At 31.8% G+C, this 109,087-nt stretch overlaps 8 protein-coding genes and 1 pseudogene across 15 annotated transcripts; 2 read left to right on the top strand and 7 right to left on the bottom strand.

Moving 5' to 3' along the window:
- Positions 1 to 5,210: 5,210 nt before the first annotated feature.
- On the bottom strand, positions 5,211 to 8,442 carry LOC100820237 (protein EDS1L). Its single transcript, XM_003526994.5, has 3 exons — positions 7,953 to 8,442; positions 6,854 to 7,636; positions 5,211 to 6,174 (listed from the first exon to the last, which is right to left on the bottom strand). The coding sequence occupies exons 1-3, from the start codon at positions 8,286 to 8,288 to the stop codon at positions 5,446 to 5,448; spliced, it is 1,848 nt and encodes a 615-aa protein (XP_003527042.1). The 5' UTR covers positions 8,289 to 8,442; the 3' UTR covers positions 5,211 to 5,445.
- A 19,727-nt stretch (positions 8,443 to 28,169) lies between these two features.
- On the bottom strand, positions 28,170 to 31,700 carry LOC100819703 (protein EDS1L). Its single transcript, XM_003526993.5, has 3 exons — positions 31,142 to 31,700; positions 29,704 to 30,513; positions 28,170 to 29,181 (listed from the first exon to the last, which is right to left on the bottom strand). Exons 1-3 carry the CDS (start codon positions 31,454 to 31,456, stop codon positions 28,444 to 28,446), a joined length of 1,863 nt encoding a protein of 620 aa, XP_003527041.1. The 5' UTR covers positions 31,457 to 31,700; the 3' UTR covers positions 28,170 to 28,443.
- Positions 31,701 to 36,480: 4,780 nt separating this feature from the next.
- LOC100791689 (formin-like protein 4) lies at positions 36,481 to 39,218 on the bottom strand. The gene is made up of 2 exons (XM_006581878.4): positions 38,183 to 39,218; positions 36,481 to 37,910 (listed from the first exon to the last, which is right to left on the bottom strand). Exons 1-2 carry the CDS (start codon positions 39,022 to 39,024, stop codon positions 36,581 to 36,583), a joined length of 2,172 nt encoding a protein of 723 aa, XP_006581941.1. The 5' UTR covers positions 39,025 to 39,218; the 3' UTR covers positions 36,481 to 36,580.
- Positions 39,219 to 50,609: 11,391 nt separating this feature from the next.
- LOC100819165 (two-component response regulator ARR6) lies at positions 50,610 to 52,951 on the bottom strand. The gene is made up of 5 exons (XM_003526992.5): positions 52,604 to 52,951; positions 52,437 to 52,513; positions 52,265 to 52,342; positions 52,031 to 52,101; positions 50,610 to 51,107 (listed from the first exon to the last, which is right to left on the bottom strand). Exons 1-5 carry the CDS (start codon positions 52,740 to 52,742, stop codon positions 50,858 to 50,860), a joined length of 615 nt encoding a protein of 204 aa, XP_003527040.1. The 5' UTR covers positions 52,743 to 52,951; the 3' UTR covers positions 50,610 to 50,857.
- A 2,629-nt stretch (positions 52,952 to 55,580) lies between these two features.
- LOC121174987 (uncharacterized) lies at positions 55,581 to 55,970 on the bottom strand (annotated as a pseudogene).
- Positions 55,971 to 60,940: 4,970 nt separating this feature from the next.
- LOC100499787 (uncharacterized) lies at positions 60,941 to 62,721 on the top strand. The gene is made up of 3 exons (XM_003526991.3): positions 60,941 to 61,295; positions 61,387 to 61,475; positions 62,406 to 62,721. Exons 1-3 carry the CDS (start codon positions 61,269 to 61,271, stop codon positions 62,557 to 62,559), a joined length of 270 nt encoding a protein of 89 aa, XP_003527039.1. The 5' UTR covers positions 60,941 to 61,268; the 3' UTR covers positions 62,560 to 62,721.
- A 2,852-nt stretch (positions 62,722 to 65,573) lies between these two features.
- Positions 65,574 to 87,282, top strand: LOC100818090 (E2F transcription factor-like E2FE). 7 transcript variants are annotated; one of them, XR_414753.4, is made up of 11 exons: positions 65,575 to 65,798; positions 65,896 to 66,016; positions 66,109 to 66,186; positions 66,276 to 66,332; positions 66,653 to 66,764; positions 67,543 to 67,610; positions 67,698 to 67,758; positions 68,119 to 68,180; positions 68,440 to 68,848; positions 85,056 to 85,151; positions 86,087 to 86,131. XR_414753.4 is itself a non-coding variant. In XM_006581876.4 (10 exons), the coding sequence occupies exons 1-10, from the start codon at positions 65,731 to 65,733 to the stop codon at positions 86,683 to 86,685; spliced, it is 1,068 nt and encodes a 355-aa protein (XP_006581939.1). In that variant the 5' UTR covers positions 65,575 to 65,730; the 3' UTR covers positions 86,686 to 87,282. The 7 variants fall into 7 exon arrangements, 6 of the variants coding, with proteins under 6 accessions (XP_014632038.1, XP_006581939.1, XP_006581938.1 ...); XM_006581876.4 differs by lacking the exons at positions 85,056 to 85,151; positions 86,087 to 86,131 and adding an exon at positions 86,654 to 87,282; XM_006581875.4 differs by lacking the exons at positions 85,056 to 85,151; positions 86,087 to 86,131 and adding an exon at positions 73,399 to 73,629.
- Positions 87,283 to 87,550: 268 nt separating this feature from the next.
- LOC100817201 (mannose-1-phosphate guanyltransferase alpha-B) lies at positions 87,551 to 93,333 on the bottom strand. Of its 2 annotated transcripts, XM_003526989.5 has the most exons (15): positions 93,049 to 93,333; positions 92,518 to 92,615; positions 92,304 to 92,404; positions 92,134 to 92,212; positions 91,906 to 91,966; positions 91,697 to 91,743; positions 91,513 to 91,605; positions 91,314 to 91,404; positions 91,099 to 91,147; positions 90,143 to 90,259; positions 89,914 to 90,061; positions 89,452 to 89,544; positions 89,302 to 89,370; positions 87,993 to 88,035; positions 87,551 to 87,863 (listed from the first exon to the last, which is right to left on the bottom strand). In XM_003526989.5, exons 1-15 carry the CDS (start codon positions 93,104 to 93,106, stop codon positions 87,763 to 87,765), a joined length of 1,248 nt encoding a protein of 415 aa, XP_003527037.1. In that variant the 5' UTR covers positions 93,107 to 93,333; the 3' UTR covers positions 87,551 to 87,762. The 2 variants fall into 2 exon arrangements, with proteins under 2 accessions (XP_003527037.1, XP_025984715.1); XM_026128930.1 differs by lacking the exon at positions 93,049 to 93,333 and having other exon boundaries at positions 92,518 to 92,691.
- Positions 93,334 to 101,241: 7,908 nt separating this feature from the next.
- Positions 101,242 to 106,867, bottom strand: ALDH10A2 (betaine aldehyde dehydrogenase). The gene is made up of 15 exons (NM_001248061.1): positions 106,759 to 106,867; positions 106,414 to 106,556; positions 105,746 to 105,826; positions 105,507 to 105,655; positions 105,135 to 105,227; positions 104,930 to 105,053; positions 104,726 to 104,791; positions 104,464 to 104,530; positions 104,194 to 104,270; positions 103,876 to 103,989; positions 102,664 to 102,741; positions 102,424 to 102,575; positions 101,999 to 102,059; positions 101,795 to 101,901; positions 101,242 to 101,332 (listed from the first exon to the last, which is right to left on the bottom strand). Exons 1-15 carry the CDS (start codon positions 106,865 to 106,867, stop codon positions 101,242 to 101,244), a joined length of 1,512 nt encoding a protein of 503 aa, NP_001234990.1.
- Between the last annotated feature and the right edge of the window lie 2,220 nt (positions 106,868 to 109,087).

Genomic DNA, 109,087 nt, shown 5'->3' with positions numbered 1-109,087 from the left:
TTTTTTCTTTTTTCTTTTCGGTTTTCTCGGTCCAGGCCCAAAGGGGCTCTTCGTTTTTTTACCCTAATTATGACCTTTAAATGCGGCATTAATTACTGTGCATGTCAGAGAGAGAGGGCAGAGGTGAATACGAACAGTCGGAATACCAACAGCCAAGCCACCACTAACCATCGGCCTAGCCACCGCTCAACACCACCCTCCCCCTCCGTGAACCACTAGCCACCACCAGCCACCACTCAGCAACACCCTCCTCCTCCGTGAACCACCAACAAAAACAAAAAAAAACCAAAATCATCTTGCTCATAAAATCAAAACATTAGAACAGAAATCCCTGCAAACACAGTAACCCACTCACTCATGCGGCCTAAAGCCTACACCAACCACCACTAGCGGCCAAGCTCACACCAAACACCACCAACCACAAGCACCGCGTCAAACACCCACACCCACACAACCACAAGCACCGCGTCAAACACCCACACCCACACAACCACAAGCACTGCGTCAAACACCCACACCCACAACCCAAGCTGTAACCGGTTTTCACTCTGAAGTTTAAACGATGACATAAGGACAAAGGTAGTTCACCTTTTTTTCTAAGATTCAAGGCTAGATCTACGCTTTATCAGAGTTGGATTTCAAAAAGGAATCAAACATGTAGTTTTTAAAAAAGGAGAAGACACATGTAGTTTTTTTAAAAAGGAGCCGCCACCCATGGCCGGCCAGCCACTGCGCCGGTAAACAACTTCCGGCGGTGTGTGCTAGAGAGAGAAGAGAGAAAAAGGGAAGAGAGAAAAGAGAAGAGAGAGAAAAGCTTTTTAAAAATGGGAAAAAACCGGCCCCGAGCCCTTATATAGAGGCCGGACCGGTTCGGTTTTTTTTCCTTGGACCAAACCGGTCCGGTTCTCCTTTTTTGGCCCGCTGGACTCACCTCTGGCCCATTTTTTTCTTTTTCTCTTTTTCTTCTTTTCCAATTCCTACTCTCACCCCCCTTTTTTCCTTACTGCACCCTTTTCTTTTTCTTTTTTTTACGCACCATATTTATTTTATGTCTTGCATTTTTATTTTTACGCATCATATTTAATTTTATGCCTTGCATTTTTATTTTCTTTATTTATTTTCCAGCATCATGTTTAATTGTTTGTCTTGCATTTTATTTTCCAGCCACATATTTATTTTTGTCTTGCACTTATATTTTCTTTATTTTATGTACCCTATTTATTTTTGCCTTGCATTTTATTTTTATGTCTCGCATTCTTTTTAGCATCATATTTATTTTCTGTATTGCATTTTTATTTTCGTTTTATTTTATTTTCAGCATCATACTTATTTTATGTCTTGCTTTTTTTTTTATTATTTTATTTTGTTTATTTTTTATTCTATGCATCATATTTACTTTATGTCTTGCATTTTTTTATTTTTTAGCATCATGTTTATTTTATGTCTTGCATTTTTATTTTCATTTTTTTATTTATTTCCAGCATTATATTTATTTTTATGTCTTGCATTTCATTTTCTTTATTTATTTTATGCACCATATGTATTTATTGTTTTGTATTTCATGCATTTTATCATTTCTTCCAGCATATTTATTTTAATGCATTTGCAATTTTTATTTATTATTGCCAATTAGAATGTATCTAGGTCCAATGTAAAAAAAAAAAAAAATTTATTTATTTCCAGCATTATATTTATTTTTATGTCTTGCATTTCATTTTCTTTATTTATTTTATGCACCATATGTATTTATTGTTTTGTATTTCATGCATTTTATTATTTCTTCCAGCATATTTATTTTAATGCATTTGCAATTTTTATTTATTATTGCCAATTAGAATGTATCTAGGTCCAATGTAAAAAAAAAAAAAAAAAAAAAAAAAATGAGAATCTGCACCGACACTCACATTTATTTTTATGTTTTCCGCCGAGGACGATCATGTGATTTGAACCGTATCCGAGGAAAAGGGACCCTCACTTGATCCAACGTCATTTTAAGGGATCCGGCGCGTTTAGACTTATCTCCGCATAAAAAAAAAAAAAAAAAAACTTTCCATAATCAAAATTTCAAAAAAAAAGGGGCAATCTTTTCTTTCTTTCTTAATCAAATCTTTAATCAATCTTTAATCAATCAAAACATTTTTTCTAATTTAAAATCAATCGAACTCACTTCTTTTATTTCTTCTATGCCTTTTCGGCCTCTTACCTTGCCTAAACTCTTCTTTTTTCGAACTTTAAAATCAATCAAAACCAATCACTTGACTTTCTACTCCGAACTACATGATTTTGATCCCATTCGGGTATGTAGGCAAAAGACTTTGTCTTCCCAAATCAAATAAAAATAAACAAAAACTTTTTTCTTCTCCTTTCTTTTGAACCCACCTCTTTAATCTTTCCACACTTGAGCATTTATTTCCAAATAAATAATTAATTTAGCATAAAGATAAAATAAGCAAGAGGTTCCTATAGAGTACTATAGACGTTTAGGGTGCTAGTACCTTCCCTTTGCGTAACCAACCCCCGGACCTTTGATCTCTCAAAAATAGGGTTTTTCGAGCTTTCTCCCTTTTCTTCGGAAAAATAAAAGATCGGTGGTGATCTTAAAAATGCGAGTCAATGCTAATCAATAGCTTGATATCCAAAAATCACCGCGACAATACTTAAATATTTTCATTCAAAAATGATAATATTTTGGTTTTAGACCACAAGTGTTTATTATTGGAGACAATCTTGTTCATGGATAGGACCATTATAAAAATGTTAATATAATTACTTCTTTTTTTTTATAACCATTTTTAAATTAAAACCAGAGTAAATACTTAAATTAAGAGATCCTTAGAAGGGTAATAAAAAAAATGAAAGTATCAAACTTATTAAAAAAATTATAATGGGTTAAACTTATTAAAAACATCAATTAATAGAAAGAAAACGTATAAATTTACTTAAACCTAATCAATATTAACTCAATCTTTCAACATTTTGTTTTCGAAGATGAACATCTTTTGTATATTTTACAAACGAATATCTTAATAATATTCTATCTAAGGAATGCAAATAAAATTTTAAATGAAAGTATTGATGATATTATAATATTTTTAGAAAATATTCAAAGTACTTTCACCAAAAAAACTTATATTCTGGAATTTACTGTACAAAATTGACTACACGGTTTTTTTTAATCATTTTAGAAAATCTTCTATTCATAATTCACATTTTTTTAAATGTAGCATTATATAAAATAATGACTTCATTAAGGGTATGAGACATGACGATGGTAACTTAAACTATCCTAAAATTATCAAGGCAAAATTATAAAATTGGTCCCCCACTTTATCTCCAATTACGGATTTGATCATTCTATAATTTAATTCATAAATTTGGTCCCTCAGTTTTATAAATTTCTGTAAAATTGATCCTAGAAGTCCGATTTGGACATTGATCGTTAACCCCAGACGTTACTATCACGTGTCAATGCCACGTGTGACTGCCACATGTCAATGCCACGTGTCAACGTCTGAGTGATTCCCCGTAAATGCTTCATTTTTTGTAGGTAAAATTGCACTTTTGGTCCCTCAATTTTACTCCAATTTCGATTTTGGTCCCCCTATAGTTTAATTCACACATTTGGTCTCCCAATTTTATAAATCTCTTTATAAATTGTTCCTGGAAAATTGGTTTTTTGAATGGTTTAGCCACTGGTGCTAGAGATATGGTAGGTCTTGATAAATCTCGTATTTTTTTTTATTGCAAGTTCTTCACTCACTTGGAACCCAGAGAAACATCACTCTTTGTCTCTCTCCCACTTCCGGGATTGTTCAACTTGGGAAAGTGACGCATGAATCCCAATCTGGGTCTGAAATTTTCAGATCTCTTACTTTAACAGGTTCTGTAATAACTCCCTCTTTTTTTTCTTTTTTTGCTCCCCCATGCGATACTATGTGTATACGACTGCTTAAGTGACCTATGTATGACAATGGTATTTTTGTTTGAAATTTGAAATACAACTTCTCCAGTAATGAAATTTGGTTGAATTTATAAAGGGATTTATAAAATTGAAGATCAAATGTGTGAATTAAATTATAAGGGGACAAAAATCAAAATTGGAGTAAAACTGGAAGACCAAAAGTGCAATTTTACCTACAAAAAATGAAGTCTTTATAAGAAATCACTCAGACGTTGACACGTGGCATTGATATGTGACATTGACACGTGACAGTCACACGTGGCATTGACACGTGACAAACAACGTCTGAGGTTAACGGTCAACGTCCAATTTTGCAGGAATTTATAAAACTGGGGGACCAAATTTGTGAATTAAATTATAGGGAGACCAAATCCAAAATTAGAGATAAACTGGAAAATCAAAAATATAATTTTACCAATTATCAACTAATAGTCACATCCCAAATTCAGGGATATTTAATAGGTCGAGTAAGAAATGTGAATACATGGACTCATGAACATGAGAGCCCATGACAATTCACCAAAAAAAATATAGCCCATAATACTCAAGGTCAACTTTTAAAAAATTAAAAAATACTTAAAGTCAAAATTGAAATTGCTATTGGCTAGGAATAGTAAACTTTTGTCTTCTGACTTATATTTGATTGTTATGTTGATCATTTCAAGCATTTTTAGAAAAACATCTATTCATAATCCACTTTAAAGAAAATGTATTATATAAAATAATGATTCCATTAAGATTTTTTTTATCTTAACCTTCTATTAAAATTATGAGACATGATGATGGTAACTTAAACTATCATAAAATCATCAACTATACGATTATATTCCAAATTCATGGGTATTTAATGGGCAATTAAGAAATGTGAACACATTGACTCATAAACACAAGAGCCCATAACACTTAAGGTCACAATCGAAATTACATTGTGCTAGGAATATTAAACTTTTTTCTTCTAACTTTTTTTTATTCTCATATTAGATTATAGATAGATATAGATTATATACATGCATGCTTTCAAGGTAAAATTATGTATTGAAAATCTTTTTCAGTTTTTGTTCAATTATGCTCCAAAATTAAATTAAAAACACATGTAGATTCTTGAAACCAAAACAGAACTATACAATAATAATTACAAAGCCATTTCGTTCACCTGTCATCGATAGTACATATTCAATACCCATTTGTTTTCAGATAGATAGAGAACGTAGAAGAAACTACATGTTTATTACATAACACACAATAGAAAGAAGCATGAAAATAAAATACAATAAATAAGAGAAATAAGAAAAGTTCACTCAGCCAACACACTTCACCAAGGTAGAACCCTCCAAGAAGACATTTAAGTGTGTGTTTGTTTTACACATATCACACATTCCGAAGTATGTTGAACGTAGTTTTTGTGAGAGAGCTTTGATGTTCGACATGATTGAATGTGAAAAAAAAAAAAAAAACACAGCCTAATGCATGTTTGTCTTGATCTGTCACTCATTTATTAGATTTCTAATGCATGATTGTTGCTTGTGTTGTAGAGGTAGAGTTTTCCACCACTTGACCAAGGTAGAACCCTCCAAGAAGACATCATTAGCCAACTCCCCCTTTTCGCTCCATGCTTGTAATTGAGCCTCCAATTGCTCAACCCTTTCCTTAACATCTTCAAATGATGAGCTATTACTATAACTGGTTTTGTAGCGAAGATCCTCCACCTCAGCCCAGAAACAAGATGTGGAGCTAGGTTCCTGTGGCCTTCTCTCAGCATGTTCCAACCATTTTTGGGTGTACCTATATCGTTTAGGCCTTCCCCTAAGCATGTAAGAAGAAGAACCATCCTCGTAATGCCTTGCATGACGGTAATAATTGGCAATATCTAGAGGCTCCATTAGTTGTCGAAACCTTGATCCAAGATCTACCCATTCTTTGTTGCCTTCAAACTCATCTGGGAGTTGGTAACTTCTTAGCTTTTCCATGATCTCGTCCCACACACTTGCCAACTCTAGCCTTGTCACATTTGCCTTGAAGTCCTCTTTTTTCTTGTGCTCCCTGAAGCCATCGTAGAAACCAACGTTTTGATGCTCCCACATTTCTCTGTATTTTTTAAGGTCTTTCATTTTTTGCTCAATAAAAACTTTCTTTTGTTTGATTTTATCTTCGTTGTCAAGTTTTCTTGTCGCCAAATTTGCTGCTGCTCGAAGGCAAAGTCTTGCTCTTGGGCTCTGAAGTTTAAGCCAAGCCAAGAAATCATCACTTATTAGTTAAATCTTGTTGTATAATTTATGCTTGAAATATAATAGCAATAAAATCAAAAGATGTTAACAGTCAAAATAGTTTAATAATAATATAAAATAGTTTTATATCACTTTTAAGATAATTATGATAAAAGTCAACAAATTTATTATATATATGTATAGTAATTTATGATTAATGATGATGTAAAATTATTTTACACAATCAATATATAATATTTTTTTAATGTCAAATTTGATCGAATGACACCTTTAATAATATTATTCTCCATAAACTAAATTTTACCAATTTAGCTATTGCATTGAAAAATCTTATAAAATAGATCTAAGTCTACAAAATTTTATACAATTAAAAACCTAAATGACATTTCATCGCAAATACTATTATATACAAAATTCTATGCAATTAGAAAACTATGACATTCGATATTTAAAATATTAAGATTATACGTCTAATTTTTTTGAACTATTTAAAACTCAATATACATAACCATGAAAATAACATAACATGATTTAATGATTAGATTGATAAAATTTAACTTTTGTAAAAACCTTAATAAAGACGTTATTTTTTTCCAAATTGGTAAACAGCTGAATCATCTGATTCTATGTCGCACATATATAGCAAAAGAAACAATGAATGATTTACCAGTCCAAGGCCATCCAAGGCTGTTGCAACATCGCTATTTGAACCATCAGCTGACAAGGGAAGTTGCTCAAGTTGCTCCAAGTACACTACATTCTGCATTCCCAAGCTTTCCTGCAACTCAGCCACATAGTTCAGGTGTTGCAATATGCTATTATTGGCAACTTCTTCTAGTTCTGCAAAATTGCTTAACTGAGCAGTGTGGAACAAGAGTTGCAAAACAGCATCTGAGTTTTTCACCACAATCAGCTGTCCATTTCCATTGCAGAAAACATATGTTCCAAAGGGCCTATAAGGGCTTAAGTCAACAAAATTCGTCACTGTCTCCAATAACATGTTTGTGCTGCCCATGAGAATGCCAGCAGCATGGCTTGTAACAGTTGCTGCGTTTGTCATCACAGTTGAGTAAAATTGAGAGATTACACAATTCCTTGTTGGGTCTTGGGTGGAAGTTTCGAAGTTGGGGTCCAAGATTTGAAGAATAGAGCTAAAAGTTTGGCCAACAGAAGAGAAGGGAGCAAGCAAAATCCTTGGCACTATGTCATACCTCAAAACAAAGTGTATGAAATAGTGAGACCAATTTTCTCTCCTTGAAGAGTGAGAGAATATATGATTGCCAATTAAGGGAGACCCAAAAGTAACACAAAAGGGATGCTTGAGGTTTTGGGGTTTGGTTGGGTTAAGGTACTCTTCCAAGGCCCAAAAGGTAGCAAGAATTGCTATTGCAGCACCAGAAGAGTGCCCTGTAAACACTACTTGCTTTCCATCAACCATAGCCTTATTCACCTATACATATTTTGACGGTTTATTTGCTTAAGTCAATATAATTAATCAAAAATAGAAAGTATCACGGTAACTGAAGTAACTACCAAAAAAACTGAACAATTGTCTTATATTAGTTACAGGGTGTTAAAAACTTAAAATTGCAACATGTGGGATAAAAAATACAACAAACAACATTAGTTAACATCAATTAAAGGTTGCCCATTAGGAAAAATTATTAAATGATCTTAGACACCATTTATCTGTGGTCTCGACTAATCTACTAGTTGATAGTCTAAGACCAACTAATAGTTTTTTGTTTGTTAAGACTGTTGCATACCTCAGATTTAATGGAGCTAGTTTTCAATATGAGGTCGAATCTCTTTGCGAAGCCTTCATTCACCAAAGCAGCTTCATCATTGCCAATACTTCTAAGTGAAGGAAACAGGGCATGATCTATCTTTGTTTCCCCAAAAGGTTTGTTATTAACAAGCCATTCATGGGGGTTCCAAGACCCTGAAAAGCTGAAAACATGATAAATTTCGGAAAAAATCTCAATCTCATGGAAATGGTAGAGATTCTCCGGTGACATGTTAGCTTGGAAGGCCAAACCACACACATTGGTGATGAACTCTTCTTTCAATCCTATGTTGTCTCCAAGCGACCCAACAGCCATGTTTGTTTCTTACAATACCCTGCAGTTTCGGAAAGTTTTATGTTTGCTTGGTTGCTTTGTGTTTCAAAACTGCTGAAGCATCCCTTTATGTAAAGCTTGTGAACATGGACATGGTTTTAAATTACCATTACTATATTGACGAAGACTCTGAGTTCAGTTCCACGAAGTTTTGCTCTTCTTTTATTATTGGTTTATGGAAATGAGAATACTGACAGGATTTGGTTAGGTTGTTTTTTGTTTTTATTTTTATTAAAAATAAAAAATAATGATAAAAATGTATTTGATTGAATTTTTATTTTTATTTTTATTAAAAATATATGATGAAAGTAATTTTAAGTAAATTTAAATTTTATGAAAATATAAATTAAATACAACCTAAATTACTAATTGACTATAGATTACACGCTAAAGTGGGGCCCAGAAGTTTACTTTACTTCATCCGTAGCACTAGCACCAATCCAATCAATGTGAAGCAAGTCTCACGAAGTAACGGGATGACTATGCACTCTATTTGCCGAGGAATTCTAGGGTGGGAAAGCTAATAAGTTCCCACCTTGTGAAAGGTTTCTTGCACCGTTAGATCTGATAGATTTTAAGTTAAGGGTTCAGATTTTTTCTTTTTCTTTTTGTGTCTTTCCCGATCTGTCCCTGCCTCTTTCTCTCACCCACAACTTCGCTGCAACTCTCCCTTGCTCCTTGATTCACATGCCAAACCCTCATTTTTATGAAGTATTACCAATCATATGTTTCAAGACAACTCAATCTGATATGTTAAATTAAGTAAATACATATTCATGAATAAGATCCTTTCATTACAATTCGTTGTCGGGAAAGGAGGTGGAGAGGAAGAGGATAAAGGTTCATGACAAAGAGAAAGGGATTGTAGAAGGGAAAAATAGGAAAACTGAGAGAAAAAAAATAATTTGAACAGTAGATATAGAAGTAGTGAAATCTAACTGTGCAAAAAACACTTTCTCAGTGTTTCCCACCTAGAATTGGTCTTCTTTCCCAGACTTACCAACCATAACTTGTGTTTTACTGCCAAAAGTAAGCACTTTTTGGTTGGTCCCGTTGGATGTTAAGGACAAAAAGAATTTTGGTATCCTAAAGTTTTACGGGGTATTTGGTAGGAAAAATGTCAGGAAATCATGAATCATGAAATCATATTTTGGGGAATCTGAGTTTATTTGGATGTTCGTCGGAAATATTTAAATAATTTTTTTTAAGAATCGAATAATTATGTTATATTTTTTAATAGTTATTTTAATTATTTATTACATTAATAAAAATAATATGGTATTTTTATTATAATAAAAAAATGAACTCAGCAAAATAATATCCTCATTCCATAAAAAAATTTTGTGAGAAACTTGTTAAAAAATATTCATGTGAAATATTGTTTTTTTTCCTCGAGAATCTTATTTTTTAGAACGGATACCAAATATAGGAAATTAAGGTGATACATGGTTTGAATATTTATTTTTTAGTAATTTTTATTTTCAAAATTTTAAGATTTGGAAAACATATATTGAAAATAAAATATTTTAAAATGGCATCAAATTTTCACTATTTTAGAAAATGATAAAAACATTTATTTGTTGTTTTTAGTTTTGGACTAATTTTTTAAAATACTTTTGGAGAAAATGTTTTCTAAATTTTAAACAAACATATTTTTATCCTTAATTTCTGACTTCTTTGAAAATAAAAAATAGAAAACACTAAAACCAAGCATCACCTTCACATTTTTCACCTAAGATTTTTAGAAAACTCAAAACTTCCCCTATTAGATGTCTCCTTATAGTGTTTTTGTTATTATATTAAATTATTATTAGCTTTTTTTCTGCACATATGATTACAAAAGAGTATCCTGGTTGATTGCCAGCCTTCTTGAACTTTTTTAGATTGACCATGTGCTTAAGATGTTCAAGTCCGAACTACTTGAACGGACCATTTTTGGTTACATGTTACCATGTTAATCAAATTAATATGATGAATTATTATTTTTTATTAATAAGAATCAAACTCAAGTATAAGGCCGTAAATGTTTTCATGGGATGTATAGTACTTTTAATTTATACAATATATGTTTGAACAGTACTTCTAAAAGTACAGCAGTCTCTGATATTTTAGTTAAATAGTATTGTAGCAGTAAATCTCATGGATGAGAAATGATAATAAGATTAAAGTATATTGTTCAAATAAAATATCAAGACATAATATACTGGTGGTTATAAGAGTAATGTTCAAACTATATTGTTATTTTTTCAAATCCAAGAAACCTAGTAACATATAACTTTATGGAAGCATTTCTATGGAACCACATAAAGGCGAAGATACTAGAGGATGAATTTATTATGGCGTGTTTATTACGTTCTTTTTCCCACATCTCTTTTCGTTCCAACTCATCTTCATCATCCTCAAACAGTTCTTCAAGAAACTTAAATATACTCAATTAGCAAGAAAACCAGACCCACGAGGTCGTCCTAAAACATAATCTCTTCAATGAGGAGGTCCAATTCGAAGAAATAAATCAAAATATGGATGACTAGAATATTCCAGAAATCCCTCAAGACACACTTTATGTTTCTAAGACAATCAAAGACAAACACAATTTTTATTACATAATTAAAACTGTAGAAAATAATATTCCTCTAGGACAAGATATAGGGAAAGAATTCCATTTACTTTCAAAAAATTCAATTAATGAACACAGTGGAAAATACAAATACCTACACATAGGATGTGTCCAGGTAACCATCAAACCTTTCATAGACATGGGTATAGATGTCGTTGTATTAATGTGTCTTAGAGATATTAGGCACAACAAATTTGAAGATTCCTTAATGGGGACAGTGGAAACAAGTATAGGATAAGGACCAGTCTATTTCAACCGTTACCCAAACAAAACGGTGAGTCTGATGGATAGAAACATTCTTGATTCTCTGTTCTTAAACATCCACTTTCATGGTCTTGACATGAAAGAAGGATCAATCCCAGTAGCATTAATATACAAGATTCAGTACAAGGTCATGAATACTTGTGCGTCAAGAGTCCTTTTAAAGCCACAAAGAGGACAGACAACTTTGTTTGTCACCGATATGACAAAGGCCAATGTTTCTCTCCCAAGAACCATAAAATGGGATGAGGTAACTCTTCCTGAAAAATGGATCATGGACAAGGCCACATTGTCAGTCCCCAGACCTGCTCCAACCATAGAACAAATTAAGCAAGATAACTCTGATAAGGTAGAAATAACCTTCAATAGGAGGAATTCTTTTTCATCCAGAATAGAAGCCTCAAGGTCCGAATACGAATCGACAAGAAGGTCTTTTTCGGTAAGAACCTGATCAATCCCAGTAGGATTAACTAGATCTGCGTCACAAAACCAGTTTACTAGTATAAACCACCAAGGATTAGATACAACCTCTAGTATACCTAGAACTACATACAATCAAGACCAAGAGGACGACCAAAAGTTGATCCAATCTCCAACATACTCTTCTATGCATGAACCTTATGATGTTATCTAACAAATTTAGCATTGATAAGGATACCCTTAGGAAAGACTTTTATTCTCCAGAGAATAAACCTCAAAGGAAATGGTTTTTTAAACATTTTAAGGGTTCAAATAGAAAACAAATCCAAGACAAATTTTATGAATTTTTCGAAAGAGTCAAAATCAACGTCCTTTTCTTTGATTGGTATCATGCCTATACCATCAGAGAGAACATAGATTACCCATGGAAACAAGATATCATAGGTGATCCAACAACCAATGTTATTACAAATTGACAAATCAAAGACGGTGAGTTAATCCAATCGGAATTACCTCCAACAACTCAATACCAATTGCCAAAGGTCAAAGACAATAATGATAAACCTTTCATGGCCACACCATTTAAAATAAAGGATGTCAATGAAGAAATAACCTCCAAAGACATCAAAAGCCTAATGGAACAGGCTAATTACACCAATAAATATCTTCAAGTTAGTCGTTATTTACGACTAACTTTTATATTTGATAGTCACATAAAATTAGCATCTCTCCCCCAATTTATTGTTCTTTTTGTAGGAATTGCGCATATTTTCATGTTTAGTTTGATTTTACTCAGTAAATACTCCCAATTTTATGAATTAATGTGAATCAACTTCAGTTTCAGGCTAAAAGAAGAAGGAGGTTCAAGTAGTTGATGTCTCGCTAAGCGAGCCATATGCACTTAGCAAGTGACATCCGCTAAGCGAGGCACTCAGCTCGCTTATTGTGATGAGAAACCCTAGAAGAAGATCAGCCAGAGATGTGCTTGCCCAGCATGTCGCAAGCTCGCCTAACGAGTCGTTTGTCTTTTCTCGTGCTTAGCGCGCCCAGCTCGCTAAGCCAAAATTCACTAACTCGCGCTTAGCGAGCCAATCTCGCTAAACGAGCCTTCAGAATCTAAAACATCAAGGAGCCTTTAAAATACTGAAGTTAGCATAGAATAGAGGAAGGAGTCGAAAAATAGAGCAAGAGAAGAAGTTAGAGCGACAAACCACCAACCTCCAAGAGAGTCTAGGTTAAAGGGGTGAGATTAGGGTTCTAGAGGTTGAAGGAGACATCCTCAACCATTCTCAACCATTTTCTTTTCTAAAAATCTATACTTTGTGCTGAAAAGTTCATTGCTTGTAATGGAAGGCTAAATCTCTTGCTGGGGAGTTCTAGTGAACCTTTGATATAATACTTTTTTACTATCTATTTAATGATGTTCTTATGTGTTCATTGCTTCTATCTATGCTTATTTTTACATGTTTATGGCTTGATCACTCATTTGTATGTATAGTTAGGATTTTTAGCATTGAGAAGTGTTTTAAAGCCTTAGAACTTGATAGAGCAAGCTAGAAAATTGTATGTCTAGGAATGGAGTGTAGTGATTTAGTCTTTATTATGTTGTAATCTTAATGCAACTCATTTAAATTAAATTTATTGAGGGATCAAGGATGAGGTTTAAATAGAGTTAGGCCCATTCACTCGAGGGATCTTGGTTTGGGTAATTTTTCAGCATAAGAACACTAAAAGAATGTTAAATAGAGAAAAACCTTTAGCAACATCAAAGTAAGTTTAGTAGAATGACCTAACGCTTTTTACTTGACTGTTTTTACTTCTCAACTTCTAGACATTTTAGTTTGTAGTTAATTAGATTTTCATATAAAAACCCCATTTAATATTTACTTGCTTTAAACAAATGTTTGCTCATTGAACATATATTCTCTGAATGAAACAAGTTCCCTATGATTCGATACTCGATTCTTACCATTTTATATTACTTGTGCGACTCAGTACACTTGCTAATTAGCATCGCAGAACAGCGAACAAGAATCCATTAAAACAAAGGCAACTCCTAAACAGAAAACTCATGTAGAATCTCCGTCAAATATCCCTATAGAAAAACCCTTATTCAAACCTTTTAAGGTTAGCGAAAAGGCAAAACAAAAAATTAGGAAACTGAGGAAAAACAAATCCCTTACAGAAGGAGTAGGTGACAACAATAGTGAATTATTAAACACGACTGATAGTTTACTTAGAGTCATTCCTGAAACTCCCTAACCTTCAAAAGAAACATCAAAAATGAAAACAAGAAGTACCTCCAAATTAATTAATGTTATTAATGAAGATAGTGACCAAAATTCAAAACAAACAACTGAAGAAGGTTCAGTATCTGAAAAAGACATTAATCCAATAAATTCCAAACATTGGAAAACACCCTCCAAACTTTATTATCAAAGACCAACCAACCTCCCATGATCTCCTACTAGAAGAAAGAGGCAAGAGTAGTTTTAAAAGCTTTAGTACAAATAACATCTATGAATGGAATATAGATGCCCAAACAAAATATAATATTTTGAATACACTTCAACATATGACCATGGTAGCCACGGCATACCAGACATCTCATGAATGTTCGAAGGAAACAATCATAGATATCCTAGTGGCAGGATTTTTCGACCAATTAAAAGGATGGTGGGATAATTATCTCACTAACGATGAAAAATAAAAAATTTGCAGTGCACTTAAGACGGATCTCAAAGGGAAAGTCATTACAAATGATGATAATAACAATATTTCTCACGTTGTTAATACCCTTATTTTTACAATAGCCCAACATTTTATCAGTGACCCATCACTCTGGAAAGATAGGTCGGCAAAATTGTTATCAAATCTTAAGTGTAGAACGTTAGCAGACTTTAGGTGGTATAGAGATACCTTCCTAACTAGAGTATACACAAGAGAAGATAGCCAACAACCTTTTTGGAAAGAAAAATTTCTAACCGGTCTTCCAAGATCATCAGGAGATAAGGTTAGAGATAAAATCCGTAACCAATCTGTCAATGGAGACATTCCATATGAGAGTTTAAGTTATGGTCAATTAATTTCTTATGTCCAAGAGGTAGCTTTAAAAATTTGTCAAGATGACAAAATCCAAAGACAATTAGCCAAAGAGAAAGCCCAAACTAAGAGAGATTTAGGATCTTTCTGTGAACAATTTGGATTACCAGCTTGTCCAAAACAGAAGAAAAAGCAAAATCATAACAAATAATAAATTTGATGTTAGCAACATACTCAAAAGATTAGAAAATACTTCAGCAAAACCAACCACCATCCAAGATCTTCAAACAGAGATTAATAATCTAAAACAAGAAGTTAAAGAACTTCGTCAACAACAAGAAATTCATCAAATCATTCTATCTCATCTCAAAGAAAACAGTGATTCAGAGAGTATAGAAAAGGATGTAGAAAGCAAAGACCAAGAAGATGAAATGTTTATGGGATTAATCAACAAGATTAAGATCCAAAAATCTTATATAAATATTAGAATCAATATTAATGATTTTGTCTTAGAATTCATGGCCCTATTTGATACCAAGGCCGATTCAAATTGTATTTTGGAAGGATTAATTCCTACAAATTTATTTGAAAAAACATCAGAAAAACTGAGCACAAAAAATGGCTCAAAATTAAAAATTAACTACAAGCTGTCAAACGCAATAATAGAAAATCAAGGGCTTAGGATTAATACAAACTTTCTCCTGATAAAAAACCCAAAGAATGAAGTTATCCTAGGAACACCCTTTATTAGAGCTCTATTCCCTCTTCAGATATCTAAGGAAGGAATAACTACCATTCATCTAGGAAGAAAAATTATATTTAATTTTTCTAATAAACCCATTTCAAGGAATATTAATTTCATAGAAAAAAAAAATTAGCCAAATCAATTTCTTAAAATAAGACATCTCTTTTAACAGTATTCAGATACAATTGGAAAAACCCCAATTAAAAGAAAAAATCCAATCTTTATTACAACATATTCAATTAACCATTTGTTCCGACTTGCCGCATGCATTTTGGAAAAGGAAAAAACATATTGTCGATCTCCCTTATGAGAAAGACTTTAGGGAAAAACAAATTTCCAAAAAAGCTAGACCAATTCAGATGAACGAAGAACTTCTTCAATATTGTCAAAAGGAAATCAAAGACTTACTTGATAAAGGTTTAATTAGAAAGAGTAAAAGCCCATGGTCTTACGCTACTTTCTATGTCAATAAATAAGCAGAACTTGAATGGGGTACACCTCATTTAGTGATAAATTATAAACCGTTAAATCAAGCTTTACAATGGATCAGGTATCCTATTCCAAACAAAAAATATTTACTCAACAGATTAAATTATGCAAAATTACTTTCCAAATTTGACCTGAAATCTGGGTTCTGGAAAATCCAGATACAAGAATCTGATAGGTACAAAATTGCTTTCATAGTACCTTTCAGGAAATATGAATGGAATGTTATGTCATTCGGTCTTAAGAACGCCCCTTCAGAATTCCAAAAAATCATGAATGATATTTTTAATCCTTACTCAAAATTCGTCATTGTCTATATAAATGATGTTTTAATTTATTCTCAAAACATTGACCAACATTTTAAAAATCTATAGACCTTCATCCATATCATCAAACAAAATGGTCTAGCAGTTTCCAAATCAAAAATCAATCTTTTTCAAACACAAATTAGATTCCTTGGTCATAATATACATCAGGGTACAATTATTCCAATAGAAAGATCAATAGAATTTGTGAACAAATTCCCCAACCAAATTTTAGACAAAACCCAATTACAAAGATTCCTTGGTTGTCTGAATTATGTGAAAGAATTTGTATCATACTTAAACAATATTGTCAAACCATTGCATGATAGGTTGAAGAAAAATCCACCTCCTTGGTCTGACATTCATACTCAAGTTGTCAAAGACATCAAACTCAAAGTCTAATCCATAAAATGTTTATATCTCCCAATTCCACAAGCATTCAAAATCATTGAAACTAATGCATCTGATATAGTTTACAATGGTATTCTCAAACAAAGAGTCCATGCCCAAGAATATGTCATTGCATACACATCAAAGCATTGAAATTCTGCACAATTAAAATATTCAATTGTTAAAAAAGAAGTTTTAGCAATTGTTTTGTGCATTTCCAAATTTCAATCTGATTTATTAAATCAATAATTTTTAATTAGGGTTGATTGTAAATCAGCCAAAGACATTTTACAAAAAGACGTCAAAGATCTTGCCTCTAAACAAATTTTTGCAAGATGGCAAGCAATTTTAAGTGTTTTTGATTTCGACATAGAATATATGAAGGGCACTTCAAACTCTCTACCTAACTATCTCACTCGTGAATTCTTACAGACAAATTCTAATGTCACCTAAGGCATCAGGCGCCTCCCTAAGGGGAGGACAGAGCACATGCAAAGGATTCAAGTTGGCCCTACCAGAGCCAACTGTCAAAAAGAGTTCTTCCACAACCTCTGGGTCACCAATCCAGGCTGGGTCATCTACCCAAAAACCCAAAACAGAAGGGTCATCGACCCAAATAATCACAATCAAACCTGAGTCATCCACTCAGGAACCCCCAAAACCTTCAACTTCAAAACAAATAAAGGTTGATTATGCCTTCTCCATAGAAACACTCCAAGCCTTACAAGAAATAGGCCTAACCAAACTTCCAAAACTCGCCAAAAAGACCTGGGCAGACATTGCCTCAGAATCTAATGATGATTCTGAAACCGATTTACAAGCCTTGATTCAAAACACTAAACAATCCAAAAAAATTGTTAATCAAAAAAGGAAACAGACCTTATCCCAACCAAAGACACCACCATCAAAACCAACTAATAGTTATATTTACAAGAATAAATTTTCAACTATTTTGCAGATGAAACCAGAGTTTTGGGACAAAAATCCCTTCAAGGCCACAGCAAAGGCATTTCCTCCAGGCTTCCATTTCAAACCTACTGCCACCAATGAAACAAGAATCTTCTATGAGTTCATATTGATAGACACAAACTCAGTGTCTATCAAACACTTCAAAGACCCAAATGACACAAATTTGTACACCCATTCGACTATCCAAATTCTAAAGGTCATGCAGCCTAGACAATTTGGACCAAATTTAAATCAAGCCAAAAAAATTTCTATACCCTTTGATCCTATAGGTTACACCTATTGGGATTATGTGGATGCCTGGACCAATGTATTCTGGCATCAAAACACCAAATTCAAACATTCCTGGCTTATTTATTTTAAGACTAACATAGTTTATAATTTTCCAAATTGGTTCCTCCAATGGTGGGATTTTTTTTGGACCAACTTTTGAAATCTACCCGGAGCAGGTTCAATGAGGGTTTGCTCAATTCAACAAAATGTTTAATTCTCAGGAATCACGAATCCCTAGAGACCTAAAATATTTTTCTAGTTTTGCTTTGTCTTGGATATTTTCATGGCAATACAGGTATGAATAAAGTGAAAACAACAAGCAATTTCCATCACTACAACGCCATGCATTTGTCAAGTGGTGGAATTAGTTTGATACATCAAAGGCAACACTAGATCAAATAAAAATCTGGTTTCAAGCCCATCCTGAATTTCTGAAAGCTGCTGATCTAGAGACTTCTTTATTCCTCAATCAAAAGTCACAATAAGCTGCTTTCCTTGCCACTTCTAGATCAAAAGAAAGTCTGGCCCAAAATCTAATAGAAGTCCTACAACTTCTCCAACAAGAAGAAGATGAAGGCTCTTCCTCAAAGAAGGAAGATAATAATTCTTCAAAAGAATATGATCCTTTCTACCAAAATGAAGACAATTGTTTTGGTATTTCATTAAATGATGATTAATTACAAATTACCTATACTGTGTAAATAGTTCTGGTCACAAAACTGGCAATGTAACTACAGTAGATTTTATGGCTATTTAAGGAGTCCTCAGCTCATTTGTGAGGCACCCTTTCAGATAGTCAAATTTCAGTTTTTAGAGAGAGAAGCTCTGCATAGGAAATAATTTTTGTAAGCTTTTCTTTCGATTTCAATAAATTCAAAGTTTTCCTTTTCATATCTCTTCTCCCTCTTGACCGATCTTATGCGGCTTTGTCGCCGCTTTGGTTTCTTCTCTTCTCCCCCCTCACAGATTCTGCTCGGCTCTATCGTCGTTTATGTTTCTTTTATGTTGCTTTCATTTTAAATTCTTTTATAGTTTTCTGTTTTGATATTTTACCTTCATATATTTTACTTTTGTTTATACATTCCGTTTAACTGCATCCTTACTTTCTATTTGTCCGTTTGATCTCACTCTACTGATCTCTCTCTCTCTCTCTATCTATCTATCTATCTCTCTCTATATATATATATATATATATATATATATATATATATATATATATATATATATATATATATATGTATGTATCACTCAACCAATTGAGTTAAATCCTTTGGTAAGGAATGACCAATTTGATGTAACGAGAAAATGAAAATTTTTAAACATAAGAGACAAAATTGAAATCTAAAAGGTAGATAAGATGCCAAATTTTAATTTAGCCTAAAATAAAAGTTAAATCAAATTGGTTTGATTTATTTTTTTAGAATTTTTTAGTTAATTCAATTAAGATTAATGAGTTTAAGTTAAAAATATTCTATTTTTTAAGTTTTCATTCATGTGTATTATTTTTTGTATTATAAATAAGTTAATTATTTTTTTTGAATGAAACTCATTTTTTTAGTTATTTTGATGAAACCCTAATTTGTGAATCTAATTTTTAACATCAACAAACTGAGAAACCTACATGAGATTGTTGAACTTGGGGGAAATAGAAAGGAAAAAGCAGAAATAGAAAGAGATGGAAAACACAACGTCACAGTCTTAAAAGATTGATAAGTTGATAATGATCTACCACAAAGAATAAAATTTTTCAAAATCTAAGGTTTTATCCAAGAACAAAGAGAAACATTCGCTTAGTTGTGTATAATCTAAAATTTCATCAAAAAACTGCCAACAAAGTATTTAAGGAGTCTATTTATACTCCTATTAATAACCCTAAATTAGGTCAAGGCCCAATAACTAATCTAATCATTAAAAGACTTATAACAAAAAAAAGTCATGGTAGCGCAATACAAGTCCAAAAATAAGCCAAAATTACAATTAAAAAATGAAAATAAATCTTATTCTAAAAGTTGATTAAAATTTATGAGCTTCACTTCTTCTTATCTTTCTTCCACGAGAGAATTTGGTCTCTCGCGAAGCTCTTCTTGAAATCTTTTACTCTTTGCTCAAATGATTGGTCCATAGCCCACACAAGTCAAAGTCTTCCTCCTTTGACAGTCCTCTATCATATTTAAAATATAATAATTAACTTATTAAATATTTTCTTGTTATTTTAATTTAATATAAATTGAAAATACTTTTTTTACTAATCTACAGTTATTTTAGACTATAATTTTAGTAAAAATTTCAAGGAAAACATCCTTAGCCAATTTCCTTTATCATTCAATCCTTTTAATTGAACCTCTAATTTCTCAACCCGTCTTATAACATCTTCAAATGAGACGTCACTCTTACTAGTTTTGTAGTGAAGTTTTTCTACCTTAGTTTAGATGCAAGATGCGGAAATAGATTCTTGTGGCTTTCTCTTAGCATGTTCCAACCATCTTTGCGGGTAGTTATATCTTTATGACCTTCCTTTAACAGTGTAAGAAGCATCAACATCCTCGTAATGCCTAATAATTGGCAATATTCAAAAGTTCCATTAGTTGCTGAAGTTTTGTTCCAAGATCAATCTATTTTTCTTGCCTTCAAATTCATGAGTTCAAAATTTCTTCGTTTTTCCATTATCTCTCATCCCACACACCTGTCTACTCTAGCCTCATCACATTTGCTTAGAACTCGACTTTTTTATACTTCCACATTTCCTTATATAACTGAGGATCCTTCGTTTTTTTAACATCGAGATCATTCTTCTTATTAGTATTATACTCTTGTTGTCAAATCTCTTTACCTCCAACGTTGTTGTTGCCCAAAGGAAAAGTCTTGGTAAGCTCTAAAAATTCAAACTAAGGACATCACTATTAAATAATTTATTAATATGAACATTATGAACTTTATTTACAATTTATTTATGTGAGCATCATGCATTGTACACGATCACAAGCATACAAGCATATTAAACATTAAGCTCTCATGGATCTCATACATTCATAAATTATATTTAAACACAACTTAAGGCACAATCACATCAACATATTCATAGGTATGCAAGCATAACATAAGTTATATGATCATAGTTATTTCATACATATCACACATCTACTCTCTCCAATTCTATTTATAAGACCCAAATTAAATGTGAAGTTTGTTCCTTTTTATAAGATTTAATCCATATTGTTTCTTGCATTAACTATTTTTAGACTAAAATACCCCTAATTAATTATATTGATAAACAATTAATTAGAAGAGAGAGAAGAATCCATACTAAAAAATAAAAGAGAGAGTATTAATGACATAGATAGTTTTGAAAAAAATATAAATTTTAGACAAATTCATACTTATAAATTAAATTAACCACTTTCCTTAATCATGATAAATTAGGTAATCGAGTTTTATAAATAGGAATGGAATGAATAATATTACATATGCACAAAAATGCACCCACATACTCACAAATGCGCACAAAAAACAAAAGAAAAAAATTGGACGCACACATAGACACACACAATGATGGAATTGCACACACATACCAAAATGCACACACCAATAGAGTTGCACGCAGATAGAATCACACGTACAACAATACATACACAAACAAAATCGCACGCATATACAAAAGCACAAACTCAAGCAATCACATGCATGCACAGAAATGCATCCTCAATTAGAGTTATGCTCACAAAATCACATGCACACATAGAAACACATGTAAATCTAAAAAATACAGCTCAAAATTGTGTGTTTGTGTGACTTAATTAAGAATTAATTGAGAATTATTGGTTTAAAGTTAGTGAAATTTGTGTTTTGATTAATTAAATATGATTAGTGATTAATTAAGTAATTAAGAAAAAAAATGGAAAGTAATTAAAATAAGTATTACTTAAAAAATAGTTAAGTAGAGACATTCAAAATTTTGGAGCGAAGTTCAAAATTTGAAAAGTCAAAGAAATACTCATTTGGCCAAATAGTCAAAGGAAAAAGATTAAGTCAATTGATTATTGACATTGTGGTAAATATGTGTAACTTTTGCCTGGAATGAAAAATAGAGTTTTAATGGCACAAATAACTTACTAGTGAGTTTGTAATGATTCTTATTAGTAAAATTAAAGGTTCTAAGGTAATTAGGGATTTAAATTTTCAATTAAAGTCTAATTACACTAAATTAAGTTTTAAAATTAGTATAAAATTAGTATATACGGCACAAAAAATGCAATTAATGTTTTTGTGGTTTAATTAATTTGTCTAATTGTTGAAATAACCTATAAGTGATAAATAAAGTAGAATATTAAAGAAATTAGATAAAAAAAATAATTTTGTTAAGGTTTAATTAAAATCAAACTAAGTTAAATTGAGCCTTAGAAAAATGATTTATGAAAGAAAGATGATTTAAAATTTGTTTATTTAATTGTCTGATACCTAGAGGGACCAAAAACATGCAAGAACCCTAAAACTCTAACCACAATATGAAAAACCCTAACTTTAAACCTAATTGGGCCTTGTATGGACTCAACAAAAATTAAAACATGGATCGTAGACAAAGATAAGGGTATTCGACCAACCTTAAGTGTAGGGGGTCATTTTGATTTTTAAAAGTTATTTTCCTTTCTTCTACTCTCATTTATAATTATTCCTTCTTATCCTCTTCAACAAGTTTCTCCAACTTCTCTCTACTTCTCTAAAATTTCTCTATCAATCTCTTTTATGATCCTTAATATGAGTCATAATATTTTTATGGATTGTCCTTGAGTTGGTCATCTTGTAACAAGAATTCCCAATAAAATAAGATAAAAGATGAGGTAGAAGATAAGAAAGTTGCGCAAAACAATAAAACATTTTATCAATGGCACCAACAAGAACAAGGTGATTGAAATAACAAAAGAAATAAAAAAAAGATGGAATAGACAAGAAATGAAAAAGGAAGACGTTGTTATTGCTGAAGTCAAAATTCACGAACGCGGTTTGAACTTCCTAAGGCATGGCAGTCACTGACCTAAAAGGTTTATTCGTGGCATTCCACGCAAACCTCCCAGGATAACAATAATGTTTTAGTAGAGTTAAGGTTACATAATTCACAAGGAGAGATTGACCCAGAGGGAGAATGTTTAAGAGAAGCAAAGAGAACAATAGGCCTCATTTCCTTTTAAAATAATTTTCAAAAAAATCTTCAGTTAACTTTTTTTCTTTTGTCACCAATAATGAGCCTATAATTGTTATTTTTCCCCTCTTGATTTCTATTTTTACTGGCATTAATAAGAAATTTGAATTTAAATGTCACAACTTGCACATTTAATTAAATATTTTTAAGAAAATTATTTTAAAATAATTATTAAAATTACAACAAGTGTCACACTTTAGGAGAGTAATAAACCATGCGAAGAATCATTGCAAAAGTATGGAAACCTTTTATAAGATTCAAAGAAGGTTCTAATCTAAGAATCAAAAAGAGAAGCCTCTGTTCGCACTCACAATAGAGTAAACCTCAATATTATCCAACACTCAAAATGAAAAAGATTACATCTTTATTATAGAGTTTATTCCAAGGTGCTAGTCGCAAAGGAGGTTAACCCTAATTTTAAGAACCATAAGCAAAATGCCCAAACAAGCTTAATACCCAAATTATAATTTAAATTAAACTAAAAAAAACTTGATCTAGAATTAAAACTTGGACTCCTAATTAGAATGAAATCATCCCATTTATTATAAACTCATGTTGCATTATTAGGCTTGACCATGTAATGTGTTGATAACCTCTAAATTTTTCTTTGGTCTACTCTTGCTTTCATTGGTATTTCTAGCCCAACAAATGTGTCATTCCTTTGAGCTATTCCTTTCTCAAGTTCTTTTAGCCCAATTGAGATATCCTTCTTCTTATGTCTTCCATCTCTTGTTGGGGCTCTTCCTACTTGTTTTCTTACTTATGGCTGAGAGAGTTTTTTATTTCTCAAAAATTAATGGAAGCATGTTTTGAGAAAATTGAATCATTTTTCAATGTTTTGGACCTTCTGGATGTTACGGAAATTCTTAAAATTTATTCTAAACATTCTAGCTATTTTTTTCTTTATTTTCATGCAAATTTGTGAGCTGACTGTTTTGATTTCTTAAAACACTCTGAAGATCTTTTATGGAAATCTGGATTGGTACATTTCTTACACATACCCTAAGGACCAACCACAAAAAAATGATTTGACCTAAAAAGCTTATAAGTATTTTTAGAGAATTAATTGGTAAAAACAAGACACCTGTATAGCAGAGGAATATAATAGAAGAATTTTTTTTTATAATATAAGTTTGCTACAAATATATGTTTTTCCCTGGACTATAGGAGTGGCTAGTATTTTTATTAAAATTTAGAAAATTAATTTTTTATTTATCAATATTAATTTAGTTAAAATCTAATTTTCTGACCGTTGAGATGTTTAATCCTGGAAAAAATGTTTTAGAGATTTTTGGAAATTGGAAAATATATGTGATAAAGGACATGTAAAATATGATATCTGTAAAGAATGAGAAAAAAATTGAGTTACTAATTTTTAAAATGTAAAAAAATGAATGTTTGCAATTTAGCTACAACTATTTTTGAATAAAAATAAATAGTAAATTAATGATTTTTTAATTAATTTTTATAATGTAATATACAGATCATGGAGTGGTTCTGTAAAGTTTGATGAAAATTAGAATTCGAATGATATTTTTAGAATTTTATGAGTTAAAATTCAACTTAGGAAAAATAGAGTTTAAATTGAAATAATTGTGTTATGTATGGAATTTTGCACTTTGGAGCTTGAATATGAGGATTCCACCTAAGAAGGAGGACGTCCAATGGTATTGTGATTATTAATTATTGTTATTTGTGACTTTCCTTATTATGCAAATTAATTGTATTCATTATAGTTTGATCTGAGACCTAAGGAGTGTGTTCCTTAGGCAATGCATTATGTGCTTGTTTGTGCATGATAATTGATTGAAGAAATTTCATGCAATGTGATTTTATATACAAGTTTTAAAAGGCTTAATGAAGACCTTGTAGTTTCATATAGCTTTGTCCTTGATTTTAAAATGCAATTATATTATCAAATTGACCATAAAAGTGTATGCTAAAGTTAGTTTGAAATGCGCTTTAGAAATGTATTTTACTTCATTCGTACCACCAATCAAAGTCAAGCAAGCATCACAAAGCTATGTGACTTTGTTTTTGTTTTTTATGCGGAACTTGCTAACCATGGGGTCCTTAACAAATATTTTACACTCAAAATTAAGCTCATCCTGGTTAGGCTAGAATAAAATTTAAATGAAAAAAAGTTAAAACATTATAATCAATGGAGAAAATGATAGAAAGAGAAAAAAAAAATACAACGCGTTATAGGGTGCACCATGAGATTATACGGTCAAGTCTTTAGTGGACCATTGTAATTTTATTTTATAGATAATTACTTATTATTTTAAAAAATAAGACAATGAATTTTAGGTCTTTGTATTGAAACCCTAATTTTCCCTTCTACCTAAATTTTTAAAATTAGGGGTGCTAGCAAACGACATACAACAGTGAAAAGGAGCACATTTAGCGTGATGTTGTCAAGAAGCCTTTGTTGTGGACATGTCCAAAGGAGAGGTCGTGTTTGTCGCCAATTACCATTAGATCTCGTTGGCAACACGCATGTATATGACAATGTCGTTTTTGCCTTGCTGGAGGCGAATGACAAAGAAGTCAATATGCACAAGTTTGACGTTGTAGTCCTTATCAATGGGATTGAAGATAGTGTCTAAGATTCAAAGGATACCTCCTCGGTGGCTTTTGGCGACGCAGAAGGAGAATTGCAAGTGGCAATGGTGGTGTCATTAGGGAAAATTGTTTTCAACTAGATCATTGTAGTCAATGGATAGGTAGAGTTGGGTCTTAAGAAGCCATTGATGAAGGGAGGAGTTGGATCTAATTCTTGAATGCTAAACAAATTTTTGTACCATCGTTCCCCACCAACATTGAGATTGTCATACCCAAGACAATTTTTAGCTTCGTGAATATCTTAGTTTGGTGCAATTTTGTTTTCCCTTTTCTAATTTCATGGTTATTTATACATTTTTACTTCAGCAATCAAGACACATGTGATACAATCATCTTAAGTGAGTATTTTCTAATTAAAAGAAGGATATAAGAATGATCTTATTTATTCATGTATTTTTCTGACAAAATCTAACACTGACATATTCTTTTTTATTTTATTTTTAAAAAAAAAATGCTAAAGCACTTGGCATGCATGAGGACTACAATTAATAACAATATATCTTAGTACAACATCTTAAGTGTTTCCTAGTAATTTTAAATGAATAAATAACGGAATAAAAAAATTATTTAATACATTATAATTATAATATTAAAAACTTATACACATTTTATCTATAAATTAAGATCATTGAGGATTAAAAAAATCATACAAATAAACTAGCATTTGATTTCTTGTAATAATTATTAGAGTTTAATAAATATGTACTATCGATGATAATTTTTACATATTAAATTAAATACAATAGACATAACTTTTAAGAAATTTATTATAAAAATTAATAATCTTATATTATGCATAGAAGTTTATAATTAGACGATAGTATATAAAATATTTACTTTGTTAGTTTATACATTATTTATTCTATTAATTAATTTATTTATGTAATTAAAACTTATAATATATATATATATATATATATATATATATATATATAAATTATTTTTGTACTCGATTTAAATTGTGATACAAAGTTAGTTTTTAATTATTCAAAATTTTAAAATTTAATTTAAAGATAGAAATAAAAGTGAGATAAATTGAAGGGATAGATGGCTAAGAATTATATTGCACATAAAGATAAAAGATATTATCTATATCCTTACTCTTTTAATTAATTTACATCCTTAAACAAAATTGGTAATTTAGTTAATAATTATAAATTTTTCAATAATTTGTATTGTTCTTCCAAAATTACCCTTTGTATTTTGAAATTAACTATCTCTCTTTTCATTTAATTATTTATCATCTAATTAATTAATGTTTGGAAAGATAATAATAATTATGTAATTTGTGGTTACTCATCTTATCCAATTCTAACAAAAGAGAAAAACAACTTATTTCGTTAATTTCCATCATTTATTATTTTTGGCTAAAAATTTGTTAATTAATTAGAAAGTGTTTTAAAAATAATTAATGCAAGAGGTGATTAAAAAAAGTCTTATAAATAGAGATGAATGAGTAGTTGAGTGAATGAAGAAAATGAAGCATCATAGTAATATATTATAATTTATAATATAAGAATAAATATTTATAAATCAATTTCATTAGAACTTCGCAATTGTCAATAAGGCTTTGTAATTTTGCTGCAAACATTTTATTAGGAAAGAACTAAATGAATGTTGAAAATCAAATTAAGAAATATAGGTTAGAACAAGGAGATTCAAACACAATGAATACGAGATAAAAAAAAAAAGACAACACATACCAACATCTTTATTATTTTAATCATTTACTATTTTTCTTACATTTTGACCACATATTTTCACATTATTTATTTTTGCCCTTATATTTTCCTAACGTTGCAAACTTTGCCACCGTATGTTCATACTATTCCATTTTGCCACTATATTTTTCATAATGTTGAACATTTTATTTCACATATTTTTACAATGATGAAATTGATGTTTAATTAATAGAGGAGTAAAATTCGTGACAATTTGAATCATGGAGGAAAAAATGTGTAAACAAAAATGAGAACAAAATTTACAAAAAAGTAATCAATTAGAGAAAAAAATACAATCAAGTTAAATAATTATTGTTCATCTTTTAATTTTTTTTCACAATTACATAAACTCAAATATATTTTCGGTCTATGTAAAATTAGTAAGTTTTAATTTTAGTCTTTTGTGAAAAAAAATTCTTTGATTTTCATCTCTCAAAAGGTTGAAATTTAATTTTAGTCCCACTTATTTACTATTTTGTAATGCATGTGCATTGATATCTACTATCCATATTCATATTCTATATAATAGCAGTGTCACTTTGTAATACTACTTCCTGAGTTACAAAATAATTGTCTTCTTAAATTATTTTACTCATAAAAAAGTAAAGTTAAAATATAATTTTAATCACTTTATTTTTAATAATTCACAATTTTAGTCTTCCAAAACCAAAACAAAAGAATCAAAATTATAATTTAACCAAAAAGTAAAAAATAGATGAAATAGAATAATAATTTTATAAAATTAATTTTATATCATATTAATTCATTTTTAAACTTCACAGTTCATAAGACAATTTTTTTCTCTTATCCTACACTTGTAATGGAACCAAGGGAGTATTATATATGTTTTTCATGGTAAAACTATGTATTGAAAATGAAAAAAAAAATAAAAAAATCGTCTAGTTGTACATAGCCGCAACCTTGGTTGTGGCATTTATTAAAGGAAAACGATATATAGAATCACAAACCGCACACGAGAAGGAACCAAGAAAAACTACATAAGAAACAAAGTAAACAAGAGAAACAAAAAAAGCTCACTCAGCCAATTAACACTCGCTGAATGGACTTATTGCAATGCATGTTTGTCTCGTGTCACTCTCTAATAAGAGTTTTAATGCATGAATGTTGCTTGTGTTGTTGAGGAAGTGCTTTCCACCACTTCACCAAGGTAGAACCCTCCAAGAAGACATCCTCATCTAGTTCCTTTCTGTCACTCCATGCTTTTATTTGAATCTCTAATTTCTCAATCCTTTCCTTAAATTGTTGATCCAATGAGACAATGTTACTACTCCTACTTGTCTTGTAGTGAAGTTCTTCCACCTCGGCCCAGAAGCAAGATGCTGAGAGAGATTCATGTGACTTTCTCTCAGCATGTTCCAACCATCTTTGAGGATATCTATATCGTTTTGGTCTTCCCTTAATCATGTAAGAAGAAGAACTGTCCTCATAATTCCTCCCATGTCGGTAATAATTGGCAATATCCAGAGGTTCCATAAGTTTCCGAAGCTCAGTTCCAAGGTCAATGTAATCTTTGTTGCCTTCAAATTCATCTGGGAGTTCATAACTTCTTACCTTTTCCATCATCTCGTCCCACACACCTGCCAGCTCTAGCCTCGTCACGTTTGCTTTGAAGTCATCCTCACCTTGCTTATGCTCCCTGAAGCCATCGTAAAAACCCACCCTTTTATCCTTATACATTTTTCTGTATTCCCGAAGAACGTCCAATTTTTTCGCAACAAAATCTTTCTTCTCTTTGATCTTATTCTCGTTGTCAGTTCTTCTTGCCTCCCACTCTGCTGCTGCCCGGAGGCACAGTCTTGCTCTTGGAATCTAAAATTCCAAACAAAGGAGTTATCACATATATGTTCTGTAAATTCGTAGCTAAATCGACTACAATAAGAAATTAATGTCATATCCTAAGGTAATGACTTTTAAGGTAATTGTCATAAAAATAAACAAATATCATAGATAGTGATTTGTAATTAGATGATAGTGTAAAACTGTTTACACTGTTAATATATAGCCTATTTTCTCTCAAGATATCACAAAAAACCATGATGATCTTTACTAATATTATAATTTTCATTAGTCAAAAGTTATACCGAGGACTTAACGATTACTTTTTAAATTTGTTATAGTACGACAGCTTCTTTTTTCTCCTGAAATGATTAATGTATTGTGCCAGTTGTTCAACAAAACCAATTTGTGATGGTTAAGAAACATATATCTGGGATTTTATGATGTGATCTTATTAGATAGTATATTAATTTCCTAAGTTGCTTATTAAGGTCAAACCAGTACATGCTTATACTTTTTTCAATTATGTAATGCAGAAGAAATGTTAGTACTTACCAGGCCAAGGTCATTTAAGGCCGTGTTAATGGTTGCATTTGAGCCACCAGCACCATCTTCAGACAAAGGAAGATTCTGGAGCTGATGTTGATCCAAGTGCACAACATTCTGAGGCCCCATTTGTTGCAGTTCGGTGCCATAAATTGTATGATCTCGTAAGCTCCTATAGGGAACTTGAGCAGCTTCTGCTTCAGTGCTTAATTGAGCAGAGAAAAACAGGACCTGTAGAACTGCATTTGAGTTTGTTATCACAATTTTCTTCCCTGACTTTCCATTTCCAGTGCAGAAATAGTAAGTGCCAAAGGGCCTATAAGGGCTTAAGGTAATGAAATTTGACCAAGTTTCTAATGTGGTATCTGTGGTTCCCATTAACTTAGAAGCAGCATGGCTTGTGACAGTTGCAGCATTTGAGATTATGGCAAAGTAGAACTCTGAAGTTGTTTCTGCACTGGCTCTTCCCACTGAGTCACTCATGAAAGACTTGGATTTGGGGTTGAAGGACTGGGAAATTGGTTCAAATTTTGGGTCAAGGGAAGAGAGGGGAGCAAGGAGGATTCGTGGCACTATGTCATATCTCATCACATAGTGAAAAAAGTAGTGAGACCAATTTTCACGCCTTGTGGCATGGGAAAATATGTGGTTCCCAACTAAGGGAGAACCAAAGGTTACACACAGGGGAGGGATGCCACCGTGTGATTTAGGAGGTTGGTAGTTTTCCAAGGCCCAAAGGGTTGCCAGAATAGCCACCGCACCACCAGAGGAGTGTCCTGCAAACACTATTTGCTTCTTTTTACTCATTGCTTTCTCCACCTGCAGATTCATTCAAGTATATGTTTTCCTTAGGCAGAAAAGTTATTTGATGCAAAATAATTAGTAAGAAAAGGGATGGATATCGAATGTTTGACCAATTATGTTGTGCAAGACCATACATGAATGAATGAATTGGAACAAAACTGAGTTACCAATAAAACTGTAACACCTATTATTACTAGAGAAATTCTATGATACTATTACATTTTTTTAAGGGTTTTTGTAGTGATATTTTTTTTAAGGGTTACAAACTGAAAGTGTAAAAAGTTGGTAGTAATATTTTATAATTTGATGAGAATGTAAAACTTTTTTAAACTATTGGTTCATAAATATTGAATTTTTTTTTTCACTAATAGTTGAACGAGGTTCTATTCAATGAAGCACTTTCTCTCTACGTGTACCCATATTCATTCATTCAATTATTTACCCCAAACAATAATTGTGCCAAAAATTTTAGCAACTTTGGATCTTATTACTAGTTGACAAATCAATATCAATTACTATTTACGAACAAATACAGATGATTTATGATAGTGGCACTGGCAAAAAGGAAAGAAAAAAGCCAAAAAGTGATGGTTTGCATAACCAAATCATAAAGGGTAAGAGAGTTGTTGTTGTCATACAATACCTCATCCGCAAGTGATGGTTTGGCAGACAAAATTTCTTGGAATTTTTTCTGAAAGGCCTCATTCACCAAAGCTTGTTCATCGATACCAATGCTTCTGAGTGAGGGAAACAGACCAAGATCTATTTTTGTTTCACCAAAGTTTTTCTGAGAGTACCAATCCCTGACAGCACCTGATCCTGGAAAACAAAAGATAACTTCTTGAGGGTCGTTTCTGTTGATCTTTTCAATAAGGTAAGGCTTGTCTGGGGACTTGTGAGCCTTCCAAGACCCAGCATAAGCCTTCTCAATCACCTCTCCTCTCATCACTTGAGTCATTTCTATTCTCTCTAGCTACTCTACTTTGCTTTTCACACCCTCTTGCTTCTTCTTGGTCTTATAATGATCTAATAGAAGAAGGTTTTTGAGGTTTGATCAATGTTTAGTTACTCACTCAACTGCGGATGCTTCTATCTGATCAGATCAACATTACTAGTACCGTTGGCATTGACTTAAATCTCCACCGTTCGATGAACCAAAATGATGGACTCACCAATCCGCGGAACATTATGTGTAATGTATAAAACCAAGACTTGGCAAGTTGACTCATAAACTAAAAGTATCCACCCACTGTCCAATAAACTAATGATGGGTTCACCCGTCAGAGTTGAACATGTGTATAGTTGTGTGAAACCAAGACCACCCTGCGAAGTAAATAATATAAACAAATGTCACCAATCAGTGTTGAACATGTGTATAATTGTGTTAAACCAAGACCAACCTGGGCTGCGAGCAGGGTTTCTCACATTTACCTGGAAACTCATATGGAATGACTTTCTGAAAGGGTCAGGGCCCAGGGATTACTTTTTGCATAATATTTTGTTCTGGTGGTAAGAATCAAATCAAAGATCAATAGAAAAAATTTATAATAATTCACATATATGATGTTTAACAAATTGAATTAGATTCTCTTAATCTACTCGTCTTTCTTACTTGAGATTATATATGAAAAATATTGGCATTACTTTCTCAAACTTGTTTTATGCTTAATTATTTTTATAATATTAATTAATTTTCACATGAAATCTAATCGAATTTTGTTAACCTTTTTTGCAAATTTAAATTTTTTATTGTATATGAAAATTGGTTGATACTATGGACACAGTAATCTCGAAACTTATAATTAGTGGCAAACCTATAAGGAAGTGAGTATGTACAAATATACCCCTTACTTCCCTCTCATTTGAGGAAATAATAAGTATATATTAAGAGTTTTTTTTACTTTTTCTCTCTTATTTTTACATATTTGAATCTACTATCTCTAATTTTTTACTCTATTGTCAATTTTTGTCTTTTAATTACTAATTTATTTCTTACATTCCATTCCACTTTTAGGTCTCACAATTGAACATTTCATCAGTGCTTTCATTTCATTCTATTCTATTATAATAATTACATCCTTCTTATAAGAAACAAGTTTCACCATAAAATTTGTTTCTTATAAAAAAGAATCCAAGAAAATTTTATTTTTTATTTTTTAAAATAATTTGTTCATGCTAACTTGTGGTTTTGAATCCACTAGTACAAATAAAAAATTTTACTCTATTGTCAATTTTTGTCTTTTAATTACAAGCTTATTTCTTACATTTCATTCCATTCTTAGGTCTTACAGTTGGACATTTCATCTAAGTTCATATTTCATTTTATTTTATTATTATAATTAATACTACCTCCTATCTTTCTTATAAGAAACAAATTTCACTGTAAAACTTGTTCCTTATAAAAAGAATCTGAGAAAATATTATTTTTTTTATTTTTAAAAATATTATGTTCCTACTAAGTTTGTGGGTTTGAATCCACTACTATAAATAATTTTTTTCTTCAAACACATGTTTATTGACTGAAAATTGTTAAAAATATTTTCTTATTTAACAAATTTTACTCACGATTCTGTAGGTTTTAATAAATTTTATAACTTGCCTTAAAAAAATATATAACTAACATAAAGAGTATGTTAGTAACAAGTATTGGAGACTCAGATTAGAGACTGTATTGCTTGTATTATTATCGTTACTCTTTACCGGTGTAATGCAAGCAATGTATTGTCGGGTATATTCTTTTTTTTTTTTTTTTGAAAGCTTGGGTACGTATATTCTTTTCCAATGCAACTTTTTTGTTATTGGATAAATTTCATATGATTCTCATTAAAAAAAATCCACATTAATAAATAAATAAAACTCGTAAAATTTACCTAATAAACCAAGGTATATTACATAGAGGGTATTAAAAGAGTCTGTTGTTATTTTTTCTTCGTTGATCAAAGTACAAGGAGTATCAACTTTCATGTGGGTTTTCTTTTTCTTTTGTCATTTTTCTGTTTGTCTCTTATTAATTTGAGAACTTTATTTTTGGAAGCTAGCACAACAATACGACTCACATTATAGCATCTACAATGAGAATATTTATGTGAATTATTTAATTTTAAGTAATGTTGTTTAAGTTTTTTTCTTACTATAGCGTATGACATGAAATTGCTTATATAAACATGGGCTTACTAATATTGTATCATATAAATAATATATTTGTAAGCATAATAAAATCCTTTAAATTAATTTAAGCACTCATTTTAATAATTTTGATATTGAACTGACTTTTTGTTTAAAATATGAAGTTATAAGATCCATAAAATTATGATAAACAATTCCTAAATAATTATGCCCTACACCGAATATGCTCTTAATACGGTTATTATTCTTCACTGAACCGGTAGCCATTGATAACTTCAACGGTTGTTGAATAGGACTTGCCCCGTTAATTAATAATCTAATTAATCTACCGAAGCCTTTAACAACCTTATTATTTGAACAGTAATAGGCCATATGACAATCATCAAGTCACATAGTTTCTTCCTACTTTTTGGTCTATTTTTATTGCAGGGACAGCTTGCCCTGTGCCCGTAGCAAATTTCTTTTATATGCTAATTGCTAATCATCGTATTTTCTTGTGATAATTGTTATGTAGGCGTAATTTGTAAATTTAAATCATATAATAATTATTTAATTTTTATCTTTCTTTTTTTTTGTTTTTTTTTTGTGTGTTTAAACATTAGAAATTTAATGTCTTTTTGAGTTTTTATCCGGTAGATATTAAAGTTAGTAAATTTATAGTGTTTTTAGTAATATATTTTTTGTAAAGATACAACAGAATACATGGAAGAAGAGCTGGAGAGTCGCCCTCAACGCGACTGCCTTACTCAGCGCATGAGGATCGTTCATCGCGACAGCCCTGCTTAGTGCAAGAAGTCACATGGGAAGACAGTTGTCACGTGCAAGCGCACTTAGCGCATGATGCACACTTAGTGCGTGGTCACTTAAACCAATTGGATTTTTTTTGTCACGCTCAACATTCCATCTCACTCAGCGCATAGTCAATGTCGAAAAACATGATTGTATTGCGTTTTAAGAAGAAAAAAAGAAGGGATCTTATTATTATTCATTCTATTGGGCACCAGAGAGTTGGGGCACGATCGGTGGAGCATTCCACCTTCACTTTTCTCCATCTTCCTCCATTTTCTTCCACTTCATTTGCCCCTTATTTTATTTATAAGTCTTTCATGACAATGAGATGTTAAACTTTTCATTATTGGGAGCTTAACAATCAAACATTATTGATATAATGATTCTAACTATCTATTTAATATTATTTTGATATTATTGTCTCTTTTTTGTGCTTATTATCGTGTTTATGGCTTGATCACTTATGCTCATGTAGTGTTATAAGGTTTAGGCATTGAAAAATATTTATCTCAAGAACTAGAAAATAACATCTAGATAATCCATCTTTAGGGATAGAATGATGTTTTTTAGCCTAAATTATGCATGTTCATAATGCAATTTGTTTGATTTATCTCTCAAGGGATTAGAAATGAAATTAGGTAAGTTAGGCTCTTTCATGTGAGGAATCATGACTAGAGTATGCAAGTGGATGTAGGTAATAATTGAAATAATATTGAATAGAGAAAAATCATTGACGTTGCATCAAGAGTAGTTATGGTAGACAAAGCACCCAACATGTTCGTATTTCTATATCAACTTTTACTTTACTGCTTCAAGTGTTTGTTTTCTCACCCTTGCACATGCTAACTTTGTAGTTTAATTTATGTCGAATTTACATCTATGTGTCATCACGTTACAAACATTCGATTCAATTCATTAACTATTTAAAATTGGACACATATAGATCCTAAGGATAGTCAAAATTCTTGTAAATTCGAAACTCGATCTTATCGTTTTAAATTAGTACTTGAACAAATTGATATATTTACCAAGGAGTTAACACCTTGCAAGAAAATGAAAATATATAAGCAATGAAAAATGTTTAATATCATGAAATAAATATGATGTGAAAATTTTGTAATCTATATTTTTCCTTATAACATAAACATTGGGCAACATTAAATAGGTAGACCCTTATCAAAAATTGCAAATATTTATGAAAAGAGAAATTTGTGTGTGTAACAAGGTCAAGTGAAAATTTAATGAGATGATTCATTTCTCCCAACAATTAATCATTTGTTTATTTTATCATGCTTAACGTGAGATTTTGATGTCCGGATTCATAGGAAAAGAAAAAGGTGAGTTGCTGAAGCCATGCTTCATGACACGTTTCATTTAAATTCATTTATGTACGACCAATTAACACAAGTTAATAATCATCATAATGTTTAGGCTATTTCATACAAACTATACCGGATATTATATCAGATAGGTACTCGGCTAGGATAGTCAAATACCTATTCGACCCATTATAAGATAAGAAAATCTCCCGAGAAAGTGACGGTAGAGGTTAAATTCCTGCTTAGAGTCAGATTACTAAGATGGTAGTTATGCCAAGAAAGCCCAAAGTTGAGTCCGATTACTAAGATGATAATTATCCCAAGAAAGCCCAAAGTCTAAGGTCTAAGGTCCAAAAAGATTTATGTTAATGAAATAAGATTCAAGAGGTAATATTGATTGTTGACACTCACATTTATTATCCTTATATATTGTTCAAAGCCAAGACCTAAAGCATCTCAGTGTCTTTGTATCCACCCTTTAGAGAGACATCACACAAGAAGGTTATACCGAAGCGAAGGATGTAGCAGAGAGAAAAGTATTTGGCCATCTTTACCCAGGAACACAGACAAAATGCTAGAAACATGGATTAATATAAAAGGTAGAAATATCTTAAAGTTCATTACTCCAAAATTCTACAGCAACTTTCTGACTCAAAACTAGTACCCTTAATTTCAATTGAACCAAATCACCATTATAACAAACTTATTAGAGTATATTCATAGTCATATCTTTTGTACACCTTCGAAATCCATCAAAGTTAAAGATTTTATATAACAAATATTTGATCATTGAGGGAACACCAGAGAACATTTTGCTGAACCAAATTGATACAAACTCAAACCCAGCTTCAGAAATCATCTTCTGATTGGCTAGAAGATGTAGTTTCTGACACATTCGATAGAAAATACAAATCAAAGTTAGGGAATCTGAGCGGCGTCCTCTTTGATGGTGACAAAGGTGGTGTTGTTGACACAGCCTCTCCTCCCACAATATTCTTCTTTTCTACCTTCTTTTTTAGTTCTATGCAAGCCTTATCTACCATGTCAACAAAACTCTTCACAATAACAAACAGTTGAAAAGGGTTTACCATGTTGTCTTTAGATGCTCCTGCTAGATAGTACTCGTTTGTTTTCTTCACAAGCTCCATGATCCTTGTCTGCTCCTCTTTCACCACGTCAAGTTCTCCCTCACATTCCTCTAGGAACCCTTTCATTTCATTGATAAATCCACCACTCCTAATATTGCCACAGCATGTTATAATCTGTCTGATTTCACTAACATGAGCATTGAGAGTTGAACACATAGTGATGAAATTATGATACTCAAGACTAGCTGCTTTCTTTGCTTCAGATAACTCTTCACTTAGCCCACCTAATACTTGCAAACCAAGCAATACATGTTCTTTATCTGCCTCTTGTTGTATGAGGCTATATGAATAAGGTCTATTATTCACATTGCTTGTTTCACCATTGCTTATGTGAAGTTTGTGCTTTTGATAGATAGCTTGTCTTTTTCCTTCTGATTGAACCACTTGTTCCACTATGAAGTGAAGCAAACTAGTCTTCCCATCTGTGCTTTTCACATCAGAAAGTTTTCTAAGAGAACTCAAGTTGAAACCTTGTGCATTGCCTCTTGATGTTCCGGCATTCATCCGGTTCCCAGCTTTGAGAATGGCCTCAAGGAGTTTCAAAAACAGGCCACTAGTTCTCAGTTCCTTGCAACCCATTTCAAGTGCTTGTAGCTGTTCCTTGAGCTGAAGAACTTCGCAATTGTAACTCGACCGGAAAAGCATTGCTTTCAAACGGTTGAATGCTGTTGGAACTGCTTTAAGAATGAAGTATAGGAAAGATTCAGCATCAGCAAGCTGATCCGGGTTGCCACTGAATTGGATGATTTTGGCTTCCTCTTCTTGTGTGGGAGCTATTTTAGTTAGTCTTTCTAGTGTCTCAACACTTAGTCCCTGACCATCAAGAACTGCATCCAAGATTCCCTTGCGAGAAATAGCAAGTGATCTTAGCACAATTGCAGTGTTCTGAGATTTTCTTGGCTCAAGAATGAATATTTGAGCTGGTGCATTGGAATTGGACTTGGCCAAAGTGGAAAGAGTTCTGTTTCTTTCTTGGGTTTTATAGCTGCTTGAATATCCAAAGAGTGATTCCATTAGTTCATCATCAAACCTGTAAAACGGGGAAAGAACTTCTTGTCAAGTTGCCTACCAAAAAAAACTTCTAGTCAAGTTGAAAATGCATTGATATAAAAACACTCTTTTAAGGTTTTAAAAAACAGTTCACGACTACAATTTTGGCTTTAACTTCGAGATTTTGTGACTGCAATTATTATGACCACTTCAGCAGCATTGCGATATCAAAAATTATAACGAACGCAATTTAAAATCTTGGAAAACAGATAATAGTCAAATTAACAATGAGGAGGATATATATATATATACCTGAAAGAGCCATCATTGATCTGATCCCACACAGTTGAATGATCAACATTTGCTGCAACCTTATCCCAATGTAGAGGCTTCAGCCTTGTTTGACCAACACCCTTCTCTCTTGAACTCTCCCCTACCATACCCTCTTTAGTGCTTCTTATGTTTGTTTTCCCTTTGGGAGCAGGTGGGGGTTTCAGTGATGAAATGAAGCCACTGGCCTTAGGAAGTGGAGGTGGACCAGGTGGTGGTGGTGGAGGACGAGTTGGAGGAGGAGGAGGAGGAGGAGGAGGTGGTGGTGGTGGTGGTGATGGTTGAGTTTTCTTGTTCTCATCAATCATTGGTGAAGATTGTGGTAGTGGTTGAGGTGATTGTGGCAAGTTTTGTCTTGGTGTTAGTGATGTTGAAATTGATGATGCTTGTGACACTGGCTTAACTTGATTCTCATGACCAACAACACTAGGAGATTCACATGCCTCTGGAATTTCAGGCTTGGATACTTTGGACCTTTGGACCATTATATCTATTCTCTTTTCTTCCTCATCAAGTTCGTAACTTGGATTGAATATACTATTTGGAAAACCAGTAATCAATGGTCTTCTTTCTGTGTCCATCACATAAAGAACATCCACCCCATTTTCTTCAACAATTAGTCCCTTCACATTGCCACCAACTTTGTTAATATACTCAAGGTTCACTCCTGATTCTCGAAGCAAACTTGCACCAACTTTGTGTCTCTGGTGGTATCTAGCAAGAACAAATTTGTAAAAAAAGTAAACAAATATCGCAGCAATAAGTAACATAGCCCCAGCTGTGGCAGCCACAGCCTTTACAATTGCATGACTAGGTGCTGACATTGATATATATTTTTGAGATGAGAATTTAAAGACTCAAGTTTTTGTTTATGTTTCTTAGCTGATCACATTCAGAGGCATGAGATATAGCAGCAAACTATGAATTATCTGGTTGAAGGACAGAGGGAAAGTGCAAAGCATAACAAAAATTGAAGAATAGTAAGATGACAAGAAAAAGAAAATGAAACTCTCGAAATAGTATCACTTGTGTAGTATGTTTTCAATGTTCTTGGCTACGGTTGTTGATATTTTCAATGAGGTAGTTGTCATTGGTGCCATGTCAGTAGGAGGCTTAAATTGGCCATAAAGGGCAATTCCAAATTCATTACCAATGAAATTATACACTAGTCGGCCAAAATTTGGATGTTAGCATAGATGAAAAGGAAGGGACAGAATTAGCTAGTTAAACGAAAAAATTCCTTTAGGGTGCATTTGGCAAAATTAAGAGGTAAGTTAGCTCAAAGCTAAAAAATAGCTTATTAGATTGAAAGTATTTAATAAATTTTTAGTTATTAGCTTAAGTGATAAAAGTAAAAATAAAATACAGAATGACATAATTAACTATTAGGCTATAACTTGAAATTTGATAATAATATATTTTCAAATAATTATAAATTTTAATATTTTTGTTTATTCCAAATCATTTGTTATCTTAAAAATTAGGATTTTTTTTTAAAAAAAAAAAAACTTATTGCCGTTTTGTCAAACATGTCTATTTTACTGAACAAATTCTTTTAACCAGTAAAATAAGTTTAGTCGCTAAGAAGTGTTGCGCAATACACTCTTTGCATCAAATTTGTTCAATCCACTAATTGGGGAAGCCAAAGAAAACGTTCAAAACAGACCGAACTGGTAACGGTAACAATTGTTGGTTTATTAGTTTGAAATTTGAATCAATTATTTTTGTTAAAAAAATATCCTTGGAGTTAAAAACAGGTTCAATTTGAAGTTAAAGGGAACTCAATGGGTTAAACTAAACTTTTTGATACCATATTCAATTCTAATGAATAAAAAAAAAATACACACACCACACTTAATATACGCACCACACTTACACAGACTCAAGTTTAAGTAAAGCACGACAAGGGTTGTCTCCCCTCTTCACCAGTCCCTATTTTTATAAACTGTATTCTTAAAGAGAAAAATATCTGTGCATGGATAAGTTTTATAAAATTATAATCATCATTTATGATAAGTTTTATAAAATTATGTCATAAATTATGTAAATGATGATTTGTCATTGAATAACACTGTACAATTATATTATGAGTATACTTATTTTTTAAACTTGTATATCCGTATTTAGAATTTTTATACCGTATGTGATTTTGAAGCAATAATTATATTTTATAAGATATTTGTAACAATTATATTTTACTTTTATTGGAAAATCTCATTCGAGTCACACCTTGGTTGAGATACAGCTAATCACCTCAAGTTCAAATTTTGTACCATTCCATTCCAAGTTCCAACCAAGCCACATCTCAGTTAGTACATGACATAGCACCGTCACTCTTTAGGCTTAGCATTTAGGAGACTGTAAATGAACCCAGCCGATCCACATCAAACCACACTCATGCATGCATTAGCCAATTCACAACTAAGAAGTTACTCTAATTCTCTTCAGCTTATGGTGCTATCTCGGTCATCCACGTTAGATGCCAACATAGACAGCTATATCTATGGAGTTGTATTTATTATTATTATTATTATTATTATTATTATTATTATTATTATAACTAGTCTTTATGTGTCTATTGGAACATTTTCTTTCGTTTTAACACTTGAATGTAGACCAACATCTATATAAATGTAATAAGCATCAACTTTTTCACACAATCTTGTGGAGCATATTCAGAAAACATTTTAGATGTTATAGTCATCAAAATTGAATATTGTTTTACTTATGTGATTTTAACTATTTTTCATCATTTTAAATAATTTCTGATTCAAGAAAATTGGTTACATTTTTAATTTACAAATTTTATTTCTTAAAAAATAGTACAAATGATATTCTTATTTTTAAAAAAATATTATTTCATAATTCAGTTAACAATAACATAATAAAATTAAAAAAAAAATTGTAAGAATTACTTATGAACGTAAAAAAAAAAAGTTATATAACGTTGAAAATTCACTTAATATATTTTTAATAAAAGAAAAGGAAAATGCTAGGTTGGAGATGCTGATGACAAACTCTAGACAAAGTTACACATCTTATTAGAGACACAGAATCCACCCTCAAATACTACAAGACCCAAGGAAGGGACCTAGTCGTTTCTCTCAACGATAACACTTAAACTATTATTGTTCACTATCTTACAAGAAGTATAATGCAATATAATACTACTGATGAGTTAAAATTTTACTGAATCAAAGTCCAATCAGGGTTTCGGATGGGTAAATCCCGAAACAATGCTTTTCTGAGTGCAGTGCAACCACCGGTTCAGTGTTTTTTATGAAGAAAATTATATATGGCTAGTGATAAATGCTCCCTCTGTTGACGGTGAATATGTAATGGTTCTGCCGTCCCACCTCCAATTTTATTGCAATAGTTAATTAGGCACATAACTAATTGACGTTTATCTTAGATATAATAAATGCTCCTATGTTGTGTCTTGCTTGCTGTCTATGAAAATGGTTACTTGGGAGGCCACATCAATAATCTTGCTCCAGCTGTTGCATTGAGGAAAGGTTGTCGGAATCTTAGCTTGAAGGGGTCGAAATCGAATGGTACTTATTTATTGTATAACTTATGGTTGATCGTGTGACTCAGAATGGTTAGGAATGGCACAGCTTGTTTAAAGGATATTGTACCTATTCTATCTTTGTTGGATGCAACGTAGTTATTTATGGTGCTACTGTTTTCTTACAAGAATCACGCTGGACAAGTTAAATTGTCAATGATAAAGATCACGGAATTTGGACTTACTTGCTAGCTGCCGTGTGACATGATTAAAGGAGCATACCATAATTCATGCCACATACCATACGTGTTTGGATGAGCATTCAAATACTTAATTTTATAAAATTGATCTTTGTTAAAAATTTACTGTGAAGTGTATGATTTATGTTTGAATTTATAAAATTGAGTTAGAGTAAAATTTACTGTAAATATTCTTATTTAACGTAAAAATTATTCAAAATTACTTTAACTTAAAATTAATCTTAAATATAGACTTAATTTCGAGATGTTATTCAATGTAAAAGTTGAAGTCTCATCTAAGATAAAAATGAAAAATTAGAATATCATATAAGTTAGAAAAAAATTATATATTTAAATTCTAAGATTTTAAATTAAAATATAATATTAAATTTACTTATGTAATTATTTATTTTTTGATTGATTATCCCCAGTTAAGCCTAGGCAAAGTGGAAACTTTCATATCAATGCAAAACTTTTGGTGCTTGATAACAACTACAGTAAAATATATTGGTATTATCCCATTGTTAGAGACAATAGGAACTTCCTGGAATATAATATAATATTTATTGTTCCTCCAATTCTGTTGATGATTGTGGAGAAAATAAAATTAGTTTGACCATGTTCACTCGATAAGAGTGGCATCTCAGATTTTGGATTTTTGGGTTTATTTAGATACTACCATCTACATTGGAAAGTTTCAACAGAAATGGGATCTATGATGAACAACTCAAATTGATTTAATTGAGAACTTCTAGAAAATTGAGAAATAACCTTACTAGCACGTCACCTAGAAAAATGCTAAACCACTCTATGAATATCTTGTAAAAATGTTTCTTCACATTAAAACTAGTATTACATCTGCCATTTGATTTTAAACTAGCTATATTTTACTTTGTTTTGAATATATTATTTCATTTCCATCCGCCACTTACGGTGCATGCAGATTATCTCTTTTTCGGGTCATTCATTACATTTGTTATATTTATAAAATAGTAAGAAATATTTTATTTATATAATAAAATTATGTAAACTTTTTATTTCTTATTTCCAACAGATTATATAATTTTCTCTCGCTTATTTTTTCACTTTTCATTTATAAAAAGAAGCATAATTTTTATTACATATATAAAATCTCTCAGATAGTAAAGTAATATTATTTGTTTCCTTGAACTTTGGTATTATCTCGAAATTTTTAAAATATACCTATGCTAGTGGTAGGAATTTAAACTCATGATTTTTCTCCCTCTCATTCAACCATCATGATTTTTGACTCGTAACATCGCATGATCCTACGTGTTGGGAAGGTCTTCAATGCCAACTTGCTAGTGAGACCGCTGTTGTGATCTTCAATGCTCAATCATTAAATGGTCGATTCCCAACCAGTTAGCAAAAACCCATTATTTTTGCTCCTAAACAATTTCCTACATTGTGCAACTTCTCCTACCTAGATTTTTTTGTCTGAATCCCCAGCTTCCACGATACGATCCGTCAAATATAGAGAACACTTCCTTTCATCGAATACACTTCTTCTCACTCAGATCCTTACCCATTTTGTCTTTTTCTTTTTCCCCTTCTCTTCTCTCAACTACTGCAATGGCTGATAAAATTTGAAAAATAAAAATGCTCTCCTCTCCCTCTTCTACTCTCTCTATATCCTCGGATATGATGATAATCTATACATGGGTTGTATCCCATGCTACTTTTTTCTTCCATTTTTTAATTTGCAGAGTTGGGGAGTGTATCTTATAAAAAGAATATATTTTTGAAAAACAAATAAAAAAGGAGAGTGAATAACTACCAAAGAGGGGAATGGATATAGCAATCACCTAAATAAATGAATGAATGACCGCAATAAAAAGATATAGTAAATTATTTAAAACATAATATGTAATATATTCAACTAAATAATGATACTAAAAATTATTAAATATGATAATAAATCAATGAATAGTAAATTAACAATCATAAAAATATATTTAATAAATACTTGTGGAGAAAATAAGATCTTATGATGATTGATTTACCAATTTTTACCCATCTTTTCAAGCTAAGTAGTAGAATCTTGATTCTAATGACAATGTTCTCAATCATCAAGTTAACCTAATTTGTTTGAATTTTTTTATTTTTTTTAAATTAGATCAATAAATTATTTTATTTATAAGTTTTTCTATTTAAAATAAATTATTTAATATTCAAATTTGTATAACCTTAACATTTTTGAAGGGTTTGGTGTCTGTTATTCACATCTAGTGTGTACATCTAATGTTATAAGCTCATGGTCTAACACAATAACAATAAAGTGTTGTTGTTTAGATGGGCAAGAAGTCACCAATAGATATCGTTAAAAGGTAACAGGTTGTCCCAAAAACTTACTACAATTTAAAAAGAATTTGTATTTCGCATTAGACATCGTCTAAGACCCATAATGCCCAATGGATTTGTGAGAATTGGTGTTCCCTTTAATGTCAAAACAACATCCACACAAGTATCATCATCATGGCAACCGACAGGAGTAAAAAAAAAAAGGAATGCTAAGAGATGTTGGAGGCGGATATAGATATTTTACATATGATACTCAAAAACTTACTACAAGTTAAAAGAATTTGTATTTCGCATTGGACATCGTCTAAGACCCATAATGTCCAATGGATTTGTGAAATTGGTGTTCCCTTTAATGTCAAAACAACATCCACACAAGTATCATCATCATGGGTAACCGACGGGAGGAAAAGAAAAGGGAATGCAAGAGATGTTGTAGGCGGATAGAGATATTTTACATTGATAAAATAATATTGTACACACTTTCAGGTGCACCCTAACAAAAAGGAAGCAAAAGAGAGAAGCAAGAATAGGTATATGGACATCTATCTTTGTCTACTACTGTGAGTATACATAATATTATGTTTTGTAGAGAATCAGTGTAATTTTTTTAGAGCATTTATCAACCGATTCTTAACAAAATACAATTCAATTAATCCATACCCTAAACATTTATTTGTCTGGTATTACATTATACTTTTTACTTTTATTTGGGAGTAATTTCTCATTTTGGATCTTAATAACTTTGAAGCAAGAAAAAGAACAAATAAATCTCTCAAATTGAATTTTGTTAGTCAAAGAAGTGTTGATTTGTGTATAGTTGGGTGGCTTCTAGGTTCACTTGATATGGTGATGCACTTCATGGAGTCACTACATTAAGACCAATTGATATCAAAATTGTAATGACCACAAATGTCATTACATGAAACACTAAAGCTTTAATGTAGAAAAAATCATTTTTAGTCCCTTTAAAACTCTTGAATAAGTTTAATTAATGAAAATGTGCATAATTTTTTTCCATGAATACATGCATGTCATATAAACTTCATTTATAAAAGATCCTCAAGTCGTAAAATATAAAGGTATGTATGCTTCAATGCATTACATCGTCAAATCTCATAAACAAATCTCCAAACAAAACTCAAGGGTCCAATTCAGGGAATAAATACAACATAGATCCATGAAGATACATAAACCCTAAGTTGATTCTCACCAAGACAAAACATAAATAAATAACAAAGGGTCGGATCTCGTCCTTAAGTTCACCAAATCCACATCAATCACGAGTAACATGTTCCTCATAAACTACATCATAATTTGCTCCCTATCAAATGACACAATCATGACAGTTCAACAGAAAGTGCAAGGATAAACTCATTTTAAAAGAAAACAACATGTAAAAGAAATATAAGATCAATATGTTAAAAAAGATATAGAAATCCTTCATCTTCCCAACAACCATGTACTAATACAACTCCTCAAGTTTACATCATTCTCAAGTCACAATTATGAATGCACATGTCTAACTATCATGTTATGTCATGTTATCTCTGTACTCCCAGAAGATTTCACCTTTTCAACGATTAACCCAAGTACATCCCTTAACATGTCACACTCTATGATCTGATCATTTAGGGAGACTTGAATTAACCATGCAGAAGAATTGTGGTTTTATCGAAAATGGATGAGTGTGGATAGTGGCTTATCTCAGTAAAGCTTGCAAAGACCTTGACCTATCTAGGGATTCACCTACTCATCCATTCTATAGGCCCATTCGGCATTAGCCACCATGAAAACCTCCAGCACTAGGTTGAGTGTCTTCCTAGCACCCCCCCAACTTACATGTCTACTCACATACAATGTCATTTATCAATGCATATATATTATGATCATTCAAATTAATATCATACATCATCACAAATTCATTCATCAATTTCAACATCATAAGAGACTCACCATTCATATGTTCATCACACTCATGAACTCACATATAGTTCAATAAGCATAGCAAGACATTTCAACATCTTGAATTCTTGCAAACAACTCACCAAAAACTCATATGAATGTGAATTTCATGATCAAGATAAAGTCAACTCTAATAATAAAATAGCATCATCTCAACCGCATCTCATATCATCATAAATTCATTAAGATTTTTAAATAGTTCATTTATGCAAGAAAAACAAATATTAATCACATTCACATCAAAACTGATCATTGGACTCAAAATGGTTACTTTACTCAAAGCTAATCATTGGACATCACTGGACGCGAAAATAGTCACTAGACGCGAATTCTGCAGAATTTTAAAATTACTATAGAATTGCCTCTGATGGCTTCCAAATCATCCAAAAATAAACTCAAACTCTTTCACATCAATTCCAAATACATAAACAACATCAAAACACTTCACAAATAGGAACTTTTAATCAATATTCATTAAATAAATAAGAACTTAAATTTTAAAACTCAAAACCTCAAATGTTCAAACTTCCTTTTTTTTTACAACATGGTTCATTTTCCAACAACCTTGAAACCAATTCTCAGCAACCCAAGCATAGAAAAGGATGAAACTTCCTTTACCTATCAAACCCAAGATGATGACTCTTTGAAGAAGAAAGAAAAAATGAGTGAGTTTTGGGTTCAAGTAAGGGACTTTCCTTCAATCCCACAACAACCACACTATACTAGCATCAACTCAACCCAAAAGCCAACCAAAAATAGAATCAAAAGCACTTAAAATCAAGCTTTTTCATGAAAGTTCAAGGTTGATCTTGGGAAAAAGAAAATGAATTCAAGGAGAGAAAGAAGAGGAGATTATCTCACCTAGGGCCAGTCAACAACCGCTAAAGGGAGAAAAAATGAACTCTCCTTTTTTTTTTCACAACACCAAAGTTCAAGGTTTTCTAATGATGGTTTCTTGGAGAAAAGAGAAGTGTGTTGAGAGAGAGAGAGAGAGAGTTTTAACACAAAAGAGAGTTTTAAGGAGATATAGGATTGAAAAGATTTTTCCTTCATGCAACTAAGTATTTGCTAGACTCACACCGCTTTTACTAATCATTACAAGCTTATCTTTCTTCATGTCCAAACTCACCAAAACTCACTAAACATATATAAATATAAGCAAAGCACCATCACACCAATCACTAATTAATTATAGACACTCAAATATAAATTTAATTACTCTTTTAATTTAATTAAATCACTTCAACAATCAACTACAAAAAATACAAAATTACACGGATGGTGCACATGGTTTTGACAAGAAAATCAACTTTTACTTGTCAATTGAATTTATTCCCGGCTGGGATTTACAGCTTATAGTTGTCAACTTTTGTAATAACGGATCTTTGGATCAAGTTAGAGTTAGTTATTTTCTAGCAACTCTGGTTATATTTGCTAGTTTGAATGCAAGTGATTCCGTGGGAGTTTCTACTCCCCGAATTATTGTCTTTTAATTGTTTATTTTTGGGCTTAAAGTTCCACGAATTTATAGGAAAAAATTTATAAAATAAGGTACATATATAAATTGGAAAATATTTTAAATTTGTTATAATATTTGATTGATTCAAATAATTACAACAGATATTAATTTATTGATTCAGATTCAAATTCAAATATTTATACTGATTAACTTATAATGATATTAAATTTGATTATGTTATTTTTTTCTACACAAAAATTAATCATCTTAATATTATTATTTTATTAAATATTATTTAATGAGATATTATTGGGACACAAACTTAGCACCTCATTCTTACACACAATCAATAGAAAATTGACAAATGATAAAATATAAAACAAAATATTCATCATTTATTAGATTTAATTTGATTTACTTCTAATAAGGATTATGATATAATTTTTCTTTGATGAAAAAATTGATCTAATGACGATATGTTAAATATTTATAGGTTTTTTTTTTTTTTACAAAATTCTCTTATTATCTTGTGTTTATGTGAATGAAAAAAGAAGAACCTAATAGAACGTATTGTATCGATTTTTTATTAGTTCTTATTTAATTAAAACATAATAAAAGTGATGCGACAAAATTGAACGTTGTAATTAGTTGTGTGTGTAAAGGTGCTTTACCTCACATGAACATTTTTATTTAAAATAAAATATGTAATCAACTTAATGAGAAATTTTATAAATATACTCTCTATCTTCTTTAATATATTTTGTATTATTAATTAAAATTTATAAGAGAATCATTTTTTCAAGAATAAAATAAAAAATAATAATCTCTTATTAATTTTTGTTTTCTTAAACAAATTAAAACATAGTTCGTCTCTTTTTATTTTTCTACATTTGACATCTCCCTACAATCTTTATATACTTTGTCTTTTATTTACATTATTTTATTAACAATTTTTAAAAACTTAAATTTATTTAAGATTATTTTTTAAGATACGTGACTAACTCTCCAAACTTTATACATGCCTTGTATGTCATTTCCTTCTCAGTCTCTCTTAATAAAAATTTGAATTATAATACAAAATTATTAAAAATACACAAAAATATATTTATAAAATTTATCGTTTATAAGCAAGTTTATTATGTATTTTAGTTTATTTACATAAACAAAAGATAATAAGAGAAATTGAAATTTTTAATTATATAAAAAATTATAAAATCAAATCTTTCTCAAATGAAGCTAAGTATATCGTATCCTTATTAAAAGGAAATCAAATCAAATTTAATAAATGATGAATATTTTTCTTTATATTTTATCACTTGTCAATTTTTTATTGATTGTTTAAGAATAAGGTATTGGGTTTGTGCCCACAAAAAATTATTGCAGTAGATATTAATTGATTGATTTAAATATTTGTTTTAATGAATCAATATTAGTTTTAGAATTACAATTTTTACAAATTATGCAAATATTCTGTTATTTAAATTATTAATAATCTTAATTTCATTATTTAATAAATATAATTTTTTGTGGAAATAATAAATAAATTTTAGTTTAATTGACCCAAGTAAAAATCGGATTAAACAATTCCATCTTAAATAACCAATAGAATTTAATCCTATTTTTACCTTGGTCAATTAGACAAACCCTTTGTAACAACCTTTGTCCACACTTTTTTTTTTAGTGATTGTATTAATAATCAAAGAAGATCTACCATAACGAAAAATACACGCTGGATGCTGTTAGTTACACATGCATGAGTCATGACGTGCAAATATGATGTTCTGTCCAAAACTATGTACAACCTTTTTATTTTCGTGTGACTTTGGACAATTTCATGTTCAGTTGCTGATTGTTGCATGCTTTTTTGCTGTACTACCTATAAACATTGGGGGAGGGGGTGTAAATGCCTTGTCGGATGATTCAGTAGTGCTCTTCAGCAAAATACTTTCAAGTACGATTGCTTCCAAATTATAAGGAGAATTCAGAAAGCAATATGTTTAAAGCTAGAATTGAGGGACAAATCATGTACTTCAAACCAGTAGATGGTGTTTCTTTTTCACATGACAAAGTTGGAAACAAAATTGTGTTGAACATTAGAATGCTTGGTAAGGAAGAAGCAGAGGCTTATGGCGTGTTTGATTATGCATAGGAAATGATTGGATGCGCCTAACTTTGAAACAAGATGACTTAGTTTTTCTACATTTTTTTACTGTGTTTAGATGCACATTGTCTTTGTAATTTATCATGTATAACCATAAGTTAATAGCTATAACTTTCACATTTTTAGACTAAATTGATGTGATTTTTCTCTTTCTAATGTGTTCAAATATGCACTTAGATGGTTAACATGAAAGTTTACCTAAATGTGTGATAAATGTAGAACCAAACACACTTCTGGATCCCCATTTGGCAGACTCATATCCTTAACCACAACTTAGGCAAACATTCATTAAACATGGGAATGCTAAGGACGGTGATCAGTATTACATAAAATAAAAGACACCTTAGAGTGAAACCCCTACGGCAACAACAATGTTTATGAAGCTCCAAAAGTGAATAAATCAAACAAATAAAATGCATAAAAAATAAGAAAAATAGAATAAAAATGACAACTCTAAATTGTTTGTTTGCTTGAAGTGAATTGACATGGAACGAAAAAGAAAGAGAGAAGAAAAGTTGAAACGGTCCTCTTCAGAATAAAATACAAAGTGAAAATTGACAACTCTTGTCCTTCTCTTACATTTAATATTTTTTCCTCTCACTTTTCACTACAATACATATTTTTCACTTAAAATCCACTTCAGTTTCTACCTTTTTTATTTCAACTCCCATCCAAACATAGGCTAAGTAGAGGGTCCAAAAATTTGACATAATTCAGAATGTTGTTAAGTGAATATAAAGAGACAGAGTAAACAAAAATTTGAAGACCCCTCAAAATAGAGGGTTTCATTAATTTAATGAACTTTCTCTGTACAGCAGCAAAATCAGCAAAAAAATATGTAAGCGACCGAACTAAAGAACAAAATGACTCTGTCATCCTCTTCCTCATTCCTAATTCTAGTAGTCGTTGTCAGCAATGTTTAGTGTAAAAACGCAAATTACATCAGAGGCTTTTGAATATGAACAATGGTTAGGCAAAAATGGAGACATAAACATTGCTGCTCAATCTATATGCTCAATCTAGATTTCTTCGATTGCGATACACATGGTGATGGAGGTGATGATAGATCACATGGATGAGAAACTGATGCAAATGCAGTTGATAGAGATGGAATGCAATCATCTGATCGGCTTCTTTTTTTAGATCTTTTTACTCCTTTCATCCCTTCGCCTCGCATGATGAAATCTGTTACGCGTTTTACATCTGACAACTTGACAGGTTTCAACAGAAACTCCTCTGCTCCTTCCTCCAAGCAACTGCCAATCAGTAAAAGTAAAAAAAAAATGAATAATTGGGTCTACAAGTCAAAATAATTATCAAATTTGAGAGGTAAAGATAAAGAATATGGTATGAACTTTGTTCAAATGTTGAAGTAATCATTAACAAACTATATTCATAATCCATTGAAACACTGAGGGTGAGCATAGCCTAATGGTGTTGGCTAATAATTTCATGTATAGATGCATAGAAGTATTGATAAGATGTATGATTATGTGGCAATTATAGTGACAATAATTGCTTCCATGCCAACAGGGTCCTTTACAACAGTTGACCGTTAGGCAAGTGGGAATCTGGATTTCTTCATATGCTTCAATCATTGTAGCCACAAGTGCAAGTTGGAAGCAACATGTTCCCAAAACACTCCATGTGACTAACATGATGAGACTATTAATGAATTAAGTCTCAACAGATGAATTTTACCAGAACCAACCTAGAATGAGAAAGTATATGGGGATCTAATGCAACATCAACAATCTTATTCCATTAGGTGAGATCAACTACCCGGAATACAGAATATCATTGACCTGTAACAAAATCCAAATTATTCACCATAATATTCCCTTGACTCTTTTAATAATTTCCTCAGATATCATTGTCTCCTCTCTCCATTCCTTTTTCACATGGCTAAACACCATGTGATCTGGGTGCCCTAATCCTGTCCAAACCCTAGGTGATCTAATCATATCCAAAAGTATGTTCATCATGTCTTCCACTAATGCAATTCAAGTCTAGATGTGAATCGTGTCCAAACCATTAGCATAGGTAAAATCAACAAACATCATCCAAATCTAGTAAATATCATCACATAAATCAAGCAATTATATCAAAGAATTCAAACAAAAATAAAGGCTTATATCTCCTAAAACCAAACAGCATCTTATCTTAATCAAGAGCTTACCTATCAATTCTGGTCAAGATATTCTCAGACGACATAACCACCACTGGAACCTCTCTAAAAACAGATGACTCCTGCAGATATTAACAAAGAGAATTAAAAATCAGGGAGAAAAGGGGGAAAACCACTACTAATAAATCAGGAAAATATCAATAATTCTATCTTCTCTTCTGTTAATCTTCGACAAGAAATTAAACCAAAATCAAAATAATAACAAAAATCATTATCATTTCTCACCTTAATCTTTTTGAGCAATTCGTATCCTGTCATCCCCGGCATGGAATAATCCGTCATTATCAAATTAACATCCACACTCTGTCAAAACAATCATCAAATAACAACATAAGCTTCACTTCCGAGTAACCTGAAAAGAAGTGCCTTTAACAATTCAAAAGCCAAGTTTTCTTACATCAAAACCAATGGAACTTTTTTCTCCATCCAACCCCAGATACTGTAGAGCCCTGCTACCACTTTCCACCACCGTCACTGCCAAAGAACCCATATCTAACAACCATCAGAACCCAATAGAAAAAGAACAACAAAAGACACTCAAATTCAGCATCTTTAGCTCTTTACCTTTGCAAGACGAGATTTTGAGCAACCGCTCGATCACCTTGCGGTCCACGTGGCTGTCATCAACAGCAAGCACGTGTAACTTCCCGGCACCACCAACTTCCGGCAAACCATGCGTGAAAAGATCGCCGGCGGAAGCCATCCTTGGATTGAATAAGTAGTGATTGGTAAAAAGAAATAAGAAGAATGGTATAAAATGAAAGAAGACCTCAAGAATGAAGAGAGAGAGAGATGGTTATGCTTTATAATGAATGGTGAAGTTAGGGGAAAAGGGTGAATAAATAATAAGAAGAATGTGAAAATGAAAAGAGGGAGATTCGGAGGATCGAAATCTGAGAGATCTTGTTTGTTGTTTTTGGAAATGAAGCAGAGAGGATTATCCCACCTGCACTTGTCGCTTCTCCTGTCACAATCATACTTTTTTATCTTTAAAAAAAAAAAAACATTAAACAGTAACATTGTTGATGGTCAGACACGACCAAACGTATCTTGTTCGGGTCCACCTTCGCTCTCTCTGTTTCCTTCCTTCCGAGAGCCATCTTTGACTTTCACACAGTTTACTTTCACTTTCACACAGTTTACATTTTGAAACCATCTACGCGTACCTAGTTAGTTGGATTTGGATTTGGATTTGGATTTGGATTGGATCATCACGCTTTTTACCTGCTTTTATTATTATTGCAATTTCGTGGAATTTACGTTGCGAATTAATTTTTCAATTATCAAAATATTATTCAGACAGATATTTTAATTGATTTAGATTATACTACTGTATATGCTTTTATTTAAAAAAATGTGAGATTTGATTTTCTAACTTATTTTTTTGGTGTTAAGCAAAGTCCAACAAACTGAAAGGAACAATCCAATACTATACTTTTTCTTTTTTCTAACTTTTGAATAAACATATCCTTACTTTAACAACACAATACAACACGGTTGAATCTTTTTCTTTTCTTTTTTTTAGTATTTGCCTTTTGCCCACATGCAATTTCTCAATTTCTCGGCAGTTGTAAATTTGCATAACATTGTAGCAAATTATGGTGTACTCTTTGACTTTATTTTTTTACACGATATTTGTATGTTTATGTCCTATTTCTTTATTTATCAAAGAATATTTTAAATATAAAATTTATCATTTTATTTCATTGCAAGTGTTAGGAATACTCACTAATATCTATCTATAATGGAGATTGAGCCATAATCTAGGAGAGTACATAATCCTTTCACAGTGAATTAGCATTTTGATCTCTGACTTTTGATCCATTTTACAAATTAGTTCATATTTTTTTGAAATGTAAAAAATAGTTTTTATCTTTGCATAAGTTTTACAAAATAGTCATTGCCGTTAAATTTAAAAGTAACGTCGTTAGTGAGATACATTATTAACAATTTTAGTGTCACATAAACTATCCAACGTGACAATTTTGGAGGTTTCAGTTAACTCCTTCCGATGAGAGCCATGGAGGAGAAAGATTGGAATGATGACAGTCTCACCATGACCACCGTTTCTCAGCACTGTTTCGGCAATGATTCTGAAGCACCAAGCTTCTCCATCTCCAACATCAAGGTTTTTCACTTCTCAATCCCACTACATTCTCCATGAATTTCCCAACCAACTAACATTTACTCTTCTTCTCGCGGAACATGAAGGACGAATATGACCTATTCCTGTGGCCCTGCAGCGTAGTTCTCGCCGAGTATGTTTGGCAGCACAATCATCGATTTTTAGGAGCCAACGTTGTTTAGGTACCCTCTTATTTCAAATTCTTGTCTAATGTTATGTGCTCATTTATTATTCTCCATTATTTTTTCTTATTGTATTCATGCATCTAGGTGTTGGAACTTCCTTGCCTAGCTTGGTTGCAACAAAACTCGGTGCCTGTGTCACTCTTATCGATGACTTCACCAGATTAGGGGTATTACACTGTTACCATCCAATTTTTATTTTATATACTTTTATAAATATTTCAAATAAACTATAGTCAACCACTAAGCACGTGGATCAATTGCTACATGATTGTTTTGATTTAATCAGTCATCTTTAGTTTGAGTCCTATCTTGGGTTTGCAGCTGTGTTGCGATGAATAATTGGGGAGAGCACTTACGTGTGATTTTTACAGATAAAAAACCGGTTGTCAATATGACTCATTGATTTCTATTAATAGTATTCTTATATGATTTTTATAAGCTTGTGTTTAAATTAATAGTTGGATCCTAAAAGTTAATATATCTAGCAGCTGATTGCTTCTTGTTTGGTTTGGGCCTGTAGGGAAGTTTGCCATTGATAAGTGATTACATTGGGCATGTGGTGAATAAGCGGAAGTTTGCCAATGCTTGTTTGTGCATGTTCTTGATGTTGAAATTTTATCATATTGTTTTTTTTAATTTGAATGTTTGCCTTCTATTTGTAGGTGTTGGGATTGACATGGGGAGTTTGAGATTCATTCATATTCAATTTACAACCAACAATTATTCTAAGGCTGATTTGTTGTATGATTCAAACGGTGAGAAAAAATGGGTTGTGTTAGTTATCTGTCACCTTCCTCTGTCTATTGGCAAAGCATCACTGTAAGTGGTAACATTCAATTGGCAGAGATAGCTCTTATCTCAAAAGATAATGCCCGGGGTAGCTCAAAATTGTGATAAAGCTTAGCAGTTCTTTTTTTATTTATTTATTTATCTGGCAGCCATTGTTATTATCTATGTTCTTTTTGCTTTGAGAAAATTCCATTTCATATATAGATGATCACCTTATTATGTTTTTTTTTATCTAATTCTAACCAAACCATAACTGAAAAGCTAATTAAAGTAGCAATGTAGATGAGATACCTAATACCCAATTGAAGATTAAGCATCAAATCATAATTCATATGCCCTTTAGAAACCGTATGACCCGGTTTCTTAACATCCCCATCAATAGAACCACAAGGGCTCTTCTGCAACTGTACATCACTTTCACACACTCTTCCGCCATCATAAATCATAGAAGCCTCCACAATATCACAAGTGATATCCCCAGCTTCACCATTAAGCTCCCAAATACAAATTATGGGAAAACTCACACTCTTATTATTATTATTATTACACTCATCCATCGACACACGTTTCTCATTCACAAACTTTTTCCCCCAATTCCCAAAAGAAGTGCTTCCATCGCGCCACGTAAACACCCCTCTCCCCTTTGAAACACCGTTCTCCCAACACCCTTCGTAACGGTTCCCGTTCTTCCTCACCAGCACACCATTATCGGAGATGGCGCCGTTCTTCCACTCTTCGACGTACTTGTTCCTATTGCGCCATGTGTACCTTTCTTCCCCTTCTTGCAGGTTGCACCTCCAGAACCCTTATGACTAACAGTGGGTTGTATCATAATTTTTCAATTCAATCAAAAAACTTGCCACATAAGTTTGCTTACATGGACAAAGACTTACCACATAAACATATGACTAACAGTGGAAATTGAATTTTAACAATAAGGACTTATTTACATAACGGAGGTAAAGATATGAACTATTTTTTACATTTCAAAAATATAGGGACTAATTTGCAAAATGGATCAAAAATTAGAGACCAAAATGCCTATTCACTCAATCCTTTCATCTTGTGCGTGAAAAGCATATTATAAAGTTATGCGATAAGATTTGGAATAAGTTGATTTGCAAATAGGAATTGATAAGTGGAAATCGACCTAGGAGGATACAATTTCAGAAGGATTATTTGGTTCACTTTAAAAATATAAAAAATTAAATTAAAATTTTTAAAAGATAAGAAAACAAATTGAATATAATAAATAATATAAAAAATAATAGTGTACTTTAGTCTAAATTATTTATTTAAGTACAATCTGAATAAAAAAATGTTTATTGTTAACCATGTTTATTTATTATCACTCTTTTAATTATTTTTATTTTCTTATAGTATTATTAGTTAAAAAGTTGTGTTGATTTTTTAACTTATTATCGTTCCTATGTCCTAAATTTTAATTAATCGTTCATACCAAACATTTATAAATTTTTTTAAATTTAAAAATATGCTAAGAAAATAATCACATTATTTATAATACGTTTGATTTAAAAAATAAAAAAGAATCAGTTAAAATTCTTCTTATTTCTTCTTTTTTTTCTCTTCTATCAGACACAGCGTAAAAACCAAAGATTGATTCTCGTTATTTCTCTTTTCTTCCCGTCATCTTTGTCTCCAATTGTTACCTCAATAAATATGGGGTGAATATCACTTTATACACAAGTACCAAAATTAAAGTTTGAATAGCGCGTTTATGAGATCACATTGGAATGGCAAGACGACCAAGGCCGGCAGATCGTAAGTCCAATTAAAGATATAGAGATTGACTTCGTCATCAGTCACCTGAGCAGCGTTTACTCGTAGTACAGTCTTGATGGTTTGAAACATCAACATTCAACAATACTTATATCACATAATCTCTCGATTTCCTATTATACCACGTGTACATATATTAAATAATATAATTAATTTATTGAATTTTAAAATAAATACATTATCTTTTTTTTATAAACAATAAAATGTAATTTTTTTGTTCTTAAATATGAACAGTGTTTTTAATACTTTCACATTATTTAATGAGATCATATATAAAATATTTCTCATTTAATAGGATAATTATTCTTTCAAAGAAAGATAATTTTAAAAAATAGTTTTAATTAGAAATAACATAAATTTAAGGAATTAATCGAACTTTCTTAATAAATACGAAATAAGTTTTTTATACTTATAAAATAGGACGGATGGAATATTAGATAACTTTTTAATTATTTTTTTTTATCTTTGTAACTAATTGTTCATTTACTTTTTATATGTATTATTCTCATTATTGATTAAGGATAAATTTTTTTAAAAAAATCTAATACAATTCTAATTTTATAAAATAACATATATTTTAAGATAATTTTCTTTCTCTAAAATATCATAAAATCTGAGAGTATGTGATATTATTATATAACGTGATTTACAAGTCTTCATTGCATTACCTTGCTTTTTTTATCTCCAAAAAATTGCTTATTTTCAACATTTATTCTCTTTTGTTCTTGTCTTTTTATTGTAAAATAAATCATAAATATAACTTCCAACTTCCCTCTATTTACTTTACAGTAGCAAATCTTTCTATGTTTACAAATGATTCTGATATGGACTGCACAGCACCGAGTCACTCAGGTGGTGGGTCCTCCCTCCGTATATGTGAGTGTGAATCTGAAAGGAGGAATATCTTGATTTTGTGTCATAGGATTCGATACGCATCACTCATCCCCTGCTGTCATAGGATTCGCTTCTCTTCTATTACGCTCCCTCACATGATCTATGATCAATCCATGATCCATTTAGTTTTCTGAGCTCCATTCATCTGCTTTTTTTATTTTTTAATACAGATCCCAGGTGATTTTTATGGTACACAAGTATTTGTATAGTACAAAAGCCTAACTTTACTTTATAAAATCATGACCATATTATGCAAAAATAGAAATAATTATATATATATATATATTCTTCTAATAGTTGTACGTAGGACTTTTAGTTTTTGGTCATGAAATATTCGAATGGGTTCACGTTCTCTTTGGATTGTTTTTTCTCGTTGTAATTTTTTGGAAAATTTATTTTCTGAATCTGATCCATTTTTCTTCCACGTTTAATCTTTATTTCTGTCACATTCAGTAACAAACTCACGTCTCTATTCTCAAATCCACGTTCTGATACATACAAATTGGTTAAGATCTGTGATGCGCAGACTCTATTTTGAGATGCTCTCAGTTTTGTATCAACAAGTCTATTTCTCTATTTAGAAAAATATACAATTTATTCAGAGTGAGTAAGAGTCTGAAAAAATAGAGTTGCCTTCGAGTTCGTGCTTACGCCACTTCGTGTTTGATTTGCAATGGCTGAAGGTACGGTTGTGCTTTTTTTAGCTTTTGTTGTTGATCTGAATATGACTTTAAATTCATTTGCATGTTTAGATCAATATGTATATATTTTACAATTGGCATCAGAGCGTTAAAATGCCTCTGCCTTGCTTTTGTTTTGGTATTATATGGAGTAACATTGTTTTGTTTTGTTCAATATAAAAAGAAAAGTAGAGAAAAAAGATGAACAGTATAATGGTCCTTTAGAATAAGGTACAATACGACACTCTTGAAAGCGTAAAACAAAAGTTTGAAAGCATAAACTTTTATATATTAAAATAAAAAAAGGAAAGAAGATTTTGGATCCTCTCTTTCTTGAAAGCAGTTTAATATTCTAAATATTAAAAGCGTAAACTTTTTGAAAGCGTAAACTTACATATTAGCGTGTTTGAATTATTTATTAAGATTAATTGTATGTTTATTTTAGTATTTAAGCATTCAATATTAAGCTAAATAATTTATGCACATTAAATTTAATGGTTAAGAGCTTATATGTTTTAAATATTAGATATGCATATATTATTTATTTACTTTTAAAGTTTTGTGTGTACGATTTTATGATTTTATACATGCGAAGTTATCTTGAATATTTTTATGCAATGTTATTCAATTTATTTACATTATTTAAAATATTATGTAAATATTTATCTCTTATTAAGAATTAATGTTAAGTGATTAATATGATTTAATTAATTAAAGAATAGCCACTTAGCCACAACATCTTTAATTGATTAGGTTTATATATTAAGTATAAAAAAATCACATTTAAAAAAATTGGTTATGATTAATCATATTTAATGTGATAAAATATACCTACAAGAATTTTGTTATGTTTGTATGATTAATTAAGATAAAATATCAGATTATATTTCTTAATTTACCCACAGGAATTGAGAAAAAAGAACATAATTTGATAGTTTTATCATAACTATGAATCTAATTGAGTAAGACTTTGGCCCACAAGCAAATTGTATGTCATTAGGTTCATGAACTAATAATATTTTACATTGGTAAAACATGACAATTTATTGAGTCTCAAATTATGAATAATGAGAATGTATTCTTGAACTTTACAGTTAATCAATCTACAAACATTTCTGATATTAAGTGAGATATTCCCAAATTGAAAGGGGACAATTATAAGGTTTGGAGGGGGAGAATTCTCCTTCATTTAGGTTGGATGGATATTGACAATGCTATTAGGAAAGACGAGCCACCAGGCATTACTGAAACTAGCACTCCAGACGTTGTCGATCTTTATGAAAAGTGTAAGAGATCTAATCGTCTGTTGTAATGTTCCTAAAGACTAATATATCTGCTAGTATCCGTAGTTCTATCGATCAGCATGAAAAAGTCAAGGATCTTTCGAATGCCATTGATGATCAATTTTTTACATTTGATAAGGCCCCTGCCAGCACCCTTATAATGCAGTTCTCATCCTTAAAACTCCAAGGGATAAGGGGTGTACGTGATCACATCATGCGCATGAGAGATATAGTGGCTCAACTAAAAGCCTTGGAGGTTACCATGTCTGATTCATTCCTAGTACACTATATTTTGTGTACTTTATACTTGCAATATGCTCATTTCAAAATATATTATAACACACATAAAGACAAAATGGTCAATTAATGAGTTGATGATCATGTGTGTTCAAGAAGAGAAAAAGTTAATTATGGAAGAGGGCGAAAGGGCGAACTTAACCATTCATGGAAAGAAGAATGGGGATCAACCCAAAAACAAGGGCAAGATTCCTACTCAGCCAATCATAAAGAAAGAGTCCAAGTGTTTGTTTTGCAAGAAGAAAGGGCATATGCAGAAAGACTACTTAAAGTTTAAGAGTTAGATGGACAAGAAATGTATTCTATTTGCTTTTGTTTGTTATGAATCTAATATGGTAAGTATTAATCATAATACATGATGGATTGATTCTAGTTATATAATCCATGTTTCTAATACCTTGCAAGGTATGGAAAACTTAAGGAGACCAGTGAGAAGTGAGCACCACATATATTCAGGAGGTAAGATGAGCCCACATGTGGAGTCCATTGGGACGTGCAATTTGATTTTAAGCAACGGTTTCATTTTACATTTAGAAAAGACTTTTATTATAGTTTTATTATTTAAATAAATCATAATTTTATTATTTTCAATTATTTTATATTTTTTAAATTATTTTAACAATTAATTTTATCAAATATTCATATTTTAGTAAGTTAATTTTTCAGTTAATTTTATCTAATTTAAATTTAAAATAAAATTGTGATATTAATTAAAAAAACAAATAAAAATTTTCTTTGACACATGTTTCTGTCTATTTTTATATTTAAATAACAAATAAAATAAAAATAAAAAAAATACTCAAATTCTTTTGTTTATTCTGCCATCACACCGGTTTGAAAACTAGTGTTTTAACTTTGAAGGGAAGGGACGGATCCATTCAAAAAAAGAAGGGAAGGGACGGAGGGAGTAATGTTGAGCTGGCGTTTTATGATTGGGTGTTAGTTTTGCAGCGCATCGAGTTGCGTGCACAAGCACAACGCTGTATGGGTATCCTACCCTTGCAACTAGTTCTATCCACCAATAGAATTGCGTCTAGAAAAATTTACACAATATTTTAAGACGCACATAAACTTCCTCTGTCACTACCCACTCCTCTCTCTGTCTCCGCCTTTCGCATTGCAAGCGCTCTCTTTCTTTGCTTTCCCCCCTTTCTGGTTTCAACGCTGCAACTATCCATGGCAAACCACTGGCTCAGACCCGAGGTTCGTTTCGATCCATCATCGGAATATTTGTATTCCACCGTTGCTTTTTCGTTTTAGGGTTTCACTGTTTTTTTTTTTGTTTCTTTTTCAGGTGTATCCACTGTTCGCTGCGGTTGGTGCCGCTGTTGGGATCTGTGGATTCCAATTGGTTCGTAATATCTGCATCAACCCTGAAGTCAGGTCTCTCTCTCTCATTTTCTGTATTGAAATTGGTTTCTTCTAGTTTTTAGGTTTTGATCTTTTAAACGATTGAAATTGGTTTTTATGCTGTGAGGGTTTTTTTCTTGTTTGGATGGGATCGTCTGAATTATTAGGGATTTGGGATTAATACTTGTTGCGTTTTTTTGTTAAATTTCTCACTTGTTAGTCTTTGACCCTTTGTGAATTGCGATTATACGAATTCTTTATTTAAAGATAAATAAAAAAATTGGTATTTGTATTGATGATAAAATGGTGAAGGAAAGGGGGAAAATATGATAAGAAACTTGGTAGGTTTTGACTGTGAATAAAAATTCTTCCTTGACTAGCCAAGTCAAAAGCACATAGAAGAATCAGGGTGAATATTGATTTTATTCATTCAATTCGGAATCTTTGGAAACAGAATAATATACAATTTGGACATTGAAATCGACATCCTATTTATCTTTAGACCTTGAAAGTGTTGGTGTATACAATTCGGCCCTTCAATATTTTAATCTTTTCAGAGCCTAATTAGTTCTCAAAAGTGTAAATGTGTCCAATTTGATCTCTTCTCTTCAGAATGTATTAATTTCGCTCACCATTTATTCACATTTTGAGTATATATTTGTGATGGAAAGACTAAAAATGTGATTTGGGGACTTAATTGTACACACCTACACTTTTGGGGAGTAAAAATAAATAGGATATCACTTTCAAAGATCAAATTGCATGTTAACTCTTTTTTAAAATAAGTTGAATCAATCCCAATTGTAGCTCGAGGGAACAGCCTCAATTGAAAAAAAATCAAATGTTTTATCAGGCATTGAGTCTTTTCATCATAAGAGTTGTTTCTGTTAGTTAATTTGTATTAGTGTTTTGGTTATTAATGGAAAACAATGGATGATTCTTTTGTTCTTGTTATGTATTTAGGGTGAACAAGGAGGGAAGAAAGGCAGGAGTGTTGGAGAACTTTGCTGAGGGAGAGAAGTATGCTGAGCATTTCCTGAGGAAGTATGTGCGCAACAGAACTCCTGAGATTATGCCCTCCATCAACAGCTTCTTTGCTGACCCAAGTCGCAACTAAGTTGCTTTGAATAAATAAAGGTTTATGTGAGATATGAATTCTATTATGGTTAAAGACAGATTGTATCGTGCTTTTAGAAAACAAAATGTGGTTGTTGCTTTCTCTGGCCGTGCAGTGTGTTTGCTGTGGTTGAGAATAATAATACTGATTTTATTGCATTAATGATTGCTGCTGTTTCAATGCCATAATCCTGTCTAGCTTTTGCTGCAGAAATTTGTGGTGAAACTGGTAGTAGTATTGAAGGTAAACGTGAATTACCTAACTCGTTCTTGTTTGTTACAATTTGAACAACTTTTTTCGACCTTTTTAGTCATTCCATCTAGTTTTATGAGTTTTCACCCATTCATGGGTTTCTAATCGCTAACTTCTTAATCAATCCTTGAAACTTTAATATTTGTTGTTTGTTAACTTCACCTTGTGCGTTTAGTGCATTCCCCCCACTATTTGAGTTGATTTATGTTTGCATTCTATCTCAATTACATCATAAAATACACTCGGATTAAAAATTTGAAATCTGAATGTATTTCTGCAGCAAATTCAGTCAAGGATTATCGTTGAAGAAATTCAGTTTTTAGCCAAACTTGGTTGTTTGATTTTAGATTCTGTCTTAAACCGATCTTGAAGTTGGAAAACAAATTATTTTTTCTTTTCCTTTTCAAATCAATCATATTGTGCGGGTGCTTAGTGTTTATTGCTGGAGAGAATCTGATCTCAATTGACGTTTGCTTAACTGATCAATAGTTTAACCAATATTTTGTAGCAAGTATAGCTATTGCAACTAATTATTACCATTTTTATGAATTAATGTTTCTCATTAATGAATCATCTTTGCAATTTTATTTTTATTTTTCAATTTCACGTTACTAAATAATTTGTTTCAAGTAAAAATTACTCAGTTGGCCCTGAATTATTTTGAAAATTTTCAGCTAGAGTTCTAAACTATTTTTTTTTTAATTGGGTCTATAAACTTAAAAGTCTCTAGAGTTAGTATATGGTGTGGCTTGAAATCCCCAAAAATGACAATTAACTGATTTAATAAACTTAGGAGTTCAATTAAAGAAAAATCCAATTTAAATCTTTTTAAGTGTAGGGTGCCGTTTTTGAAAATTTTCAAATAGTTTAAGTGATTAACGTAATCATTTAACCGAGTTTTAATTATTTGTGAACCCACTTTAGTTAATTTCATAATCAAGGTTATTGTGCTGATGCTTTAGCTAAGTTAAGAGCAAGGTCCAACAATTCTTAAACCCTGTTTGATCAGTGCCCCTCTGCTATTCAGCCTCTGTTATCTATTGATGCTGTGGGCACTCTGTTTCTAGTTCCTTTTGTTGTTGCTTTTATTTTCTTACTAAAAAAAAAAACAATGCCATTGTTTTGGTACCTTTATTGTAACTTCTTTAAAACTTCTCTTTTTACTTGCAGCTGCAAATGTCAATGTGTGATTATCTGATGTTGAATATGTGTATTGTGTAGTATCGGAAATTCTTAGAATTGGTGATCCCAAGTTAGAAAATAAATCCTTAGATTTTGTTTGGGGTATTTTTTGTCCTAGGTTTCAAAAAATTTATAAATAATTAAATTTTAGTTTTTAAAATTTAATTCTTAGAATTGGTGATCCCAAATTTGAAAACAAATCCTTAAGTTATGTTTGGGGTAATTTTTTGTGGTAAGTTTATTTTTTATAGATAACTAGCTTTTAGTTTTTTTTTTAAATTTTAATTTTAAAATAAAAAATAATTTTTTCTTAATAAAAAATGAATTTATTTCAAAAGAATTCCTATCTTACTAAATTTCTATTCCTTCTAGTTTCAAATATTTGAAAAAAAATATGAAACACTAACTAAGAAAGATCACATTTAATTACATTAATTTTAATTAATTTTTTTTTCTAATTTATCATTAATTAGAATTTGATATTAAAGATAAGAAATAGCTATTGATAGTTTGAAATTAGCACCTAAATTAAATAAAGGATATTTTTCTCTTATATTTGAGACGAGAGGCAATATTTTAAAATAAAATTTTCTCTATTTTATCTTTAATTTAAATTTATTTATTTTTACTCGACCAAACTTATTATGCTAGCTTGAACCTTTTAAAACGACTTTTATACATTTTACTCAATTTATATTTATATACGAGAGTAGATTTGACTACAGGAAAAAAAAGTTTTAACTTTTATTGATAAAAATGATTTTTATTTTATTTTATTTTATTTATTTATTTTTACCCGACCAAACTTGTTATGCTAAATGACAAGATACTTATTGTGCCTTTTAAAATAAAAACAACAAAAATCCTTATTTCAAATTTGAATCCGGAACATTATAAATTCATGGCTAAATTTTAATTTTAATATCTTAAAAATTTTTTATCCATGATTTTAGTTCTTCTATATCATGTTTTGTGATTTTGATCTTATTTTGTAATTTTTTTTTATACTTTTTGTCTAATAGTCAATTCAGTATATGTTTTATTATTTTATTTGGATCCATTTGAATTTGAATTCTAGACTTAACTTAAGGTATTATAAAAAATAATTGAATTTATTATAATAAAAATAATAATAAAAGAAATGTACACAAAATTATATTTTTTTTAAAACAAAGGAATAAAATTACAAATAAAAACTTAAAAAGAAATTAAAATTATAATGTAACCTAAATTCATCATAGGCACAATAACATCAACAAATCAACTTAAAAATTAAAAAATGGGCTATAATCCAACTAACATTTTACTCACCTTAAGGATCTATCCGGAAGGAGTGCAAGTTAAAGGAAAAGAAAATTAATAGAAAAAATGACATAGTGATGTTTTTTATTTTATTTTATTTTGTTTGGTCTAAGAAAAAATAGAGGAAAATAAAAAATATAAGTTTATTTTTTTTTCTTTCCTTCAATTTTTCGTTTAATATAAATTTATTTTATTTTCCTTATACATTTTCTTTCTTTTCTCCCCAGTAAAGATAGGTAATCTTTCCATGTTAAAGTAAATCTTGATTATCCAGCGCCTCGTCAGGTCAATTCCCGCTCTTCAACAATTGAAAATAGTTCACCCTGCCGCCCCAACCCAACATCGTCTTTCTCTCTCCAATATCTCTACCCTAATCCACCCTTTCAGAACAAAAATAAAAAAATAAAAAAAAACCCATCGATTTCTTGGACCTCCATGACTTCTTTGTCTACCCATCACACCTATAGCCGAAAGCAAAAATCTCTCGGCCTCCTCTGCACCAAGTTTTTTTTCTCTCTTTTTTCTTTATTTTTTCTCTTTTTCCTTTTTTTGTTTGATTTAATCGGTCCTCTAGTTTCAACGCGCGTCTTGATGATGCAGTTTTCTGAGTTTGTACAACAAAGAAGGTGTGCGCCTGGTCGGTCTCGATGACGCAGCTTCGCGGTTAGGTGTAGAAAGACGTCGGATCTACGACATCGTTAATGTTTTAGAGAGTGTCGGTGTAATTTTCTGTCTTATCTTCTCAGACAAGTCGGTGATCTTTGATTCGTTTGCTAGCATGTTTTTTATTTATTTATTTATTTAAATTTTCAGGTGCTAACCAGAAAAGCTAAGAATCAGTATACTTGGAAAGGATTTTGTGCAATTCCTGCTGCCTTACAAGAACTTAAGGTTTTCTTATTTGAAAGATTAGACGAGTTTGTTTGACACCGACACAACTAAGATTTGACTTTGATTCTAGGTTTCTAATTGTTTTGTAGGATGAAGGTTTGAAGGAGAATCCTGGATCATTTGATGACTCCAATGACAATGCAAAAGTGAGTGATTTGTCTCTATTCCGTGGTATTGAAAAAGAGAAAAAAATAAAGAAAAAAGAGAGAAAAAAATAGGATGCTTCTGATTTCTAGCTTCGATCATTGCATTCCCTTCCCTTGACATCGTTTTCTTTAACTTAAATTTTATGTCATGGCAGAGAAAAATAAATAAATTCCTGGCGTATAAGGGTGGAAAAAGTATAACTTCATCTTTCTGTTCATGTCCGTGTTTAGGTTTAGAATAGGAAGGTTTAGAATAGGAAACCCTTGATAGGAAGTTTTGTCAATTGGTGATTAATTTAGTGTTAAACAAACTGTTTTAGGTGTCTGATGATGAGGAGGAGGAAGAAGAAACATTTCCTAATATTAACATTGGGAGTCAGAGTGAGAAGGAAAATCCTGATTACACTGCTACTGTCAAATCCTCCAAGAATGGTATGTTTAAATTTTTTGCTACAGTTACATCTAACTGATCACACGTTGAACACAATTCATCATTCACAATACTAGTATGTTTGTGCATTCGAAAGGGTTAAACTTCCGTTCAGGGCCATCCCAACCCATTTCCAGAATGCATTTAAAGTTCAATGGTTGGATTGGTTTAGGTTTAGATTTCATTTGTGCATTCCAAGGTGCTAAACTTTCATTCAGCGCCATTCTAACCCATTTCCAGACATGCACTTAAAGATGTTGATTATTGACATTAAAAAAAATATTTTTTTGCAAATAAAAAGATGAGCAAGGAAAAAAAAAATGGTCATAAATTTCTGACATGTGACTAATGGGAGTTGGAGAGATATTGATTATTGACATTAAAAAAATATTTTTTTTGCAAATAAAAAGAATTGCCAAAAGATGGTGGAAGTAATAAATGTGTTAAAGAGTATTTTATTTTTTAGATTTCAATCTAAAACCAATGACACTGAGTGGGACTTCCTAACACCCCTACACAGAGGCCTGCCTCTGGAATAGGCAAGAACTAAGATGGGCTATAGACTTTGATACTATGTTAGATCTCAACTTAAAACCAATTGACACTAAGTGAAGTTATCCAAGAGATATATAAGTTGTATCCCAAGAACTAGACATGTGGGACTTCCTAACATTATTAACATTCCTTTTCTTTGAAATATGAAACATAAAAGGAGGGTGTGGTATTTACAAATAGAGCATTGTGATATTACAAGTATTGACACCACTTCATGTTTTGCAGAAAACAGAAGGGAAAAATCTCTGGCATTGCTTACTCAGAATTTTGTCAAGCTTTTTGTCTGCTCTAATGTGAGTGTTGCTAATTTCTTGAACGGTTCTTTGACATTTCAATTTGATTACGTGCTAATATGTTGATATTTTCCAACAATTACTCAGTTTGAAATGATCTCCCTTGACGAAGCTGCAAAGTTGTTGCTTGGAAATGCCAACAATAGAAGTGAGTGATACTAAACTTTTGTTAAATAAAAAGTGAGACTCAAAATTTGGTGATTTTCAATGAATTTCAGTGAACAAGAGAGAAACTATTTAAATGAGTGTGTTGTTAGCATTTCTCTTTTATATAATTGCAGATCCTTTTTATAAGTTATTCTGAAAATTTTATCGAAATAAGTTAAAGACAGCTTATGGACACGTCATAAGTTATTTTTATTAGCTTTCTCAAACGATTACAGAAGTGCATATGTTAAGTCTAAAAGCTCTTCCAAATACACCCTTATACTTGTTCATTATTGATTGACAAAGGAGGAAGAAGCATTTAACTTTCTCAGTTTTTACTTGTATGATATTTATCTTACAGCAAAAGTCAGACGTCTATATGATATTGCGAATGTGTTATCCTCCATGAACCTAATCGAGAAGGTGATATTCTCCTCAGTTCACTTTAAATTTTCCCTTAAGAGCATTACAACAGTAGTTTTTTTATCAGTCAATGTTAGTTTGTTGGTTTTTGTTAGACTGTTTGTGGTGGGATTCAATTCATGCGTAGGAGTATTATATTGTTTATTTTCACCATTTAAATTTGCCTCTGCACTTTTTGTATTCTAATAAATTACAATAAGCTTATGATGAGTTTAAAATGAATTACAATAAGTTTATGATGAGTTTAAAATGGATGTAGACCCATACAACAAACACAAGAAAACCAGCATTCAGGTGGTTGGGTGTGAGGGGAAAAACATGGGGTGGATCAGTTGACTTGGCTCAAAATTCAAATGTCAAAGAGTCACGGAAAAGGATGTTTGGAACTGACATTGGAAACATAAGTTTTAAAAGGAACAAAGTTGATTTGTCCATGGATGGCCAGAATTCTAAAATGCAAAATCAACACGAAAATATTAGTCCACGAGCTCAGTTAGAGAAAATCATCATAAAAAAAGATGCTAAGCAGACTTCAGAGAGCTATCAGTTTGGCCCTTTTGCTCCAGCTTATGTGCCCAAAGTTGGAACCTCTGAAAATAATAGTGTGAAAAAGGTGCATGACTGGGACAGCCTCGCACAGGAGCATCGTCCTCAATATCAAAACCAAGGTTAGAGGTAATTCCTTCTCTGCATTATTAGATATGAAATTTTGTTTGGTATATATATATATGCATACATATATATTTCTGCATGAGTAATTGTTTTATTGACCCTAAATATGAAAAGTTTATAAGCCCAAAGCTAGTGCAATTTTACTTGTGTTCAAAGAAGTGAGATGGTATGGTAGATTTTTGGCACAAAATTGGTTACATAAGTAAAGGTGTGTTGTGTGAGAGATATCAGTTATTTGTAGTGAGTACCATTTTAGAGAGGGGGAATCAGAGATTCTCTTGAATATCTTTTGTAAAGAGATATGCCCTAGGGAACATTTGATAAGGTTTTGGGTAAGAAAACCCTATGAAGGATCTTGTCCAATTTGAGAGGGATGGTCTCCACAATAACAAAATAAAAGATCTAAAATAAAGATAACATTCTTCTATGGTATTTCATTAAGACAAAGCGATTTAAATACGAAAGGGTGGATATTTCCTTCAAGGAGTGTCCTATAGCTGGTACAATTCCTTTACTCTAGGAAATTTCTAGGATGGGAATAAAATAAAGCAGAGAAGGTCTCTAGCGATCCAATTCAGTGTATATGATCCATAAGTTTGTTGGCCTCTTTGAGAGTTCTTTTGGGCTTGATATAACTTGTGGGTGGTCCCATAACAATACCCCCGAGTTCGATAAGGCCTTTGTCCACAAAGGCCCAACGAGTGGCTAGTGGTGATGGAGCCACGTGGGTAATGACATGATTGGTTGAGTGGGTGGGCAAGTTGAGTTTGGATTGGGAATCGAAGAGCCTATCTTGGAAACATGAGAGGGAGCTTGGTGAGTATTAGAAAAAGGTGTTTCGATTTTGTCAAAGGGAGTGTTTGTGAAAATGGTGTTTTCGATAAGAGTTGGCGGAGGAGGGGAAAGTGGGGGTGGTCCCTTGAAACGGTGGTGGAGTGTGGCATGGAAGACAAGATGAACGTGCGAAGAAGGGGGCAAACAAAGTTTGTATGCCACTGTTCCTATGTGATAGATAGTCTGGTAGGGGGGCCATGATAGCTGCAACACAGTTTCTGAGATGGGGATGGTGAAATAGATATTTGACTGTATGATGGGAGGCGCAGAAGAACCCATTCGTCCACTTCAAAGGTAATGTCAATGCAGTGTTGGTTTACTTGATCAATCATGTGTTATTTAGTGAGAGGCAAGTTATTGCACAGGGATTAGAACACTGTTTTTCTTTCTTCCATGATCTGATCTAGGTGGACAATGATCTAGGTGGATAATGGAGGAAGTGCGGGATAATAAATTAGGCAAGGCTGGTGGGGGCCGATCATAGAGGGACTAAAAGGGCTCATGCAAAAGTTGACATAAGCCTTGACATGCTTATAGAGGCCTGGCCTATGGTTGCATGGATGATCGGGTGGCCTGCCATCAGGGTGGAATGCAGCTCTTGAAGAGTTATTTGTCTGAAATCGTTGACATCTGGTAGGAAAAATCTTTGTTGAAAAAACATTAAACCATTATTTAAAATGAATTTGGGAGGGGTGGACTGATCTGTAGTGTTCTTTTGGACAAGGGGCAAGCCATCTGGGTGGTGAGCATGGTAATGGTAGAGGTCATTGAGTAAAGTGGGAAAAGGGGAGAAAATTGTGAGAAGAACAAAAGAGGTATTCTTAGGATCAATGTGGCGAGAAAGGGCATCAACATCTGTGTTTTTGCAATCCGGGCGATAAACGATGTCAAAAGTGAAGCCATGTAGTTTGGTCACCCATTTATGTTCGTCAGGGGCCTGGAAACTACGAGAAACAAGGTGCTTAAGGCTTTGTTGGTTGTTGATAATACGAAATTTAGAGCAATTAGGAAATGCCTCCACTTTTTAACTGATTTTGTAAATGCCTCCAATTAGGTGTAAATTGTTTCTGTTTGCAGACGAGGGCCCAACTTTTTGCTAAAGAAGGCTATGAGATAGCCCTTTCGGGATAGCATCGTGCCAATGGCTATGGTGGACTCATTTCTTTCCAAGTCAAAGGGTTGGGAGAAATCCGTAAGGCAAGGATCAGAGCTGAAGTCAAAGCTTTTTTTAACTTTGTAAAGCAAATTTCAACTGCATTTGACTTCATATAAACACACTTAGCATAGTTGGCATAAAAACAATGGTCCTATAATAATTGAAGAATAACTTGTAGGTGGTGTAAATGGTCACTCAATGAGGCACTATACACAACTATATCATAAAAAAACACTAGCATAGACTTGCGTGGGTAAGGACGCAACATGCCATTCATCGCAGCCTGAAAAGAAGGTGCATTGGTGAGGCCAATCGGCATGGCACAATATCCGTAGTGACCATCGAATGTACGAAAGATAGTTTTAGGAATGTCGGCTATGGGGGGTGAGCATGAATTTGGTGGTACCCTGAATGCATGTGTATTTTGGAAAAGATCTAGCGTTACCTAACTCATCCAATAACTTGTACAGAGTGGGTATGGGAAAATGATTCAAAATAGTGATCACGTTAAGGGCTTGATAGTCTACACACATTCTCCATGAGTCATCCTTTTTCTTTTTGACAAGGATTACGACAAAAGAAAAAGGCTTTGGCTAGGGTGAATATGACCATCATCCAACAAATCTTGAATAATTATAGTCATAGCGCCTTTGTGGGTGTGTGGATATCAATATGGCTTTAGGTTGATAGGGGAGGAGTTGGGTTTGAGGGGAATGTGGTGATCATGAGGCCAATGTGGGTGGAGAGGCCTTTTGGAGTGGCAAAGACTGAGGTAGAGTGTAAGCGAAGAGTTTGAAGTTAGGATGGGATGTCGGGGGAAGGAAAAGTTGGGTTCAGGTTCAGGGAAGGGTATGAAATTGTAAGGAGATGAAAGGAAACAATTGCGTCCATGCGGTAGAGGTGATGTAGTTGAGTGGCTGAGGCTTGTATAGGGTGGGGGTTGGGTTTGTCAATAGGATAGGCATATTATTTGGCATTATTTGTACAAATTTGTTGGCCCTTTAAACAAGCATATCTTGCATGATTGTATAGTTGTAACTGTGTAATTATATCCTTAATTAGTTAGCCAAGTTGTAGGTTACCATATAAAGTTTTTTAGCAAACTTCAAGTCTCGAAATCAGATTGTATCATATTATTTAAATGAGAATTCTCCAGAGGAGAAGACACAATTTTCATCCCAATTTCTCTAAGTTTAACATGGTATCAGTCTAGGTTTTGACCCCAACCTAATTTTTTTTTCTTCGCTGTGCTCTCAGTCTCTGAGTTCCTAGTTCTAGTCTCTTGTGTGGTATTGCTCAGGCATGTTACTGTTCATACACGATACTGTTTGCAAACAATTTTGTTCTTGTTTTTTCTCTTGTGATTTTTCCCAGTATCGTGTCTACAGAAAAATATGATGTCCTTTTTGTTTGTCTTAATGGAAAGAACTACTCCACCTAGGCATTCTAGTTCCAGATCTTTGTCAAAGACAAGGAGCTTTGGGGTCATGTTGACAAAACTGATTATGCTTCTGACAAAACTATGCACAAGAAGGCACATGCCAAATGGGAGGTCAAAGATGCACATGTCATGACTTGGATCATAGGCTCTGTTGAGCCTAATATCATCCTTAATCTGAGACCCTTCACCACAACAACAAAGATGTGGAACTACCTGAAGAAAATTTATAATCAAAACAACATTGCTTGCAAGTTCCAACTTGAACATGAAATTGCCATTTTTCAACCGAATAGTCTCAATTTTTTATTTTTAATCTCATTTCATGAATCTTTGGGCTGAATATACTGACATTATCTATAAAGGTTTATCAATTGAAGGACAAATTGCAGTCCAAAACGTTCTTGACACCACAAAACGAGATCAATTTCTTATGAAATTGAAATATGATTTTGAGGTCATTCGAACCAACCTAATGAATAAAGCTATTGTTCCCTCCTTGGATGAATGCCTAAATGAACTGCTTTGTGAAGAACGTCTTCTTACTCAGGCAAACATGAAACAATAGAAATCTGCCTCCCTTCTTGTGGTGTATGCAGTACAAGGCAAACCTTGAGGACAAGACATGAGTACTGTCTAATCTTTTTGCTGCAAAGGCCATGGACATGCTTCCCACTGTCCTAAAAAGTTCTGTAATTATTGCAAAAAGTTCACATCATAAAAGAATGTCAAATCAGACCACTACGGAGAAATGCAACAACCTTCACTACAACTACTAGCTCTTCTACTACTCCTATTTTCGGGGCTAGAATCCACCTGCTTCTTTGTCAACCTTAACCCCTAAAATGGTTCAACAAATGATCGTTTCAACATTTTTTTGCTTTGGGTCTTTCAAGGAAAGCTTCTTTACCCTAGTCTCCATGGTATTTTGACTCTGGCGCATTCATCATATGACCAACAATGTTGCTGCCCTTACCAATGTTACAAATTACTCTGGTAATTCGCAAATATATACTATAAATGGAAACAATTTACCTATCACAACAATTGGTGATATTTGTTCATCTCTTACCAATATTTGTAGAGTTGAATTCTCCAAATCTGGTTGTCTTGTGCAGGATTAACACTCAAGGAAGATGATCGCGAATGGACCTAAAGTTGGACATCTTTTTCCTTTTTATTCATCATTGTCACCATGTTCTTTTCTGCCTTTTATTTCTTGTCATTCTGTAACTGCTAATTTCCAATTATGGCATAAGTGTCTTGGTCATCCAAATTCCAATGTACTTCATGACTTGAAGAAATTCAGAGTTCTTGACAATAAAGATTACCCATCATTTAGTGCTGCTCAATTTGATTGACATAATTCATTGTGATTTATAGGAAATCACACCTGTAATATTTCATGAACATTATAGGTATTTTATCACTTTTATTGATGATTATAGTCGTTTTACACGGGTCTACTTTTTGCGTTACAAATTCAAATTCTTTCATGCCTATGTTCAAATTCAGTTTTCATCAAAAATTAAAACTCCGCGTTCTGACAATGAGGGGAATATACATCTCATTTGTTTGAAGAGTTCTTGCAAAAAAAGGGTATATTATCTAAAAGGTCATGTCCTTCCACACCCCAACAAAACGGGGTAGTTGAAAGAAAAAATCGTCATCTTCTTGATGTTGTTTGTACCTTAATGTTGGACTACTTTGTGCCCTCCCGTTTTTGGTGTGAAGCTCTTTCAATTGTTGTTCGCCTTATTAATCGGTTGCCTTCTTAAGTCTTAAACAATGATTCCCTTTTCTTAAGGTTGTTTGGTAAGCCACCCAATTATTCCACTCTTTGCACCTTTGGTTGTGTCTGTTATGTTCATCTTCAGCCACAGAATGCACCAAACTCAGCTCAATTTGTTAAATGACTCCTGCTGTGTTTTCCAAGATCTTGCCACGGGGAGGACGATTAGAATTGCTAAAGAGCAGGGCGGTCTATACTACTTGCAGCATGAGGACAATAAAGAGTGTACTAGATTGAAGACTCTCACTTCCAATCATCAGACATGTTCAAAACCTTGGTCATCCTCCCAAATATGACTTCAACACAGACGTTTGGGTCATCCTCCTTTTAGTGTCCTTAAGTCTTCATTTCCTTTTTTTGTTTACAAAAAGGCCAATCGAGTCTTTTCATTGTGATGTTTGTGAGTTTGCTAAACACCATCGAATAACTTTTCTTCCCAGGACTAATAAAACTTCTAACCCTTTTGATCTTGTTCATTCGAATGTGTGGGGACTTGCACCTATCAGTAATATTTCTGGTGCAAAGTGGTTGTTTCTTTTATTGATGACTGCACTTGGGTCACCTGGATATTTCTCATGAAAGACAAATCTGAAGTTTTTCAATTGTTTGTAAACTTTTATCGTATAATTCAAATACAATTTGGGAGCCCGATTAAAAGATTGTGTTCTAATAATGGGAGAGCGTATGTGAATCAAAACCTTTCCAATTTCCTCAAAGATAATAGTGTTGTTTATGAGTTAACTTGTGTGGATGCCCTTCAACAAAATGGGTTGCAGAAAGAAAAAATCGACATCTCCTTGAGGTTGCCAGAGCTTTACTCTTCTAAATGTCTGTTCCTAAATCTTACTGGGGGAAGTTGTTCTAATCGCTACTTACTTGATAAATAGGTTACCTTCTCGTGTTTTAAATGGTGTTAGTCCTACTCAATTCATGATCACATTTTATTTGTCTGTTCCCTTTATGACCAGTCTTGAGTGTTGTGTCTTTATTCATGTTCATGGTTCCCATCGAGGAAAGTTAGATCCTCAGTCGTGTTTTCATAGGTTATGCCTCAAACAAAGAGGGGTACAAATGATATAACCCTCAAAATTGTCATGTCTATGTTTCCAAAGATGTCACTTTTCATGAAACAAAGTCTTTCTTCACTAGTCCTTTACTTCAGAGGGAGAATAGTTTAGAAGCTGAGGTCCCAAGTTGTCATGTTTTCCCTTGTTACAGGATTCCACTCCTACAAAGGATGATAAAGACTCTAAACCAACATCATCACCATTTGAACATAAGGCGGGCAGACGCTTTGAGAACCAGTACCAGCGAAGAAAAAAACTCAACCTGGTCCAACAACAACTTCAATCATTCAAACCAGAAGTAAGAACTTATACTCTTGAGGACACCTTAGATGTCTCTTGTGAATTTAACCTAGATGATTTGCCAATTGCCTTAAGAAAAGAAAAAAGATCTTTCTCTATAGCAACAGAGTTTTGTTTTAGCTATTGATTCTATTAGAATCCCTACATCAATACAAGCAGCCTTAAAGGATGAGAACTGAGTTTGAGCCATGAATGAAGAAATAGGTGTATTGGAAAGGAATGAGACTTGGGAGATTGTAGAGAAATCGAAAGACAAAAAGGTAGTGGATTGTAGGTGGATATATACAGTTAAATATCAGGCTGATGGCACATTGGACTAATATAAGGCAAGGTTAGTTGCAAAGGGATACACCCAAACCTATGGGATCGATTATGGGAAGACATTCGCCCCAATGGGAAAAATGAATATAGTTAGGATCATCATCTGCTTAGCAGTGCACTTTGGTTGAGAGATGCATCAATTTGATGTTAAAAATGCTTTCTTACATGGAAGCTTGGAAGAAGTGTACATGGAGATTCCACCTGGATATGGTGCCACTAATGGAGGAAATAAAGTTTGCAGACTAAAGAAGGTCCTATACAGTCTTAAGCAGTCTTCTCGGGCTTGGTTTGGTAAGTTCACTCAAGTTATGGTATCTTTGGGGTACAAGCAAAGCCAAGGTGACCATACTCACTTTATAAAACACTCCCAAGATGGAAAACTTACTTTGCTCTTGGTCTATGTCGATGATATAATTATTGCAGGCGATGATGAACTTGAAAAATAAAACTTAAGGGAGAGGTTAGCTGCCCAATTTGAGATGAAGGATCTCGGGAAGCTAAAGTACTTCCTCGAGATAGAGGTTGCACACTCTAGGCAAGGTATCTTCATTTCTCAGAAAATATATACTTGATCTCCTTAAAGAAGTTGACAAGTTGGGCTGTAAAACCTCTAGAGTGCCCATAGAGCAAAATCACAAGATTGGAAATGATGAAGAAAATCCAAAGGTAGAGAAGACACAATACCAAAGACTTGTGGGAAAAGTTATCTACTTATCCCACACCAGGCCGGATATAGCCTATGTTGTTAGTGTGGTTAGTTAATTTATGCATGACCAAAGAGAGAGACTTTTGCAAGCAGTAAATAGGATCATTCAGTACTTGAAGTCTTCTCTAGGAAAGAAGTTGTTTAAAAAGGAGAAAAATTTATCCATGAAAGTATATATTGATGTTGACTATGTAGGATCAATTATTTATAGGAGATCTACCACAGGATACAACGTGTTCTTGGGTGTGCCAATAGTTGGAGTTCAATTGTGAGGTGAAATCTCATATTAAGTAGAAGTGAAAAAGTTGAACACTATATAAGTGAGGAGAAGACTCATAAACTTGAGCCTTAAGGTTTTGGGTTAAAGTATGATGTCAAATTTTCTTATGTGGTTGCTCATGACTCATTGGTGTAAATCTCATCTGTGTTTACTCCACTCAATTCTCCCACAACTGGTATCAATGCCAATGCTTCGACTTGGTGATCGACTCAGACGAATAAGATGGCGACAATGGATCTTGATCCCTTGGGATCCCTTGTATCGAAAGTTTTCTTGACGGTGGGTTTAGGCGGCATGTCCCATGGGTGGAGCAGAGGTGCAAGTAGTTAGAGCTTGTGGGCTCTAATGGCTACCATGGAATACTCGTGGATGATAATGACTTGTACTCAAGGGGGAGACTGTTGTAGTACAAGTAGATTATTAGTTATAAAATTTTAAAAAAATGCATAATTCTTTTTCATAGAAAATAATATATATATATATATATATATATATATATATATATATATATATATATATATATATATATATATATATATATATATATACATACATACATACGCGCACACATATATATGTGTGCTCGTGCATGAGGCAAAGCAGGGTGTATGTACAGTATTCGTACTTGCATCCATACCTGCATAAATTTGGGATAAATACTCACCCTCGTACCTAACACTAACATGTGGGTAAATATCGTCCTCGCTTGCGGGCGGATATTTTGTGGGTATCCATAGGATCCAAGTAGACTTTGCCATTCCTATTTTACCTTGTATCCAAACCTATTCTAGTTACATATTTTTTATTAGAACATATACATACATATAATATAAGATTTTGTTGTTATAATTTTTTTCATATTTCAAAAAAATATAAATTAATTAGTTTGATAGTTAAATAATAATAATAATTAAAGAACAACAACAATAACAACAACAACAACAACAACGCCTTATCCCACTAGGTGGGGTCGGCTACATGGATCAACTTCCGCCATAATGTTCTATCAAGTACCATACTTCTATCCAGATCATTAAGTTCGAGATCCTTTTTGATAACCTCTCTTATAGTCTTCTTGGGTCTTCCTCTGCCTCGAATTGTTTGCCTTCTCTCCATCTGGTCTATTCTCCTCACTACAGAGTCTACCGGTCTTCTCTCTACATGCCCAAACCACCTAAGTCTATTTTCCACCATCTTCTCTACAATAGGCGCTACTCCAACCCTCTCTCTAATAGTTTCGTTTCTAATTTTATCCTGTCGAGTCTTACCACACATCCACCGCAATATCCTCATCTCCGCTACACCTACTTTATTCTCATGTTGGCTCTTGACCGCCCAACATTCTGTTCCGTACAAAATCGCCGGTCTTACCGCAGTCCGATAAAACTTTCCCTTTAGCTTGATCGGTACCTTTGCATCACATAACACCCTCGATGCTTTTCTCCATTTCATCCATCCTGCTTGAATGCGATGATTCACATCCCCTTCAATTTCTCCATCATCCTGTATTACAGACCCAAGATATTTAAACCGTGTGACTTGAGGGATAATATGGTCTCCTATTTTCACCTCTGAGTTAGAAACCCTCCTTCTTTTGTTGAACTTACATTCCATATACTCCGATTTGCTTCTGCTTAGGCGAAAACCATGTGTTTCTAGAGCTCGTCTCCAAGTTTTCAACCTCTCATTCAACTCCTCCCTCGACTCTCCAAGGAGGACTATGTCATCTGCAAAAAGCATGCATCTCAGCGCTATCTCTTGGATTTGTTTCGTGAGGACATCCAGAATTAAGGTAAAAAGGTAGGGGCTAAGGGTTGACCCTTGATGCAAACCAATTGTGATGGGAAAATCGTCTGACTCTCCACCCTGTGTCCTAACACTAGTCGATACCCTATCATACATATCTTGGATAGCTCGAATATATGCAACCTTAACCCCTTTCTTCTCTAGAGCTTTCCACAAAATCTCTCTAGGCACTCTATTATACGCTTTCTCCAAGTCAATAAAAATCAAGTGCAGGTCTTGTTGGTCCATGCGATATTGCTTCATCACCCACCGTAATAAATAGATCGCTTCCATGGTCGACCTTCCCGGCATGAAACCAAATTGATTCTCAGTAACTTGAGTCTCCTTTCTTAATCTCCGTTCGATCACTCTTTCCCATAATTTCATGGTATGACTCATGAGCTTGATTCCCCTATAATTTGCACAATTTTGTATATCCCCCTTGTTCTTATAGATTGGCACTAACGTGCTTCTCCATTCCTCCGGCATGCGTTTTGACCTCATAATTTCATTAAAGAGTTTGGTGAGCCACTCCAGACCTCTATCTCCAAGAGTTTTCCACACTTCAATAGGTATGTTGTCTGGCCCCACCGCCTTACCGTTACTCATTCTTTTCAACGCTTCCTTTACTTCCTGTTTCTGAATCCGACGATAGTACTTATAGTTCCGGTCCTCTTCTCTTGTGTCTAGACTGCTAGAGTCATATCCATATCCATCATTAAATAAGTTGTGGAAATACGCCTTCCACCTTTCCTTGATATCTTTTTCATGCACTAAGACTTTGCCTTCTTCATCCTTAACACACTTTACTTGATCCAAATCTCTAGTCTTCCTCTCTCTACCCTTAGCAAGCTTATATATAGATCTTTCTCCGTCCCTGGTTCCTAGAGCTTGGTATAGTCCGTCAAAAGCTTGGGCTCTTGCCTCACTCACCGCCTTTTTGGTTTCATTTCTAGCTATCTTATACTCATCCCAAGTTTCAGAATTTCTACACCTAGACCACTCCTTGAAACACTCCTTTTTTACTCTAACTTTGCTCTGAACACTTTCATTCCACCACCACGATTCTTTACCCCTAGGTCCAAAACCTCTAGATTCACCCAACGTCTCTTTAGCCACTTTAATAATCTCTTGGGACATCTTGTTCCACATATCATTTGCACTTCCTTGTGATTGTCCACACCATCCCTCCCATATCTTTTGTTGGAAGATTCCTTGTTTCTCACCCTTCAAGTGCCACCATTTGATCCTTGGTGCTACCATATGACTTCTTCTCTTTGCCCTATCTCTAATTCTTACATCCATGACCAAAACTCTATGTTGGGTAGTCAAGCTCTCTCCCGGGATAACTTTACAGTTCAAGCAATACTTCCTATCAGACTTCCTGATAAGGAAGAAATCTATCTGAGAACATGTCCCTCCACTTTTGTAAGTGATAAGATGTTCCGCTCTTTTCTTAAACCATGTATTGGCTATAGAAAGATCCAAAGCCTCCGAAAACTCCAAGATGGATTTATCTCCCCTAGGCCAAAACCCCCATGCACCCCCTCAAAACCTCTAGCCACGCTACCTACATGTCCATTGAGATCCCCTCCTAGGAAAACTTTCTCTCCTTGGGGTATATCCTGAAGTACCCCTTCTAGATCCTCCCAAAATTTTACCTTAAAGTGTTCTGCTAACCCAACCTGAGGTGCGTACCCACTAATAACATTAAAGGTGTCCTGTCCCACTACCAATTTTAAGGCTATGATACGATCTCCTACTCTTCTTACATCCACGACATCCTTCTTCCACTCCTTGTCCACAATAATCCCTACCCCATTTCTTAATCTGATTTTTCCCGTATATCACAGCTTAAATCCCGAGTTGTCTAATTCTTTCGCTTTTTCACCTATCCACTTTGTTTCTTGTAGGCTCATAAAATTGATCTTCCTCCTCACCATAACATCCACTATTTCCATAGATTTTCCAGTAAGTGTGCCTATATTCCATGTACCAAAGCGAATCCTCCTGTCATGAACTAGTTTCTTTACCCACATCCGTTCACGAAAATGTGGGAACCCTTGCTTACTTTTCACTACATCCGGGCGGCGATGCAGCGGCCCTTGCTCTTTTGACACTGTACTCGAGCCATACAGCGCGTTGCTTCCGGGCAACGACCTAGCATTCACATTATTACGTAATTGATCCATGTCATAGAGATTCGACAAAGTTTTACGTTGGCCGTTGAAAGCCTAACACAACCCTCTCCTTTTATCCGGGCTTGGGACCGGCTAAGAATAGCAAAGCTAACCTAGGCAGGATTAATAATAATTAAAGAACAAATTTAAAATTATATTTAACTAAAATATAATTTCATTCTTAATTTTTATCTTTAATTTTTATTTATTTATTATTTTTATATATTGTTTGAATTATAATATAATTAAAAAAGTTATATATAATATTTAAAAATATATGAATTAATTAAAAGTATAAAAAATAGTGTGGTTGATTACGTGTGGTATGCTCAAACTTGATAAAACTTGATAAAACTTGACGAGAATCAATATTAAAATTTTAAATTTGTCTCTTTTGTGGTATGTCTAGTGTGGTTGATTACGCGTGATATCCAAACCCATACCGGTTTTTCTGGGGATAGGGAGAGTGAAACTCGTCCCCACCATTCCCGTTGTCATGCCTATCTAGGATTAGCGAAGTAGAACGATCAACCCCGAAAGGAACATAATGGGATATCGCAAAAAAAACACAATATGAAGTACTAGACATTTTAATTCAACTAGAGAAATACAACACCTTTATACATATAATTTTGAGCTAAAAATGAGTGAGTTGAGTAAAGTTGAACCTAAAGTGGATTAAAATATCACTAAAAAGAGGGTTAAATAATAACACTTGATTGATTATGACTTTTAAGTAACTTTAATTTGAATTTAAGAAGGCTCGTTTGGTACTTTGTATGAAAATAGTTTTCTAATAAAAAATACTTCAAAGCTACTTATGCATACTGCTTAAAAAGCTACTTGAAAATACCAGATTCTGTTTTTGTTTCTTATCCTGAAAAGTAGATGTTACTTTTGATATTTGAAAACTGTTTGTGAAAAAATCTTAAGGCTTATATCTTTATAAAATGTGTTTTCCAAACAAGAAAATATATAAGCAACAGACTATACTAGTTTGAACTCGAATGTTATCAACTTTCTTTTTCAGCTCTAAATCGATTCGATTTGATTTGGCGAATGATTCGGTTCAGCTCAATTGGATTTAAATTATAAGTTATAATAATTTCATAGTTATTTACTTCATACAAAAATTAAAATAATATGAAATTAATTAAAAAATCAATTGTATGAATTTAATATTTCACTTAATGCATCACCCTTCGCATTTTGTTTGCCAACACCTTATTCGTACAACCAATAACAGAGATAAGTATGTAATCACTAACCTTTTGGGGGCACTCCTTAAGAATCAACGAAATGAGACAATTATTCGCACCTCTTACAATCTTGCCGTTTGTATGAAATTCTTTCAAAAATGACATAAAATCATGTTTTGCCACTTCCCACTGCATAAGAAACCAAAAATAAAATCATGTTTTGCCACTCCTCCTCTTTGGATGGTTCAATCACGCTTGAAGCAATATTCTCTAATTTTTTGAATTCCAATTCTATAAACTTTGCCCCTACATTTAATTTCTGTTCACAATGTTTCTTGAAATGCTGTAAGATCATTTCTTTCATTTCTTTTAAATGTTCAGGCTCATGAATATTGAACACCCTCGAATTCCGTACTTGAAATCTCATCCACTCTGATTGCATCTATGGAAATATCTAGAATTTGCGTCTCCTTCTATTAACCACCACTTTTTAGATTTTTGCCATGATACATCTCAACTTCTGACAACTGACACACTTTATTAAAACAACCTTTCCTCTCCTCTAGCTCCTCCCCTGATAATTCCTTCAACTCAGCCTTCTTATCTCATTCTCTTTCAACACATAATCACTCCTCTCAACTCTAGTTCCCTCCAGCTATTCAACAATTTGAATGGTTTAGACCCCAATTAACTTTTTCCCCCTCTTAACATCACAATACAATGATCAGACAACCCTCTTTGTAAACCCCATTGAGTACAATTTGACCACAACTCCTGCCACTCCTTTGTTACCAAGAACCTAGCAAGCCTGCTCATGAAAGAACCATCATCGCTGAAAAAATAAAATAAAAATTGAAAGAACCATCATCTCTGCACCATGTGAACCTCCTTCCAATTAAGGGAATATACCTCCATTACAAATACCAGTAGCCTTCCCAAAATCCCACACATAAGCTGCAACTTCTTTTGCCTCCTTATGTAACAACATTTGACTTCGATTCTCCTCATCCCTCCGCTTTTTAAAAATTTGTAACTTCTTCCCCTTGTCTGCTACTTTTCGTACCATGTATATACGTAGGGGTTTGTTAATATTCACACTCCTCTGTTTTAGTTGGAGTGCATTAACAATCTCCACCAAAATATTTTGGACATAAAATTCATTGTTTGTTTATTTTAATCTATTTTTTAAAGGATATTATAGTAATTCAATATTTAATTTAGTTTTAAAAATTATTTTTTTCCTCCTTCCTCTTGAATGACCCACGTTTCAAGCATCCAGATCCTCATTACGTTTCCAATGGCATCGCCAATGCCAAACAAGAGCAGCATCCTGATCACTTCTTCCTACGATTATTTGAATTTGATCAAATTTTGCTGCAATGGTGCTTTACTTTTTTGCATATGTTCTGTCATGTGAAAAAAAGTGTTCTGCAATGGTGTTTTTTTGGCTTTTTATCTCGTAACAAAAAAATGTTCTATCGTGGAAAGAGAAGGGCACTGCAAAGAGTGAGAGTCAGTTACAGAGAAAACATTTTCCAACAATGGTGCCTAATAAATGGGAGAGGAGAGAGACATCTTTATTTTTTGTATTTTAAAAAATTAAATACATATTACTATTATCCTCAAAGTAAATTTACCAAACCAAATGAATTTACTGAGTTTTTTTCCTAAATATTTTGGTGTTGTTTTTTAATGCACTTCAACTAAAAGAGTCAAACTCTTGGAATAAGTGAATCTCTCTACACACAAACATATATATTTATAGAGAGAGTTGATTCATGAACCAATTGATTCAAATTATACATAACTTAATGTTTAATGAAACAGCTTGGTCTTCAACAACCAGCTCTTGAATCCTGAAAAAGTCATGGATGAAGCCTTATTACATACTTGGGCTGAAAAAGTCATGGATGAAGCCTTATTACATACTTGGTCCTGGTTAAGGTGTATGGAGAAGGGATTCCAAACTCATTTTAACCATTGGTCAACTAACTTGGAGGAGGAACTCTCATAGAGGGGTTTGACATAGCTGGTCAGCTGTATTGTATTGTACTTGTCTTTTAGTTGGGTTTGACTTTTCGTTGGGTTTGACTTTTCATTGCCTATATTATCTGTTGTACACTTCAGTACACCTAGTACTGATTCTTATTTATAATATATAATATAAATTTTTGCTGTGCAAAAAAAAAAAATGTTTAATGAGCTCATTTTAAACTCAAGTTTGTTCATGAACCCAATTCAAAAAATCAATTATCGAATTTAATTGTGAAATATGTTCATGTTGGTTTGATTATTGCCTACCCTAGTTTGCACAAATAAAATTAGAGATTGGGTCCGGTTTTGTTTCCCATTTGTTAATCCAGGCTTTTTCAAAAGCGCCAAGAGGTTGAAATATGCACATGGTTGTAAGACTCTCGACTTAATTCTTAAACTCTTACAATTGTATGATTCTAGAAAGACAAAACAAGTTAACTCTATCAAATTCTTTTTTGGGTAAACTTTAGAAAACTTAGTGTATGTAAACTCTCAAGTCAAGAAGTGAGTCAATGAACTTGAAATCGACTGTAATTTTTGCCCCCATTAACCCCACAATGACTATGTTTTACCATGCTCAAATGATTTGAAAAAAGTTAACTCTGTTTTAAAATATTTTCACTTTAATAACATTTTTTTTTTGAATTTATACATAATTTGGTCATTCATGTAGTTTGATCTTATATAATACTAATGTACTATTACACTTTATTATTCTGATTTGTTATTTTGCTTTATATTGAAGTTGAGTTGTTGAATTATTGTTGTGATAAGAGTGCATTGTTAAGCATTTTTTTTTTTGATCAGCAAAGATAAATATATTATATTGAAATAAAGTACCAGAGGTACTAATTACAAAGGTATGGACTATTATATGTAGTACATAAGTAGTCTAATAGGTCTACTTGTCTAATATTACTATGTGCATTGTTAAGCATATATGTCAATAATAGATTTTTTAATATTGTTTTTTTATCATATATACTTTTACAAGTTCACGAGTTAAGTTTACGGAAGTTCCATGAGTTCATGTTCATTTTAGAGTTTGTCAGCCTTGAGTATGCAGATTCTTCTGGGGACAAGTCTTATGTAAACTTTTATGATGACTTAGGAGTCACACGTGAAGGAGCCTATTGCCCGACTGTTGTGTGATGTATTGGATTATTTTCAACTTGATGGAAACTTGGGAAGTTAACTATCTCAAAAGGTACTTTAAAATTGGAGGGAAGATTGTTGAAATAACAATTTCAGTATTGGTGGATAATATGATCACTCAACTTTATTTTGTGAAAGATAGTGAATGTTCTTGCTATATATTAATCTTGGTTGTGCGCTTGATTCAATAAAGATGACTTGCACCACCCCTTCAGGAGGATTGATAGGTTGGTGAAAACCTAAAACTATGGTGGAAATAGTGGCTAAGGTGCTACTAGATAGTAGATAGGGATCAAACGCTACAACTCAAGTGCCATCTCCATCACACAACAAAGCAAGAAATATAGTTATTTCTTACTGTAGGCATGTCACCTTTGTAGGATTAAGTTTATAGCTATTCCCAAGTACTTTGGCCCTTTTCTAATAAACTCTTCTTGCACAGGTTACAACATTCAATTGTTTGATTGCATAAGAATTCACCTTCACCTGTATTCCATGTTTCTTATATGATATATACCCGTTTATGTTAGAAAGCAGAGGAATAGGCCTAATCAATTGCATGCCCATTCCTCTTTCTAACATTACTATATTGATTACACTTACAAAGAACCACACTACAAAATCCAGTTGTTGTTGGAGTGTCCAACACCTTATAAATCATACATTGATATCACGCTTTCAACATAGGACTTAAGTCTTATACCTTTCAAAGATCCTAACATCGCACCACGAATTAGCTTAATCAATCTACGATTATTAAGATTGAAGTTTAGTTCGGGGGAATACATTAAACAAGTTTGGGTTTGGGTGTACAAGTAGGGGAATTCTCAAGTATAGATCTTTACTTTCTGTAGTATTGACAGATTATGGTAGGACAATTGGTTGCTATATGGCATTTCTATTTGCCATTTCAATGTACAATCATTGCAATATACTTTTCAAATTCAATTAATTTGATTTCATGTTTGGGTTTCTTATGAGATGCAGCTTTAAAAGATCTATTTTCCCACTACATGGAAGCATGGAAATCTTGGTACTCTGAAGCTGCTGGGAAAAAGTCAACGAAAACTTTATAATTGACTTGTCCAAAGTCAGTCCAGATAATTGTAGCTTTTCTAGAAAATAAATGATCCATTACTGAGTGTATGTTCCACATATGTTGGCATATTCTCAAAATGAAATGATCCATTACTGAATGCATGTTCTCCATGCGTTACTGTATTCTCAAAAGAAAATGATCCATTGTTGAATCCATGTTCTCCAGGGGTTAGCGTACAGCTACCCTGTGCTGATTTATTAACCGTCACATGTCATGTTAAAGATTAGTTAACAGTTCTTATAGATTATTTATCATGTTTATTATAAGGTTATGATTATTAATTTATTATAAAGCTTCATTAATTAAGTTTGATAATGATATACTGTAAAATAATTTTATACTATCTTTCAATCACAAATTTCTGTTGATTTTTAAGATAATTTTGTTAAAGTCAACAAAACTTATCATAAAATATGAATTATAACTAAATGATTGTAGAAATTATTTTATATTAGGAGTCTTAACAAAGCAACTTCAGTTCATCTAAAAAGGAATGATTGTGAACTTGTCACTTGGGACAATGATATGTTAAAATGGAATAAGTGAAACGTAGCAGTCTAAGAAGATGAACTTGAGAAGCCAAATCTACAACAAAATGGATGGAGCTTGTATCTGTGGTAAAACCAAAGATAGGGAGGAAAATCCCTCGCTACTCCATAGGAATACTCTGAACATGATGTGAAAAAGAGGTCTATTGGGAAGCTTCTGAAGAATTGCTTTCTGAACAACTTGCTGATGAAGCTCCAGAAAAAAAATAGCATTCTGAAGTTCAGAACAAGGATGCTTGTACCGAAGTAATTATTGAGGCACTGACTCAGCGTAGACTTTCTAAACAAATTGAAGAATCCAGCCCATCACTATCTTTGTAGATAATAACAGGATTAACAAGGCATTGAAGGCGCTTCTAAAGTTCTTCAGATGGAAATTGTAGACTGTTTTGAAGTTTATAATGAACAACAAATGAATGTACATGCTGCTGAGGCTCGTGATTATAATGTAATTATTTAAGGTTCAACCTTAGTTGGAGAAGAGAAATTTCACTTTTACTCCCAATTTTTTATTTATTTATTAAGGAATTAAAAGTAAATTTTACAAAAAAAGTTTAGAGATAAAAGAAGTAATCAACTATTTGTTTAAATTCTGTAAAATCTTACTTGTATATGATTATCGTTGGCTCAATTTTTTTTCCATAAAAATTGAATTTGAATTCTCCTATTAAATAGATTATTTTCATACATGTAAATGCAATAATATTTTATATCACTGCATCAATCCTTTGGTATGAAAGACTATTATGTTTCTTACGCCTGACAGTTATGATGTCACATATGCCCCTTTTGCACAATAGAATATATATTTGATATACTTTCATTTCTTTATTAAAATAGCAACATTGATGTGTGTACTACAATGAATATTTTGCTCCAAAAACAGTCAATTTTGGGACAAAATCGATTATACCCACTGTTTTTGGGTTTCCAAACTAGATACTAAATTAAACAAAAGTCGCTGCAAATACAATCACAAGGAAAATATAAAGGCAACAATGGGAGCTTTGGAGGTTCTATAAAAGAATCTCATCTTGAACACCCAAATTTAGGGTCTTATGTGGCAGAACAATGCTATTCAAAACCACTACCTCATCCTCAACGGTCACAGATTCACCTGGTCTCAGCAAGGGAACAAGAATTGCATAGTTGGTAATTTAACTTTGCCTTTTCATACTTCTCCATAAAAATACAAAATAGAAATAAATAATAAGAGACAAAATGTAGACAAGGTTAAGAAAGGTACCAAGTATTGTTACCCCGAGCTTTGCATTGTAATCTCCACTAGCCTGATTTAATTTTTTCAATTTAGCCAACAAATTGGCAATACAATCAAAATATTTACCAAACAAAATAAATTAAAAGTAAAGATAATGTAAGCACAACAAGTTGCATATTGATAAACGCTTTCGTTGATGACATCACCCTCAAGATGGGTGAAAATGTAAGAGGCTACAAAAGGGTAAATCTATGCCAGTTCAGGGCCTAGAAATTTACTTACTTAAGGTTGTTATACAATACTTAATAAAGTAATTAAATGGGAAATATAAAGGAATGGACAAAACTTAGGTGTAATTTTTTAGGAGTTTTTGCCTTTTTGGGTTACTCTCATTTAATTAGAGTTTTATTTTGGTAACATGCAAAATAAAGATTGACATTTAAGGTCAGCACTGGTTACTGAGGAAAAACTTTATTTTTGATAGAAAAACAACACAAAAAACACTTTGCACCACAATTTTGTCAAAAAATAATTGTATTGAACTAAATAACCCTTTATTAAGTGATATTAATCATACCAATCTTCTCTCACTTATGAAAACCAAACGTGAAGTTAGTAAAAAGAATAATTAATGACTCATTAGTTTTCTATAATGACATTAAATGGGACAATGAAAATTTCCTAACACAGCTGATAAAAGTGGACAGTTAGAGTATAATTTCCTAGTTTTCATCATGAATGATGACTCCCAAAACACAAGCAACAATTGCATTCGTAGGGTAGTGACATTACCCTGATTAGAAGAATAGTTGGGATGAGTAAACTCATCCAAACTCTCAGATTTTTATCTTCTTCTGATGTCAAACTAGTAATAACTGTGATGGTTAAATTCATATTCAATTTACATGCTGATAATGCCAATTGTTTAAGGGAGAAAAGTACACAATCATCCAATCACAACACATCATATATGGTAAGTTTGTTGACTTTTAAAATAATTCAAACGATGATTTGTGATTGAATAACCATGTAAAACCAAATCAGCCAAGCATTCTTTTTTTTTACTAATTGGCATTTAAGTCTCCAAGTCCGTGCTTAAGACTATGCATAATGCTATATAATGGACCAAGTGAAACTAAAAAATGTATATGATCAGACTTGATATAAAAAGCTTGTCATACAGGTAAATACGTGTTTTCTAGTTAATGAGAAGGGAATGCATCACTATAACTGTTTCTGAGCAATCTTGAGAGCTCTATATAAGTAGCAGGAAATACAATACATGCATTTTAGGTGGTGAAACAGTTTAATTTAATATTAAAATTTCTAAACTTGCCTCAACACATGCCCATCGACCAATAGATGATTTCCATCCAACAATTGCATGACCAACAAGAGCATTTTCCTGTAAGATGAAATAGAAAAATAAAAAATTGGAGCTCCAAAAATACTTATGCAATTTCAAACCAAATAACTGTACACCTGCCTTGATTTCAACGTCATCAAGGATGATACAATGTTTGAGCCTTGTACCAGCTCCTATACGAGCATTTGCAGATATTGATACACTTGGACCAATCTGTTCAATCACATATACAAATGTCATTTGCATATCATGTGGTATCTAAATGCATCTACGATTTCTTCTCTTATTCTTTTATATATATATATATATATATATATATCTTTTTTTTGGGGGGGGGGGGACCAACATGAATAAAATGTCTATGTATGTTCATGAGTCATGACACAGATCAAGAGGCCAAAGATATGCAATTTGCCAATAAATTACAATATGAAATCATTTTACATACATCAGAAGTACAAATAATATCCTTAAGCTGTTGCAAAATTTAAAATTAGTACTATTTCATGACTGAAACAGAGAAACTAAGATGATTGTGAAAGCCTCTAGTTAGAAATTAAGGAAAAACAGGTGAATATTCACCTTAGCAGATGGATGCACTTTTGCTGATGGGTGAATGTAAACATCACCGGTGATGCTGGCTTTTTTAATACCATCTCCATTTGCTAATAAATGGGGGGATGTGTAACGAAATTGGGCAAGATACAAGCCAGAACATTTTATGGACATTCTGCAAGCATTAAGTCAACACATAAAGATAATTGCCCGTGAAGGAAATGATGAAAATATGTAACATATTACTCGGGCTTACCCTGGAGTTTTGATTTGTTCCCAAAAGTCATTGGTTTCATAAATGTACAATTGCTTCTTCCCCGCAAGAGGTGAGAGGATATCTTGATCCAATCTGACATAATTGACTGGAAGACTCCTGCAGCAGAACTCTTCAGAATCAGATGTCACAATAAACCTTGTAGAGTACTCGATATCTTGATCCAAAAGCACAAAATATATATGCATGGTATAATTATAAATGGCTTTGAAATAAGAAGATAGACAATTCTTCAGATGCAGGAAAAGCAACATGGATCCTGAGGTGGCCCTGAAAGTATGATTTAGGTATGCAAAACCAGAGTTATAAAGCCCTTAATTTAATAGTTTTTTTGACAACTTTTGGTAAGAGCACAAGTTACCCTCACACTATTTGGGTGCAAGACTAATCCTCACTTGGGCATTGCCGCCCTGGTCACAAGTTGCTTCTGGTGGATTTTGAACCCTCTGCGTTGCAAGTGCACCCAAAAAAGACAAGTTCCAAAAGGCACAATACTATTATGCGTGATTAACAAGCAAACATATTATAACTTCATATCAGAACTACTATTTCTGACCATATGTGTAAGCATGTGCTAAATTTCAGGAAATAAACCATATGATCTACTAGGTTAGAAGTAATAACATTTAAAATTCCTTTTCATAGTTTATTTGTTCATTCAGGTAGATCATGTAGGAAATATTTCATAAGTGATATAATTTCCAATTATAACTTTGCTTATATTGGGAGTCAATAGGTGCAGGAAGCTCATCCTTAAATGCTTTTTCTGTGACAATTAATTATTTGTCAGCTTCAATAAATGTTATATATTAATATATGTAAAAGTCAAGTGTATGCATACTACAGGGATCCTTGACTAGAATTTAAGCTTCAGCTCATTGCACAAATTTCTATAGTTGATATCATTAATAATCTTTTGTCTATTCATAAGTACAGACCTTGTGTCTGGCTGCATTGCTTCAAAGCTTGAGACACGTCTTAGGTTAGCTGCAATAAAAAAGAGTTAACATACAATAGGACAAACTTCAGTTATCTTCAATTATTTAGATCCAGAATAATGAAATAAAATGAATATTTTCACATTTTGAAGTTAAATATAAAGTCATTTTTTATAAAACAATCCATATGGTCCAGCCTAAGATGTCTCACCGACCTCTGTCTTTCCGCTGAGTAGAAACACCCTCAATGGCTGTAAAGATATCAGGTGTAAATACGTACACACCACAGTTTATACGATCACTTACCTGCATTCAGGTATGCTGATAGTGTAAGACAGTAAACAATGGGGAGGAAAGGAAAGATTTTCAAATTTTACTTCCACAATTCAAGGCATAAGCACAGGATGAACATACAAAAGTTTCGGGTTTCTCTGTGTAATGCAATAGTTCATTAGTGGTTGGATCAGCTACTAATTCCCCGAACTCACTTGCTGACTCTGCAGAAACCTTCAAAAGGGGGAAGAAATACAAAATAAATTTGGATGTTAATCAACAAAAATTAATGCTAAAAATACATTGTGTGTGTGTATTCTCCAACCTTGACAACTAGTATTGTTCCCATCCCACCATATCTTTTATGAGCATCTGTAACCATACATGGGAGAAAAAGCAACAATTAGTTGTTGCATAGTCACATAACAGTTAATTAAGAGATGTCAAGGAAGCTCAAGGTTACTATTCTGCAAAGAAACTCATCAAACAGTTGCAAGTAAAAGAAAATACAATCTATTTCAGAACAGAAATTACCCAGCATTTCTGGCAGTGGAAAACTGCAGCATACATCACAGTTCAGCAAGAAGATATGTGACTGCCATACAAAACATGATCAACACTATAAAAAAAAACATATAACACAAGTACTAGTGCACAAAACATTTCAATCACATAACATAGCAAAACTTTTTGAACACACAATCACAAGTAAGAAAGTTTCTTAGAATCAAGCATGACAAAGTCATAGGTGAAGATGAAAACCGGATCCTCTTCCATGATCAGATCTCTAAAATGATAAAGACCACCAGCTGAACCATGTGGCCTGTCTTCCTTCAAGTATCTAATATTAAAGCACAAATGACATACGTGACTATTCTTATATTAAGAAAAAAATGGTCATAAAAGATGATTAGTAAGAAAAGACAACACACCTAACAGGGACTTTAAGCTCATTTGAGATAGAAGATACATATAAGGCAAATTCGCGTTCCTCGTAGAAACCAAGCAGATAAATCTGAGCCAAATTAGGAATCTGGGACACAAATGACAGTTAGTTACTTGGCAGATTATATATAAATACATTACATGACATCATTTATCATTATTATTTAAAAAATAATCAGAATGATGTCCAATTGTGTATACCCTTTTACAAGCAGAAATTGGATGATGAACCATGGGTTGTCCTGCTAATGGAAAAAGTGGCTTGGGTACGTTGAATGACAATGGTCGGAATCTAGTACCTGCAAATGCAAACATAACAACAAAATACATAGAATCATTATCAAGCATAGAATGAATCATTCTCCAAAAATCACGTTAAAATACTAGTTTACATGATTTTAAGTAAATGTTCACATGTTTAATTTCACCTTAAGAAATGAATTGATTCTGGGTCTATAATTGATTATAAGTTAAAGCAACTTTACAGTTGGATGAGAAATTTTAACTGAATTTTACTGCTAACTTGCTTTTACAACGGAAACATCTAACGATGAATTACATCATTTCAAAGTCAATTTTGTCAAGGCTCATTTAGAGACACATTTAATTTAACAAGATAAACCAATGTGTGTGGTCTCAACTGAAGAGACTAACAGGAGGAAGTGAAATGGTGAGGTGGCATTTAGTGAATCAAAATTGTGCTATGAATGAATGAACGAAATGCAATAATACCTTTAGTGGGTCCTCCAACCATGATCACAGCGACGACCCTCTCATTTGCAGCTACCATTTTGGCTAACTGAGAGAAACTAGGATGCCCTGAACAGTTAAACACGAGAGAGAAGAGAAGAAAGAAGGTTGAGTTTCAGAGTTCAGAATGAGGCCACTTGTTTGTGTTTTTGGAAATTGGGGTGTCGCAGAGAGAGAGAGAGTAACGAACAAAATATCTGAAAGTGCAATGTAGTTTCGTTTTTGGGGGCTCTAGATTTAGATGAGGCTGTGTTGGATTTGTACATCAGATCACAAGTTTCATTGTCGGTAAATATAAGAACATGATGACACAACTCAGTAAATTACACTTCTCGCTTTGTGAGTTTCATTTCCTGTTTTTTTTTTTTTTTCATTGCTTTATTTTTTTTCACACAGACTTTTTTTATTTATATGAATCAAAAGAAAGATATCATGTTGATTTTTTTTATCACTTTATTGATAGAGAATATTAATAATTTTGTTGATTATTAATTTTTATTGAAAAATTTAATTAATCATTTTTAATAATATTTTTTCTTTTAATTAATTTTTTTCATTCATAATTTTTAAATATGAGATCTTATTTAATAAGACTAAGTAGTATACTTGTTGGTGTTATGCGGGTTGGTATACTATGGATGTTTACACTTTACAGCAACTAAAGTATACTCTTTGTTTTGTTTCTTTTCATTAAGTATATTTACTTTTACAATGTTACACTTATACTGATAAACTACTTGGAAGAATATAATCCATTTACTTTTAATAGGTAAAGAAATTAAAAATACAATTTCATTTAGGTAAAAAAATAAAATGTATGTATAACACTCATGCAACATTTTAATAAGTTATTGGCAAAGGTTAGTAAAGACACTAATTGAGAAAATAATAATTAAAAATATTTATTAAAAGCATTTATCATATTAAAGTTTACATTTTAAATAATTAATATATCAAAAGCATTTTTCATATTAACTAATAAATATTTAACATCGATACAAATATTTATTAAATATTTTTAAAATATAATTATATATTAAATATAATAAATATTTATTATATTTAATATTTATAATAAATACTTATTTATAATTATTAAGTTTAAGAAAAATTTGTTATATTTAATACATAATTATTTTTAATAAGAATTTTTTTTATAATACTAACACACAGAATTAAAATTTAAAAGACTAAAATTACATAATTATAAAATTTAAAATATTAAACTTACTCTATCAGATCAAGAATCAACATGTCAAATCATCTATCATATTATTATGTTAATGTTAACATATCTAAGTGTGATTCATATAATATGTTATTAATCAATATTAGGTCAATATATCTTAAGTAATTATTAGACTAAAATCATATAATTATAATTATAATATCTATGAAACTCAATTGGTGTAAATTAAACCTTTAAAGTTTAAAATTAGTGATACTTAAGAATCCCAATTAATATAATTGGAAACTAAAATATTAAAAGATAGATAGCGTTGGAGTAATAAATAAGGTAGAGAAGCCTATGTTAGGTTGTAGAAAAACATTTACACCTTATTTTGTTTTTATGGAAATAGAAAGAAAGAAGATAAAATGAAAATATTAAATTTTGATTGTTTATTTAAGAGAAAAATAAATATGAACAAGGAAAATCATGATTATAGTGGTAGCAAGTTTTCTTATATGATTTTGTAGTTTCTTAATTCCTATGAATTTATTTGATAGTTAATATATAATATAATAGAATAAAATAATCATTTTATTGCTTCAATAGGACATGATAACACTATCATCTTTTTTATTTTATCATTGAAATGTATTTCTTAAATCTCCAAGGGGGAGATAAGTTTGAATCAATGATAGAAAAGTTCTATTTCTTTCTTTCTCTTTTTCTTTGTCCTCTCTCTATATATTATGCAATATATTGAATTTATAATAATAATTATATTACAATTATATATATATATATATATATATATATATATATATAATCAGTATATTATTTTATGTATATATATCAAATAATTTTGACATGTAAATTTAAACCATATTATTAATTAAAATATTAAAAATTAAATAATTGTTATTCAAATACTTTTTAAAGAAAATCACAGTAATTAAAATTTATAAAAACTTATATAATTTGTTTATTATTTTAAGAAAAATATCTACACAAATAAAACATAATTTTGTATAATTTAGTTAATTTTTTTTATAATTTTAAAAAATAAATTAAAATTTATTTTAAAAAATTATGTAATTTTAATTAAACAATAATTTTGTTATTTTAATATAATTTATAGTAGTATTATATGTTATCGGTGTCTGATTTGTTATTTAGGATTAGTGCGAACTAAAAGTTAGATAAAACTTAAGTTTATCATATTCTTAGGCTACTTTCATATTCTATCATATCTTCATCACTAACATTGTTTAGCATTTATTTCACGATCCTTGCTGCATAGAGGAGCTGCAAAATCTTGTTCATAATGATGAAATCATTATTAATGTTTTGATGGTCGTATGTCACCTAATTCATTTTTTATGTGCACTTAATGAAAAGAAAATAAAGTGTTCAATAAATTGCAAAGTTTAGAAATAGATTATATTTATAATGCAAAAAGTTAAAAGTATTTGAAAATAATTATATACGCAAAAAAAAAACTTTTAATCAAGTAATAGTAATATTTTAAAAGTAAATTTCGCTTTTATCTAATATATATATATATATATATATATATATATATATTTACATGGACTTGGGACTTGGGGAAGAAAAGAAATGCTTTTCAATGAAGAGGTTAATGAACAAATAGCCAAAGAGGGTTCTGTTCATACAGGAAGGAATCCTTCAACGTGAAACATTCAGAAAGCTGTCAATATAGACAGATTATCTAATTTTGGATCTTGTCTTGTTTACTTTGTGAAAAGAAAAAACATATGCATTTTACAATCCCCTACTTGTGATAAGTTACCAATATAGTAATCTTAATATTATATTTAACTCTATAAAATGATAAAGAATAAAAAACATTCACATTTGTTGATTGGAAAATTCAATAATTCAAAATTTGTGATAAAATTAAATACACATATATAAAAAAATTTAAAATTATTATGAATTCAAATTTTAATTTTTTTTCTTCAAATTACTAGATATTTATTATACTTTATCTTCTGAAACACATTTCCTTTGATTTAAAGAATCAAACTCCTTCAATTGAATGTGCATATCCGTGGTTTTAACTTTTAAGGCCGATTTCTCTCCCTTTCATTATATTAATTAAACAATAAGCTCATAGAAGTTGAGTTCAACCTAACGTAGCATAATTGCATTGGCTGAAATTTCGCTATGAAGTCGCACAAATGATGAGGACAAGAAAAGGAAGGAGCAATAATCTGTCTCGATGTATCGTACAAAAGGATAAATTGGAAATTGAATAATGAATTAACAACTTGCCTGCTAGTAACGGCTAATTAACAACATGTTCATGCAATCGCCCTTCATAATTTCAGAGAAAGAGAGAGAAGAAAATAAAAGGCAAAAGAGTGAAATTATAACAAATCTTCTTTTAAACTACTCTGAAGTGCAACGTGAAATTTATGAGTATAGTTATTGTAACTAAAAGAAAGTAAATTAAAAAATGATGTACATTATAATTTTCTTCATTTTTTTCAAACATTCGCCTTATTTATTTTATATATCTTTCATTTCATGTGCATCCAAATGTATCTCGTTTCGTAAGATAGACAAAGTTTGATATCTTAAGTTTAGTTGCAGTACTTTTGATTAAGCAACTAGCTAGGTAAAATATGCCCCATATGGCCATATTCATTCTTTAGTTAAATCATCTTGTTTGGAGGGAATAGCAATTAAATTATCCATGAAAATCTAAAGTAGTGCGTTAATTTATGCCGGAAAATTTTATGGCATAGATATTACAGTGTTACACGTAAACAGGAATAATAATAATAATAATAATAATAATAATAATAATAATAATAATAATAATAATTTACATTATTAATAAAAAGAATATTCCATCTTTCGTGTATACAATTTTTTAGACCGTTTTATCTTTTAACTAATTTTGAGAACTATTCTAGACCAAAATAGTTTTGAAAACTATTATGTATCAAACTATTATAAACAATAACTCTTCAGACATGATAGTTATCTTACATCTGTCAACCATTTTTCTTATTTTTAATTAAAAAACTAAAAACTAAAAGATAATAATAATAATAATAATAATAATTCAACATTTATTTCAAATAATAATATGTTAACTATGTAGCAAGGATACCATGCCATGCTTAAAGGGGGGAAAATGGTGAGAAAGAAGAGGCTATAGGTAGCCCATAGAGATAAAGAAAACCAGTTTGTTAATGAAGTTGCTTTCGTGAGATGGCGAAAAGGGAAGTGCGGATTCTAAATCTCGAGAAAGACAAATTGATACCCCCCATTGATGTGATATTAATGCCCAACCTCGCAATCAATTACTTTTGCATCAAGATAGCGGAAAAAGTAGTCATTGAAGAATAACTGGAATTTTCTTTCTTCTAGAATAAGCAACGAAACGAGCATGGATTACATAAACAACATCAAACTACGTAGCATTCATATCTGTGGACCCAAAGGTCTAATATTGTATGATTATTAATTAAGCTATAAATAAAGTGATATTTGCATCATACTTAGATGCACCCTTACTAGGAATGGCATTATTGTAAACTACTTTCTTTAAGGAATATTTCATTGCTATAGTGTCACAAAATTACCTACGCGTGTGAAAGGCGTAAATTCATTAACCATTGACTCACATTATTGGATGCAAGTTCAACACTTTCGCAAGCTCTTTACAAACTCAAGGAAACATTACTTTATCTTTAAGTTGTTAGGGTCAATTATGTTTTTAATTTCTTAATTTTTTTAAAAATTTTAAGTTTTAGTCTCTAAATAAAAATTTGATCACTCAAAGTTCCTAAAGTTTTCTTACATTATAACTTCTAGTTTTTGTCATTAGAATAAACCATTAAACAATTATTCTAGTTTTTACTGTTAGTCTAAATTATTAAACAATGATGTGACATGTCATTTTTTAAATATTTAACTTCAATAATTTTTTAGTGATTTTTAACCACTAGAAATAAATCGTATCAAATTGGAAAATGGAAAGATTTGTATAAGTTATACCCTTTGTCGCTACTTTGTGGTAAATCGATAGGTATCAATACGGTAGATACCTTTGCTTGCTTGATTTTTTAAGATATTAAAGGTTTTTTGAAAGTTAAAAATCAACAGAAATTATTTCTCTACCCTCTCTAATCATATCCAAAACAAATCTTCTAATAAAGAGTAAAAGACACAACCAAACCTAGATATGAAATTGATCCCTCCCCCTCCCCCCCAAATTTGAACACTATCACCCTCATTTTGAAACAAGTGCAAAAAATCATAACCCTTTTAAAAAAATCCAGCAAACTAAACAACAATCACAATTGTTTAAAATCACAACAAAGGTTATGTTTGACAAAATTAGTTGGTAGTTGGAAGATAGAAGTTAGAAGCTTAAAAGCTAGTTTATTAAAATATTATGTATTTGATAACACTAATTGTTGAAATATCTAAAAAGTGTAAAATGACAGAAAAATAATAATATCATGATTTATTTGAAAAAAGGTAATTGGAAAATTCAATAAATATATTAATGTTAAAAAGAAAACATATACAAAAAGCTACAACTTAGCATTTTCTAAGTAGTGTTTCAAAAAATGCTAGAAACTATTAAAAACAACTTGTTTACTGAACATTCAAATAAGTATTTTAGTTAGTAAAAAAACTAGAAACTAGCTGAAAATGTTTTGTCAAACATAGTCGAAAGAATTAGAATCAAGATCAACTAAGTTCAGATTTTTGAGTGCGACCAAAAATCATTTAATGGTGTTTGAGATACCAATAAGCTCTTCTCCCATGCGTGTCATGGCACCGACGATCAAAGTGGTGGCTGCAACAACTAAATAAGGAGAAGAGTTAGACGATGATAAGGCTAAGGAGGTTGCCGAGGTGGAGGGACTCCGCAATGGGGTCAACTCTGCATTAGACCTTAAGGGTTGGTGTTAAGCACCTGTCAAGGATTTCAATGACATTGTTGTTGTTGCGATGAGGTTGCTGTTGTTGGAGGGTGCAAGTGGTTTTTGTGATACCATGGAGAGGAAACGGAGAAGAAGGGGGTTTAAAGGGATAGAAGAAGTGCTTGTTTGAATGGGTGAAGATGAGTGATTGTGTTAGAGCATAAATGAAGAGAGATTTGAAGTTTGTATAACTTTTAGATTTGGTTTTGCTTAGCTATTTTTAGAGAGTGTAAATTGATTTTGGTTTAATAGGAAGGTGAATGGTTGCAAAAAGAAGTAGAGGTCAGAGAAGCATTTTTTGGCAATATTTAGCTGCCAAAAAATGAACTGAATTAAATAATTATAAAAAATGACATGTGATGGTCTTAGAGGATATCACATCATTGTTCAAGAGTGCACTCTAATGGCAAGGACTAAAAATTGTAACAAAAGAAAACTTTGGGAACTTTGACCGGTCAAACTTTTGTTTTGGGACTCAAATCCAAAATTTTAAAAAGTTTAGGAATTAAAAACTTAGTTAACCCTTATCTATGTAGTCAAATTCAAGTGATAACCAATATGATACATTAAAAAAGTTGAACTTAAAAAGGGTGTAATTCTAAGTTATTTTTTTAATCTAAGGTGGCTCAATGTGTTGGACTCATGCTCAAATGTGGGTTTTCTTTTGTGTGTGTGTGTGTCAGATTGCTAATATAGTCACAAATGAGCATAGATAATGATGATGACATCTACATAGACTTTAATACTCAAGTCAATAAAAATTCTAACAAAATAATAATATTTAGGACAAAGAAGATATATGACCGTGCATAAGAGATTTGATATTTTAAAGATATATGATATATGACAAGGTATAAGATGATGTTATAAGTGATGTATTTTAATATTTTTACGGGTATCTTACCTCTTTTATTTGTGTAATCAAATTAACCTTTTAATGAGTATTTATGTGGCAGTTGCAAGGTGGATTTGAGGCTTCTTGACTTGAGGTGTTCGTTTGATCATTATACTAAGGTTCATATTTATGGCATAGATTTCAACAATATTAGTTGCCTATCATGTGAAAAAATAAAAATAAATTTTTTTTAGATTAAATCATCAAAGATTCCACCAAAAGTGACAACTTAAATCATGAAGACATGGATCAAAATTGCTCACAACACTAGACTTCATATCCCTCATTGGTGAGACCTCATCATTTTACTAATTAGACATATAACTGACTTGGATTGAGTTTAGTTTAGTTCAATTTACAAGTTAATCTATTTAAATATAATTGAAATGGATTTGATTCAGATTTTTAAGCAACCCAACTCGACCTTAATTGGATTGGGTAATTAAGTTAAGTATTTTTTAAAATATTTTTTTAAAATTTTGTAAAATTAAAAAAACAAAAATAGAAAATAATCATATAAATGATTTTTTTAATCTACAAAATCAAAAGTATGCTGAATCAAAAACATTATTGTTTGAATGAGGTTGAATTAAATTGGGTTAGTCGAGCTGGTTAGTCAAACATGACATGCTTCCACCTGTACTCTAATCTCATTTTTTTTTTTAATGAAGACAACAATGACTTATTTTTTAGCATATGCCTAGGAAAACAAATCAGGGAGCTCCTTGCAAATTATTTCATTTTTAGGAGCATTTTCATTTAAAAAACAATGTTTTATTGTTATCTTTTACTACGCATTTTAGTATTATTTTTTAATCATAATTAGAGTTTCACTTCACTAATTTATGCAATAAAAAATTGCATTATAGATGAGTATCAGTTACTTGTGTGAAACTCCAATTTTAACTAGAAAACACAACAAAAACATTTAAGAAATCACATGTAAACATTGTAAAAAAAAAGTTCTAACGTGAAGATCATCATCACAAATAAGATAAAATCAACTCAGCCCGTCATTAACAAGGCCATGGAACAATTTCAGTGTTATACATATGCACATTATTTTCTCGAATTAAGATCATCATCACAAATTAATGTCCCCCACAACTTATTCATGCCAGATTTTAGAACAGCAATTCATATCACAGCTTTGAAGGCGACTGATACCAGCCCCACGGTTCATCAGATATGTACTTGGTCACTTGCTTCACACTTAAATAGTTCTCGAGTCCCCTGAAATAATAAACAACAAAAACTCAGACCCAGATTCAGATTCTCAGATGAAAAACAATCAAGAATCAAGATATAGCCTAACCAATATTTTTAGAGTTTACAGCATAAAGTTTTTTACATTGTGAGTCAATTAAAAATAATCCTAAACATGCCTACTAAATTTTTTCCGCTCTGTAAAATAGTCTTACCGTCATCCAATCACCAACTGGTCATGTACAACAATTACCTTAAAAATTACACCAATAGTGATGTGTATATGACAGTGTGAAACTCTTGATAAAAATTCACAAGCTTGAATTTTATATTAATCCACGCTTGGATGATAAAGTAAAAAACATTTACACCATTAATGTGTTCCAATTAAATTCACATTTTTATTTTCCACAAATAACTATTAGATGAGGGATTAAAGGCATTAAAATTGACTTCCTCATTCACTGATATAGGAAATAAGATTCATACCATTCTCCTAGTTCACGACCAAAACCACTACGTTTAACGCCTCCCCATGGAGCTTGAATGAAGCTTGGTTGAGCACAATTTATCCATACAATTCCAGCCTGAATAGCCTGCACAAAAAGCAATACAAGTATAAATATTAACCATTCAATTTACATAAAACCCTTTTGTTTTGCAGTTTTTATGATAATCTAGGATCAGTCTCACCTTTGATATGCGCTCGCATCTTTCTAGATCTTTTGACATTACAGCAGACCCTAAGCCGTAGCTGTGAAATAACAGATCATATACAACATTGATTAGCATCAATGCACAAGTGAATAAAAAGTAGTTACAGGCGTTAAGTATTACAGTTTTAAATATGTTTTGGCTTTAAAATGTTTTTGGTTCCTCAAATTGAGGTTATTATTTTAAATTTTTGGTCCTTTAAAATTTAAATTTATTTTTTAGTCTCTCAATCTTTGAAAAATAATCTTTAGTCCCTTCTGCATTAAAAAATCAGTCAAAAAAGACTAAAAAGAACATTGTTCAAAATTAGAAAACAAAAAAAATTTAGGGGATAAAAAATAACGATGACTCAAATTTAAGGAATAAAAAATATACTTAAACCTCCAGAAAAATAATTAACTCACTGTGTGTCATTTGCTAGTTCAATAGCTTCTTCTTCGGTACTGAATGTTTTCACACATAGCACAGGTCCAAAAACTTCTTCTCTCCAAATTTGCATCGAGGTAGTCACATCAGTTATGATGGTTGGTTCAACAAAGTACCCCTTTTTCAAATGCTGCCATCAAATTTGACAAATCTATCATTTCTCATGACAAGTTTTGCAATACATAACCGGGCACACATACTAGAGAGTATAATCATACCTCTGGGCGAGACCCTCCAATCAAAATTGTTGCACCCTCACTCTTAGCAGTTGAGATACAATTCAACACTTTTTTATACTGAACCATATAATCCAAACATTAGATATGATAAAATGTTGGTTCAAGACAAGTAAGTGCATTAACAATGTCAGGAAAAACTTATTTTCTTCATATAACAAACCACTTGATTTTTTTTCATATAACTTCGATTAATATATACTACATGCAACCATAATCACTGACATCACACTAACATACATTTCCATTTTGGATGATGGCGAAGGCATTTGAATAAACACAAGCAGAAATACAGAAGTCTACGTTAGCAGTAGATTTCAGTGTTACATATCTACTTCAAACAATATCTTAAACCCAAAACTACAGCGTATTAGAGGAAGAAATGAAACAAGGTGTAACAACCAGAACATGACATATCTTCGTTAAAGGCAGAAGTACATTAATCAGAAAGAGTAAGTAAAAATAGCAATGAAATTACATTATCATTACAACCGACAGTTTCTCCTTCTAAATTATGAATTAAAACATAAAGTAAAAGTAACATATGTAATAATTGCATCCATTCCTTTGACAATTTTTAACATAATGAAGCATTCAACGAATGAACCATGTTCAGATGAAGCATATCTCTCTGTAGTCTGCAGTTTTTTCTTTTTTATTGGAAAAGTTCAAGGGAATACTACCTTAAGTTTCCCCTGTTTGGACTTGAAGCATATACCTTAAGTTTTTATGGAGATGTGACCAGTTACTTCTAGAGAGAGAAATGGTCACACAAAGAAATCCTTGATTTCAGAAAATGTTCAAGCAAACAGCATCTATTTTTCCTTCAAAATAATCCAAAATATGCTTATATTTTTGACTTCTAAAGGCATTTCTATGCTGAATATTTGCACTGCTTTCCTGCTAAATCACTAAACTCTTCCAAGTGTGTCTGTACTAACTAATTGCTGATATATGTTAGATTTTTTCTGCTAGACCTATATTCGGATATATTTCAAATATAAATTAAATTTTTTGTATTCCAAAGACAAATACTGATTGCCAGACAAAGTGTTTAACATTTGCACTTTTTATGGTTTTTCCTAATACTATAAAGGAGTAAATGAAAAAAGCATTCTTTTACAATGTAAAAGCAGGAGGGAGTAAGTTAAGCAAATATATAGTAAATACAAAAGTGATAAACATTAAACATACCTGTCCTTCACTAACAATAGGACCTAGCCTACAACCTTCTTCAAAGGGATCTGAAATTTTGATGTTTTTGGCCCATTGCACAAGTCTATTCACAAATTCTGTTGCTATACTTTCCTGAAACAGTAAAACCATCTCTCACTTTATCAATGTTCAAAACTCAGCCAATGCAATTGCTACAAAGTTTACAGACAAAATGATATCTGAGTATATCAGAACCTTCCTGTTTAGACAGCACAGTAAGAAAAGTAAGCTACAAATACTTGTTTGTGAAGAGGGAAATGTGTTATGGATGAATCAAAATCAATATGTTAAACTTACATGCACAATAAGGCGAGATGTTGCACTGCATATCTGACCATTTGTAAAGAAGCAGCCAAAGATGGTCCATTCAGCAGCTGTTTAAATCAAGGAAAATAGCAAAATAAATGTTAAATGGTATATGACTGTCTATTTGGATTTTGGTTTCAGTAATAGGTTCTAGGTACCCAAATTTTACTCATCGACAACCACTCAATCAGTTTCATGGGAAATATGATTCCTCAATGCAAGAAAACATAGGTTGTCCATAACAAAATAAAAGGCACTTACTCTTATCAAGGTCAACATCCTCAAAAACAATGATTGGGCTTTTTCCACCAAGCTCTAGAGAAACAGGCTGCCAACAAGAAACCCCAAATTGGATATTACACGATCTCACAAAGAAAAGAGAATGAAAATATGAAAGGAAAAATAAAAAGGATTTCTATCATTTCATCTTATGCTTGTTACTTAGTATCCTCTATTATATCTTTTAAAGCAGAATGACAATATAAATTGTACATAATTTGCAGATAATACTGCTTAAAAATACCTTCGTTAGCTGTGCTGCAGCTGTCATAATCCTGCTTCCAGTTGCAGAGCTTCCAGTAAAGGAAATCTGTTGAAAAGTTACACATCAGCCACAATGGCTAAGTAGTTTTTAAAAATCATAGCAAAGTAACAATACTTGCAATATATAGAATGAAATATATCTCCATATAATTTTGATTCTACTAATAAGTAAAATCGGTTGAACCTTGTCTACGTCAGGATGAGATGACAAAGGAGCACCAGCTTCATTGCCTAATCCAGTAACAATGTTTAATACCCCTGGAGGAAGGCCAACTTCTCTGCATATTTCAGCCAGCTCCAAACAGGTCCTAAAATTGTAAATGATAAGACAGCATAAGAAACCAACATATCAAATAATCAAGGTTGCACAATAGTTAATGAGAACATACACAGATGCCAATTCAGATGGCTTCAATATTGCTGTACAACCAGCAGCTAGAGCAGGAGCAACTTTCCATGTAGCCATCAATAGAGGATAGTTCCTAATGCATAACATAAATCATATAATTTCATTAGCTATTCAACACATTCAATCAGCAATTGACATCGTTGATAATGTGAGTGCATCAATTTCCTATGCAAGTAAACTGATAAGAATCTAAGTCAATGCAGCCTGGCCTCTATAACCAGTATGCACTAGATAAAAGCTAATTAATGCATAATATTTCACTTATGGACCTATGTTCAGTTTATAAAGATTGTTCATGGAAGTAAATTACATTGAAATGCATAAGCAGTTAAAATGAAGAAACAGCAAATACCATGGAGTAATTAATGCAACAACTCCGATGGGCTCCTTGAGAACATAACTCTTGAAGGTTTCCATAGGAAGGGATACAGGAGCATTTTGCTTTGCGTCCAATCCTTCTGCAAGCTCGGCATAGTAGTTAAAACAACCAATAACATCATCCTACATGATAAAGTCACAGATAAAAATAAGCAAAAAAAGCTCATGGTAACATCAGTTGTTGTTTTCCCAAAGTTAAATGTCACCACTCACCAGGTCTGCCAGTGCTTCATCTAGTGGTTTTCCACAATCAATTGCTTCAAGCTTTCCTAGTTCATCCTTTTTCTCTGTTATCTGTGATAAAGAAAAGCACAGTAAGGTGTCCACACATGCACATCAAAATGTATTTAAAGGGTTGAACAACTATCTTGATTTTTTTTAAAAAGAAAAACAACTTATGAAGATCGTATAGAAGAGGGTCATTATATGCAGCCATGCACTTGAATATGTAAAGATGTTGTTTTGGGATTCGAACTAATCACCAAGGCACAACTTTACTCTTATGCCAAGACTCACCCTCAAACAACAATCTTGATTATTTGTATTAAATTTAGTCAAAATTAAGCATCTATAAATATATGATTAAATAATTTTATTTTTTATATGTTAAAAAGTATATATATATATATATATATATATATATATATATATATTCAATGAATTTGATATAAATTAATAGAATATTAAACAAATTTTTGTTAATATAAAATTTTGTTATAGTATACATGATAAAGAACTTTTAATCCAATAGATAAAGTTATTCTATGGAAAGCTATTAAACAATATACTAGTTGATGCAACTTACTCAATAACTTCATATATAATTTTATCTTTTCCCTCTGCCAATAAAAACATATTCAAGTGAAAAAAAACGTTAGAACCTTTGAAGCGATGGCTCGAAGATAGCGAGCACGAACAGAGCCAGGAGCTGAAGACCAATCTTTGCCTTTGTTATGGGAAAAGGCTCTTTTAGCAGCATCCACCGCAAGGTCAACATCTTCCTTAGTAGCGGCTGGAATATGCCCTGAACACCAATCACATCAAGTCAAAATCTTAAAATTACATGTGTATTTTTTTTTTTTTTTACTTATTACTTACAAGTACTATGCACGTGTCAAAAATCATATCATAATCATAAACATAATAAATGAGTTTAGACACGAGTTTTGACAATAGAACAAAGAAGTCATGTGGAAAAATAATGAAAAGAAAGTTAGAGAGGGAACCTATGATGTCTTCAGTAGCGGGGTTGATGATCGGAAACCGATTGTTGAGAAGAGGGACTTTCCACTCTCCATCTATGAAAAGTTGTCTACTGGGTATGGAGATTGCCATTTTTCTCTTCTCACTTCTCACTCTATGCTATGTTATTGTATTCTTGATTGGATCAATAATAATGCAGCTACATGATAATATATATAAATAATGAGATTGAGGCTACGTCTTGTTCTTGCTAATGAGTCATCACAGATCTTTTTTTATTTTTTCTTGCTTTTTATGTCGGTGGTCGGTACCAATTTTTTTGTTGACTTTTTTTTTTCTTCTAGTTTCTTCGATTCTTGGTTTGGTAAGATTTTGGCTTGTAACGTTATTCTGTCCATGTTCTGATTGGTGGACTGATTGAAATTTTTACGCTTATAGCAGTTATATATGTCTCAAGTTATAAATGACAGATTGTTAATTACTCTCTGAAAAGTTCACTCAAATAACACATAAAATAAGTTGTTACAAAAAAAGAGTAATCACACCTTCAAAAAAAAAATAAAGAGTAATCACATTATACACGAAGACTCGTTAAGTTTAAAGTTTAAACACTTTTTAAATTTTTTAAAATTATTTTCACTTCTTTTCTTATCATATTATACAGCTTATTATATTTATATCTCTTTTTATTAACAAGTGTGGAAATTAATTGGGGGCAAAATTATTCCACTTTTTGTAAAAAAATATATTCCACTTTAATAAGTATTTTCTATTCTAATTCTGGATCTACTGCTGCCATAAATGTTGGCTCTATAAAATAAAAACTTTTAAGTTCATATATATTTGATTTTATTTTAATTTTTTAATAAAAAAAGTATTATTTTAAATCTCTTACGTATTAAAAAATTTATTTTAAACTTTTGCTATTAAACTAATAATTAATATATATTAGAAGAGTGACAATATCACATCATCAGTAAATATATCACTTAAAATAAAATTTTAACATATCATTAAATTCAAAGTAATAAAATAAATTATTAGAGATTAAAAAAATGATGATTAGCCCACAATAATGGACATAGCCTCATATTACGTGATACAGAGACCCCAACCATATCTCCTGTCACATTATTTGTTGCCGAGAAATCCTGGCTGAGTGTATAATATTTTTAATTTTATATAATAGCAGTACTATAGTATCTTTTGTTCACGCGTCTAGACTCTGAACTGCGTCTTTCAAAATGGAAGCACGGAAACCAATGCCACAAAAGATTGTTTTTAGCACGTGGACGGTATATGGCGAATATTTATTACTAAATGAGTTTACATTTTCATTCAATTACGAATTTAACGTGTGTATTTTTATTTAAAATAATTTTATATTTTTATCTAATTATAAATTATATTTTAAATTATTTTAAGATTATTATTTTAGAAGTTTATTATACATGATGAATTATAATTAAATAATTATATAAAAAATTTTATATTATTAATATATAACCATTTTTCTCTTCAATTATAACTTACTATATATCATAAATTTATTAATTTTTATTATAATTACTTTAAGAGAAAAGGAATATGCATCAACGGTGTAAACAGTTTTACACATTCATTAAATCACAACACATCAATATAAGATAAATTTATTAGCTTTTAAAATAATTATCTTAAAGTAATTCAAAAAGTGATATATGATTGGATTAAACTATTTTAAGATGTAAATACACACGCATTAATTTGTCAAAGCATAGCCAAATGACTCTTACTTTAAAAGTCATAATAACAATAATTTGTAAATATATGACAGTTTAAAATTATTTTACACTTTTGTACTATTAGTGCATATCTACATTTGAGAATATAAAAAAAATTTAAATACTTTGTTTTCAATTTAGTGTTTTTTTTTTCATTTTCTTCTTTGCAATTTTTTCAATTTGAGTCCTTACCAAATGTGTGTTTGTTTTATTTTTCGTTCTTAAAATGTTTAAATAGCTCTTTAAACAATACAAAAAAGTGTTTTGAAAAAGTAAAAAACAATTATCTAAAGCATTTTAAGGAAAAAAACAAAATCAGCACATTTTGTAAGCATTAAAAGATTATTTTTTTACAAGGACGAAAATAAAAAAAATACTAAATTGCAAGAAAAAAATATTTAAACAAAAAAAATGATAAATGGTCTAAAAGTAAAAGGAATCAATTCATGCTTCAATTAGGTAGTTCTTCGTGGGCAACCATGTGGAAGAAACTACCACATTTAAGCTTTAAGGGCCACCATGAAATACCAGTGAATGAAAATGATTTTCACTTGAGGATGAGACTATCATGTGAAAAAGACTCACATTT

Source organism: Glycine max, chromosome 6 (genome assembly GCF_000004515.6).
Source record: "Glycine max cultivar Williams 82 chromosome 6, Glycine_max_v4.0, whole genome shotgun sequence".
In the NCBI taxonomy this organism is placed as follows: Eukaryota; Viridiplantae; Streptophyta; class Magnoliopsida; order Fabales; family Fabaceae; genus Glycine; species Glycine max.
This window is presented reverse-complemented; position numbering and strand designations above follow the sequence as displayed.

Excerpts from the sequence above, each read along its gene's own strand:
- LOC100820237 (XM_003526994.5), bottom strand. The coding sequence starts at position 8,288 with ATGGCTGTTGGGTCGCTTGGAGACAACATAGGATTGAAAGAAGAGTTC. Across the intron at positions 7,637-7,952 it reads CTAGCTCCATTAAATCTGAG|GTGAATAAGGCTATGGTTGA; the intron begins GTATGCAACAGT and ends AAATATGTATAG. Across the intron at positions 6,175-6,853 it reads CCTTGGATGGCCTTGGACTG|AGCCCAAGAGCAAGACTTTG; the intron begins GTAAATCATTCA and ends CTTAAACTTCAG.
- LOC100819703 (XM_003526993.5), bottom strand. The coding sequence starts at position 31,456 with ATGACTCAAGTGATGAGAGGAGAGGTGATTGAGAAGGCTTATGCTGGG. Across the intron at positions 30,514-31,141 it reads AACCATCACTTGCGGATGAG|GTGGAGAAAGCAATGAGTAA; the intron begins GTATTGTATGAC and ends ATGAATCTGCAG. Across the intron at positions 29,182-29,703 it reads CCTTAAATGACCTTGGCCTG|ATTCCAAGAGCAAGACTGTG; the intron begins GTAAGTACTAAC and ends TTGGAATTTTAG.
- LOC100791689 (XM_006581878.4), bottom strand. The coding sequence starts at position 39,024 with ATGTCAGCACCTAGTCATGCAATTGTAAAGGCTGTGGCTGCCACAGCT. Across the intron at positions 37,911-38,182 it reads ATCAATGATGGCTCTTTCAG|GTTTGATGATGAACTAATGG; the intron begins GTATATATATAT and ends CCCGTTTTACAG.
- LOC100819165 (XM_003526992.5), bottom strand. The coding sequence starts at position 52,742 with ATGGCTTCCGCCGGCGATCTTTTCACGCATGGTTTGCCGGAAGTTGGT. Across the intron at positions 52,343-52,436 it reads AAAGTTCCATTGGTTTTGAT|AGTGTGGATGTTAATTTGAT; the intron begins GTAAGAAAACTT and ends TTGTTTTGACAG. Across the intron at positions 51,108-52,030 it reads ATCTTGACCAGAATTGATAG|TTGCTTGGAGGAAGGAGCAG; the intron begins GTAAGCTCTTGA and ends ACTGATTGGCAG.
- LOC100499787 (XM_003526991.3), top strand. The coding sequence starts at position 61,269 with ATGGCAAACCACTGGCTCAGACCCGAG. Across the intron at positions 61,296-61,386 it reads ACCACTGGCTCAGACCCGAG|GTGTATCCACTGTTCGCTGC; the intron begins GTTCGTTTCGAT and ends TTTCTTTTTCAG. Across the intron at positions 61,476-62,405 it reads TGCATCAACCCTGAAGTCAG|GGTGAACAAGGAGGGAAGAA; the intron begins GTCTCTCTCTCT and ends TTATGTATTTAG.
- LOC100818090 (XM_006581875.4), top strand. The coding sequence starts at position 65,731 with ATGACTTCTTTGTCTACCCATCACACCTATAGCCGAAAGCAAAAATCT. Across the intron at positions 66,765-67,542 it reads TGTCAAATCCTCCAAGAATG|AAAACAGAAGGGAAAAATCT; the intron begins GTATGTTTAAAT and ends CATGTTTTGCAG. Across the intron at positions 67,759-68,118 it reads TGGAAATGCCAACAATAGAA|CAAAAGTCAGACGTCTATAT; the intron begins GTGAGTGATACT and ends TTTATCTTACAG.
- LOC100817201 (XM_026128930.1), bottom strand. The coding sequence starts at position 92,676 with ATGATTCATTCTATGCTTGATAATGATTCTATGTATTTTGTTGTTATG. Across the intron at positions 91,744-91,905 it reads TCCACTGCCAGAAATGCTGG|ATGCTCATAAAAGATATGGT; the intron begins GTAATTTCTGTT and ends GTATGGTTACAG. Across the intron at positions 91,148-91,313 it reads TACTCAGCGGAAAGACAGAG|CTAACCTAAGACGTGTCTCA; the intron begins GTCGGTGAGACA and ends TTTTTATTGCAG.
- ALDH10A2 (NM_001248061.1), bottom strand. The coding sequence starts at position 106,867 with ATGGCAATCTCCATACCCAGTAGACAACTTTTCATAGATGGAGAGTGG. Across the intron at positions 106,557-106,758 it reads CGCTACTGAAGACATCATAG|GGCATATTCCAGCCGCTACT; the intron begins GTTCCCTCTCTA and ends ATTGGTGTTCAG. Across the intron at positions 104,792-104,929 it reads CTCATCCTGACGTAGACAAG|ATTTCCTTTACTGGAAGCTC; the intron begins GTTCAACCGATT and ends ACTTTTCAACAG.